This window comes from Echeneis naucrates, chromosome 10 (assembly GCF_900963305.1).
Source record: "Echeneis naucrates chromosome 10, fEcheNa1.1, whole genome shotgun sequence".
Classification (NCBI taxonomy): Eukaryota; Metazoa; Chordata; class Actinopteri; order Carangiformes; family Echeneidae; genus Echeneis; species Echeneis naucrates.
This window is the reverse complement of record NC_042520.1, coordinates 16,276,803-16,420,981: the sequence shown is the minus strand read 5'-3', so window position 1 is coordinate 16,420,981 and position 144,179 is coordinate 16,276,803. Positions and strand designations below refer to the sequence as shown.

Sequence of the window (144,179 nt, the reverse complement as noted above, 5' to 3'; positions counted from 1 at the left end):
GTTGATCCCTCTGCCTCCTTGTAATTTGGTTATCTTTGTGCTTTAAAAAGGGAGGCCAAAAAAAAAATGCCTAAAATGTCTCTAAAAGTGGAAAATATCTTTACTGGTGATACTGAACTTGTACCATTACAAATGTCCATGCTGATATGGCATTTACCAAAAGGTACGACAGCTCCTCACAACATATTATCTCGCTCTATGTTTCTAAGTGTACTTGTTCATGAAACTGCTCTGTCTGAAACCAAAGAAAATATTCACCTGATTTTGATCACACTGAGATGTCTTTATTTTCTCTCTGACTCCTAGCAGTGTAGTGATATCAATACACCTAATTTTACTATTAAAACCAAAAGCCTAATTTTGGATTTATTCTTATAAAACTGCCTAATATGGACTCTATGCCTGAAGGTAGCGTCATTATTACTTTTATGTCCATTTAAACTGGGACGTGGTGTTAGTTCTAGGCAAACTTTTGTAAGATACCTTGGAGCAGTTCTGAGATGTTTGATAAACACAGACTGCAGCAAATCCCTGGCCGCAGAAATATCTGAATATCATAAAAACAGAATTATCCTTTAATTAATCTCTACGTTACACTAATCCTGATTAGGATCGTCTATCGTGTAAGTCTATATGAAAAGCAAGCCGAGTGGAGATGAGTGAAAGGTCAATTAATCTCCATAGATGATCATTTCTCTTTGGCAAATTCAAAAACATTACAGCTACAAACCTTCAGCACAAAAATCAAACTCACTTGACTCAGTCTGATGGTTGTGGCTTCACTGAATTTGGTTGACAAGACAAGTATGCTAGGTCATGGAGTGCGTGCCATTCATTTAAACGCCTACTTGACATTGAGACACACAGACTTCACAAATCCCTTTATGGGTCCCCGAAGAGGCATCACTCTGACCTGTGGTAGCCGCTAAGTTGCATTTCTCTGGGTTTTCAAGCAAACACTCAACATTTATCGTGGCATTTTGATCTATTCTCTCTTTGTGTCCCCTTTTCCCCAAAGACTTTATTCTGTCTGGAGTTCAGTTTCATTGTAATTCAATCTTACTCCTTGAGCTGGAAAAACAGCTCATGAGTCGCCGTCTCACAGGGACCTTCAACTGTGGCAGAATCAGAGCACAAATGAGGAGGTGAACTCCAGATGTAGTGGAGAGGGTAACTATCCTTACCAGTGCCAATTTATTTGTTGTTAATAAACGTTGTTTTTCCAGAGCAGAGCTCCGCCTGTTCACCTGCCTTGAACCTTGACAGCCCCAGCTGTAGCCCTGCTCCTAATTGATACAGCAGAACAAAATGAAATTGAAACTTTTTTTTGTTGTTGTTTTTTGGGGGGGGCACTCTTTATAATGACTGCAATAGAGCTCTCACCATTCTGCTAATGTCTCCTGCAAAGCTCAGCCATTTACAATATACTCTATATGTCCACCTACACAACAACATCACGTTCAGCTAATGAGTTTTAAACAGAGCAGCACTTTATCAAATGGTCACCTCAGCCCATCTAAAACAATGCACATCTTCACACCACTGTGAAACTGAATAACTGTGTGGGAGTTCCCCCCCGAGAATAAGTAACTATACAGTACAGGGAAAAGCCATTGACTGTGGATTGTGATCTTATACTCAATATAACCAGTGTGGGCAGAGCATGTCGGATAAGCCTGAATACTGTCATGAAACCAATTCAAGAGCTTGAATTAAACTAAAGGCATTTAACATTTAGATTTCTTTTTTTTTCAGCTCATTAAATAGCATTGCATAAGTGTAAGAGGAAGATATTGTGTAAATAATTGATCAGGCTGTAGAAGGGGAGTGCATTAGAGACAAATTAAAGCACAACAGTCAGGTAAACATTCTTCTCTGAGGCTCCCACTAAATATTTTCTATGCTCTTTGTCTCTGAATATGTCTGTCAGGTTGTCTCTCCCTTGTTTTCTCCTTTGCTCCTCCCTTCCCTCCTCTCTGCGCCAACTCTCTCTAATACACTGCAGCAGTTGTAACTCTTACATCACCCCCCTCTCATCATTTTGGAGGTCAGTGGACAATATTGTATTGTAAACAGTTACTCACCCTCATATTAACATGACAGTAAAAAAAAAGCACAGTGAATATTTGATGTTTTCCTTTTTTTTTTTAAAAAAAAAAAAACCTCTCTTGGCTTTTTCATGTTTGACTTGTGTGAGTGTGAGACAGGGGGGAAGAGTCGAGCTGTCTTCTTCATTCCTGATGACATTGAAAAGAAAAAAAAAACCCAAGTTGATTTCACCTTGACTTATTTCCTTTGCATCCTGCTATTTCTGACTGCTCGATGATGTGCAATTTTCACTGGCACACACACACACACACACACACACACACACACACACACACACACACACACACACACACACACACACACACACACACACACACACACACACACACACACACACACACACACACACACACACACACACACACACACACCATCCTGAGTCATCAGGAGACATTTTATGCAGTGGAGATCGGTGTGTCTAGAATTCACAATGCCATCATGCCTCGTACACATCGATTTTTCTTAAATGCAGTGAGAATCTTATTGACTTAGAAAGACAAAAGGATGGCAAGGATTTTGCTGCATATTCTGACATTTGAGATAGTGATTGTAATACCCTGCGGTACACTTATCTAATAAGAAGCAAGCTGCTCTACGGCCTATATGTAGTATACTGCCGAAGGACAGTAACGCAAACCATTATATAGTAGGAACATATATAAGCTACATACCTTATCATTAGTTACTGTATATTATCAAAGACAGCAGAAAACACCCATGTTAGTGGAGAATAATAGGCTCTGGCATTAAAGGCATCCAGACAAATGAGTAAAGCAGACCTTCCCACTGACTCATTGAATTAGATGTTATCATTCAAAGCTTAAAATTATTCATGCACTTGGAGACATCCTGCTTCAGCTCATCCCACACATGTCATTCCGAGGCACTAAGCCAAAAGCTTAACGTGTCATTCCAACACATTGTACATATTTTCTTCTGTGGTGAAAACCATACATGTGGACATATTAAATATAGAGGGATAGAAGAAGAAGAAAGCTCCAACTCCCAGCTCTGGTAATTATCGCCACCCCTGAGAAACAGAAACAGTTCCAACATGTGGCTCTGCAAACTTATACATAAACAATGTCTTGTGTGGCGTGAAATTTCTCCTAACTTATAAATTAATAAACAATTGTATGTAAACAGCAGGCACTCAGATGAACAGAAGCATGGAAACATAAATCAGTCTGTCCATCTCCATGCTGCTAGGGGAAACCTCGTATGATTTGATGTTAGATGAAATGAAGAATTTGAGAACGGGAAGAAACAGTGAGTGTTGTATGGACTCATTTGAAATACATAGTTAAAAAGGATTTTTCTGTGCTGTTCTCGTCTGAATAGGATTTTGAACTTGATGCTTCAGTAGAAATCTGGCTGCACAGCATGTCTTGTATTTTTGCCAAGAAAAAGAAGAAAATCTTAAAATTGCTAAATGTTTGTCTTCAAATTTGACTGAAGCTGAACTGCATTTCCGCAGTCATTTTGTTCTTTGTTTTCTTTAGATCTTTTGCATTGACTCCTCAAACTCCTGAGTTTGTAGAATCTAATGGAATCATGAGCAAATGTAGTTCTCTTTTGCTTCAAGCAAAGGCCATCAGAATTTTTCATTGACAGATTCTGAAAAACAAAGCAATTTTATAAAAAACTACGGTAAAAGCAAAAAAACTAGATGAAAATATTATCTCTACTTTGGTCTTTCATATCAGCCCATCCTACCCCTGAAATCCCTGTAAAATCAGAACAAGCTCTCAGTTAACATGACTGCAACTAATGATTGTTTCATTATTTATTAACTTGATGAGAATATTCCTTCTAATAGATCATTTTCTCAATAAAATGAGGAGAGTCAAAAACTCACGACTGTTCTGATTCAAACAGTAAAACCATGAGTGCTTCCTGAATAACAATATAAAACTTGAGGTATTGCATTTACCAACATATTTCATAAAGAAAACGGACAAAATTAACGAGCAAAGGCAGAATTTAAACTAGACTGACAAATCATTTGATTTCTAACATCCTCATTTCCAGATGTGCCAACTGATTCCAAACTGGATGTCAAGTAACAGAAAATCCAAATATATATCAGCATTTCTGTGTTGTAGGTTTTGTTAAGTTACCAAAGATTTGAGCAGGAGCTAAATCATAAGCTACTTGCGTCCAGTTTCTTCCTATTGCTTTCAGCATGACAACTTCAACTTGTTGGCCAGCAAGATTTATGAATTGTTGGTTATTATTTCAAGCATTTACCCATTACCTTTGATGAATATTTCAGCTCTTCGTCCTCTTCTATATAAACTATTTAGCCATTGCCTGAGCTAATTATTTCAACCTTGTCACTTGTTAACTAGCTTTCATGCACTTCACAGTATTTCAAGTGACTCAGGCTGGTGGGAGGTGTGTAATGTGCAGCCAGCCTATTGTAGCTTCTACTGTAGCTTATAGGTTATTGTGACCATAAATTTCCTAAAGATCTGAGACCAATTTGTAATCCTATTCGAAAGGTTACTCTCCCCCTACGCACATATTTTTTAATTTAAATATGTGTTGTGCAACTTGGTAATATCACATGACAGCAGCGGAAGTAAAACCATTTGGGAATCCCTCTATATTCCCAACCATTTATATTTTTAATCCAATGCTACATTTACATAGCTATTGTTTGCATCTGTTCTGTATTGATGAAGCAGGCAGTATTCCCTTTAACCCCATCTCAGCGATCTATCATCTGATGCGTTTTGGATCATGTTCAATTCCCTCTCTTGCAGTATTGATGGCCCACCAGATTTACCTCTCAGAGTGTCAGTAGAGGTGATGCATGTTGAAAAGCCTAGCAAGCTGTTGACATTAGGCCTCCACCATTTGATCTCAGTAAAGCGGTGAAGTCTCTGTTTTGGGATCTACAAAATAAATCCTATAAATTGAATATACGTTCAGGAGGGTGTTGAGTTCATAGTTTATGAGGGAGTCAGTAATCCTATAAAGTCTGGATTTGCCTTTCTTTATGAGGCTCAGTATTCTCTTGGATCTTATAGGCTTACAAGCTGTCAAGCAGACACAAATTATAAATAATTGACAAAACTAGGGCCCCGATTACTGATTGGGGGAAATCAAAGATAAACAGCTTTTCCTGTGATCGTGCCTCACTACTATCCTTATTTTGCGCGATACTGTACAGTACCTCATAAAAATCGATGGCAGTTTCAGCCCAATTCTCACCACTCAATCTGCTCATTTTCACCCTCACTCTGTTGCAGAAATGTTTCCTCCCTCACCGTGCCTTGTAGCATTCTCTCGTCATAATTATTGTGCAATATTGGGTTCCTGTACATACAATGAACCAGAGCGGATATCGCACACCATCATGCGTGCCTGACACCGAACAAGGTCTGCCTGAGCATCAGGAACAAGGGAGTTTAAAAAAAAAAAAAAAAAAACAAAAAACACTTCATCATCACACAACATCATCTCTGACCATGATGCTACAAGTCTCATAATATGTGTTTACATTGCAAAGGCTGACATTCACCACATTTTTCAATGTGTTGACAGCACAAAATACACTGTATCAATATACTAAATCCAATGTGGACAACAAAAATACAAAACAGATATTGACACTAGATTAGCTTGGATAGAGAATTATGATTGTGTAACCAGCTTGTGTGGTGTATTTGACTGCAAGCAGAGTTAATCTCATCCACTGAGACCATTTTGACTCCCATCTGAATAAAACCCCGACAATGAGTCGCATCATAATGTGTTTTTATGGACTTAATGTATTGATAGAAAGTCAGATCATTTCCATCCTTACTGCACTATACCAACTACATACAGTGAGATTCATCAATATGTGATGCAACAGGATGCACATTTCTTCTGTTATTCTAAGTAGATATGTGGCTGCTCGCAAGAGAATACTTATTCTGTACGAATACTTATAATTATTTACATCTATATGAGCAGTTTAGCTCAGTAACAAGCTTGTGAACCAGAACTCAAACAGCAATTATTGGATGCTTAAAAAAAAGAAAGAAAAAAAGAACACACACCATAATTTTAGGAAAAGGAGCAGCACACTGAAACCTTTAAGAATTTTGGTTTGGAGCTTCTTATTATGAGCATACATGTCCATCGTGGTACAGTGACAACAAAAACAAATGAGACAAAAAAACGACTTAACATTTTCACACGAATAAGTCAACGTAATTCTTTTGCCAAGGTACGGTACATAAATACAATATTTTGATGAGATTCATTCTTAATCTCAGAGCTTTTAATCAGAGCATATGAGCCTCAGCAGCAAACATTTCAGTTTTTTTTTTTATGTTTTCTGAGGACTTTAAGGTCTTCAGTACATTTAAAACATCTACTATTTCAAGACAAAGGCTCTGCACTAGGTCTGCTGTTGAAAGCCATGTATTCTGGTCCCCCGCTCTTTAACAGCTGTTAAATACACTTTGTAGTGAGAGCATTTATTTGTTTATGTGGCTGGGTGGTGAGTAGTGACCAGAAGATTGACTTTATAGTGCTGTGCTGTGTTAGTACCACCAGGGACGGAGGCATTAAACAACTGTTTAAAATTCAGAGGCAAGTTTCAAATGAAAAATTCTATTACAACAACAAATACTTTAGAGATTTAACCTTTCATAAAAAGGTTATTCCAATTCACAAAGACTGATTCTGACACTATCTGACAGGGAGGATCATTTTCAAATTGAACACAGATGCTAAGAAATATAATACCTATTCGGCAAAATTATTAAAGCTAAATACCAGAATACTACATATTTATATGTATAATTTAAAAGTTTGTGCGACAAAAGTTAACTTTGAAAACTTTTAGCAACTGTGCAGCTGCAGGCTTTATGCCAAACAGTAGTATCCGGTGACGGTGGACTGCACTGTGCTAACCTGAGGCCAAATGTGACCTTGGGCATTAGCCCTTGGCAGGTGAATTGAGGCGTGAGAATTATGACTGGTGGTAAGGCTATATCAGATGGCCAGGGAAATAACGACGGCGACTGGCCAAACGCTTCTGATTGCCTGAGGCAGCTAGTTTTCTGGCTACTCTCGTGGGAAGTTGTTAGGGTCGCTGTCTCTGTCTTTTTTTTTTTTTTTTTTTTTTTTGGGGGGGGGGGGTCAGAATTTTCTGTATATTAAATGAACAATTAAAGATGCAGCAGTAAAATCCACTGTATATATATGGACAGCAAACATAACGACAGACTAATGATCCAATTAAAGGCATTGTGTGTGACATAAAGAATCCAACAGATTGGAGGAGCATGATTGAGATACAGTGTGAGATAGGGGAAATTAAACAGAATGCGGCAGCAGACTGTGAATGAATATGGCTACATAAAGATCTCGTTTGTATTTTATGTTGGACTTTGATGGCCCTCTGGCTTATATGTGAGACATCAAGCGGGGAACATCTGAATAGCCCATAATGATGGCGAAATTTATGGGCTCTGTTGTTTAAACTAGAGGTCTTTGCTGGACAGCCCAGTTCGTGTCTCAACTCAAAAAAACAAACAAAAGCACGTCACACAAAGTCAGAAAAATCCTGACTATCTACGAGCATTATTGTGTGGAAATTCTGTATAAGCCAAATCCAATCTGCGAATCATTGTATGCTGCTCTTTCTTACAATGGTTTACACAAGAGTCTTTTTACAAGTACTCTGAGGCATTGTGAGACAGATATTCAAAAGAAACAGACAAATATGGCACAAAAGCTTTCATTACAATTGAGAGAACACCCAGTAGTGTCTACCAGAAGGATAAAAAATAAATAAATAAATAAAATGTGGATAATCGACAGAGCCGCTGCCCAATGAGCTCACTTTCCAAGCTGCAGAATGTAAAGTTATAAACTAATGTGTGAGGTTAGACATCCAGGCACGGCAGACACAAAGATGAACTAGTAAATGATCGTGGCAGCAATTTGGTTTCTCAGCCCCAGAGTGTGCAATACTTTACCATGTTTACTCAGATTAAATCCTGGATCCATCAAGGAAAGATATAATTACTTAATGCTTTTTAAATATTAAGCACTCTCACGCTTCTGTAAATGCATGACTTCATGCCATGCAGGATATTTCTTCTGACATTAAATTAAACATTTCTCACAGAGCTTAAAGTGTGGGACTTTGAAATCCCTTTTCTCTTTCTCGACTTCCTGTTAACACAAGCTCCTTTAAAGTGCAATGAGTTTTTTTTTTTTATATGAAAAATGTCAACCTTTATTTAGATCTGTGTTGGCCATATGACATTAGTGTCCGTCTTTCTTATACAACATATTTTCCAACTTATTAGCAAGAATAACTTATTTTGGATAGATCTTTCCTATCTATACTGCGATAGCAACACTGTTGGCAGCTGTTGACCAGCAACAATCGTGCGTGATTGCATTAAAGATCTACACCGACTATCGCAACATTTCCATTTTGCTCAAATTCCAGTTCTGTCGATATCTCAGGGTGACAGTGGTTAAGTGTTCAGCACTGTCAGCTCACAGCAAGAAGGTTCTGGGTTGCCTCACCCAGGAAGGCCTTGGACCTTCCTGGGTGGAGTTGAATGTTCTCCCTGGGCCTGCAGGGGCTCCCTCTGGGACACATTAGGTTAACTGGTTACTCTAAACTGACAGTAAACATGAATGGTTGTTTGTGTCCAAGCGTCGGTCCTGCAATAGATTGCCTACGTGTCCATATCTCACCCCGCCCTTACAGAAAGCCAGCTGGCATTGACTCCAGCACTCCTGTTATCCTCCACAGATAAGCGGTATATATAACAGATGGATGGATGAATGGATGATGGATGGATGGGTGGCCCATTGGGCAGCCAGTTTAGTGTAAACTGTGTGTTCTTATGCTTCACAGAGTCCCTTTTGAGCATTTCAACCAGTACAAAAATGCAAATAAACTCATGGTGTGGTTGAGCTTTATATTTTATTGCATCATCATTAGTGGCTGACTACGTGTTTTTAAAAAAAAAAAAAAACAAAAAAAAAAAACCTGCCAAACCTGTAAGATACTGCAGCAGTTAGTCAGTATTGCAGGACCTGATCAGACTGTACCAGTATCTATTCCTAATGATCATCCTAACAGCTTCCTACATAATGATGAGAAGCAATTATTTCATTAGAAACATTTGAATGATATAGTGCTTGAGATGACATCAACGGGCTCATAAAACTGCTCAACTCTGTCAGAAGTTGATTAAAACAAGTGGAAATAAAAGCCATCCTTCTATACAGGAAGGTTCCCAGCTAAGACTGATTATATTTAGCACTTGGAAACAAGAGCCGTGTTTACTGTTCAGTCATTTTCATGAGAGCCCACCCGCAAGTTCCTGAGTCCAAGCAGATTGTGCTAATTTGTTTTTGGTGTCTGGGTGTTGTGGTGACCCACTGTGGTCAGCGAGGTGGCCGACCTGCATTGATGTGCTCCAGACCAGACGCAGCTGTGTAAATATTGAGGCAGGCCGAGCCACGGCATGGCCAACAGCCATCACTGTTGCAGCATGCTCTGGCATCAGGCTGTTTGACCAGTGGCTCCATTTTATCACCTCTTGCCTCCATAATTCTCTGCCTTCCTTCTCCAGCCACCACAGCACACGCCATCCTGGACATTATTTTGTTGACATGACATACAGTACGTCTGTCTGCTCACAGCAATTTGAGCATGGTCGCTTCAGACTTAAAAGCTCAGAACTCCTCTATAAAGTAGACATTATGGTTTTGGAGCATCTTTCTGCATCAATTTACATGTTAATTAGGAACATAAATATATTATGGCGATTAAGGCAAAACAGTAGGCAGCTGAAGTGCCACTTGCCCCCCCCCCCCCATATTGTTTTTAGGTTGTGAAACAATTGAGCGATGAAACGATTTAAAGGCTGGATTTTCATAAATAATTTCTGGTTGGTTGGGTTCGATCTCCTGTAATTAGGCCAAAAGAGTGCATTTGGCAGTGCAACTAGTACAGCACAGTAACTGTTTTGGAGCACAACAGGAGAACTATATTTATCCTCATCACGTCCTTTCAGAAAATCTTTTTCATTTTCAGCCTGAGACTTGACCAGTTGGCTTGGTGCATCATCTTACACCCAGCCAGGAAGCATCCATTAATGGTTCCTGGGTATCTGCAAACGCATGATAAAATGCCATTATCAACTCCGCAAAGCAATTTGGATTGCTCTAGAAGGAGCCACACTGGCTTTTATAGATGCTTGCTACATAAAGCCAAGAGTGACAGGAAACGCATACAAGCCCATTTTGCTCGCCGATCTGTCAGAAATGTGTCACTCTAATCGTCTGCACTGTTGTCATGGTAAACGAAGATTCAAACATCTAAAGTGATGGTATGCCTGGAATGGCAGGCTTTGGGCTCTGAGTCACACTGCTCTGAACAACTCTGTTGATATGTCTGTCATTCGGTAGGTCTAGGACCAATTTAAAATATTGAAGAGTCACTGAACAAGTGCTTGTAAAGTGCTCTTGATCCATCACAGTGAAAAGTGTGTGCAAAAGCGTAATTCCTGAAAAAGTGATGAAGCAATAAACACAAAAATCTATTTTCTACCGCCAAATAGATTTAGGCAGCTTCTAAAGATTTTGAAATGCATTACTCTTCCATTAATTTCTGAATTAAATATGATTACATGAAGCTGTTAGTGTTTAACATTTTGAGTAAATTTCAATTCCAGGGTTTTGTGAATAATCCAACACCAATGATGATCTAAAGAAGACGGAATGTTTTCCCAAAGGTCTGTCTGGCTCTTCTACAGCCCACTACTAATGTGACAAAAAAGTTAATTCATTTAAAAAAATAATGATAATAAAAAAGGATACTTCACATTACTCAGAATATATTCACATCCTACATTCTCAAGCAGTAAGTAAGGACAAAAAGAAAAAATTTAAAAATATAAAAAAGACATTTCAGTGCTCAGCGCTGATAAAATACATTGGTACTGATAAAGTTCTCACTCTGAGCTGGCCTGTGTGACAAATACTGGTGCCTCACCCACTATTCATCACACAGGTTTCATCTCTATGGTTATGGGAACAAATGCAGTGTGTTGCACCAAATCTTTTATGATTTTGGTAGAAACCTGCACCTTTGGCGCAAACCCACAGGACAATTACAGACCCCAAGGGTCAACTCTCATATTGACTGTTAGATGGGCAGCACTGTTAAAAAAAAAAACAAAAAAACAATGCCCTTCTTTAATACTCAGCAGTATCTCTTTTTTGGCATCCTTCGTTAAGACAGTCTATCTGGTCTGCAAAACAATTTTAAATGCACTGAGCAACGCTGGACAAATGGCCACAAACAGAACATTTCTTCATAACAGTAATTTACTGAGCAATTATGACTGGTATTTGGGAGTAAAGTGTATCCTGTCAATGCACTTTCACCTGATTTCTACACTATTATCAATAAACAGTCAAAAACACCAATGCATTTGCATTGGGAAGCTGCCCATTGTTATCCAAGTTACACTGCTTCCTGAACGCCATAAAGAAAATTATTGCAAGTTCTGAAAAATGCTATCTGTTTGACACTCCTGTTTAGAATCAATGCTATAATTTGACTGTTCCCACAAGAGCGGCTGCAATGAACTGTAATGAATGTGGCATTGCATACAAAAGTTTGTCTTATAAAATCTACAACAGCCTTATCAGACGACAAGCATACTGCCCATGATAAAAAAAAAGTGGATCTAAAGTATCTAACAACTGCCCATTATCGTTCTTTTGACATTCTCTAGTTTGTAGAAAGCACTACAAAACGGATTCACGTTGCTTTATTAGGGTGACACTGATATCCCATTAACATTATGCGGATATACTATGTGGGTTAGGTTGGGGTAATTAAAGGCAGTAAATAAATGAATACCCAATCTATATCACGTTACATCTGGCAAATAACAATCCTATTACAAAGTAACAACTCCAATAAAATGTTATAGATGCTTCGAAAATGTTCAGCAGCTGCAGTTAAGTTTTTCCTTTATCCAGGTTCAGCGACGGCGGGATAGCAGCTATGTTTCACCTGCTAAACATGCAAACAGAAGAATTGTATCTCCTGTTTGTCTGTGGGTCAACATTGATATGATTGCAGGGGAGTAATTTATGCTACAGATGTTTTCCGCAGAACACTCTGCTTACACTGGGGAGCCATGATTAATTCATATGTGCTTGGATAAGAGCATGTATCCCAGCCCTATTAATATTGCTCTTTTGCAGGATAAGATCATATCTTTGCAAATTGAATATTCATAAACTTTATGAGTCAGGAGTCTGGCTTGTTTCACACAAAAGTTGGGAATTCATTCAGATGTTAGCTACAGGTTGTAAATCTCGCTCCTGATTCCTGATTCTGAAAATGCTTAGTCAGCCTATGATGTGAAAAGAGCTTTATTTAAATAATCCTCCCATAAATGGCTATATGAGCATTATAATACACTTCTAGTTGGAAGACAAGCAGGGACTATTTACTGGATGGCTGATCAGGTGAGGAGTGTGTGTGCATTTATGGCGTGGTCTCTGTTCAGTTGTTTGATTATTTAACTACTGTATATTTACACATAATTATCCACATGATTGGCTAAAGAGTCCCTACTCATTCACCTTCAAGCAGCACAATGTTAAACTCCCTATAATGTTATCACATCTGGGGCCTGGCCTTTTCACTGGCTCTAAACCCTCTTTGTCCAAATCCCTCTGCCCAGATCCCTTTGTTACAACAGACATTAATGCGAAAAACTGATTGAGGACTATTAACTTGCAAATTAGTGTTTTTGTTCTAACTTTATCCCCAACAGATTTGTCCATTTTAAGAAAATCTTTTGTCCAGCAATGACAAAAAGAAAAAGAAAAAAAAAAAAAAAAAAAATTGTACCATCAGTGATGCTGCTAAATTGTCCACTTCAAACTTCAAGTATGTCCGTATGAATTATGAAATAAAACATTGTGACTGAAGTACGCTACTGAAAGGTTTGCCCTGAATCACCATACAATACAAAAAACTGAGCAGATTCAGTTCACTTCTGACAGATCTTTCTAGCAATTGTTTATATTTTTCTTCATGTATTAATTAATTCAAAATGTTGAAGAGAAAGATGATGTACAATCACTGAAAAACAAACAAACAAAAAAAGTGGACTCATTCCGTTTGAGAAGTCGACCCAAAGGAGACTTAAATTCTAAGCAGAAAAAGCAGAGTCCCCCAAAATAATCCCAAACAAGACGGAAAAACACTTTGATTATCCCCAGAAAATGCTGCTTAGAGATTTGCACAAAGTAAAAATACCCCAATGCCTTTGACGAAACACCTGTTAATTTGAAATATCTGCACAGCAGATGAATGAGTCAGAGGTACAGGAGGTTGTGAAACTTAATGTGCCAGTTCTTGGCAGATTTACAACGTCTCCATCTCTATAATTAAGCTTGGATCATGGGTTCTGCCTGCCATGCTTAAGTTTACTTGACCTGCATCACAAAAGGCAATATTTTACACAGCGTACCTTTACATACCGAATGTTTTCAGCCAGTTTTCCCGCCATCTATAATCACACTGAGCCAAAGAAAACCAATTTCTAATGGTGCAATGTATACCAATGTACAGTTCAACCTTGTACTTACATAGCATGCATCTTATTTGCATACTAATGCTCCTGTCTGCTTTTCAATTATTACATGATTGTATCCATTTTATTATATGCTCATGGCTGCCAATGTATAAAGCACATTATTTTCTGTACGAGGGAGGACAGTTTCCTCGAAAAGAATGATGTCTTCAATATCAGTTAATATGTTCCAAGAACTGAGTAACAAAAAGGTCTCTCTGCGGCCTTATTAATATCAAAACACCTACAATCTGATTACAGTGTACCACAATCGTAATTGTCCATCTGGAATTTGCTAGCAGATGTAGCATGTTTTTTTCAGGATATAAATAGCATCAAGGTCAATCCATTGTGCAACAGAAGCTCAACATAATCTGAAAACCCTATGTGCCCAGCTCATTTGGAAGCTCAAAATTTAACTAGTCAAGTGTTAAGCAGGAGTTTTAGCCTTGGGGAGAGCACTTGTAACAAATCAGATGTTGCTGAAAAGCCTGGGAGAAAGATGCAATACTCTGTCCAACAAAGAACTGAATAATTAAAGCTGAAGAAAGCTACAGCAGAGCATTAAGAAAAGGCCAAAACATGGTCGCTGTCACGTAGAATCACCTAAATGGATGCAAATCTCACAACTGGACTCATAGCTGAGAGGAAGACCACCTTTTGTTGCCTTGATCTCAGCCAGTCTAGTTGAGAAAATAACTTGGGCGCTGCCTCTTACCTGAGGTCTTCTTCAATGTGGTATGACTTCTGTCTGCTTAGCCTGAGTGGCTACATAAAGTGTAATCTGTGCAGCTGCCTCTGGTTTGTTTTGTTTGTCAGGGGTAAGACGTGGCATGAACACAAACGCACCAGGCAATAGAGGGCTCCTTTTCACACCGTTTCTGTTGGAAGCACAGCTTCTCCGAGCCGACCGCTCCACATCACTGGGGTGCCTTGACATAATTCAGATAAGAACATCCAGGCCAAGAAGCTACTGCTTGTAAACCACACACCTTCGACGGGGCATCCCTCCTAAACAATGACGCCATAGGTTGACAGTTTACTGCCAGTGCGGAACAAGACACTCAAACAATCACTTTTGATGAAAACATAGATAACATGACACGAGGCGTTTTAAAAACATTATGTGGACATTGGAATCATGCTGCATGATGTAAAGTATAATTAAGAAATTCCCAGTTTGGGATCAATAAAGTGCATCTATCTATCTATCTAAAGTATAATGACAGTCGGTGGAAGGATGAGTTGATTCAGTGTGCATATTGTTTGCTCACTGTCCTTAAATGATTACATTTGCTCCCGTAAAGCTAAAATTCTTTGAAAACAATAATGTAATTATTTATCTGGACATAAAGGTTATCAACTCCGGAGACCCCCCCCCCAACGACATTAGCCTTTACAGTGTTCCGGCGGCAGAGACAGTAACAAAAATCAAAGCGCAACCCAACCTGAAGCAACCAAAACACTTTCAGCAACATTGATCATAATAAGTACAGTGCGGTAGCTGTCAGTATTGATAGATGAATTTTATGGGAATTGTCACAGATTGCCCGCAGGCTATAGGGCTAGCACAGTTTCAGCGCGACCTGGTTGGATGCATGCAGACGTGGCTCATTTGTTGCTTCTGGCAGTAGATGTGCCATATGAGTGGAATGGTAGCATGACAAGGCCAGCATGAGGAATAGCTGTGTTCAGTCAGTGCCTTAATCTGTAGTGTCAGACTGACAACGTTTCTAAAGTGGAAACAAGATTTCCAACTAGAGTTTAAACGGTGTTATTTCCCGTTACATTTTGACTGATTAGTATGCACCACAGAACTTAGGTAAGCTTTTTTGGCTTAGCAGACGCTGGCACAGTATTATCTCTCAAGAACTTCCGACATGCCAGAAAACATTCATTCATTGTTTACAGATGAACAGAGATGAACAGAGAAGAGCAACGGCACCTCAGGTTTTGGGGGGCCCAGCCTGACTGGAGCCGAGAGAACCTTTTGGGAATAAATAAATGTGAAAGCCAAGCAGCTCATTTTGATTGGAAGATGGCACACATTACCACGTTTAATGGCCAGGCAATAATTATTGAAGATAATGCAGCTGATCATTGTACATTTTCAATGCTTTCACGCACCATAGAATTGATTTAAAGAGTCGCCATTAAACAAGACATGGAATCTGCAGTCACGCCAGAACTGATGATAGATGACAAGTCGGGGATGACCACTGGCATTTTCTGAGAACCACGGACATCTGCGGAAAATTTCATGGCATCTATCCACAAGTTCTGAGGATGCCAACATGCAAGTCATGAGAGAATTTGCAGATGTCACTGTGTGGAAGGCAAAAAAAAAAAAAGAAAGAAAGGGAACGGCACTGCATTACATATCCTCTATCAGAGATTTAATGTGTTATTAAGTCAACATGTGCGCATCTGCAGGGGGGATAAAAAAAAAAAAAAAGGAAATAAGTCTACTATCTACCACAATAATGTGCTTAACCACGCAGCTGCAGCTTGTTCTCTCTCTGTCTCTTTGTCTGCCTTTCTCTTGTTGCTCATTCCGCCTCTTGTTGTTTCCCTTTTATCTGTGGCTTGTCAACACAGAGGAAAATGGATTTAAAGTCAAAAAGTTATTTACAACAACAAGCAAACAGACGAAGAAGTTTAAGTAGGTGACGTGTTCTGTTTGCCTATTGATCTGCTGAGCTTGGACACAATGGACAGTTCCACACCTACACATGGACACCCTAATTTAACACACCAGTTCGGTTCAAACTCTCAGGCCTAGGGGGCAGTGGCGTCATAACTGTGGGGAGTCATGACTCAAAAAGGTTGAAACCAATGCACCGGTTTACCGCATATTTTACAAAAACATGATTCAACAAAAAGTTAAGTCAACCTCCCAACGATAAGGAACAATAGGAAAAACCTGATTCAGTCCAGCAGTTTCTTGAGATATGAGGTTGGACAAAAGCAGAAAGACTTCTCAATTGACAGACCAACTGACAGCGCCATCTCAGGAGCCCAGCTGCTAGCTTTGTTTACGACAATTAGGAGTGTTTACACCATTAATGGACCCCAAAGCAGTTTGATTAATGCACTTAACATGATCTACAGTTTACACACGTCTCCGGAGATGACAGGCAAGCACATAATGTGCATTGCTAATATACACACAGCTTCTTTTAATATCAACTGCATGCACGATCTGTTTATGGATAATGTTTATTGCAGCTGTTCTGACTTGATAGTTCGCAATTGGAAATGCGACCACACATATGCCGTTAGACCTATGCCTTCAAAAACACTGCTGTGTTTTTGTCACACATGAGCAGATCTTGTTGCATGACAAGCATTGTCATGCAACGCAAACTGAGTCAGAGCCTTACACGTCCATAGGACGATGAAGACCATAAGTGTTTTGAAATCTGATATTCATTCCAAAAAAAAAAAAACAAAAACAGATCTGCACTGGAGAATTTTTTATCCCCCCCCAACGCAGCCCTAATCATTTCTTCTTCTGTTCCTCAGTGGCAGCACCACAGTAATAGCCATAAGTATGATTTCACATTGAAGTTGACTGATCAGGTATTAAATATCATCTCATCATTTCATCTTGAGTTACTTGTCTGCGTCTCACTTTGGTCTCCAAATTTGTGTGAATTCTGTGTGCCTTTTCAGAGACATAACAAACATAAAAGCACTTTTCAAATCAAAGTATTTGAAGTAGTTTATGAGATAAATGGCTTAAAATTCCTCTTCTTCAATTGGATATACTGTAATTCACAGTTTATAGTCCATATCCACGCCTGTACCAAATCCATTCATCCTGAGATCAGAGGCAAAATTATTTACAGGTTTTGGGGTATAATGCTGACAATTAGGCAGAATTCCTTAAACACATTGTCAATTTCCTAGAAACTCAGAGAGCCCTCCATCTATTCAGTCACACTGATCCCTGTTTCTAACCTCAACCTGGATTCAACCTTACTTCCCAGAAATGACAATAATCATCTGATGAAATGTCAGGAACCACAAAGTTTATACAGCAGCCTGACCAAGTTGCTGGAGGCGGTTTTCCACATTTGTAAACTGTCAAACTATGAATAATGTAAGGTATGTCTCATGGTGCAGAGTTTGGTGTCTGACATACAATATCATTGCCGACCTCTTCAGTGCAGATAACCTGCCTGCCATATAATCTTTGACCGAGCTTAATGCTGAGAATAACAATACGAATTCTAAACATGTCTGTGAGTGCGAGCATGCTATGAGAGAAAGGGCCTTTTTATCTTTTAAACCAAGCACATCGAAGTCAACACACATCACAGGTTGTTAAAAAGGTCTGCGCGACGATCAACCCATAGAGACCACAGTTTGCTTAGAGGACACACTATTTCCATCCAAGGTACAGCAGACAGAAAACGTTTTGCTCTTCAAAGAGGGAAGTAAATATTCGCTGAGAAGAACTGATCTGCCAACATTTGTCTTGTGAAGGAGAAAGAGAAGCTTTAACAGGTAAAGAAGGGACTGCATGGAGCCGAAAGGTGTGGAAGTAGCATCATTAAGATTTCAGTCGTGTGTATACACCCTTCACTCAAATTATTTGATCTAGTTAAGACATCCTGGTTCCCAAAATTATACAAGCATGTTTTGCTCTAGTGTGCTAATTAAATTTTAAAATTCAATATACACGCAATTGTTAAATACACAATTTCATGCAGATCCAGATAGTAAAAATATATCATTTATTAATCTACTGACCATTGGAAGACGTTTAGAACCACCGTGACTGCATGATGAGTTAAAATGCTGATGATGTCATTTTTGTTGGGCCTTATACCAAACAAGCATTTTCCCTTATGTCTGGAGAGTATGATTTGTAGAATGCAATGTCTCTTTGCTCTTGCAATTTATTTATTTATTTTTTTTTTTTTTTTACAGCTCATGCAATTTGGATATTGGACTTGGCCATGTTGCGATTTTGATTATATATCCATTAATTGTGCTGTTCTATATTGGAGGTGATCAAGAGCCCAGCTGCCTCTCTAACAGATTCAGAAGTACTCTGTAGAGATGGGAGAAGCTGCCAGAAGGACGACCATCTCATCAGCAACGCAATGGCCGTCAATCAAGTCCTTATGGTGGAGGAGCCAAAGAATTAGAAAAAACATTCTCTGGTCTAATGAGACACAAATTGAAGCCTTTGGGCAGAACTCCAAACAATGTCTGGCAAACGCCACACTCTGCTTGTCATCTGGTTAATACCAACCCAACAATAAAGCAGGACGCTTTGAGCATTAATGCTATCAGGTGCTTCTCAACAGCAAGTCAGAAATGAGCCAGAAAAGAGGTCCTTGAAGAAAAACCTCTTCTGCCATTTGAACAAAAATGGGGGGAAAAAAATCTAAAAACATGGTTTCACTTTGTCATAATGAGTTACCTAAGAAAGATTGGCGAACAAAACAGTGATTTTATTAATTTGAAGCGTAAAATGTGCAAAAATCAAAGGGGGTCTGATACGTCGCTCCCAAGCCTGAAGCGACTGTATAATTTACTGCAGTGCAAAGCCAATTTGATATGATTCCATTACTTTATATAAATTAATTTGGCCTGGATTTAATAGGATTTTATGTTTTCAGTAGATTGTGATTTCAGTCGTGTTTTGAGTGGCCATAGATGATATATCAGCAGTTACATCAGGTATTGTGAAAGTGGAACAGCAGCAACATTTACTGACCCACAACAGTAAACACATGCACTGATACTGCACACTGGGTAACTTTTTAGCCAGGCAAGTAGGATTCTTTTACTGAAATGCTGCCGACAAGGAATAGTTTATCTTAGTTACAGGGTCAGTGCCATACATCCAAGTTTGGTTTCTGTTGACAGTAAGAAATATTGTTAAAAGGAAAAACACCTTGTGGCCCAAGGAATTGAGTCCAACAGGGAGGAGTACAGGATTAGGCCATTTTGGGGTTGACTGCTCATGCCAGTGCCTTTACCATCAGGGCATGAACAGCAGAATTCTCAAATTAGTAAATTGGTATGTAGGCGCACCAACAGTTTTTATGACACCGTTATGCGGTTTCCAGACAGCTGAGCTGAGGCAGCTGATGGAGGCTTCAGAATTGGGTCTTGCCTCTGCTAATGCAAGCTCTATTAGCAGAGGAGTCACTCATTTAGAGTCGCTCTGCAGGTTGAATTTAAACTAATTCTATACAATGACTTTTGACTTTCAGCAGAGGTAATGGGAAATTAAAAATGTACATCTGCAGCTGATTAAATGAAAGAAATAGATATCATAATTATAGTTAACATCATTTGTATTCTTCTGTCTAATCCTAATGTGAAAAGCTTTCAGCACACCCAAAAATGTTCTGGCTGTGGACAGAGTTGCTTTTTAATCGCAACTTTAATGTAATTAAAGCAACACTCTTTCAGTTGCTTTCTTCGCAGAAAGAGAGCTTGGTAATGCATCATTACTCCCACAGAGGCCCATAAACGTTTTCCACGAACTCTCCTGCTGGATAAATGTCCTGACGTGTACCTTTTCCCGCAGTCAGAATTTTGGATGCCGGCCCATGTTTGTCATGAGGAATGAAAATAATGGTTTACAGTTAATAAAGGGCACTTCTTTTTTCTTTTCTTTTTTTTTTTAACTTCTCCATGGTAACAAGTGCCAACGTGCAGTGACCTACGTGCACGTGAGAGTAAATCCTCAGTGATTGCATATCGTGGCACGCTCATAAACATGGCATGAAGCGAAGGGAAAAACATGAGTGATGGATGTTGTTCAAGGACGAAGCCATGATCATCTAAGCATAATGCCCGCAGTCCTCTAAATAATTTCTTCTATTAGTGTGGTCATATGGCTGGAGCATGTACAGTCATGGGTCTTTAACTCTTCCTATTGTAGAGCTATTGTGGGTTTAGCCTGGCCCCTCCCCTCTAAAACTGCCCAGTGCTGTATGCGGCCATTGCCTTGAGCTCTCTATACTCTGCCCTTCTGTCTCTCAGCATCAGCAGTCACTGCCAACAGCAAACAAAGGTTAAACAGGTTACGATGCAACCAGCAGGGATTCAGAACTCACTGTCCTTTTTTTTTTTTTCAATAAAAAGAATACAACACTATTCTTCAAGAGACCAAACAGATGTTTTATGTGTAGGAAACAGAGGAATTAATTGATCCAAGCCAACAGAAGTTTCCCCAAACGCTGGCCTGATAATAGGGGACCCGTCATCATTAGGATTGATGGCACCAATTTATTATTAATGATTCGTAAAATGAGATCCAGTAGACCCCATTTTAAATACATTTTCCATTACAGAGGAGCTGACAAGCAACACTGCTGATTTTTTTTTTTTTTTTTGCCACCAAAGCCTTCTACTGTCTCCCTTCCTCCCTCTGAAATACAGTATCCCGACTTAACCTGCCACAGTGTCTCATTTTGGTGATGCTTGGATTGTCCCAAATTGAAAGCATTTGTTTTAAAGCTGAGATGTGTGCTTCAAGGCCTGTCACAGTACACTGATATTAAGGTGTTTTGTTTTGTTTAAAGCCAGTGATACAGTACATCCTAACAGATTCTCTTTTCCCTGAAATGTCCCTCAATGGCCTCAGACTCTGCAGCTATCTGCTGTGATAAGATGCTCTGTCAGTCAAACCATAATTATATTCTTGTAACTAGTCATTCAGTAAGAATCCACAGGCTGCATGTTAAATCACTTATACCATTCAAATCCCCCAATTGGAAATAAAAATAATCATAAAAAAATATATATCCAAAGTAGAAATGAAATCAATACATTAAAGTAGTCGGAGTAGATTAGTGTCTGAAAAGGTCTTGCTCACAAGCTAAAAATGTAATTGCAATTTAAATGGTTACAAAACTAGGGTGAGACAAAACCACCTAAGCTTGCTGGAGACATTGCAGTTGATTTAAATACAGACAGCATTTAAACTGCCTGTGGGCCCACGATAAATTATTTCACAGGCTCCCAAACTAGACATCTACCTTCTTACAGTAGATAAAGCTTCCTCTCCAAAAATACCATTAGCAACGCCTAGAGTGTGCTTAATAATTGATGACTGGAGCATCCGTGATAATTAAGAGTTAAGTGAGCGCGTGTGTAGATGTGCATGTACACTTTGAGGCCCTTTGAATGTGTGGTGCATTCTTTGTTTCTGCATTCACAGTTGGAGTCCATACTTGCATGTGATTGCGCTACTTTCAAATAGGTGATGAATCCATCACTGTTACATCCCGTTGGCTTGCCACTGATTCTCTGTTGCACTCACACTCAGATGTAAAGTGGGGTTTGAGGAAGCCATTACTTCAAATAGCTCTCATTTTCTTGGCAATATTGAGGTGCAGTTTGGAATTTAGTTAGATGTGTAAAAAAAAAAAAAAAGTTGAATATGGTCCTTCTCTGCGGCTGCAACAAGTTTAAAGTGAAGATTGTGACATTCGTTTTATATGCAAATCGAATCGAGACAGCAGACGCGTTGAAGACATCAGTCAAACACGCTGGAGAACAGTGGGGTGTTGGTGCACAGCGTTATGGGTTTACATTTAAACCAGGTGAGTCAAGGACCTGCTGCATAACACGTCACCAAGTAATAAGTTTGATTACTTAATTTTGCATGAGCAGTAAAAATCTATTTGCTGCCTCGCGGCGTGTGAAATTTTAAGTAAAAAGTCCAGCCGCTGCTTTCACATGATGTCGAGACACCTACAAATAAATTTTTGTTTCTACTTTACTAAAGGCAAACCACCGTTCACTTGAGTCATCTAGCCATCTAATTAATGAACTTGTCAATCATGCATTGCGGACTATTGTTAATGATTTCCTTTGAGTGAATGGTGAGGCCATGACAGAATTAAAACCTACATAAATGCCACGTCAAGATAAAAAATTGGTGACCATAACATTTCCCCTCTCCTAGTGTTGCTGGTTGAGAGCAGGATGCAGTGGAAATAACATTTAATAAAATTTATGAATAATATCATAATAAATTACATTTAAATGCAGCTGCTTTTCCTGGGCTTAGAACATCAGCTCTGAAAAGAGCCATTATGCCAAATTTACTTGTGGAGGCACTATTATGTTATTGTCCAGCTATGAGAAGGATGGAAAAGCTGATAGATAAACATGTACAGCATTCCCCTTTGGCATCGCTCCGTCATGCCATCACCTCACAGAGGAAGAAGCTGGTTAACGGTAGCAAGCAGAGTTAACACTTGAATGTGTGCCGTCTCATATGGTTTCCTCTGTCAATGTCCCTGTCCCCCTATGCTTTTTTTTTTTTTCATTTTATTTTTTTTTTGTCCCAGCTGAAATCTCAATGTCCTACTGTGAGCACAGAGCACCCATAAACCAACTCCCACTCCAGCTCAACAGAGATAAGAACAAATGCTCTGTAGCAGCAAAAAGCACCCACTGGAGCCGATTTAGTGGGCTAGACCAAACACTTAACTACTTAATGCAGCAATAATAATCTGACAAATAATACTCCACAAAGTAGACCATATCAGCTCCTGAAGGAAGGACAACCCGTTTTCTCATCTAAAGTATTTCTGCCAATCAGAACATATTAATCCAGAAATTCTCTGATTACTGACACAAATCTAAACAACCATTCGTCTTCACATGTGTTTGCTGAGGACAGTTTCTGACTGTTCTGACTGACCCAGGCTGACTTTTCCCGGTAGCTGCACCGGTAGCTGCACCGGTAGCTGCACCTTGTCTTATCATGTCTGAACCACTCATTGCCAAGCTTTGGCCCTTTGAATCTGGATTTGAACCACTGACCTCGGCCAGGTGGAGCCTCAGCTGCCTCCATCGGTGCAGGTGAACGCCAGCCACCGGAAACCACTGCGGGGATCCGACCGGGCAGAGTCCTCCGGGGGAAGGGGAGCAGGCAGTAGGCGAGGCCAGGATCAGACGGCTGTTCCGTTTCTCGACACAAAGGCGACGGAGACAGATCAGACCCAGATCGGTCCGGTAAGAGGCGCTGGAAAGTCCTGCTGAGGGTGAGGAGCTGCGGCCTGTCGGTCAGGTGGGGCAGCACAGGTGACAGCTAAAACCTGGGATGGATCCTGGAGGCCGTTCATTCATTCATTCATCTTCATTGATCTACCACTTATCCGTTTCCGGGTCACAGAGGCTGCTGGAGCCAATCCCTGCTCACACTGGGAGAGGGCGGGGTCAACCTGGACAGGTGACCAGTCCATCATAGGGCCAACACACAGAGACAGACAGAGACCAACAACCACTCACACTCACACTCACACACAGACCCACGGACAGCTTAGAGTCACCAATTGACCCTGACTTGTGAGCCATGTCAATCATTTGCCTTTGCCACACAGACACAGGCAACACTGTCTTATGGAACGGAAACAAGAAAACATTGAACATGGTGGTCATATTGATATCTGAGGTGTGTCGATTCATGTCAATCCAAGCACTGAGCTCCATGTTATAAAACACAACATCTTAAAAGTTACCGGTAGCCTTTGAGCAGTGCAGTGGCTTACTTCTTCTTCAAAGCCATCTTTAACTGCTATAGATGAAATAGAAGGGAAGAAAAAGTCCTTTCATCCATCTCTTCATTTGTGATGCATTTGCAAAGAAACATTACAGCAGCCTATTAAACTTGCTCACCTTGTGCTGCCTCCACAATACCTGCAGGAAATGAAAGCTTGCTTAGCTCCATTTTTATGGCCTGACCCATTTGATGAGCTTAACCTCTGCCTTCGCCGCAACTTTTGCTCACAACGGAAGTTTCAAATGGAGTTTCACTTGCTCAGCACAAGTAAATGAAATCATTGAAAACACAGATTGCTTTTGTTACTTTGGCCACATTAAGGTCACGCTTTCTGACCAATATATGTGTAAACTTGGTCCTATAGAAAAGGGGCATGTACACATGCACATACTATTGGTTGTTGTGATACTTACACCCCCCTAAAACCATTTTACTCCATCTGTCAGTCTAAGAATAAGCAACTTTGTAGTCTTATATAGCTGAAAAAAAATATCAACATTTATTGAAAATGTGTTTTATTAACGGATTCTTAAAGTATAAATGGCATTAACTTTAATAAGGAATTTTGAAAGAATAAAATAAAATGTACATCTAATAAATTCACCCCAGAGAGCCATGGTAACAGTCAAACCCCTCCCCCAAGACTGACCAAAATTTGTCAAGAGCCAATAAAATAGCACATCATGAACCAACTCTAACTACTAACTGCTCAATTCACTTAAACCCCTAAAGACGCCACCAATTTTGTTTATCAAGCAACCAAACTAAGAGAACTAGTTACACGTGTGACGGGGTGAATAAAGTCCCACCAATAATTAAACGGTGACATAGTGTGTCTCTCTTTGCATTCCTGTTATTGCAGCAGATTTGGGCTGTGATTGTTTTTATTTTGGACACTGACAGAGGGGAATAATAAGCCTAAATGATCAATGTCAGTGTTAGGAATTTCATCACAATGGAACCAAAACAACACTTTATTTTATTAGCCCTATCTGGCCAATTCATTGCATTCACCAATTTTCTTTTATGCATAAAAAAATAATAAAATATCATTCACAATATGGCTTGGACTTGGACTTGAACTCTTTGATGGTTATAGTTTTGTGAGGGATGAGATGAGTATCTTTTGGCTACTGCCCAGTGTGCTAAGCTACTTAACATTTTAAATTTAATGTTTAATCAATAGTAACTGCCAATCCATTGCTTTACATCTTCAGTTATGTCTAAACCTTGACAGATGGAATAGGTGATCACTGTCTTGTTTTAAAATTATGTGTGTTTATGTTTTTTGCTTGAAATTCAAGGAAAACTCAAAAAAAAAAAATATTTGTACTTGAGGTAGATTAGGGTGATAGGTCTTTGTACGACGTAAATGTGTATGTGAAGAAAAAAAATAAAGACATTTGCATGCTACAAGAAACATACAGTTCAATGTTGTGACATCTGATAAGCCTTTTAGTATTTTTAATCTCATACCTAGTTTGCTTTTCTCATTCAGGGCTTGTTAATTTTAGCAACATCCCAATCAAATACACTTGTGGGGTTTATAGGACTGCAGTCCTTCTGAGCAGCATGACAGCAAACATTTCATTCATTGCACCTTTAACTAGCTATTTCAGAATCATGTCGGAGGTTACCTAACTACCCCAACAAACAAAAACACACACATACACAAAGTATAATAAAATATTGCGCTTACTGTTAGTTTTAACCTGCTTAACATGCCAAATGAATGTGGATTATGATATCAATGCAAGTAAGGCCATAGTTCACTGAACGGTAGATTGCTGAAAATCACATACTTTTCTCTATGCCCTGTAAATAAATAATGCCCATCAGGCTTGTGGCTGCATGTAAATGAATGCTTAGCATTAATTTGCAAATGCTACTTGACCGGGGTCTGACACACGAACAGGTTTTCCCTTGTGTGCACATAAATGCACACATGCAGGATGACAAACAAGTGGAGACAGAGCATGCACATATGCTCAAATATTTACTTGCACATACAAATGTGCATTTTTCCCTCATCCTTCCTGTAAAAACCAAGAGTACTAGCTGCTTTTCATTATTCACTCTCTGTGATTCATTCTGTGTCAGGCTGCCTGAAAAATGAAATGCATGAATTTAAAACACACTCAGTACTGTACCATGTAATTAGAGCATATTATGCACTTAACTGCAATTTGAATAATACGATGCAAATCACTTTCCATGCAGACTTTTAAGGAAGGAGGATACTTTTCACCCACCAAGACGGGGTGAAGGAATCATAAAAAAGGAAAAAAGAGTCACCCTCTGAAAATCCCATTAGAAGGTTCTGACCCTTTACTTTTGACTCAGCTGTTAGCCTGATAGCATTTTGTACACACCACATGATGTGTCGGTCTAATCGCTGCAAAACAGCTCCAACTGGCTGAAGAAAATATATATCCCCCGTGAAGACGACCTTAATTGGCATTTAAGTCTTTTAAATAAACCAGCATCTCCCCAAAACACTCATCACCCCTAATAGTTATCTGAACTCAGTTTATTTTTAAAAACGACTTCTATTAACTGTCAGTTTTGATAAAACACATCACTTGGTTTCAGTTCTCATCCAGTCATGGTGGAAGGCAGACGGTAATCGTCTTTCATAATTCAAGCCCCATAAGTCCTAAATTGAATCTGTGAGATGCATTTCTCTTGATGTAATCCAGATTTATTGAATTACATATCTGCTTTAGATTTATTATTTGTACTAACCCTATAAATCTATCAGGAGTTTTATTTTTTATTTTATTTGATATTATATTGTATCTGAAAGCACAGAGGACTTTCAGTGGACTGGACATTAAATTACAGTGGCAAACTAACATGGGCTACATAAAATACTGTACTATTAAGCACTCAACAAGTAACAAGTAAAAGTGAATTATGTGCCCGTGGCTTGCATGGAACTGTTCACTAATAAGTGGACTGCTCGAACTTCAGAGGGATGGAGTATTGGCTGCACACAACCAAGACTGAGCAGCAGTCTTTTTACTGAGCCATGGAAAAATTGATTGCAATATAAACACATTTTAATGAGTGTGATGATCACTGGCATTCAAAACTAATTTGATAGAGCATCACAACAAAATGTAGCTTTGGGAAATGCGGAGTAGACAGGCCAATGCCAAGAATCCCACATTAATCGGTGCATAAAATTCAACTATACATTCTTTGTGATTCTGAGCACCCAGAAAACACGGTAAGCTTGCCCTCATCTAGATAAATGTGTACTTTTTTGCTAAACATTGTAAATATCATCACTTCATTTCAAAGTAGTGAGTGTACATTCTCCTCCCCCTAAGCAGCAAAAAATAGAGGCAACAAAAGGCTTCATATTTACATCTGGCTAACTCATGTAACTCATCTGTATGATCTCCTTGTAAGTGTTCACACAAGCAAAGTCTTGGCCAAAGCATGCTCAATTTGTCTTTGAGCTATTTCCACACTACATCTATCAAATTGCAGATTTTAGAGAATGGTTTTGCCTGCCTAGAATTTATGATGACTATTAGAGATACTGGCATGAGTGCAAAACCAAGACAGTGAGAGAGAGAAATATTTTGGTATAGGGACTTTACTTCAATAAAAAGATTAAATTCAGCTCCAGCCAAAGATATTTCATTCTTATGAACCACCGAGTGCTGTATTTATGCCAACCTCTAATCAGAGACCTAAAGACTGAAGTCCCAGAGGGGAATTGGATGTTATAGTAATGGTGACATATTGAAAAGCATAGCACTTTCCCTTGTTGAAGACAAACTGAACCGATATGGCATGATGGATCTCCAATGTCATGTACAGGACTATTCATTAAACACCACCGTGCCCCACATTCTGCACCACAGGATGCATGTGTTGAAAGCATACACCGAGACACAAAACTAAGTGTCCTTCTCTTTATCTGTTTTGTTCAGCTTAAAATTTATATTTATTTGCCCCCCCCCCCCCCCCCCCCCAATGCTTGAGGGTCCAGGAAATAACCTAACAACTCATCGTTAAATGGTTTATCTTAGTGTTACGTTTCAGTTACAGCATAACAGGCATATTGTTCCCTCAAGAGCTGTTAGAGACTAAAGGCTTCATATGAAGAACAAGTAAATGTTGTATTTACAGGCAGTTCTGTTTCCACTAAGTGGACACATTTCATTGTTTACTGATGCTTTAAAAAATAAAATAGCCCATTAATTAATAATAAATAAAACAGCAAAACAAAACAAAAAATGTTGGATTCCACTAGGGGCAGCCTCGCCACTACTCTGTTAGGAAATATGAGCAGCATCTTTAATGGCCGTGAACGAACATTTACAGTCTGTGATCAGACTATTCTGAGGTTTCTTTAGATTAAACTGATTTTCTATAAGACTTTAAAAGAAAGAAACCAGGAAGGATTAGAAGTGAACGTTATGCTACTACTTTGTCCCGGCAGTGAAAGCATTGGTGAGGAGGTCTGAACGGGGGATAACACTTAATTATGATGGTTGTCTCCACTGAGAGGCACAAGGAGCTGGCTTTAAACAGCTCGGCTGGAATACGGTCAAGTGGATGACTTCATCCTGCTAATTGCAGCACTGATTGCATCTTCTGTCATCATGTTGTACAATGACATTGTAGGTGGGGGTTCATGGACAGGGAGATGTCAGAGACTGTTACATCCCTATTATCATCACTCGCTCTTCAGGTGACAACTTTTTCATAAATCTCAACATTTACATAAAACACTCACTATCTTAGTTTAACATTGACATATTTAGGAGCCTGTCAGCAAGGAATAAAGACTTAGGAAATGCTCTCTTCTGAAATGAGGTCTTAAGGAAGTCAAGAACTTATTGTAGTGATGCAATTATCACAAATTGTAATCTGACCTTGTCATGTGATCTGTCAAAATTGAACATTTTATCCCTCAACTCATGGTTTAGCAGCATTTTGTGTTGGTCAGTGTTTTACTTTGGTATTAAAATCTAAAATCTGATTAATTGAGTCGGCATTAAGTGGATGAGCATTCATACCACACACACAAACACACACGGTAAACCACACTGCTACATTGACAACAGATACGGTCGTAAAGGTTAAAAAGTCACAGAAGAACATCCCAATTAAGAGAGTAAATAGTCTTCTCTTTATCTTTTCAACTGAAGTATAAAACACAATGTGATGTGACAATGGGAGTGAGGGTGGTAAAGTAAACTAATATTGAATATGAAAAACAAATCAAAGCCAGTTACAGAGACAAAATCATGAATGAAACCAAACTCACCAGAGGATGTGTTATCTTTTGTTGTAGCCATGATTACACCTTATTCAGGTTGTAGTCATGGCTTTGCAGAGACTGAGTCAAGCAGGGATAGTAGATGGGAGTTACCATCTCACCAGGACATTCTATAAGCCCATGTAGCCCTTTGTAGAGAGCTGTGAGCAGGGAATTGGTGTATCTACTGCAGTTTGTGATTTGTGTGATATTAAACGTGTGCTCAACCCAACAAAATGTACTAAAACTCTTTATCAGCTCCATGTTGTTTTCCAAAAGGTTATGGAGATTCCAAATATTTTATTAACGCTGTAAATGGCAATGATTTATTCATGTGACACCTGAGAGTTCTGGGTAGTATGAAAACAACTGACCTACTTTCATTTCCACCTTCACATTATGCTCCTGTATGTTATTCTTTATGCATGAGCTGACCATGCAATTCACACTGAGATTTCTGTGACACACACTTGAATAAATTAAAAGTAAATGAAATGTGCAGACATGTTGCATATTTGAAATGTAATAAGGAAAACCATTAAAAAGCTGGGCTGCGAAGCGCCTTCCCTGGTGGGCCACTAGTTTGCTGATTAATCTTTCAGACATGTGACCACTGTTTGATTTCTGGTGGTGAACGATAAAAAAAATACCTGCCTTGGATGGGGAGGTGTTTAAAAACTGCTATTTAATCATATTTTCAACCCTCAGCAACATATGACCCATCTAAATCACTTTTCAATGCAAAGTGGGTGTCATTAGATACATAATTTAAAGCCACATTAACGTTTACTGTACCCCTGTGAGCTTTCAAACCGGCTTACCAACATTCTATCGCATATGAAGTAACAATATATAATTAAAATCCGATGTCCCGTCTCAGTTATTGTGTCATGGCTGAGGCCCTGCACCTGTAGGATTTAAACTGTGATCAACCAGTTAACTGATGCCCTTTCAATTCAGCTGAGCAAAATTATTCTATGCGGTTTAAAGGTTGAGCTCAGTTCGTCCAAAGGGTTAAAGTACACCATATTAAGTCAATATATGAGTCTATAAAAAGCATATGAAGTACAATATGCAGACTGCAATTAAATTCCCTCATGGGTCGTGTGAAACACAATTCTTTCCCATCTTTCGTAGATAATACAGTCTCACAAAAAAGGTTTAAATCTCCCACAGCTCCTACTGCTTAAGTGGACCCTGTCAGACCAGTTAAAAGAGCAGCGCCTATGATTGGAGCTCCACACGCGTACTACCAGGGTTTAAACGTTCATTTCACAAAAAACAAATCGTTCTTCTACGTGTGTATCAAACCCGACAAACCGGCATGCATTTTCAGAACTAAAGCTAAAAATTCACCGGCCTGGCTCAGGTAGAGAGTGAGGCTTTGAAGGGAAACATTTCTCTTGGACTTCCTGGATCTGTTCAAGGAGCTCGCGCCTACAGTCTAGTACATCATCATACGTTAAGGGGGTGAAGCACTTCTGGGACAAACCCTGCAGGCTGCAGATATCCATCAAATTGCTGCAGCCAATTATCTTTTTTATCTTTCCCAAATATCATTTAATCATAGTGTAATTTAAATTATGAGATACTTTGGTATGTACAGGCAGGTTTTGCCTCCTAATGTGTATAATCATAATGTTCAATTGTTTAATTTACGATGCATCTGCATGTACTAATGTTCATAACAAAATACAAGGGACTATAAATAAATGCTAACTTTAAAGTTCATTTAAATAACTTTTTTACACTTTCATATCCCGAATAAGCAAATTTTTTAAAACCCATTGCTGCCAAATTGTTATGCATGTATTATTAGGCAATTTTTGAATGCACAATGTGTCTCTGTCTCCTGGTGTATCACAATGTCCTAATCCTGAAGGTCTGAAAGAATGCTTGCTAACACTCCACATAATGGGCACAAAGGAAGAACTTTTGTGTAGGTGATAGCTATTCCCAGAGAGTGGCGGGAAGATTACATGCACTGAATTTACCCTGCAAACATCTCACTAGTCTGGCTGTCTAAACATGCTGCTTATAATGTCTATATATATTTGGAAGCAAGCTGAAAAATAAATAAACAAAGAATGCTTTTGCATTTAAAAGAAGGGGATATGTCCCTGTGGCCGCTGTGCTGCGGGGCGCAATACCCTGTTACTGTGTGGTCAGATAGCAACGCTGGGTCAAACAGGTGCACGCAGAGTGAGGCTTGGACATGGATAATGATCACAGGGCTGAAAGAGAACATGTTACAATACAGGCCAATAGCACAGATGGACGTCAAGGATTGAAGATGTGGCTCTCGCGGCAGGCGGCGTTATTGTCTGATGGGGAGGCTGAAGACTTCTTAAGCCGTTTGTTTGCTTGCCTAATAGAGCTAGTTTCAGACGCAGTAGCCTCTAAATGAAAACAAGATTAAAGTCCGGACAGACATTTTTTTACAGCTGAGTTACACAGAGCCATGGTACGACAGATGCTTCTCAAGGTAAAGCGCTCTCTGAAATACACAGGTCCTTTTAAATAAAGACTTGTGGCCTCCTGTTTGCTTTCGTTGAGTAGCAGTGCTGGCAGTTTTCTAGCTTTATTACCACTTGCAGTATCTGTATTAGTCAGCTCTTAGGTTGAATGCTGTCAGGTTAAGAGATAAAGAAAACTTAATTTCCGGTACAAAATTGTCATATCTAAATTAAAAGGTAACACTTAGACTAAAATAAAAAAGAAAAGTCTAAAGTGAAAATTAAAGATCCAAAGTTTCCGAAATTACATGTCTGGTAATACAATAGGCAGTTAATAACATGTTCAGGTTTACTAGACCACATTTCTGATTCATAATAGACTCCCATTTTTTTGGTACGCAGCGAAAAGGACTGCTCCTGACCTGAGATGTTCCAGCAGAGATTTAGAGCCAGCAGAGAAACAGTGCATGAGAAAACATTATAATTAGCTTCTCAAATATCCCTAACCCCAGAGAGCAACCAATTCAGCATTCAGCCATCATGTCTCAGCCTTGTCCTCTTGAGGACAGAGACAGAAAAGGGCAGATACAATATCCAGGTATCACCCTTGGTACAGGTGAAACAATCATGGGCGAAAACAGACAAACATCTACAGCGGGTGGCTGCCAGGGCATTGCTGCCCTAAAGGTTTCTTCAGTCCGTGTGAATGGCGGGAAACCAGTGGTTCTCTGGGGACAGGAGGTCCCACCTGCTGCCGCACAAATACTCTTCCACAAGAGACTCTCTGCCCTTTGAGGCAGCCGTCACCATGCAGCTCATTTAGAGTCAGAGCCACAAGAGCCATTAGAATTCTGCAAAACAATACACTGTTATCTGAGTGTGTCTGCAGCGGCACGGTGTATTCTCTGCTTGATCCGCGTCATCCGTTTGAAGTAAGGACTTGATGTCAGCATGTGTGGCATGAGGCATGTGTGTAGAGGAGCCATGGAGAGCAATCTAGGACTACAGAATACACTGCACTCAGGTTTCCACACAGGGCTCTCATGATTAGATTCTCGAAAGGCTTCGGTAAAGATAACACTTGTGAGGATAAGCCTTTGCATGGCACGTCCAAGGTGAGTGTGCGTGTTTGTGGGAGATGGTTATGGTCGGGGTCATATTCCTCACCTGGGGAGCATGTAATATTGTTGTCAATGCCACAGACACCTCCACAAAGCACAGAGAGCACAGAGAAGATGAAGGCTGATGCTTTGCTCAACATTTCTAAGCATATTATTTCTGCTCTGTTATTATTGAACTCTTCCTGTGCAGCCTCCGCAGAAACACACATATGGGCAGCAAGTCATGTTAATCTGGAATAATCATCACAAAGGTTAAAAAGTCACCTTCAATATTAAATGGAAACCTATTGAGCGACTGCCGCGGAATCTTGCAGAAGCACTTTGTGACATCAAGCTGGGAGCACAGGCAGGATGTCACACCGCCATGGTTTAGACTACCAAGGTAACCATCTTTATGACATTAATCAGCTGTGGCCGTGAAGAACGGCGAATCCTATTCACCTCATATATTTAGCAGATGCAGCGAGAGACCGGCAGAGCTAGAAGAAAAGGAAACACAGGCTCAAGTGAACAGAGACTTTTCCTCGTAACAGTGAATCTCTCAGCCTTAAAGATGTTTTCTCACTGGTTGTAGCACAGGCAGTGCTTGTAACTTCCTTTTTAGTGACCTTTAAAAAAAACAAACAACAAACAATTAAAAACCTTGGCTAGTTACAAGAGTCACCGCTAAAGCTCCTCTACTCAGTGAGTAACCAGGAAATTGAGCAGCAGTTTCTGGGTAAGAAATTTTGTCTTCCAACTTAAATTTTTTATTTTAAGTCGATATAGCTGAACACACAACATTCTTGGTAATTTATGTGTTTGGCATTTTGTGTGGATTTTGTCAGGTTATAAAATTGTGGACTTTAGCAGCAGAGCAGCAGCTTGGAGACGGCTGGCGGTGAGCATGTTATCGTTAGAGGTCATGTTTTATTCACCGCTTCTGTCATCACACAACTTTGAGTAGGAGAGTCGCCACAAACCAGCTGAGAATTGGCAGAATTGTTTGGCCCATGCCTGTTTGAGTTACACAATCACGTTCACACCATCACACCATGTATTCGTCCTGGTGCCATTATGTGCCTCTCATTACCAGACATTATTTTTCTGTTCCTTTCACTTTCAGATAAAATTTTGCACCAAAGTGCACAAATTCTTCAGTAAGTAAGACAGCCTAATACAAAATATGATAATACTGAAAAAACACTGTTGCCATTTTAACTTGACAAGGTATAAGAAAAATGCTTCTCCGAAATTCAATCTCTTTTCCTTATTGAATACCATTTTGGGACAATGGTGTCCATCAGACAAGCTCTCCAAAGAAAAAGTACATGGAGACCAAAGCTGTGAATTGCTTCTTTTCAATTTTAGTGTGACGACACTGCACACTGAGCTGCACAGCTGACGTAAATGTGTTAAAAAGATAGTAAAGTAGTGTCTCCATTTACAGAGAGAAGTTTCCTTTGTCAAAATTTTGATAGTCCAGCTGAATTATGATAATTCTGTAATATCTGGTTACAAGTCGTAGCTTGGCTGGTTATAATTTGTGTAATAACTGGCAACAACTTCAGTAACACACTTAAACACTTAAATGACTACAAACAAAGCCGAATGCTTCCCAGAGATCAGATCAGCAAAGAGCAACCTGGCAGCAGCTGAAAACAAAAAAGGCAAACAAACATGTCTCCACGGCCGTAGATTCAAATCACCGATCACACAACGATCCCAGGCATACAGTTATTAATGAAGCCTGATAATCTCAGAAATAAATAAGTCTTTTCCCCACCATGAGGTTTTCTGAACTAACTGTAAATTCTGAGAGGCGTGAAGTTGACTCCTGCACACTCGAGTGGCTGAGGCGACGGTCACTGGTACATCTACACACCATGTCTCCATGCTGAGGCCCCAAGGCAGCAGCGTTAGCAGTAAATTGACGAGGCAACTAGATGTGACAGGAGGAGTCATAAAATTGCATTTTATAAGATCAGTGTTTTCCCCTCCTCTCTTGTCCCTCAGCACTTCAAAAATTAGATCATTGCTCAATTTGAGCTGATATGATTTATTTCAGGCTGGGCCCATGTGACCCGCTCGTTGAGCTAAGATGGAGGAGGATGAACCCTTTAGCCTCTGGCGACCCAACATGTAGATTGGATGTGGTCATAGTCGCCTGCGCAACACTGCAATTTCTGTCTCATCTTTGACGGGTTCACATCAGCTTTATGACTGTGTCTGTAAGTTGTTTCTTCGGAGCTGATATTTTCTATCAGTGTCATTGAAGGGCCATTTGTGGCTCTCAGGTATCATTATTTCTTTGCTATTATAAAAAGGTAAGGTAATGGCTGCAGTAGAGCCACGCTGACAGAGCTTACATCCATTTAGGGAGATTGGAAATGTTTGTCATTGGCATCAGATGTGTTCCTAATCTGGAGGATGGTCATGTTGTTGTACACGTCTTCATTATGATGGAATAATTGTTACTTCCCAGAGAACAACCTATAAAAGTCGAATGGCCTTGCAGAGGATTCATAGCTCTTCTTTTACTGAACACTCTGGTAGCGGGGCCGAAGATTTGATTGCACGAGAGAGAGACAGCTCTCTGAGCAAAGATGAAATGTATCAATGCTACTGTAGCCCTCTCTCTCTCTCTCTCTCTCTCTCTCTCTCCCTAATTTCACGGATGCTACAGTGGAGTAGATTGCACAGAGGCTCAGTGAAGCATGGAGCCTTGTCTGAATACAGAGTCATCTAGCGATCTCGGACCATACAGATGTAATATAGTGGAGTTTCATTTTGGCCCACACCTACTGTCCAGAGCTGAGATTAGATAACTGAATCAGAGCTTTCTATGGCTCAAAAATGCCCATAGTTGTCCTTTCATTGTATTTTGATGTGAATTGACGTCAAATTTCTTTTTGCGATTTCTTTCTTTTTTTTTCTTTTTTTTTAAATAAAGGAAGTGACTCTGCCACAAAGTCTTTACATGCATGCCTTAGCATTGCTTAAACTGCTAATGATTGTAAAAAGGGCCAGGACCTCCTGCTGTCACTGATCAATTATGGTATAGTCTGATCATGTAAATGATCTGCTCTTTATGCAAATCCACATCCAGTTAATAGCTGCTGATTGCTGTGCTATTACCAATTGTTGGTGTTTAACATGATCACATTAAAATACTGCAGCATGGCGCTGACATTGCCTCCCATTACCTACCACCTCTGTGCCATCACAAGTGGATTTTGAAACATTAACATCACAGGTCCTAATAAAAAAGAATAATGTGATAAATATGATGTCCACGCATTGGCCGGGGCACTGAGACAAAGGACAAAGCCATTTCCATTTGCAGTGTGATTCTCCATAGCTGCGAGCACGCATGAGACGGATGAAGTAACATTTGGCTGCTCAATTAATTTTAAAGGTTTTTACACTATTAAGCACAATTTATCCAGCGGCTATAACATCCCTTCACTCTCTCCTTCTTGTTTCTCTTTGATATTTTTGTTGCACTAGCAAAATTTCTGTATTTTAATGTTGGGTTTTAGCGTGCTCGTTAGTATAAGAATGTTTGTCAGCCTCCTCCGTTTGTAGCATCAACTACATTTTCTTGTAATATTTATGTTGTGGCTGGAAGCATGGCCTCCGCTGCTGCTACTACTCATTCCTCATTAACATGATAACGTGTGTTAGCATGTGTATGATCAGAAATACATTTCAGGGATTTCATTCAACCACTTTGCTGGGTTGTTCTGGCCATAAGCATTTTGACATTGTTACAAAGAATGGGAAGTTTATATTGTAATACAAAAGGTGACGTTTTGAGAAATTGACAGCTTGAAAGAAATGAGCATAGATTACGAATTTGAACTCAACCTCAAAAGGATCTTTTTCAGTTTCTCTGTTAGAGCATCAAATGATGACAAAATATTTTGAAAGATTTAAAAAACTTTCTCTTCAAAGTCTTAGTTTTGTACTTGAAAAAGAAAAACTTTAACTTTATTCTTATTTCCATGCAATTTCAGAGATTGAACATACAGGCCTTGCACCTTTTGTACTTTGACTCACAGATGGGTTATAACCATTTGACTTTTCTTTTTTTTTTTTTAAACCAAACACATAGATGGCTGTCAAAGTACGTATAAATATCTCATCCTATTGATGAAGAGAGTGGGACTTTGAGGAGTGTGGAAATAATATTCAGGATTCAGATTTAGTTCAAATACAGCTGTAATTGTGATCTTAGTTTTTTTGTCTGGTTTGTGTCCCTCTGAGAAAAGGACAATGCCTTTAACCTCAGCTGTTAAAGTTAAACAACAAAGATCCCTCTGAAATCCCAACTCAATGACTCCACAAATGTCCTTTGTGACTTTTTCAGATCAGATTATTGTGACTGATGAGTGAGTTTGGATTTTGACATGACGCACTGCCGGACAGATGTCCACGTCCGTGACAAATTGGAAATCTTCTTTCTTTTATGTGCTTCCATGAACTGTTTTGTTTGCAAATCCGCTTTCCTTCAATAACAGCTGGAATGTTAAAGCCAAGTATTTTTTATTGAACTTTCAGAGGCAAATCTGGCAGAACTTCAGCACATAAACTATCTGCAAGGCCAGATAGCGCCGGGCCTGAACATACCGCTCAATGAAACACTTTTAGAAACACTATACTGCCAAATAGCTTATTTTAAGGTATAGGTTCTGTTAGACAACAGCCGTCAGCGTTGTCTATGATGTTTAAGGCTACAAAGCTCAAAGTGAAGGCAAATCGTAACAGGCGCATCCTTGAAAGAAAATGTCATCTGCAGCTGGTGCACATGGGAAAGTCAAAATAGAACATTCATTTTTTATCAGATCTCATCCTTCCAGTCCACGTGTCTCATATTTCAGCGAAGAAAATATCCGCCCGCCATAAAGCCGCATGAAGGTCTGCAGTGTTTTAACAGCAGGTGCCACATTTCAGCCACAGATTTGGTCGTGAAGCAGCGTTTATTGTTGTTCCTCCTTGCTTATTTCACTGTTCAGCTCAGCGTGAATGAACATACTGCACTCATTGGAATCCATTCACCAGCGCTGTGTGGCGGCACCGGGGTGATTGGAAGGGTGATCTGGTTCCACTGAATTTTTTTTTTTTTTTTATTGGCAGCCATTTAGCCAAGCGTGTCTTCAAAACCCTGACAGAATAATTCATCAGTTGCTAGCATGCTGCCGTACTCTCACAGAGAGTACTCTCCCGAGCAAAGGAACTGTAGTGCTGGCAGGAGAAATGTCAGGAGATTACAGATACAGTCTGGTCATATGGATGTGACATCAAGAGATACAGCCCACCCCAGTTTTTGTGGCAGAGTATTTCAATTTCTTTTCTGGCAGTAACTTTTGAGATGGCAGTGAAAGCTGCCATCTTGAAAGTTATAAACAGCAACTTAATCAATCCACACTCACTGATAGAAATAGAAGAATTTAGGATATTCTTCCGACAGCTTCATTCATAATTAGTTGTTATCTCTTTTTGCATCAAATCATATTTCACAAGAACGAGGACTGATCCCGACAATGAAACCACATCATGGCAACCGGCCCGTGTCAAGTGGTGCTGGAACCGAAAGGACTAAAGATATTTGACTGGTGAAGAATCCGTGTTAAAGATGATTTCCAAGATGATTTTCTCCATTTGGCAGGTGCTCAGAGACCCTCAGCAAAGGTTCCATGACCACAAAACAGCAACATCTGAGCAGCCATGTGAGCTCTACAAGCCCTGCATTATCTGCATACTTTAATGTGAAGTGTTGCCAGTATATGAAAAAAAAAAGAAGCAACAACTCCACTTTACCATTATATAAGATCTCAGAGGTCAACATAACTTCACAACACGTTGCATGTGAACACATATCATAAATGACAGCATTTCTATTTACAGTTATTTACAGTGTGTCTTAAGATGACAAATCAAACAGCCGTCCTGCCCCATGGCACACAAAACAACACAACGGATTTCATCTAGCTGAAAAAGAAAAAATATAAAAGAAGTGAAGACATCTGACTTTCCATCCTGGACTTAATCTGTTCATACTGCCTGGGGGGTGGGGGCTTGGTGTCCAACCTCAGGGGAGTCCCAGCAATCCCCCAACTCTCTCTGGAGACCAGCAGAGAGAAATGTGCAGCAGAATGGAAATCTCAGCACTCTCAGCCCTCCCAGATTGCTACTGAAAGCATTTACAGTACACTGGGTAAGAAATGCACCCAAGCATTGATAATGAGGGAGAGGGTGAGCGAAAGAGAGCTACTTGGGCAACATTTGCAGGGAAATACAATACAAGGCACCAGAGCAAACGTTTGCTTTTATTTACTCCCTTTTGTGGAGTTGGTTATCAGCTGCGCCCGTGTGCATCTGATACAGCGTTAGTGATCCTCTGAATGATCGTCACGGGGAAGGTGTGAGGTGATTTCAGATGCAGCAGAAGTGGGAGAGAGAGAGTCAGTCTACCTGAAACATGCAATCATCCACTGCAGAGAAATACAGTCAAACACTGATTGGCGAGAAAGAGTGTGAGTGTCATCCATGAAACAATTTTCACAGACAGGAGTGACATGCCTTATATGGTCTCCCCATCACTGATGGCAGAGGGGTTTCAGAGGGAGTACACTCTGCAGATGACTGCATTATTTATAGATGAAAGAGGATCCAAAACAGAACGATCAATGCACAGATGAGACCAGCTACCAAATGACTCCAACCTGGGTGTTTGAACGCGCGGCAGAGTGAAATGTGAGCACTGCAGAGCAGGCAGGTGTAGGACTATTTTAATGGCTCTCTGTCCCCCTTTCCCCTATAACAACCAGCCATTAAACAGCCACTTATATCATTCTGACAGTACAGAGAAAAACTCCGCTCTTGTCCTCATTTGGGGAAACCAAATGAGCCAGCCTGACCACAGAGGAGTTAGAAATTATTTGAGCAGATCCATCAGAGCTCCGTCTGGAGTTTCTGGACTTGTTTCTGCAGTTGAGCACATTGCTGCACACAAGCATCCTATCGGCGAAGTGGCCAGTGTGAGACCACTAAACCATGTGTGATACAGACTGCAAACTAGTCGGGAGGGCGCAAAGGGATCAGAGGTGCAACCTCGGGGAGCACATTAAGCCATGCTGATCTGCCAAATACAGCAGCAATTTCACACCTGAGTGGATAAAAACATGGCCATTCATCTCAGCTGGTGACAGGAAAAAGCAGCTTCAATTCAGCCATCCTGCACGAGACACATGATACAGATCATTCAAAAGATGCCGGAGAAGACAATACGTGTACAGTAATTCATTACAATAATAGTATCTGTTCACTTATTACATCAAATGATTTCTCTTCTCACATACCTCCGACGTGTAGACATACGATTTCATAGTTCAGTGTGAAACTTTTATGACTAACACTAATTGGCCATGGCTGATGTGTGGGATGGTATAAAAAAAAACAAAACTACAGCTGACAAAGAAATCCTTCATTCATGACTAATCATGGGTACAGAGAGAATACAAGAATACACAGAATCCAGTCTTGATGTTGATTCAATATAATAATAGCATTTTAAAGAAATTTGCAATAAAAATGTGGCACTCAGGTTTCCAGGTGCTTCACCAATGCTGAACTACACAATGCAACATTTGCCTTCGGTGTTCCTTCAACTTAAAGGCCATGTGTCAGGCCACATTGGAATAATAAGAGGTGAACGCCTGTGTTGTTGCACAGTCTGCGCTTACACAGACTCTGAACAACTCTTAACATGCCAAATCTCAATTAATACTTCTTTTTTTTTTTTTTTTTTACAGTAATGATAAAATTGCCATTTTCAGGCTGCCTAAGATCTTGTCATGTCAATTAGTCATCATGTTTTAATGCTGATTAGGTACATAGATATTTTGGAAGGTCATCAGGACACGGTTTGACTCCGGGGCTGAGAAAGACTGAGAAAGTCACAATGCTAACGTGATTATACTGAAATCTAAAATAATGACACTCTTTCTACAAGTGCAAACACAAAGCAACCTCCAAGGAAAACATCAGTGTGTTGCATAAATGGTCCATTTACTGATTTATTACTTTATTATTATAATGCAGCTAGGTGAACACAAGGTACCTGATTATATTACTAACAGATGTTTGGACTCAAACCATTAAGACTTGGACTTGAATAGGACTCAGGTTGTAAATTTGATGACTTGAATTGGACGTGGGGAAAGGTCTTGAGACTTGCTTTTGATTTGAAATATCATGACTTGAAAGGACTTGTAATATTTATTGCAATCCCAAAAGCATGTTTTTGTTCATTTTTGCACAGCAATGGAGTAAGTGAATAATGGTAACGCATGGCTGTCTGTGTGTGTCAGCCACAGTCAGGCAGAGGAAGGCCTTAATGGTACACAGTGGCATCAATCATTGCTGATTTTGTCAGAGTCATTTGGGTTCCAAGACTTCAGCACAAAGAACAAGAGCTAAATCTATATATGTATATACCTTTTTTTTTTATTTTTTGAGATCACAAGTGAAATCAAACTAATATTGTGCTGTTTCAGTGTCAGGCTCCAGGAGCAGATTATTTTATTTATTTCTAAAGCTTATTGGCATTAAAATATCTCTACGTTACTTGTGACTTGACCTCACTGACTCACTGTAGTGCGACTTGGGGCTTGACCCTTTTGGCATAAGGTAAAATAAGATAATCCCACCTCTGCAGTCTGATAACACCAGGGACCAGCCGGATCCATTAAGACACTTTGAGTGTCAGATAGCATTTGGTCAACTATCAAGAAGCCATCGTGGTCTGTTTGTAGTGCTTTCAGTTATTTATTGTTTGGGTTTGGGTTAGACTCACTTCTAGTTTTGGATTAAAGCCACACAATTAATCTAAAACATTAATGAAACTGCAATATGCAATGGACTACAGTTATTTTATTTTCCAAATTGCTTAAGTTATTATTGTTTTGTTTTTTTTTTTATAGAAAGGCCAAATGCATCACCAGATTGTTGTGCATTGTTTGTGTGAGTGTTGTGATGGTATGGAGATCCCCCAGGTCTACAATTTATATTGTGTAGACATTAGGGAACGTGTTTTATTGATGGAAACGCAATGAAAGACGTCATTATTATATTATTTCATTATTAATTGCAAATGCAATCAAATACAAAACCAATCACTCCAACTGCAGTCACACTCACTTATAGTGAATGGCAACATGATTTATTATTTCCTTCAGATTGTGATTACTTGTGCCGACTTGGTGTGAATCACCTGCCACCCTGTTTATTCTGCAGTGTGTCTCTTCCAGCCAATTTCTCCTCACGTAGTCTCTGCAGTCACTCATTCATTCTCTACTGCTTTTCTGTTTCCGGGTCACACGGCTGCTGGAGCCAATCCCAGCTCGCACTGGGTGAGGGCGGGGTCACCAGTCCATCACAGGGCCGACACACAGAGACAGACAGAGACCAACAACCACTCACACTCACACTCAGAGCTACAGACAGTTTAGAGTCACCAGTCAACCCAAACACGATGTCTTTGGACGGTGGGAGGAAACCCACACAGGCACAGGGAGAACATGAAAACTGTGCAGAAAGGCCTCAGACCTGGGAAACCAACGTTCTTGTCGCTGCTCACCCTGCTGCCCCCCTGCAGTAATGACTTTCCCCTATTCTATTTTTGAGCCTGCTCTCATCTGGCAGTTTTGATACCTCTGTTGGGAGCCTTTTTTTTACCCATTTGTGCGTACATTGACCTGTGAAGATCGATGAAGCAAACATGATTTTGACTCCACTGTGTTTCCAGTCATGCTTCAGGATCTAACTGTGTGAAGCCCAGTTATTTTGAAAAATCTTGTCATCCACCCTGAGAGTGCATGCTTTAAAGATTAGTAAGCCCCTTGGGACAAATTTGTAATTTGTGAAATTAAGCTAAATAAATACAATTTGAATCTATTAGATTTTTTAAATGGATTTTCTTTGTCAATATAAAACAGAAATTGTGTTTAATGCCACAGGTTGCTGAAATAATCCTGAAAGAATGATTGAATCGATGTGCACTGTAGATATAAGGCTGGCTGGCTTCAGTTAGTTATTTTCTCCTTTTTCTCTCCTGAAAATGTTTAATGCCCAGCTCTTTTCAGGACCTCAGTGGTATGAACTTCAAGCTGACACTGCAGGAGATGGGGTTTTTTTAGATCATTTGATGTGTGATTTCTAGTGAACAAGGGCGAATGTGATGTACATGCGAGAAAAGACACCAATTAAGGGAGGCGCCACACTCCCAGGGAAGTCACACCATTATTTCTTTGAGACCCACTCAAACTCTGACAAAGGGCATGAATCAAACTAAACCCTTAGGCGAGGGCAGGAAAGGGAAAGTGCGTGTCTGTGGTTGTGTGTGTAGAATTTATCTAGCACAGTTGAGTTTCAGGACTGGGCAGTAACAAACAAGATAAGACAGTCAGTGAAGGAAAAGAGGAGGAAAGGGAACATTTTCATGGGGGATCTTCAAGCAGAGAAAGCTCTTGAGATGACCAAGGTGATGCTCTCAGTCATGAGGCAGAGGGCACTTTCACACTGTGTGCTTTGTGGTATTTTTCCTGAATTCTGGAGAATGTATTGCTTTTAATTGCCTGTCTGAACAAGTGCCACCTCTGCTATCATCTGGTGTGCACAAACTGCACCAGGTTTGTCTGAGTACCTGCATCTCCCCTGTAACTAGTCAGAATCCAGTCTGAATCAAACTGCCTGCGCATAAAAAACAAAACACTTCTTTTGCATAGTTAACTGCATCAATAACATTTCTCACTTCCTCCGACTTCAATACAATCTCATTTTTCCCACATTAGACATCAGCTGCTTCACTAATGACAACGTAGCCAGCAGCAACTCACTGTGACGTCACCCTCTGAGTTTTGAGCTGCCCTTTTCGCAGCTTTGAGATTATAATTTGCCATATTACATTTTTCAAAAACAGGAGGAAGCACATTTGGAGCGAATCTGATCTGATCTGTATCCTGAATGTCTGCTAGGTTGTTCAATCTGTCTCTAACACTTTGATGAATACCCCACATTATACTTTCTTTTTCTGTAAATGTATTAAAGACTTGAAACTAGCAAGTGAAACTACATATTTTCTAAAAACATTTGCAGTGGAAATAAGTGAGAGGAAGGGCATTTTCCCCATAGACTTCAACACAATCTGATTTGTTTGCAGCCAGGGGACTTGCCCCTGAAGGTCATCAGATGGTCATAGAGTGCACATAAGACACTCTTGTTGTCACTTTTCAGCCACAGTGTCAACTTTTTACCACTTTTATATGCAATCTATGCAAAGCAACTGTACAACACGTGATGCAGAGCAGCTAAATTTGGCAGTTGGAAAAATAAACCCAATCAGAGCAAGCAGGCTGTGTTTACAATGGTAGCAGCTGCAGGGTAACGCAACAAATTTATATAATCACTTTAAACATCACATCAAAGCTGTAAAGGTCAAGACATCGCCAGCAGAAAATCACTGCCGCTCAGTTCAGGGAGTCCAGGCTGCATCACCATCGCCAAACCCATCAAGCTACCACAGGGAGAAGAAAATTACCGAGCGGGTAAGTGAAGGCAAGACGTTGAAGCTGATTGTTTTCATGTTCAGTGTCGGATTAACGAAGCCGAAAACAGGAGGGTTCCTTTATGGTGCCAATGTGCCAGTTCTGAATCATCACTGTGCTTTAGTTGTTTCCGTCTGCATGACAAAGGTGTACAGTAAATATGTATATTTTGAGAGGAAATCCAGAGATACACAACCGCCGTTTGGACACACTTTCCCACTCATTTGAATGAGAAATGAGTGTCGATTCTGAGCCACAAAATTCAGTCCCATTTTATCCAGAATCACGCAGCCCTACTTCACTTCAGTGTCTGAACACTGAGACGTTTAACACGAACTAGATTGATGTTCACTCAACAACTCGGTGACTCAGTGACAAAGCTCAAACAAACAGCTAAATAACATTTTGTTCAAATACCTGGACATTCCATTTTTGGCTACAACAGCAACAGTAGGAGTAGAAATTAGAGGCAAGCGGCATTCAGCATGGTTTAAAAAAAGAAAAAAGAGAGTCTGTGTAAATAAGCTGTGTCCAGGTAAGCAATGATTGGCTTGTGCAGTGGCAGAGACAGCTCATCAATAACCTCAGCTATGGCAGCTGGGCTGCTGTTATCTGTGTGAGCCCAATACATCAGGGCTACTGAGCAGGTGTTTGTCTTGGGCTTATTCTGCTTTTGTAAATAGCTGCAATAAAAAAAAAAGCATCCAACAGAGCCACATACGGTGCATTTAGAGTGTTCACAAATATCGCTTTGACATAATCCAGTTGGCTGAGCATGAACAAGTGCAGATTAATGAAAAGACAGATCGCCTCTCGTCCGTCTATTTCATCTCTGAATTGGCTGCAGATGTGTGAATGTTAGTAATATACAGATTTTAGTCTGTATTCGATTGAATTTAATGTGACTTTAATGTGGAATATTTGTGGCAACTTCTGTCGGCTTTATATTTTATTCTGTTCACTTCAAAATATAATCTATTAAAAATCAGACTGAATAAAGACATATTATGAAAACAGCTCAGATGGTTTCTGTGTCCCATCATGTGTGAGAACAGTGATTGCAGAAAGCACTTAGAAGATGTTTTTAAACTTAAGGACGCACACAATCTTGACAGCTCTTTTAGAAATATTACAAAACACTTTGTATAACAACTGTGTGCTGTGTCAATAAAATGTGTGAGCAGGTATTGACTAGGATCTTGCATGAATGGCAAGTCTTCAGTATTTGTCTATCACGTCATAAAGGGTCACTCTGGTTCAATGTCTAACAACTTGTGCAAGTGGCAGTTTTGTGTGTCAAAGTGGTATAAGACACATCTGCTGATGGAGAGGGTCACTAGCTGTCAGACAGCCCAGAATTCAGCGTGGCTCTCCTCCAGTCAGCGTTGCATGGCTGCGCAGGAAAGATCCGATATAAGTCACTTCTACATTTTAATAGCCTAAACCTTAATGAAACAATGTACTCTCTGTATTTTACATGACGTTACAAGTCATTTACAAGTCCGTCAAGCCAACCTTAATGACTTCACTTCATTTCGAACAACATTAAATCAGCACATCACAAAACGGGTTTGTGAGATGGGGATCAGGAAGAGACGGAGAGAGAAAAACTCATAACGATGCAGCCACTGCTGCTTTTAATTCATACTCTGTGGAGTTTGATAGGATAAAAAAAGGGAAAAATGACATCTCTCTAAAGCTCTCAAATGGAAGAGGTTTAGCAATTGCTAAGTTACGGTTGCTATGGTACAGAATAATAAGAGTGTGCACACGAGGGTGTGACTCAGCACTATCAGTGTACGAATGGGAGCAAGTGAATAAACATTAAGAGGATGTGAAATAAAGCATTGTTTATGCAGCTGCTGCCGCCGTCGAGTTGGTAGCCAATGCCAGCATCTCAATTCTATTCCTCTTCAACACTGTCCAAAGAAAAAGGAAGCAAAAAGAGCAGAAGCCAGCTTTTATGGTTGCTTATATAAATGCAGATGAGGGGACCGGAGTCCTTAAATCTGTGGAAAAGTGGGGACACTCTCCAGATAAGATGCAGGGGTTTGTGCTTTGAGCTGTGAGAACGCAGCGATCTGTTCACTGAGTTGGTATATTTAGCAGAGATTAAAGAACCATGTGATGCAACAGCAACACAAAGAGTTGAAAGATCTACTATCTGCCTTTGTATTTCAGTGTTTAATTCGTTTGAAAAAGGACAGGTCGATTCAACAGGTAACGTTGAAAAATGCATCATTCAGGTCTTCTTTAAGACGAGGTTCTCTCTTACCAGTGACCCTTTTTGTTCTGCTGACTGTTAGTCTCATAATACTTGTCACGCATGAGGCCAGACTTTAATTTCCTAAGCTACATTATCTGTTTTTCCCCCCTTTCACTTTCAGATGAATATCAATTTTTAACATTACATTTCACCTAGTGTTATGTGAGAACTTCCGTCTGTGAGGATTTTACACACAAGAGCTCTGCAATAACCACTCAGTGAAAAGGCAGCTCCAAGCACCCGCCATTTCCTGCTGCGCTACAATCCAGTTTAAACACTACTGGGCTTTGGCAGCAGACATTGAAGGGAGGGAAAGATGTGATTCCCTGTGAGAGCTGAGGGCAGCAGGGATAAATCTGTAGAAACATGGTAAATACTGTAGAAAAGAAGCATTTGCATGACGGAATGTTTTTCCACAAGGTGATACCTAAACATTTTTTTTTCGCATCTCTCCTCGGCGTTCCCATAAAACTAAAAGCCTGGACATTTGAGCTACTCAAAAAAAAAAAGGCATGTTCTCATGTATCGGTGCGTAAAGCGATCAATAGGCGACAGGCTTTAGGCTGCTCCTGATTTCTTTACGTCTCTCTAATTCAGCTAGCAGCTACGAATGTGTCACTGTCAGTCTGACACTGAGTTCCCACAAAATCTTAGATGAAGCCAATTTCAGGTCACATGGGGCGTCTTGCTGGACTTCACAAAACTCTCTGAGCAGGACAAGTGAGAAATGCTTGAGGCGATGTGGTGCTGCGCCGGGATCACACCCCGGCGGAGAGGCTAATTGGCTTGTAGTGTGTTTTGAGTGCAGCCTGCTTATGATTTAACTCCCTCATTAATTGGTGCTTGCTTGTGTTTATTTTCTACAGTTGCAAGAAACTAAATTTAAAGTGTCTGCGTAAATGATGGACTTACCCGGAGTGAACCTTGTTTATGAAGTACTCCGGGGATTAGGAGCATTGTGTGCTGCAGCAGGGCACAAACCTCAACTGCGGTCCTCTGAGCCGACGATTCATATCTGTGTTGGGCCAAAAACACAAGCTCGGAAATTCAATTTGGAGTGAAAGGTCTAGTGGGAAATTTGAATTAGGTGATTCCTGGGATGTTCAGGTTTGCTTGCACACATGCAAAGTGAGACATTTTAACAAGGCGCTCAGGTCCAGCTATCGACTGAGCAGACAGTGTGTAATTATTTCGGGGCGCGGTTGTCATGTCAACCCACACAACTCACGCCCTTCACTTTGAAAGCCGACATTTATTGAGGGACAGAAGAACAAGCTTTTGGGATGCACAGTGCTGCTCCCCATTTTAAGGCTTTTTTGCCCAGAACAGAGCAAGCGTGACCAAAAGAAAAGAGGCCTGTGTTGGTTTATAAATACGGCAGCTTTTCAGGGCATATTTGGTTTTGTGTCTCCATGCGGGGAGGCAAGGAAGGGTTGCACACGGGGAGTTAGTCCAGGTCAGTTCACCAATCGTTTTTGCAGTTGTGAGCATGAAGTTCGCCACAACATCATTTGTGATGTGCAGCTGTCACACTGAACACCAGCGCACTTCAGGTGGCCACTGGCTGCACAACACCATCACACCTCACTAAGAAGCTAATTCAAAATAAATAAAACCAGATGGCACAACAGTGAATGCATTCAAAGATGAAGCCGACCATTTGCTGCTATGCATAAGCTGTCATAAGGGCGCAGCTTTATGAAATAAAGTACACACTTGCGCAAATGGTGGCTTCATGTAATGTTTAATTCGAGTTTGTGACTGTATCCTTATCACATATTCATTACGCCCACTCAGCACACTATCAAGTATTTACATTGAGGCCCTTTTTAAAGTATTCTACACAGTGAAGCACTCCAACTTAGTTGCACCGCCTGGGGCAAGAGCAGAAGAGCAGGTCTCTGCCACTGACTCACTGATTACCAAAAGTCCAGAAATCACTGCTGCCACTGGAAACAGTGAGTGCTCTTCATTTTGCAGCACACTTATACTTTGCACTCTGTCTGTCTGGGCAGAATCTATAGGGCAACAAAAATTACCCACACGCAGATGTTGGAGTGTTTCTCCGAAGCGTTTAAGGCTTGATGTATGCCATTATAAAAGCAGTGTGACGGCGGCTGCATCGTCAGCACTTTGCTGTTATACTGGCTGATGGAGGCTGGGGGCTGTTTGAGACCGGGCTCACTGAGGATATGACAAGATAAAGAATATTAAATTACACACTACCAACAATAATTACATTTTAATTTCAGCATGTACATATTAAGGGATACTTTATTTTTATTTTTTTTTATTTTTTTTACAATTCTCTTATAACAACTTATAAAACTATTATTTTCATTTGACATGGTAATTGCAACTTTGTAGAATTATTATTATTATTTTTCCTTTTTTTTCAGTTGATGATCAAAATAAAAATAACATATTTCCATTTCCTAGTTGCCACCAGGGGACCCTGTGTGTACGTGCACTGAGTCGCCGGCTTGACAGGCAGGCAGACATGACATCTGTCCAATTAAGCTTTTAAAAATCCTATTTGTTGCATTTAAATTGAAAGTGTGTCTGCAGCATCATCCTCAATGAGCTGGTGTGAACTGGTTCTAATGAGGCTGAATCATGTTATAATGTACGACTTCATCCTAAGCCTATTTCTGTGAGACAGAATCAATCTTCAGGGGAAACAGGATAGGACTGCTGCCGCATGTTTCTGTACGTGCATGTGAGTGCACTCGTGTGTCTGTGTGTGTGTGTGTGTTGCCATGCCAAGTTCACTCAACCCTTAGCCAAATTTAATCCCCCCCCCTCCTCCTCCCACACACACACTTTTATATTGAACCCTCGTCCATATTACAGAGCAGAACACAAAGCAATCAAGGAAAGAAAGCCGGGCTCCTCAGGCTCTGCTCTGAAGCAGCAGAGCCAAATATTTTTTTGTCTGCATCCCGTTCAAGGAGATATAGATTGGGGGGGGGGTTGGTTTTCTGAGATGAGATAACACTTACTGTCTGATAAACAGAGCCTCTCAAGTGTGCATGATGACTGAAATCAGGCGTGGATAAGTGTACCAGGTCATACTGTGGGGCTGAGCAGAGTTCATGGCACAATCACCACAGAGAAATTATTTAACATCACTTTTAATTAAGTCAGCCCACACAGCAGCTCATTACTGCTGAAGGTTGATTTACTCGTGGACGTAAATGTCGCTGAACTGAACTGAGCTCAAAATCCACGTCTGTGTCCACTCAGGCTGGTGCTTCTGCAGGGCCTACAGACATTAGAGCTTACTCAGCAGCGGTAATATGGGAACTGACAACATTGTATGAGTAGCATTGGTCTTTTCGATACAAAAGAGATACCGAGTAAAAGTCAGCACAGACATTGGTAATGCTTTTCTGAAGGTTATACTGTCACGGAATTAATCCATTCTTAATGTGCTAGCCTGGACTTCTGTTGCTGAATAAAGATGACGTGTGCTCCGTGCACAAGAGAAATCTTTTCTCAGTGTTGAAGGAATGATACTGTGGTTGGACACTGGAGGACAAGTGCAAAAAAAAAAAAAAGGTGCTGTGGCTGGAAGTATGAATCACCATGTGCCTTCATCTTCGGCATCACAAAGTAGCTTCAACTCCCAGCTTGAAACAAAAGTCTTATGCCTGAGGCTAATTTATTTTATTCATTTTTTCAAACCCAAACCTTCAGCCCAGTCCCACTGTGATAATACTTGACCATAAACTTGAGCGTGGAAAAAAAAAGGCCTTATATGCCGATATCTTTAAAACTATGTCTGGTGTTACTCTGTCCGTTTTTTATTATATGTGACAGAAAAAAATCAAAAGCATGTTTGAAGTGCTGTTGTCAGTATTGGCTGTCATCTTCCCTCATTTTGATTCACATGGGCACCGCTTCTGACAGACTGTGGCCATAAATGTTTACTAGTGCAGTAAAACTGAAGCTGTGTGTGTAACATTCGCTAAAAGCTACAGCATCCAGATGTTTACGGAAATGATTTGTTTTAAAGATTTACATCTTCAGAAGGAACAAATGGGTTTGGAGCGGAGAGCTAGCAATAGGCTCGACAATTCATGTGAATTGGTGTGAAGCGTCTTGGGCTTAGACTTTGGAAACCAGGACGGTAGTAACTGTTTTTGGGATTTTTCCAATAAAATGAAAAACCATTTACGCTGGAATAGCCAATTAGCTATATTAATAAGTTCTATGGGTCCAATAATGAAATAATATGTTCCAGTGGTGTGATGACGTATGTACAGGTTGCAAAATTTACCTAAAACCTGTCACTGTGTGCAGAGACAGCTACATGTTTACATTGAAGCCACATAATTTAGCCACTCCCAACTCACCTGCCCTGTTTTATTTCACCTGAGCCCTCTCCAGTGAAAGAAGCGTCTGTCTTCCTCTTCCTAGTTGGTACGCTGTGAATGGACAGAGTTTATGTGGGTCTAATACATAAGCTCATTGTAAATAGTAACTGTGCTTTTACATTTGAACATTTGCCTCAGTTACTGCCTCTCTTGTTTGATGACAGATTTCTTGAGCAGCACAGTCAGGGAAAAAAAAAAAATGTGATGACATTGTCAAGCAGTTGCTCGGGTAAAAAATGAGCTCTTAAAGCTATGCTGTGATATTTATTTATGATTAATGTTGATGATTGCGATGATCTATGTTTTTCAAATGAAAGAATGACAGAACGAATTACGATGGTTCAGGGACGTTACAACCCTCCCTGTATGACCCGTCACGTTTTCACCTGAGCAGAACCAGCCTGACTGCCAGCTTGACACATCTTAGTCCTTTCTATTTTCAGCCAACAGATCAGCAATTCTGATAAAACTTGTTTGGATTCTTGGACATTTGATCTCAGGACAGCATCCAAAAAATACATCTAAGAGACAAGTTAAATTTTTTCCTCAAAAAAACACTTCTGGCAGATTCAAATGTGGCTCATTTTTTGTCACCAAGAGGACGGCCTAACTGGTAATGTGTCCAATAGGTGCTATCACTCTAACTTGTTTTTAATTGGAGAAATTAAAGGGTTAGGGTTAGGTGTGACAACTATATCTGGTCTGCCCTACTGTGGGATTTATTAGCAAATGAATAGATAAAAAAAAAAAAAGTACTATGATGCAGATACTGGAACAAAAACAAAGTAAATAATAACGGAAACATTATTTTTGACCAAAGTTGATTATTCTTTGTTTGATTTGTGCCACCAAACTTCAAGTGTTTTTTTTTTTCTTACACTTGACCACATTTCGAAATGTTGAGCCGATGGGCAAAGCTTATGCTGTCTGTGTTGTCACAACAGTCCAATTTGATGTGCAGGAATATTACCTTCACACAAAGCTTGTCCACAGCAAATAATTTGCAATTCGTTTCTCACAGTTTTATGAAAATCTTCTGGAAGCACTGGCAATTATTTCATGAAATTTTGAAATACACATAACGTGTGGACTCCTCACCTGAGGGCTGTATTAGGCCAACACAGCAAAATAGCTGCACATGAAGCTGCCAGAGAACGCACACACCAGTGTGGAGGCGCACATTTCACAGCAGATAGAGTTGAGGACTAGTGAAGAATTAAAAACTTAAAATAACGTCTGCAGGTGTAACTTACAGTGATTAACATTTCACACATGCAGGCAGCATCACCGAAGGAAAAATAGACCAATTAGTGATGCATATCATTTCCCCCACTATCCATCCCCTCTGATTCTGGCTCGATCAAGAATAATTCAGGACTAATAAAGTGGTTTTCATGCATGTTCCTGGCTGAAAAGCACAACTTTCACAGGTAACCATGGTGACAGAGGCAACTGCCCGATTGGTAAATCATCTTTTTCAGAGAGATGGCACAATGCTGCTTTCCCCTTTGGTCTGGTAACTCTGCTACATGCTGGTCTTTTCATCTGCAGTCTGTACAGTATTAGACAGGCTTTGCTTCCAGTCTACAAAGGAGATGTGGTCCCGCTGTGTATTGTGGCCTTTGTTTTACCACCGGCCAACTCAGTGCCCCCGAGCAAACACACATTTTTGTACTCTCACTAACTCTTGTCCTAATTAGCCACAAATCACTGAGTGCATTTGAAAATCATCACTAGCCTTACCTATAAAGAACACCAATAAAAATGAGCAGGTCTTCGATTAAAGCATTTAAAGCCCATATGTAGAGTGGGGCAGTGGAGTACATTAAGTGATTGTAGTGGATTTCTATTGACATTATGCTATGAAGAGAGAGGAATGCACACACACTCACACAATATTGCAAGCATGACCTGTGAGGTCCATGGTTTCCCTGCTAAATGACTCCATTATGTAGTGGGAAGTTTTCTTCGGCCTTTTAACTTCTCCAGATCCAGGGACCAGCAGTTTATCCAAACCCTGACCAGTTACTCTACCAAACTATATTTCTACAATGTGATTCTAAGCTGTGTCGTGGCCTAATTTTTATGCTTTTTGATGTTGTCTGAACACGTGTCAAAAATGCAAAAACAAGATAAAGTTGTGTAATATTTATATAATCAATAAGTCACAGGCATGTTTCCCTGCACCATAAATAACCCTCGCTCTGGCTCATATTCAAAACTCTCTTAAATCCTCTTGCCCGCAAATCTGTGTACAGTATGTGCAAGATGCTTACTAAACAAGTAACTGCTGCTTTGCAGTGTGTTACCATTGAAGAAGACATGTAGGACACATTCCCTCAATCTCCAAATGCAGAGAGTATGTCTGGCTATTTGATTAATGCTGCAGCTGGGAGTGAGATCTAATTGTAAAAGCAGGATAAACACTTACTCTGAGAAGGAGGAGAAGGAAACGGTGCAAATCAGACCACTCCCCTGAGTATGGAGGAAGGAAATTGGTTTAAGGATGAGGCGCATGCTTGCGTACCAATGAGGAGCCATGTCACCCCTCTCTTACTCCGGTATCTACCCTTCTCCACCTCGACGGGGGAAGAGCTCGTTCAAATTTTCACAAAGAAATTGTGACACAGTTCCTCCTCTCTCTCCTCTTCTCTGTGTTAGCTATTCTTTTCCTGCAAGCCCCAAATCGGATCCTTGGATCTGATGACTTGAGAAGATATAAATTGCAGTTGAATAGCAGCCCTGAGTAGTAAGACAGAATTGAGTGCTTGGTATCTGGAATACATATGAGACGATTGGTAGTCAGCAATACCATGACACACTACAGGATTACCTTAAGCAAAGGTGCATAACTTAATGTTTAATATCTAAGTCTGTTAAAAAAGCTGTCAGGATGTATTTCAAGTAAAGCTCTGGATGGTGTGATTGCAGGCATCTTAACGCCTGGAGTAAGGTATATACTATATATTCAAAGCTGCTCCTCCTCTGGGTTATAGAAATCACATTCGCACAAGGGAGAGCTGATCCAACAAGTGCGACCCAAGACGCTGGATTTAGGTGTTTGCAAATAATCCACTGGCCTTGACTGAAGACAACACCATGCCATGGAGGAAAACCTGATCGCTGCAAATCACTCAAGCCAAAAGTCAATTAAAGAGCCAGCTAAAAAGCATTTTACATCTAATTACATCCCAGAAATCGTGCCGGACAGCGCACACATGTTCACCACTGCCATTTATTCTCTATACAATGACAGCAGCCGTCAGTGCGAGGCTTACAGTATTAAGCTTTCTCTTCCCAGCTGGCATTGTGAAAGGAGTTTTTAACATAATTACCTATCTCTGTGCCACTGCTGATTCTATTACTTTTTACTGCCTGTTTTTGTGATTCCTTGGGAGCTGATTATAAAAGTGACTTTAAATGAAAAGATAGTGCTCTTTTTAATGCTGGCACCATTTCGCTGGATTACATAGCATCCAGGTCTTCTCTAGTCTGTTTTCAGACTAACAGCACCAGGGATAAGTACTCTGGCCCTGGACTCACATTAGAAGGAAGTGATTTTTGGATATAGATTTTATGCAACTGGTCTCAAAAGCCATGCCATGAAAAGGTGAAGGTATGAAATTGTGTTCAGCGGGACAGCAAGATATGGGGGGTGGGCAGCGGTGTGTCTTTATAAGAGGGAATGGATTGGTAATGGATTTTACAGCTAGATGAAGCATTTCCACCATTATTTTCTACCTACAATACGTGTAGAACTATTATTTGCAACCAAGAGTTAACATTTCACTTTCAAAATCACAAATATGAAAAGTCTCATTTTTGTACTGCGGTTCGGTCTCCGTAACTAGTCCTGACAGGCCGGTAACAGTGCTGCATGTTGGACTGAAATCCTTCCCAGCTTTCGTTAACATTGCTCACCATGGGCAGCCCAGTGTCTATAAAAACACTGACCCTAAAATTCAGCAGTCAGAATAAAAATCTCTGACTGGCCAACAGGGGAGGAATTTGAAACTTTATGAGATGAAGGCTAAGGAGATGAAAGCCCCATACCACATCACTAATTACACTTCCATGAAGAAAAGCAAAATGAAATCCCCCAAAGGATAATGCTTCCATTAAACATGATAAGTGGGTCAGTGTGCTACTATAAACCAGACACAGACAGGTCAATATACAATTCAGTACCTTACAATAGTGAGCATTTCTCCTGCTGCCCTCAGCTAATTAATGTTCTCTCAAAGTCCCAGCCTTCGGCCTTTAGCTGTGGCTTTAGGGGACTTCTGGAGCCTTCCTCCAGACAGCTGCTGGCAGAAAATGGTTATTAATGTGTATATATCATTATAAATGATCTGGTCACAGAAGCACAGAAGCTGACGGAGGACCCGACAAACTGGATTAAATATATCTTATTTCAGGTTTTGACGTTGTTCAGTTACCTTGATTGTTTTTTTGTTTTTTTTTGAAAAAAAAAAGCTCATTTCTTGTGTAAAGTTACTCATCTGAATAACCAGACAACAATTCAGTATCTCTTTTTGGTTGGATTTTGGCCACCTGAAGCCGTCCATCAAATCAGTCCACAGCAAACTGGAGCAGCACAGTAAACAAAACAGTTGCTCCTGTCTGCAGACTTTGAAGAGTAGCTGAAGTCTGACTGTTGCATTCCGAGTAAAGCTATTGACATTTTATCAAGGACTACCCAATTTGGTATGATGGCACTTTGTGTGCGTGCATTTGTCTGTGTGTGTCACTGTTCCATTCAACCAGTCATATTTAACATTTATACTCCAACGCAGCCAAGTCCATCCATCTGAGACATCAACTTCACAGCTGACAGATTGACAGCGCAGCAGCTTGTGTTTATTGCCAATTCTCAGGGCTAATACTTCAGAGGCTTCTATATTACTATGTTTATGTACAGCAGAGCTCGACAGCTATAACACAACCCCACCCCTTCCCCTGCAGCCTGCTCGCCGCATCCACTCCATCGCTCCCGGGGTCCTCTAATTTTAAAATAATGGAAATCTGCGGGAAAACTCACTCTGTTGATTAAACTGTCACACTGGGGCACTGTGATTGATAAAACTTCATTCATACATGTCATGTGATGACATCAGTTCGAGTGACACAGCAAAACATGGGAGGAAACCAGTGACAGGTGGCTCTGACATGACAGGCCGTTCACTGCTCTTACCTTTATATTGTATCTGCATTAAAATGCCTCGTACAACCACGTTGTGTTTAACTCTGACAGATTTAGATCTCCCAGTTTACAGGGATCCTGTGAGATGATAAACTGGAGTGGCCAGCCACATTAACAGAGATGTATTGGTCTGAGGACAGCTCTGTGGGGGGGGCTTCTACCTTAAACATAAGGTTGGATTACAGCAGAGGAAGGATAAACTTGATCTAGAATCTGCAAGCTGCATAACAACCCCCCCCCCCAAAAAAAAAAAAAAAACAAAAAAAAACGTAAAAAATAAAAAATACAGACAGTGACAATATTAAGTGGTGGAGTCCGAAAGCATGAATTTAGTAGAGAAAATAACTAAACCATTTTGAGGAATGCCACGAAAATATGTCCTGTTCTAAACAAATTCAAGTAACAGACTGACAGACATGTTCCAAGTTAAACTGGGTGGACGTGATGAAGTATGCTCCAGCAGTTGTTGTTGTTCCAGTACAGTCCTGCTAATTACAATAAAAAGGGATGATTTCCACAATGTAAACAATATGGCAGAATCTCTGAAGGATACCTCCTAAATCAAGCTACAGCCAACATAATATACTGTCTTCAGGACAGCTTCACCTCAGGTTAACCAACGTTCACTATCAGCTCAAATGAAATATAAACAGTGGTGTTAAACCTGTTATCTCAGTGGGCACTGAACGCAGAGTTCATTTCTGAAATGGCCGAGAGAATATAATCTGATATGAGGCTATATTATAAATATCATGGTTCGACTGCCATTTTTACAATCCAGACTCCTATGGGATCACTACTGAGTTGTAATTGGACCGCAGGCATTTGGACTTGCACTGATAGTAAAATGCTCATTGATGGTAACATCAGTCTGCTCTAAAGAAAATGTTTTGCAGAAGAATTTTGAGGGAAGGCAAAAGAAAAAAATAAAAAAAAAACTACAAGGAAAGGAAATGGTATCCAAACACCTGCAGCATTGCAGATTATTGTAGTTTTTTGTAGCCATATTCAACATAAGTCAGGTCCAGAAAGGTCCGGTGTTGGTCACTTCATGTTATAACAGACATGGTGACTCATTCCTCTGTGCATTTTTGTTTGTTTCAATGTGAAAGTGTCAGATAGATCTGAAAACTCTGGATGGGGTATAGTTTATGCCTCAATCTAATACTGCGTAGGATTCAGAATCTTTTCCCAGAAACCAATACATCCTCCTCACATTTGCATTCATGCATTTCTTCATGTTTTACCCAGTGTTTAATGTGAGTCAAGCCAAAAAACAAGAATAGACCATAGGCAAGGAGTTTACAAGTGGAGATTAAACTAGTTTAGAAGTGTTAACACTATTTCTTTTTTTTTTATAGCAGCAGCATCAGATTATATACAACCTCAGGTCTCAGGAAAAATCATTATTAAGGAAAGAGAATGTCAGTGTTTTCCGTTTCACTATGACCGTGTCAGAGACTACATCAACACAAAGGACATGTCAGAATACCTTAGCTACATGTAATGTTCAAACACTTTCAGACATTTCTGCTTCTTTCTACACGTTGAATCTACTCAACATGGCCTCTCATCACAGTCAGTGAGGGCACTCTCACCAAGAGTCAGACGAACATTTACATTTTTATTCACTTTTCTGTTTGTTATCAGAGTCATTATGGAACCCTATCCTTCACTGCTCAAACACAGACAGACCAGAAACTCTAAGCCAATGCACCAAACAGTGTGGCATGAGCCCGCCATTGTCTTTCAGATTTATGTACGGGCTTCAAGGCTGCTGAAAACTGAGGAACAACCACATGGACGGTAACTGGGCACATTCAGAATCAGAACTATACACATTTTAGATATTTGCATAGTTATTCATCACAGAGGCATGTGATTGATCCTGCAGTATGAAAGTGAGCCCAAACACACAGCCAAAGCCAAAAACAGCCATCTCCTGAGGAACAAGGGGTCCTGCAACAGATGGCATGGCCTCCGTGGAGCACTGATCTCCACATCACTCAGTCATTCTGGGATTACATGAAAACACTGACACAGCCTGAAATCCACTGTAGGGTTGTGGCAAGTTCAACAAGATGCTTGAAACAACCTGCTCAAAAACCGCAAAGAAGTGGTCAATCGCTGGTGCTGCTTTAAGAGCAAAGGAGGCCAACGGGCGTTTTGACTTTCACTTCTTACTGCACGCTCTATGATGGTAGCAGTTAAATAAAACTCATATCCTTGTTTTACTTTCAGGGCCTCAAACTTTTTCACAGCACTGAGCACAACCAACTATCAAGTACAGGCAGACCCACAGAACAGGAGACGTGTGTGCAGCCAATGTGATGCTCTTTTTACATCCATCAGCAACAGATATGGTATTGTCAGAGCTGACACACGAGACAGCGGGTAAGAGTGCGCACACAGTGTGCAAAAAAAATATACAGCACAATGAAACCTGTGACAGGACAGCAAGTTTCACTTACCATAAAACTCCTGAGGGCAGCAAGTGTGTGGGCGATGAAATCATTTCCACGTTTCCTCCTCAGGTCAGCTGGGCCTCCGGTCAGACAGTTGATCCTGGAACTGGTCATAAAGTCTTTTTCATGTTCATTCTGTTTTCGCAAATCAAAAATGTAATGCTGTGGCAGGATTTCAAGGCCTCCACAGCATGTGCTCAATCTGAGGATATATGGGTCTGCAGGGTCCTGACACTGAGTGGCGGCAGCAGCACTCCTGCCATATTTCTGCATATTCTGTTTCCAAAAACAGTGTGCTCTACCTGCACACCAGTCACCTTTGTGAGGACAGACTGGATGTGAACACACTATATCATCGTTAATGCTGTGATTGTCCTGCTTGGGTAATTGAAATAAGTCAATAATCTGTCCAACGCATAAACTGGCTGAAAATTTGCACATTACAAACTTGCATTAGAGTTTAGTAGTTTTACTCACTTTTGATGAGAAAAAAAAATAAATAAAACAATTAAAACATTAAAATACATTTAGTCAAATAGATGCACATCTTTCCAAAACACGCAGCTATATTTTCTGTAGTCAGACCTATAATCCTCTCATTACATACTCTTGTATGTAATGTGACGCATGAGACTTCCTGTAGCCTTCCAATTCACTGCTCACTTTATCTGCAGCTGTGCATTCAGATCTAACTGTAAAATGCCTGAATACAATTTAAACATTAGGTCCACAGGGGATGTTACGTCATATTATCTCAGAGGAATTTTGTAATATTGTCCCAGGACACCTTTATTATTGTGCATTTGCTAACCATGTAGAAAAAGGTGCAATGACATATCAAGTAATCTACAATTCAAGAAGAGTAATGTTAACTCTATAATGGGATTCCATTTTTCTTTTTCACCTCAGTCTACAGTCAGTATTGCCTCTGTATACTTTCAAGCCATCCCAATTTACACTGAAGCAAACTATTTGACTCAATTATTGTCCACCACTGGCTTTGTAATACTTAGTGTCAGTGTATTTTCATCTGAAAGCATCTTTAATACGAACTAAGATGCAGCTTTCAAGAGAAGTCCTGGCCTCTTTACTGAGAGTTGTTCACTTATCCTAATAAGTATCCAAATGGATGCAGGTAAAGTTGTGCAAGGGGTCAAACAAATCACCACAAACATGCAAAACATAGCATTATTTAAACCAATTTGTACTAGACTTTGAAGCAGTGCGTTCATCTTCTCAGTATCCTCGCAGTAATGACTCATGACAGACTCTGATGTGCGATTACTTCAGCACTTTGTAGGCGAAATAGACAATTCGTCCCAAAGATGTTGTTGTTTTAGATACATTTATCTTTTCATAGAGCACTTAAGATTTTTGACTCCCTTTTCTTCACAGGCAATTGTTTAAAAAAAATAAAATAAAAAACCCACCACCGGAGGACTGAGCAATGTGTTTGATGTTAAAAGCAGCACTTTTTGAAAGGAAAATAACAGTAGAGCAAGCCAATTATAGGAATTACAAGAGCATACTGTGTACAGCCCTCAAGTCAGTAATAGACTATATAGGAGGTATGTATACACAATAGAATGCAATAATTATACACAGCAGCATATTTGGGGGTGTGTTAAAACTTATTTTACCTTTTATCGTGAAAAAAGCTCTTTGGGCTCCCAACTTTTAAGCCTTATTACAAAAACACAGATCTGTATAAAGGCAAAACATGAGTTCAAGTAAGGGGAGAAAACATTTCTCTGAAGGAAAGATGTAAAGAAGAAAAAGTGCACTTTCATTTCAATTGTTTATTAAGATATAAAGCAGGCACATGAATATAAGTAAACGTGTGCACTAATAAGTCAGCTCTCAATAACAAAAAACAAAACCAAAAAAAAAAAAAAAAAATCCACAGCAAAGTAGTTTGATATCACTCCAGATTCAAATCCAAATAAGTACAGCAAAAGATGAACTGTGAAGAGGAACATACTGGAAAGACTCAGTTATACAGTAAAAAATATCCACCTGTCAAATAATCATACTTGCCCATCCTGCTGTAGTTCACAGATGTCAAACAGTCGAAACAAAGAATCAGCCCTGAGGCCAAAGCAGCAGATTTTCAAAGCCTTGCTGTACACCAATGCACCACTATGCAGCACAATGGTTATTTATGCCTGGAGAACAAGCTGCAGAGTGTCCACTCCGCAGTTGTTACCTGAAGTGAAAAGAAAATACTTTCTCCTGTTTCATTTAAAGCTCCAACACCTGGCAAAGATTTTTTTAAAGACTGTCCATGACATAACAAAAATCTTGATTAGTGTTTAAGCTTCAGGACAAGGAATACAAACAACATGGAGTTTTAAGTCAGCAGAGGCTTTCCTTTGCCTATCTCTAAGCTGAATAGAGAAAACATATTGATCCCTCAGTTTGGACACATTCTTAGATTGTAAAGGGGTTTGGTCTCAGACAGTTAATGAAGCTTGTCTGCTTTGGGGAATACCGACACATGGTCTACTCATTGTTGAGCCCACTGGGTTCTCCCAGACTCAGAGGCGTTAAAGCTTCTTTATAAAGTTGGACTGGGTCGGTTTGTGTCTAAAGTGTAGGATCAACACATGCACCAATCAAGTAGCGAAACAGAAGGCTGATGAGATTACTCTGTCACCTTTGGTTTGCTGCATCATGTGAACATGAAAAACTAAAGTGAGATGCTTAAATTATAAAGGAATGACATTTACCGGTTCAAATGCTATGAAGGGTAAAAATCTTTAATTATACAGCACTGAAAATCATTCAAAGAAGCGTTTAATGTCAGTTCAAATTTCTTAAACTGTTTATATAGTGGCATAACAATGCATATAGTTAGAAAAGAGGCACAAATGGAACTATTCTGACTTTGATTTGTTAAGGCTGAACCAAATTATCTAATTATTAGCAATCAGCCAAGCACATCCAAATTAACTATAGTTATTGTTTGCGTTAAAATAAGGCAGTTGAGATTTTGCATAGTTGATATTAGCAGTACAGAATGTATTTCCCCATTATCAAACATTTTAGTTGTAAAACACCAGAGTCCCCGTAGTATTACTATAAAATGGTTAGAGTACAAAACCATCAAAAGCCTCTTGGAATTATTTCTCACAATAGCTATGAAATCCACTGTTTCCTTCCACAAACTTGAGACAAAGGGAAAAATATAAAAATGCCTTGGTCCAGTTGATTTCCTTCTAACTATATTTTCCAGATCAGAGGCATTTGTAATGGTGCAGAGTAGAGAATATCTGAACTCATGAAATAGAAACGAGGCAGTGTAGGAATATAATGGGTCAAACAAACACGCTATCTAGTTGAAGATAGAACAAATATGTTAAAACCTTTTTGATAGAATGACAAGCTCAACCTACATATAAACTCATTGGTCAATATTTTGTGTTCTGTTGAATCAAACAGTCTAGATACTATCCATGGCTTTAAACTCGCTCAGAGCCTGCACAGGGTTGACATGTTTCTTGTGAGAGGATCTCTTTACTCTGTTAGTTTGGCCATCATCCTGCTTCTCTCTTTTCACCAGAGGTTTCTTCTCAGGAGCTTTCATCCTCCAGGAAATGGCTGGCATGTTGAGGGACTCCATGCCTTTGCTCTTCTGGTACTTGGTAGATGCAACATAGGAAGCCTTGACGGTGGACACCACTGTGTTCATCAGGTTCTTTGCAGCCTGAATGAGCGACATTGCGCTGTCCAACTGATAAAACCAAAGAGAAACTGTGAGCCTTGTGAAATGGTGACAACCAAGCTTACCGTTTTCATATTCAAATCCTTTTTAAATTAATGTCCCAAATGGTAAAATGTTCTCGCCCTTCTTTTGTTGTCTTATTTTGTACTGCAAGCTTTCCAGGTGAAAACCAAAACCAAAGTGTTTGTCATGAGGAATTAACGACCTTTCCAAGTTTGTCTGGCACACAAACAGATGTGAGAAATTGGAGAATATGGAAAAAGGTCACACCAATTTAATCTCCACTGTTTAATAGCCTCAGAGACACTGGTGACACTTGACTGGAACTTTTGGAAGCATGCTCAGCTCAAGAGAAAGGACAGAGGAATTCATTATTTCCTGCACACAGGGATGCTAGATTTTAATTGGCATGACTGGCAAGTATGTAGTTAGTTAATGGAAGGAAACACTGACCATGTGTCATGTTATCTAAATCTTAGAATAGGAAATATTTGGCAAAATTTGTCCTTTTCAACAGAGAAAGCCATCATTTCTGTTATCAGTTTATATATACGTGTGTGTGCGTGTGTGTGTGTGTGTGTGTATATAAAACCAACAGTGAGCGCCATTAAGTCCCTGTATTTTAATTTATTTGAACACCACTAGATAATTAAAATGTAGAAAGTAGCCACTGCATTTTCTTATAGAATGAGCTTTGGAGGAATCAGAAAAACACTGTTGTCTGCCTCTTGCTCTCCAGTTTTATTGGCACATTATTGAACTTTGTATTCGCAATTATGCAACCAAGCTTTATTGCCCTCTATAGTCATGAAAACTAAAAATACAGCAAAGTTAAGTTTGATTAAATACTCATTCCAACAGCTTAACTAGGTTTTAGTTACTGTGAGGCCCCAAGCATAGTAACAACTGAAAATTTTAGTGTAAACTGATGTTAAACTTACCCCCGAGACAACCAGCTCTCCTCCCAGGTTCTGAACCTCTGCCTTGACTTTGCTGCAGATGTTGAGCTGGTGGCAATACAAGGCAATACGCTGCAGGTATGCAAGCAGGTCTTGCTTACATGTTGAGTCAGGGCACTGTGAGAGAGAGAGAGACAACATGTCAACTAATATGCATGTCAATTTGCATCTGATCACAAGAGGGTTTGTTTATTATAATTCTAGGTGCTTGATGGTGGTGCAGCGAATCAATTTTTGTGTCACTTATTCAGTTCCTGTTACTGCTCAATCTGAATATTTATGCAGCTTTTCATCTACAATGATCTTGTACTTCATCAAGATGAGTTAGTACCAGTATGACAAGCATGGTAGACACCCACATTAGGGACGTGGTCAGAGCCAAAATGACAAATGCACGCCCACAACACGGTAGATTGATAACTCATCTTCACAGGGTTAAGCACGATCAAGTCACGCAGAATGCAAATTTTATTAGGAAGCAAATAATACTGTCAATCAATTACTTTTAGGTGATGGAAATAGTCTTATGTGAAGCCTATTTGAAAGGGGAGTCTAAACAGCAGCTCTGTAGATAAGTTAAAACAGGTGAAATGGATCAGCTGTCAGTAATCCATCGTGATACAAATGTATGAGAACACTCCATCCCAACAACCTTAATGATGACTTCAGGTATGACTGTCCCGATAAATTGCTGAGAGCTGAAAAAAAAAAAAAGCACAACAGCAGGTGTATTTCTGTCCAGTTAACCTTCTGGGGACATATTCAATAGATGTGAGGTAACCTAAAATTTTGTGGCTAAAATATTTTTATGCCATTGAATCTGTACCAATTTGAAAAAGCCTGTTACTGTTGTTTCTAGTAAAAAATAATCATGTCAAAAGTCAGATGGGCTTAAAAAAAAAAAAGATAGATAAAATAAATAAATAAATCCATCAATCTACTTCAAGAAATACAATAAATTCGCAAAGCTACTTGAAAGTGGCTGGATGTGAAAAGCCCCATAAGTGCATTGCATTTAGAATTGGCAATCTTTTTGAATTATTTCTTCTCGTAATTGGACTTGGGCTCTACCATGGAACACCATTTCCAATCTCTTCACTAGTTTTCTAAACCAGTCTCTTGCCAACATAGTAATTAGGCCACAATACTCTTAGCTACTCTTCTAATGAGGGGTGTAAACATCCAGATTGGGCCTTGACACTGTCCATTTGATTATCAGTGTGACCTGACTGACTGAGACACACACAAACGAACGCACGCACGCACGCACGTATGTAACTAACGATCACTACAAGACTGACCCTGTTGCACATAATCAGATGCTGGCAGCTTTTCCCATCGCTAAACTAACAAACCTGTGAAAAGCACCAGTGCGACCATGTGGGTGAGCAAAGCCAAGAGAAAATACTGGCTAAACACCCATGTTTGCAGGTGCCTGACTGTTTGAGGAAGGAGTCAATTGGCAGCTGTTAATTCTACCTACAGGAAAAAGGTGAAAAGGAGGGAATAGCAGCCAATATATTAATTGATGAAATCTCTACAGGAAATAGCTTGTGAGGTCAATGCTGTAGAACCCTAATATGCAGTGTGTTTGCATGTGCCAAGATACAATGGAGAGGCACTTTGTCTTTAAGTGGCCAAATGACAGAGATTGGACATCATAGTTAGCTTTTTTTTTTTTTTTTCTCTCTCCATCATTACTCAAAAATGGCCATGACCACCATTAAAGTATACTAATCCGCAGATGGGAGGAAATCACTGTTTACTTTTCTGTTTTCAAGTGTAGGAAGAGGAAACATATTTGGGATTGTAATTTTTGGAGACTTCAAATAGATAAGGACTTATGATGTATTTAATCCTGCTGGGCGCGTCAGCATCCCTGGTGGGAGTGTAGAGCGCTTTGCTGAATATAGAGCACTCACTCCCAGACACACAGTCAAACTCGCACACATTTACACACCACCCCACCCGAGCAAGCAGAGCTATGCTTATTCATACAGAGTACATCTGAATGAGGGAAATGGCAGCCAAACAAGGACATAAAGAAAATTATCAGGAACACATCATTTTACCATAAAAACATGTAAACACAATTTAAAATGTGAGACAAATACTGAAGTAATTATTTCTTTCTATAGAAAAGAAACTGATATTCTGTAACAGCATTAACAAATTGATCCAAGTTATCACTTCAGTCCACCCCTGATTAACAGAAGGATGAGCTGAGTTGAGAGGAAGAAATTCAAGAGCTGACATTCTATTAAAGATAGGTATGCAAGAGGTGATTAGGGGAAAGAAAGCTGGAGGGCACAGGAGAGGACTAATACATGGATGAGAAACTGGAGAGAATGGGAGACAGGGGAGTGGGAAAAAGGGAAAAGAACCAGAGAAAAATAAGTAGTTGGAGAAATGATGAGGATGAAGAGGGAGCCAGAGGGGAAACAGTATGGAGGAGTAAATAAGGGGAAGAAATCCAACAGGGGAAAAGGGACGCAGACAGGAGGATTCAGCTGGAGTTGGAAAGGGGGTATAAGTAAGTAACAGTGTGTGTGCATTTGTGGATGCACACATGCAATGGCAAAGACCTGGTATGAAGCTGAATGCAGCAGCCATGCTAATGAGGGCTTGGGGAAGTATTCAGGCGGCTGAGAGCAGGGTACTGTGAAAGCATCACTTGTGCTCATACTCAGCTCAGCTGCTGGCTTCACTCACCACTCAGGAAACTCAGTAAGGCTCTGACTGTGACATGTGAATACATAAATTGCACAGAGAAGAGATTAGAACACCTTAGATTATTTTGAACATGCAAAGAAAAGCCCTGTGTCTGATTAAATTAAGGGATATTCATAATTTGATGATTATATCAGATGCTAAAGCATCTCACCAATCTCCCTTTGCTGTTTTTATCCTTTCAGAAACCCTATAATGTGAGCAACTCATGTTTGACTAAGAAAAGTTTTATATCGCTAGCGCTTGGAGGAATGAATAATTAAAAGCTAATCACAATTAAATAAAAGTGGCAAATAGGGTAAGTGCTTTCTCAACTTGTCTAAATGTAAACGCAGGTTGCGTAAACACCATAAAGCAGCACTTAGGCTGAAAATCATATTTAAACCATCTTTTCGATTTCACAAAATAAGATTTGCTTGTATAAAAAACAAAACACACACACAAAAAAAAAACAAAAACAAAAACAAAGGGGCCATCACTCTTGTTTGCACTGACTGATTTCCTCCCATGATAGGGACTCCAACTATTACAGCCCATTATCAAAAATGTTTTTGTGCTGCACTTAAATGTCCCTCAAGCCTGATGAAATAGGCATTACCTGCTGTGTGGCCAGTTGTGGATCGGGACAATCAACCTTGCTTTGTTAGCTACTATTGAGAAATGTAGGAAGTATTTTTTTCTATTGCTTTCAGGGTAAAGCAAAAGAAAAGGTAAGTCATCAGTTAACAGGATGAGCGAAGAGTGAAGGCAGAAATAATGATGGAAACGATTCTTCTGTAGTATTAGTAGCTGCCATCTTAGATAAGCAAAGATAAAACATCAAAGTAGTGTCAGAGGCTATCAGATACTTATTTTAATTTGATAATTCTTTTAATTGCTGAACTACCAAATACCAGCAGTGTATTCTGCATTCATCTGTATCTAAGTTTGTAAGTGATTGGGCAGCTTTTCCTTTATTTTGCACAACAGAGCATTTCAGCTGTTACTCTAGTCAAGGTTCAAAGCAAAGTGAAAACAAAAGCAAAAAACAAATACACCCCAAAAAAAAAAAAAAAAAAAACAAACAAAAAAAAAAAAAAAAAAAAAAAAAAAAAAAAAAAAAGGCAAATGAGGCAGTAAGAATGACAGTGCAGTGGATGTTGAACAAAAGGCTCTCACTGTGCTCCGTGTTGGGTAATGTCCATGATATAAATGATGATCAGGAAGGTCAGATCCCATCATTGGAAATGTCATGCAGTTCCAACTGAATTCCATTATACAGAGCAGAGAGAGGTAGAGCCACAGTACTGCTGCCGCCCAGCGCTGACCTTTCAGGACGAATCACCCAGAGGAAATGCCAATTTCCAATATTTACTGACACGGCAGCATTGTAATGTGCTGCTGCCAGCAACCTGTTGGTGAGTGCCAAGGGGCAGTGTACAGAGAGGAGGCTTTCTGATAAAGTTTTTGATTAAATTGATACATTAAATGTTCTCAGATCTAAGCAGGACCAAATTTGTGTGTTTGTGTGGAAGCTTCAAAGAAACATCTTAATCTTTTAGACTTTGGCATGGTTCATGCTCAGCCAGGAAATATAAAGAACTGCTAATTCTATGATTTATTTCACTAAAGCTTATAATAAATGAATAAGAAAAAGAACTGTGCAATTGCTAAACCTGTAACTGTACCTCAAACCTATAAAAGCCTCTGTCATAACATACTCATAAGCCAATTTGTTCTCCAACTACAGTTAAAAGACAAGCTCAAACATGATCAACCATGATCCAGGTGAGTTAAAGGTTGGTTGAGCTGTGGCTGGATTTTCACAGGTGAAAGAAACAGATACATATACAGAAAAAATAAGAAATAATTAAAAATTAAACTAAACATTAAAACTGAAATATTGCTTTAAACACAATGCCATTACCTAAAGGATGGTTCTTTTTAAATAAAAACATGCCTTGGTCTAGGTAGGAAAATTAAAATAAATAATTAAAGAAAGATCAATTAAAGTGCAGCATGTAGAAAAAATGTTGACTGGGTCATTAGATTAACTCAAATTTGCTTGAGTATCTCAAGCTCAGTGAGGTTAGTCTGTGCTACATGCTAAACGAGGTTGCTAGAATGGCTCAACAACAACATACGGAGCTTTGCGATATTGGTCTGTCCCCTGGAGGAAACATGGAGTGGCAATTAATTCTGCTTTGACCTAGTGTAATAATATTTTCAGTATGTTTGGTACAAACGCGTGTATACGCTTTTGATTAAATATACAAAGGATTTCTTTCACTACTGTATGAAGAGTTTGGTGTACACCTGCTCTATATGTAAGGTGTAAAGTAACTAAATAAAATTTGATTTGCCATAAATGAAACAGGTGAAAATGGGGGGCAAAAAAACAAAAACAAAAAACAAAAAACCCCATCAGCTTTACAGCACAGTGGAGAAGACCTTGAGCATACGTACTACTAACAAGAAAGACATCTGCTGAAGTTGTGTGTTAAGTCCTTCCTGTGATTTTTCTACCGTCTGTTGCTGATTATATTACTGTTGATAGCTAAACATACAATTCCCTTGGGCTTCCAATATCAATAAAGATCCATTTCAAACAGAAGGCTGATAGCCAGATCTCCTCAGCCCACCGCATGCGCTAAAAAGATGTTCCATATTGGTTTGGGTCCAATTGGGTCCTAGGAATGTTGGGGGAAAGCCAAAAAGACCAACTTTAGAGGTAACCAAGGGGACCAATTAGATGGTCCTTGTCACCTTTTAATGTTCATGCTGCACCTCTCACTCAGGCATTTGGCTGTTCCAATCTCAGATTTGCAATTGCAGATTGAGTGCAAAGGCCTTCGTGCTTTAAAAAAAAATTATTCAATTGTTGTATTCTACTTGGTCTGCTCAAATCAGTATCAGAAGTACGGTTCACATGTAAGGGACAGCTTTGTAAAGCTAGGTCATTGTATTGTTTGGTTAGTCTTTCCATGCTACTTCTGCTGCTCTACAAAAAGTAGTGTGTAGCCAAAACTTCAAAGTAAAAAAAGAATCTGTTACACTTCTGAATTATCATGAGCCTTTAAAAGCATTCCATTGAGAATTCCTACTTTTTTTCCCACATCCAGTAACAAAGGTGATCTTGGTTGGGCTGTTGGCTAAAGGCTGACCCTTGAACTGCTGAGCTGAGAATTTGTGGGTTCTCTGGGTGATTTTGTGTCTCCACTGCTGCAGGCAATTTACTACCCTGTCTGCTGAAAAGCGTCTAGGGCCAGAGCTGGGACTGTGACTAGCAGAGTCCATGGATCACCATAAATCTTCACTGATTGAATGCAAATTGGAGAAGTACACTATGTATGTCAGTATACATCATGAGAATAAAGCTTGCCCAACGAACACACACAGAGCAAGCACATACCCATTCTCTAAATATGCAAGCCTTATTTTATGTGCATGTGTTTGTATGTGTACATGAAAGTGTTTATGTGGTGAGCCGGCAAGCAGCAGAAATTTATAGGCTACATAGTGGCTAACACATTTGCATTATAAATCTCAATTACATAGCATTATTTGTTTACCAGCCTGCTCAGATGGAATTCTCATAAGGTGCCCTGCAGAGGAGGGTCATAAATTCTTAATAAACTGCAGTGCAGACCTTTGTATGGTACTGACCTAAATCCTGCAGCTCATCCCTGCACTACACTCATTTCTTTAAACTTTAATAGGGCTCTATTACACATATTTAACTGGTTTTAAGAAAACCCAAACTAGACCATGTCCACCTGCATATTTCTGTATCGCACAGTATGCACGCACCAAAACATATTTTGACACAACCTTACAAAGGAACGTGCATGGTAGGATGCTCCGCTATCAGTCTAGGACCATCTGCCGACATGTTTTATATAAGGAATAAACCCTCATGGGCCCTCCAGGCCAGAGGCACAGAGCACAAGTGATTAATATGCCTAGGTTAACGAGCAGTCCCAGCATTGCCTTTGCTCCACTGACTTTCTGTCAGGATGTGTGCATCTTTGTGGTGACTCACTTAACTACTAGTGCTGGAGTATATACACTATTCCAACATGCCATGCCTTTGCTGTGGGCCTGTGGCATCTTCTGGTCCTAAATATAAACAGCCATGTAAATAAATAAACAAAAACACTGCCACCTGGCAATTACACTGCTAATTAAAAGGTGAAGCACTCTAAATGGATTCATCTCTCAAGAGGAATGTTACTTTCTCCACACAAATGCACTTCCCACTCTTTTTATCTCACCTATCTCTCAATAATTTTTCTCCCCTCTACCCCATGTCCATCTCTAGGAGCTCTAGGGATGTGTTATGGGTGAGTGTCACCTGCTCTGATAGGGTTTTGGTCTCTGCTGAGAGGGAAAGGGTAAGAGGGACAGCTGGATTGGCTCAGAGGCTTGAGGGGTCCACACTCTTGGAAAAGACTTGGATTACAACAGCCAAAGCTCTTCATTTATTCATACTTTCAGTGCTTCAAACCCAAAAATCCCCTAATAGTGTTGACACACAAACACACACATGGACAGATAAATGTATCTACATATAGACAGCGACAGAAAAATAAAACCCAGATCGAACACATCCATACACATGTGTCTGTAGAGAGACAGGCCAATCAAAAGACATGTTTGCATGCATGCAAAGACACACGCATACACACACACACACACACACCTACACAGTTGCCCATCTGTTTTCTTTGGGGGATTACACTGTTTTCATTAAAGTGAATAAGCATCTTCAAAAGAGGCAGTGAGGCACAAAAAAGTCACTTTCCAGAACAGCTTATTCCCTGTTCATTTGATTCAGATGCAATTAGGTCACTACAGGTAAGACTTACTTTGTGAACAACGTTGGCCTGTAATATTGAGGATCTGAGGGCACCTTAAATAAAATATCAGAAGTGCAGGGCTCTTGCAGGCCAGCAGCTCATTATGTCTGACGATGAGGGAGCAATCTCTGTTGAAAGCTAAATGCAGATGTTTCCAGCATGTGTTGGCATAATTGAAAACCTCAGTTGTGCATAAAACAGGGCAACGGTAATTGATAAAAACTCTTACTCCCGATCTGAATCCAAGTAAATTTTGTGCCAAAGCGCTTTGTAAGCAGCATTTTTAGCCAGTAATATGTGGAATATACTTCCCATGTGCCCAAGCAGCTACTACATCTACTCTCGGTATGGAAACAACTGGCAGACAGAAAAAGAGAAAGCTAACACAAAATTACATAATCCTTGAACAATATATTCACTACTGCCTATAGAGGGAAAACTTGTCTACTACTATTCATATCACAAAATACCAGAAAAAATGATTGAGGCAAAGCGTTTAAACCTATGGTTTGCAGTAATCTGAAAATTTTTACTTGAATGAACACATGGCTTGGCTGACAGTTTGTAACCCTAACCCTGTTTTGCCAATATGATATCTGTAGAAATGTCAACAAAACCGGAGCAAGAGAGACACTGATAATATATTCTAAATTGAAATTGTATAGTTAACATCTGAAGTTAGTGACTTCCTGAGTGTTCTTGGACAGAACTGTAAGAAACCCACAGATGGTGAATCTCAACCACAAGCAATGTCTACACCAAGGAAATCTATGTCTTGTTGCAAGCATCACAAACTAAACCTTTCCACGATTTAACAACTAAATGTGTACATATTGCAGACACATGGGCAATAAGTCTACCTATGAGATGGCACATGAACAAGTTGGGGGATGAATCATGTACAGTGTCTCCCTGAGGAGTGGTACAGTGCAAGTATTTAAGTGAAATATGAGGCTATGGATAATTGAATGTGTGTTTCGCTATGTCAAGGACCACATTCTCTGGGGTAAGGGATAGATGTGGGAAGATGATGGAATTGGGAATCGGAGAGGGGGAGATAGAGGGTGGAGAGAGGGAGGGAGTGTTTGATCCTGAAAGAAATTGGTAAAGACTGGTGAGGGGTGTCTCATGAATAAGGCAAATCACAGCACTTGTTAACATCTGAAGGGCTTTGCTGTGCAAGACTTTTTCTTAAATTTGATCCGGAACATTAAAATATTATAATCAAATAAAATCCATGTATGTATATTAATTTAAGTGGACACTTAAAAAACACAGGTAAGGGCTGTAAGTGTGAATATTGGTGTGAATTTTTTGGTTTTGAAAACTCCATGCACTACAGCACATAGCAAAGTCCGTGCCATCTGTGACACAAGAGCTGAGAACAAGCTGTATGTCTGGGGAATGAAAAACTTACCTTCAAGTAAATGGTGTCAGCTTGTGTACTGTCAGAACCTCCATGACTTAATAGACAGTAAATTTAACTTCTGAAGAATGAGCACCATTATGATGAAATGCACCCCATATTGATACATCACTGAATGTTGTGCCAGCAGAAGGAGCATTAGTGAAGTATGTTCCCATCTTCAAACACAGCGGTCAGAAATACATCCAAATAATTTTATTGCTTTGATACTGCAACAGGCTGTACAATGGACAACTCACTTAGAAACTTTCATTTATCATTGTCCCTGTCCGATTCATAAGATTCAGCAATACCACAACTTACAGTGTAGTATTTACACATCTTCACTTTTTCCCTATTATGGTGCACTTTTAAATCAAAACGTACAAATTACATTTTGCTAATCAATTTACTATTAATAACCAAAACAACACAAATTTTATATTTTGCAAAGATATTAAGGGGGAAAAACCAAAATATCTCATTGACAAGTATTCTGATTTGTTACTCATTACTTAGTTGAAGCATTTGGTAGAGATTATATCCTTAAGTCTAGAATTGAGGTCAAATACTTATATCTTTGCTTCATCAGACCAGAAATAATTTGGTGCTTTTTTTGGGAACTCTAAAGTACACTGATGTGATTTTACCTAAGAGGCTTCCAACAAATTCTGACAAATCTACCATAATGCCTAGATTAGTAGAGAGCTGCAATGACTGAAGTCCTTTTAGAAGTTTCTCCACACTGGATGTCTAGAACTCAGCCAGTGTGATCATTGGGATCATTTTCTCTTGGTTGTTCAGTTTGTTCACGTGGCGAGGTCTAGGAATTGAATTGAAGGGGTGTGCATACTATTTTAACAAATTAGCTATAAAGCTCCAACAACATTCAAGTGTTTCTTCACTTGTTGAAAATGTATCTGGTTCTGACAGCGTCAATGTAGCAGATCACTACAATTCTAATTATATTTTGGGATTGCAGGAACAAAGATTTTGTTTATTTCAAACCCATGGAGATGAAGGTTCATTAGGACTTACATTGTCAGCGATGGTGCGGCCCAGCTTGTCCATTCTTGATCCTGCCTCTGCAATTTTCTTGGCAGCGCTGATAACATCAGATGTGTTCTTCAGTGGCCCTTTGCCTCTGGGGAGAAAAAGTGAGGATCAGTCACTGGTTCTGATCTGATGCAGGCTCATTCAGTATGTAGAAGCTGAATCTTTCTCATGGATGGGCCGTTCTGGATAAATGCTTTTTAGTTAGAGGAAAGTATGGATAAAGTAGCATGATTTGTGGGAATAGTTCACACAACTGTCAAGGAAATGTGTACGTAAACTGATATACATATTATTCCACACACACAATACATGAACAGAATGTTATTCAGCCAAAGCTGATAATGTCTTATGACCCATTAAATGCAGAGGGGCAGCCTTCACTCACTGGGCTGTGACAAGAATGCCATCCGTCTTTTGTAACACCATCAGTCCTCTCACAAAGTAGGGCATTAGATCAACTTTTTTCCAGTAATTTCATATATGATGGACAAACTATATAGACAATGTTCTCTGAAAACATAGAGACCATGTAATTACACCCAGAAATTTGGGGGGAACACCTGATTCAAGAGTCCATCACATTATTCTAGTGTTAAATGCTTCCTAACACAGAGGAAACAGTTCAATCTTATTTGGCCCTTTTCATTCAAGCAACAGCAAAAGCTTTATTGGTAGTCCAAGTGGAAAATCTGGCTGGTTTTATGACTGTTGGTGAAGAAATATTGGTTACATCTAAAAACTCATACAGGTATGTGATTAAGGATGAGAGATAAACCCAAAATGGGAGAATTTAAAGTACACATTAGAAGACAATTCTGTTTGAAGAAACAGTTCATTGTCATAACAGCACATCCACACTTGACCCTTCTTAAGCCAAACAAAGCCAGTCCCAACACAGGTCAATCCAGCCCTGACCTGACCCACTGTAAAGCTTGTCAGCCATTTTCAATTTTTTTCTTTCCCCACAAGGGACTTTGGGGCACAGTTGGCAAGAGGCACAAATTGGATTCAAAGCTGCTCTCTCCAGGCTAAAAAGTGAGCCATCCAACACAGAACAGATGGAATTTTGTGTTCTGTTCTCTCGCTTCCTCTTCCCTCCAACCCTTCCCTCTACTGCTCTGCTGTAAAGCAAGTCAAGGCCCTAGTGGAAGATACCACGCGTCTGAGCACATATTGGAAGCTCACTGGGGACAAGTAAACCCCTGGAGACAGAACTTGAGGCACTCTGATGAGTTCAGAGAAAAAAGCAAGCAGAGCATTTTTATTAGATTGTGGTTAGTATAATGCTATAGCTCAACATCACAATGCTTAAACTTATCAGCCACTGATTTATTCACGAAAAATATCTCCTCCTTTGGTTTTATGAAATGAAAGCCTATATGCTACATTTTCTTATCTCCTGTTCTGTCTAGGTGGCCAAGTGATGAATGGGGAAAAGCAAAGAGGCCATGAATATAGACAGGAGAACTCCTGACATGAGGACACTTTTGTAAGATTTTGATGGAGGGAGGGGGGGCAGGGACTTCAGATCTAGTGACAGCTGCAGACCTCCAGATGGATGTAAGCCACATAGGACTGGGCACTCCACAGCACAGAATGCTCTAAGACAGGTGGCTCCCAAATATGTTGTACGTTTCCAAGCCATGCATGCCTTGAAAGTCACCATAGCCATAAGCAAAGCAGGAGTCAACCAGAATCTCTCTCACTCTCTGCAGATTTGTCAAGAGAGAGGTCCAGATCAATTACCTCATACAGCATTAACCTTGGCAGGGCTTTGTGCCAGCTCAAGGTTGAGGGGGCAATAATTTGGGTGCAAGCTGAATTAGCCAGCTACTGACCTTCCATGTGCTACAACTGCATATGAGAGTGAGGACATAAGATGAAGATATATATTCAGCCCAACAAATACCCATGTGCCATTGAAAATGTCACAATTATTCAAATGTAGAGGCTGAGTAACAGTTTAACAACAGTTTACACTACTACACTGTGTGGTTTATGACTGCTGTTTTAGATTTTTTTTAAATTATAAACATTAGGCATGACAGTTGATAATTGTACCATCAAAATCCATAATCTTCCCATTCCAAAGTGAAAGAAGTTAGTGTTCTAGGGTCTAGTTAGGGTTGTTGAGGGGCATGCAGCTACATTTGAAATAAACACAACCTAATGTTCATCCCCAACGCTTTTTTTTTCATCTTACATTTAGTGCTTGCCATGTCAGTAATCAAACAGTGTTGAGAACCATTGATTCTCAACACATTTAACAATTTAGCTCATATTGTTTTTCTTGCTTTCTGCTATTTAATTGGTTTTATAGTGAGTGACTGGAAGCTACTGTCCAAAATGATTCAAAATAATAGTACATGTAGAACTAAACAAGATAAATACTTTCAAGAGTTACGGAGTGACATGATGGTAGGGGTATGTTGGCAAAGCGATAGAGATACAAAGTCTGCAAATCTTCCAGTAAATGCAGTATTGAACAAGTCCAAACGGGTTGTGTACCTAATTTTGTATATTTGTTAACTATGTCATGAAATAAACAGTATTCTGCCATGGGGGCGATATCAAATACATTACATATACATCTGTGTTTTCAGTGGATGTAATGTAGGGTATGTTTAAAATAAAATTTTCTACCAGTCCTGAGAATAAATGTGAAGCAAAAATAAAGAAATAAAAATAAGAAGTACTGGACGTGTTACTGTTTTGAACTCTGCAAAAGAAGTACAATATTGGGATGTTTTGGCAAGGAAGACGGGATCTTCGAACTGTTCAGCATTTCATCATCATTACGGATGTGACTCAGAGTTATGCACAAAATGTCCTCTGACTAATTCATTTGAAAATGTAAAAAGGCAGCCACACAAATATAGACAGGCAGTTAAAATGTCACCCCGCACATAAACACATTCACACTGTGCAGGCTAGACGGTAACAGAGATAGAAATGCTATCTAACCCTAATCAGAAAGTGTCAATATTGCCACGCCCACACATCACTCATTTACAACCATGAATCCACACTATCATCCACTTCATTGCTTTACATAATCAATGTTCAACACTATGATTTTCTGTGGACCCTAAATTTCTGGTTTGTTTCTGGTCTATTTTGTTGGCTTTTTTTTTTTTTTTTTTTTGCATTTTGGATCAGACTTAAAAATGGGAATGCAAAAATTAAAAAAGTAAAAAAAAAATAATACAATTTTTCAAGTTTGTAAGTATCAGTTATTACCCACAGCTTATAACCACAAAATATTTCAGATATTCATCCTTTATAGTAAAAGGAGATTATGAAGAAATATTTGCTGCGAATATGTTTTGCTCGTTCAGGGTACACCAGACCTCTGCAGATTATATTTGTTTCAACTATTCCTCTACCCTTCAGCCAGCAAACCTCTGAATGACTGAATATAGTCACCCTGTAGCAGCTCTGCATTCAAGATTTACAGTGCACACCCAGCTTTACTCATGAAATAGGGAGAGGGAGATTTGACACACTGCTCATGTTTGCGCATATTAAGATTAAGGAAGGATGGAAAAATAATCAAGGAGAAAATCCTACCAAGAGTGCTGCTTAAGGAAAATGAAGTGCACTGATGCATGAATGGTACTGTAAAGCTGGGTCCATAGCATTGGGCAGATATGGGCAAATGCTGGGAAACAAATGTAGACTTATTGGGTGATGTTTGGTGTGTTTGACAAAGACTTAACTCAAACACACATTCTGTCTTGAGGCATTTTGCTTGAATTGCACATCTATTAGAATATTAATGTGAGGAAAGATTAAGATGGCATATGCATGTCTACCCCATGAATGAAAAAAGAGCTATTCATTTAGATGTATTGCAAATCTAGAAAAGAAACTACAATTACAAAATCATCAGTTGGGGAAGAAAAATTTGTGTGTATGAGTCAAGGTGTTAGTCCTAGCTCACCTGGTGAAGTCTGTCATCTCCATCATGATCATGCACATCTGCTTCGCCAACACAATGATGTCATTGCCACTGTCATCCCATTTGGATACCTCTGCATCCAGCTTGCTCTTCTCTTCCTGGAAGCTAGCCACCTGTTCTGCAATCTTCGCCTTCTGCTCCTGGGGCAACTGGGCCATGATAGCCTAAGGGAGGAGTTATGGAAAACCCAGACGGTTAGCACAGTAGACCTGAGCGTACCATTACTGAGGCTATTTCAGTGACTCCAGGGCACTTTGTTTTACATCATCCCCTATGGTTTCCGTGAACACAAATATTGTTGCCAGCAAAGGGCATGAACCAGTGTTTTACCAGATTTTTCATGTGCATTTACCTAATAATAAGTATATCTCTGACTTATCCAGGTTAAAAGGGGATATTTTAATATTTTCAATAAATGGATTTGAAACAAGATTTACTGCCACTAGGTAATATGTGATTTCCAAACACATTCATTTACTAATGTCAGTGTTTCTGACCATTGAGGAAGATCAATATGAGGGCATTTGTTGAGTGGCTCTTAATATCATGTGCAAATGTGTTTAGCACCAATTCTGTCCATTCTTAGGCTTTGTCAGGTTAAAGGGCCATTTCCAAACAGGCAATCAGACATCCAACGAATTAGCTTGTGCAGCCGAACTGGGAGGACACTTAAGAGCACAAAACCGAATATCATCGTAAGAGTGTTCATTCTATTAGTGCTAAATAGAACTCTTTAGAGCCACCGAAGCTTTAGTAAAGCTGTCTGGGGAAGTGTAAAAGATGAAAAAAAAATCCTTCCTAACAAAACAGATAATCTTCAGTGAATAAAACAAACAAAATGGAAATTTACTGTGGGGAATCATTTTTCTGCCATTTTTGGCTTTATTATGACATGCAAGTTAGAGATGGTGGAGAGGATGTCGGACTCCAACCTAGGCCACTAGCTGTCTTAACACATTCTATAACCATGAACAACTCTTTGGGACTACGCAGAAAATCCAGTGTGTGACAAGACCATGATTGGAGAATTAATAGTAATCAAGTGCGCATGTTTAAGGCTAAAATGCTGACTGAAATGTCTCACTGAAGAAACAATGACATTTGTAATCCTTTATCTTTAGGGCTTGATCTCAAAATTGTCAGACAAATTCAAGGGACAGCAACACTGTCTGAAGTTCATATGAGAAAACTGCTAATGACAAAGTTGGCCTATCAAGCTGATTACTGTGTAGTATAACCACTCAAGATGAAATGACAGAGCAGCAATCCAAGCACAGGAGAGCTTGGATTCACAGTTTATTTCACCTCCTCTACATAGAGCAAACAGCAACAGCCTCATTATTAACTGAAAGCCTTTCAGGTAGCCTACTGGATGCTTGAGAACTGATAAGCAATTGATTCAGATTGTATAACATGCTGGAATCATAACCTAAGCATAACGTTACTAAAGAAAGAAACATATCTCTACTGTAACAATAAACAATTATATGTATACTTTTATTTTTTTAAACTGCATACATTTTATGAGGTACTAAACTTGTCTTCTAATGCAGTCTTGTAAATTGCATTTCATTGTACCAAGTGACTACATTTTCTCTAATGCATGATCAATGTATTGCATAAATGTAATAAATTTGATGGTAATCATTGAAGCGAATAAGACAAGTTTATAAGATAATATTTAACAATTTTCAAGTTTGGTTTTGTTCTATGGGCAGTAACTTGATTACAATACCCTATACAGCAAAAATATTATTTAAATGTATGATTCCAATGGATACATGCAATGCATTTCTATTCAAAGATTTTGTTTTTTCAAAATGCATTATTGACACCATTGGACAACTTAAAATTTTAGATGTAGGTGATGTCTACATACAATGAGAAGCAATCTAGATCTTACCCGTGCACTCTGGCCAGCAATAAGCTGGTCATCCTCTGTTTGCACACTGGTCCTGCTGCGAACATCAAAGTCCTCAGTCTCAAAATCAGAGTCATCCAACTCCTCTGGAGTCTGTACAAAAAAAAAAAAAAAAAGATGCAAACGAGAAAATAAAGGGTAAAGCAGACAGAGGCAAGAAGATTAAGCAAGAAGAAGCATTAAATAATATTGGCATAGTAAACCCTTTTGAGGACTAATAAATAATCAACCTGCTTACTATCTATGAGACATGCCAGCCAGGGAAGATAAATGCCTTATTCCCCATTGCTTGGTACAACAAATTGTAAACTCAGAATGAATTTGTATATAAAGTGTAATGTGCTGCCTGTGCATTTTGAGAGGGCAAATGAAAGTTTGAGCTGGTATGAAACATTTTGGGAACAAAATGCTTCAGTGTTCTATCTGTTGACTATCTGTAATATTGAGGGTGACGTATGAGTTGTGTTTTTCCAAAGTGCCACTTCTTCCATAGCACAGAGTGCAGAACAAACCACAAGCAACAATTTTTAGCCAATGTTAATATTCAAAAGAGCTACTATCTCAACAGGTCATGCTTACATAAAAATACAATGCTGACTGACAGAAAAATGTATTTGGTGCCGATATCGGCCCAGGGAAGATGATGTGGACAGATAAAAGGGCATTATCATGCCTGTGCTGGTACGTGTGCTTATCCAGCTGTCTCAATACCTCCCTTCTGTAATGGATTTGGAGTCCTAACATCTAAAAATAGCTGAAGGTCTCTGAACAACCTTACACTGCTTTATGGAATGTAGAGATGCTCTTGTTCTCAAGGGAATAGGGGTAAGGTTTCAGATACAAAGCTGTAGTGACTCAAAGGCATCTCTTTCAACCTAGACAATGCTGTTCAGTGGGGCAGAGATATCACCTGCTGTGGCCTGTGCAACAGATAACTTGTGCATGTGGGAGGCTTGGAAATAATAGTTCATGGTGAATACCCAATGGGAAATTACTGTAAAGAAGCAACAATAATAGCTTGCAATTTAATAAAACAAGGGTTTCGACAGTGTAGTACTGCTTTCACAGTAAATTAAATATTAATATAGCTTTTCATTGTGTGGCAAAACACACTTAGCATTTATTAAATTTATATTGTCTAGCATCGCCAGTACGTCTGAAAGTTGAAATGCTCAGGCTCTCATTTATCAAACACGATCAGCAATAGTACAACAAGGGCAGAGTTGAAATTACAGCACCATGGTAATGTTAGAAGTCAGACCATTGACCTATCTTTTGTTTCTTGCTATAGATATGGTCTAACAGCAAAAACCCTCATTGCTATTATTTTTACTCAGTCTGTGACTATACCATTGCTTTTGTTTTGTGTTTTTTTTTATTCCCCTTCCATCCTTTTTTTGGTGGAAGACAGTGTCAGCAAAAATCACCTTGGGCTGTTACACACTGCACAAATCATAAGGTAATGACAGCTACCCTCTGTGCCTTGCTTTCAGCAGCTCCCTAGTCTTGACATGTCTTGATATCTGGCATATTGTGTGATGTGGCCATAGGTGGGGAGAGTGTTTCACCCACCTTTCAAATATCCGAGGGATGTCCAACATAGTACCCATGCACCACTTACAGAGGTTAAAGACATGTCTATCTTAAGTTTTCCCAACCACACACTTGCCTGTTCTAATTTAAGACTAGACCACTGCGCAGTGAATTCATGTGAGGGTTTATAAAAAGATGCCTAGAGAGTGTGTGCTTGTTTGTCAGTGTATGTGGACATGTCTTGTTGAGATGTTGTGTCATAGTTTTCTAATGTTGATTTGCAATATTTAATACTTCTTTGGACTCAGTCCAACTAGTTTCACAAGTTAACTGTGTCACTTCAGTCAAGCAACTCCTTCTACAGAGAAATGTATGTACTTGGTGACTGTACAAATTAAGAGTAAGCATCAGGAAAACTGCACTGTAGATTCTGCTTCAATTCAATAATTCAAGGTGAATAATAACACAAACTGTAATCATCCCCTCCCAAACCTGTTCAAGAATTCCTACTAAACCCAAGGCACCTGGAAATTTTCTTTTTAGATAACAGACAAACTGTGAATTGAGTCTCATTGGTATCTGCTGCTCTCAGTTAATGGCAGGCTAAAGATGACAGATTAATTATAAATAAGCAAGATTTTCCAGAAACCCTCCCTTATTTTTTTTAACCATGCATACATACCTATGTACACCCACTTGCCAGGTGGGGCTTGTTCAGCTAGCCCCACAGGCCCCATGTTAAAAGATTAATCAATCTGGATAATAAGAGTGGGGCTGGGGCAGATGTAAATTGAATGTACTTCTCAGGCTTGCAGTCCAACTAAAAATGCTAATTAAAAACCTCCATCTTAAATCAATTGCGTATTATAATGCAAATACAGCCTAATGGTCTCCCTCTCATTTGGTTTGTGTGTATGTCTGAGCAGCATTATTAATGAGAGCTCTGGCACAGTTTTGGAGCTCCACTGTCAACACAAAATGTGCTGTCAAGACTAATGATCCCAATTCTAAAGATTAAAGTGTAGAAAATAATGGAAGATGACATAATACATCCAACTAGCACATTGTAACTCAATGTAGTTAATACAGACTTAGGTACTGCTCCACATAAGAAACAAATTATATGACTTCTCAATATATGGAAAATTAAATTTGGCTTTTTGTGAGTTCTACCATAAACTTTATGAACTTTCCCTTTCTCTTCACAGCTGAAGTGGGTTTTTTGTTTTCAGCTCATTGTCAGTCAATTAGGTAATGCATGAATAGTACCCAACTACCATCGGTCTCTGTTATAGTTCTACTCAAGCGGAGGCCATTAACCAAAGACCAACTAAGGCTGTTGTTACACTAGATTGTAAGTCTGGTCAATTAGATCAGCTCTTGCCTGAGACAAGTTAATTACCAGCTTCTAGGAGTTCACGGATATACAGCTTTCACATACTATTAAAAACAGCATGTGGTACACAGCCCAATAGCCCTAAATATATATATATATAGATCTTATTTTACACTTGACTAATCAAAGACCTACACAATGTTATTAATAAAATGACTTCTGTTGACAGTTTTTTTTATTTAACCACAATAAATGAATTCTGTCCAAGGTTAATCATTTTGCTCTTTACACAGGCTTGGTATTGCAGCTCCATAATGAGATCAAAGTTAAATCTTTCTAGACATGTAAAACCATCAAAAAATGACGGAAAAATAATAATAAAAAAAAAAAAAGGTATATAATGCAACTCAGATTGTCCATGTTTTATCCATTAGGAAAGTACAAAAAAATGTATTAAACAGAAACCAAGTGTCATGGTGGAAATTTGGTAAGACTTACTCTGATCATAAGCACGGCCTTACGGATGTCACGAATGCCATCATATACTAGACGGGATGCGTCAATGAACTCATTCTCATCAACAGGTTGGGAGGGGTTTGCACTCAAGGCTTCCACTGCAGACTCTACTTGCTCTGTGAACCGTGGCATGACTGAATGAAGGTGAGATGAAAGGTGGCAGATAGGAGAGAAATAAAAAACATCAATGAAAATTCAAAAAACACAGACAGCAAAGATGCACAAGTAAAGTCAGCAGAGTTTGGAGGATGAACACTATTCACATACCCTGAGTGAGGCATGCATTATATAACAGGAATATTTGAATTGAACATGCAGACAGATTTGTTGCATAAACTAACTGCTACTAAACTAAAACAGACTCATTGGCTCATTGTGAAAATGTGAGAATTTACATCCCTTCCAGGTCAATGAAATTCCTTCTAATGCTGCAGGTTATGAAAAGCTAACTGACACAAACCATCAACAAGTGAGTCTAAGGAAATAGTAATTGTGGTAATTATTAGCTATACTTTCAAAGATGCTAGTATGACCCAATTTGCTTGGGGGGGGGGGGGGGTTCTCCTGCCAATGTAAACATTTGCTTCAGATTAATCAATAAAACACTGCAGTAATTACATTTAACTTACTACCTTATATTGTTTCAGTAAAAATATACAACTAAATACTCATCTCATCTTTTTGCCAAAAGATTTTTCCAATAGGTGGTTTGACACAGATGTTCCAGCAAATGTATTTTGTTCCACTAATGTTATCATTAATAACAGCTCCAGAGGGCTATCCAGGATATCTCCATTAATAGTATTTCAAAGTCACTACTTAGGATTCAACTGAGTCTTCATGGGAATGCACTGATGTCAAGACGCAGATGTGAAGGCAGAGAGTAGCAAGAGTGACGAAAAAAATAAAAAGGAGGGGGGGGTTTGGTTCCATGCTTTCAGATCATTTCTAACTTGCAGACTTCCGTATGAAAACTATGTTAGGAAGAAATGTGAAAATCTGGTCATATTGGGATTGTTGCAGTCACAGTGATGACTTTTCTTTGTATATTACTGATGGCTCTCAAATCTTTCCAGGGAGACAAAACAATGCATGGTTCTCTTTATCAAATGTGCAACTAATGAAATTTAGGGTCTGCATGCACATCATTTTCTTAGCATAAATACTATCAATCCCAATGCATTATATACTAAGATCATGAACAAGCATAGCTTCACTTTATTGTTGACAGGTGTTGAAATAATTCATGACAAAATATGTCCCTAGAGCTGATCACCCCTCTCAGCCAAGGCAGAAATCCTGCTTAAACTGTAACTACAAGTGAACAGTGCCTGCTGTGCAGATTAGTAGTGTCAGTTGAGTTGGAGGTGGTCGGCTCTGACAATGTAGCATCCATAATGAATACAAGAATGTCTAAAAACTCTTTTCAATGTGGGATCTGGGTATATCTAAAAATGCTTTGCCTTGATGGTAAGTATAGGCTCTCCGTTTTGAAATGATGCACTAACTGACTACTTGTGCAAAATCATAAAAACTAAGTCATGTACAGGCTACAATAGTTAAAAAGCTAGAGCCATAGTTTTGGTGTATTTTGGTCATTCATGACCTGAACATTATTGTTATTAGTCAATTTTTTTTTAAAAATATGTATATGTCAGGGTGAAAGAGACATTTTAATTTGGTTAATGAAATTATGTTTCTGCGTTACCTGTGTCAGTCAGTAGCTTGGTGGCCTCCAAGACCTTCTCTGTGTAGACTCCAGGTTCATAATTGTCCATTTCAGAAGTCACAACATGGACAACTCTGGCAGCTCGACCTCGAATAGCCCCAGCAGTGCGATCCAAACCATCAACATCTTTCTCTTGCAGCGCAATGACACATTTATTCACATCCTCCAGAATGTGGTTCTCTGGAGAGACAGAGCAATGATGTAGTTAGTGAAGTTACGTTGTACAAATGTTACATTATCTTGTATAGATACAAAGATATTTGCTTGTAAGTTTACCTAGTATTTTTCATTTATTTCATCCATGACTTTCTTTGATCCAAAAGGAACATGCCGATATGAGTTAAAATAGGATAATGCAACAAGTCAGGGAATTCTCAGTCTGTGCTCGTACAAGGGCTGAAATTAAGGGGGCCACTAGGAGACTCAAGAAGGGTGGGCAAGGCTGATGACAAATTCTCTGATTACTTGTTAATGGGGAGCCTGTAAAATGCAAATGTGTGCTGTGTAAATTACAGTCTGTCCTTGGCTGGAGGTGAAAGAAGTCACTCTTCTTAATGCTTAATGAGAACTCTTTAAGGGTATGCCTTACAAACCATTTGTGTGCTTTAACACATGGGACAGGATGTCAATTTCAGATGTATTTCTGCTAATGCTTCAGTGCTTTCCTCTGTGTAGTCCAATCAGTATGTATGGTAGCCTTTGTATGTAGGCTCTAATCAGGGAGGACTAATACTACAGATCCTTTACAGCTGTTGTAACTTTGCTTAAGGTCTTAAATGCTTTGTGCACATCTCACCTAATTCGACCTAAAAAGCACACTGTTGGCTTTCACATTTTTATCTTCACAACAGCATGACATTGCCCTTTCATGAGAGTGACATGTAAATGAATGCCACTTACCAGACACACAAAGGAAGTCATCAATGGATGTTATGTCATCAACAGCATCAGTGAGGACGCGGACCTGTTTCTCCCACTGCTCCTTGAACAAATCCATATTGTCCTGGGCCACTTTACTATTGGGCTTGGCAGCGAGGGCCAACGCTGCATTAATCACCTGTAATCACCCAATTATAGCCATTAAAGTTCCATTACAGCATAGCCCACAGCCACAACATTTGCATAGGTTGATTGCACGAAGCCCCCTTATTCTCCCAACTCAATGTTGGAACTACAGCATAAGGCCAATTCTTGGCTACCAAAGACTTTAGATGGGGTGTTTTGAGGTATTGAGTGAAAGTAATAGCGGCTTGTTTTTGAGGAAGAAACAGCTGTGGTTATCAAAGCTCAAAGATGAATGGGAGTCATTAGAGGAGATTAAAAACAGCATTGACAGCAAAGTGGGGAGAGCTGGCATAGCACGGAGGTATAGATGAGGGACTTGCAGTTAGCATAGTATCAAAGGTATCAAAAATGCAGGCTCAATATTTGGGACAAGGCTACAGGTACTGATGTTTACATTTTTTTCTCTTTGTGTATTTAATCTATATATGAAATTAAAAAACGAAGCTGGGTCAAACCATTTGCACTAACAACATATGTATACATTTTGTATTGTGTATATGCCAAGCAAGAACTGCAGGCTTGAGGACATGGGTGGAAGATCATTTTCAACCATGTGTGGTTATAAATCAAGTTAAAAATGAAGCCACCATTTCTATAAACTATTGTTTATTATTGATAGTTAATGAACAACTCTAGTCCGTTTCTTAAGACTGCGTATGACTCTCAAGGAGGTGTGCAATCAATGAACCTAAAAAAAGTTTAAGGCAAAACTGCCAGGGTACCTACCTGTGGGCACAGAGTTTCCAATTGCGATGCTGCCATTCGGACCAGCTTCACTCCCTCCTCGTTATTGGAGATGGAACATGCCAGGTTGGCCACCTTAGCAGAAAAAAAAGATATACCTTTTAGCCTCAGTTTAGGACACAGACTTTTGGGGAGAAAAAAAGTCTGTTTATCTTATGATATGAGGGTGGTTCAGAAATTCTCTGTCAGAAATGGAGAAACTAAACCAAGGCACCAAATGAACAAGATAATAAAGATAAGAAAAAGTTTTGTACATGTTTTGCAAATAAATAAATAAATAAAAAGTTCAATTCTCAAAATGCAAATTGTAAGTTGTTGCTGGTAATGAGGATAGGGTATCCTCTGCAACTAAAACCCAATAATACCACATTGCCATTACTGTCCTGGAATCGGAGAGGAAAATATTCCTGACACTTTCAAAATCCAAGCAGCTGAGAGAGGGGTGTAAGAAAGTCTTGCTTTGTGGCTTCCAAAATTTATGGTTTGAGAGTATATTTTCATGTATTGACCAACAAATCAAGTTCTCTATTATTTCTAAATATTTTTGCCGCTTCCAGTGTAACATTATGCTACTAGTCCTATTCTTAAAAATATAGGTCAGATACTCTGAAGCTTCCAATTGGTTGGTTGGGATGTGCTGCCAACAATGCTAAAACAAAATGCCTGAGATGTGAGGAACTGTGCCAAAGCGGGATTATCCAACAGACAGTGCTGAAACATAATCAATTACAAAGGCAAAATCCAACTGCTGATTGCACTGTAGCATGAACAAGAATTGAAATGCCTAAAAAAAAAACAAAAAAAAAAAAACCCAGCAACAACACAAACAAAAAACAAAACCTGGTCCTTATTTTGCAGCAATCAATTGGTTATATTATATTCACCAATTTAAATGCCAAGATCTGAGTCACACAGAAACTAAATATAAACAAAACCCTGGTTTCACCATAACATCTAAACTTGAGTGACACAGAATTGTCAGTTATAATCATTGCAATTAAGTACTACAGTCAGTCAGATTGGGTTACCTGGTTTATTGAATCAAGTACTACAAAAAGTATAGAATGTGGGGGAAATTTACCAGTTAAGGGGAAAAAAAAAAAAGTGAGTGCCTCACTGGTTGAAACGGTGATAATGATGCTCTCCTCCTCAATCCTACAGGATTTCTGCTTGTATATTTGTGCTGATGAGAAGCACTCATTTCAGCTTGTTGTTAACGCACTGGCATGGTGAAATAAACATATCCCACATCTGTACGCAAATGCATGCAGGGACCATGGGGAGAACATTCAACCCCAGAGGAGGGGAGGGGGCATAAATAAAAACTGTCACTTATTTGAGCGACCAGTGTTTTCACTTTAATGTTTCACGTAAGGTTTAACCTTACTGTCACTGTGATACCACTGGAATAACAGCCATTTCCAATTAAAGGGAGTGAAGAGGAAGCCAAATAAGAAAATTCCACCGTCAAGTCAACCAACACCATGTTCTCATACCATTTAAACTAGTACAGGAATGAGACTTTAAATATGTGCAAAGCATTACAGCAAGTCTCAATTTATTTACATAGCAAAACAGTATGAGCTTCATGAAGCAATTTAAGTTACGTACACATATCCTCAGCCAAAATCATGGATTTTATTCACCAGCGATTGAACCGTGTGGTCTAAGCAGATAAACAAGCCTTTACCCTTATGGTTGTATCACAGTGCATCATATTTACCATACTATCTTAAACTACACTTCAGTGCACAGTATCTTAGGAATGCTTGATGTAACCAAGTATAATGAGATTTATGTTATACAGATTAACATAGATGGGATGACACACTGTGCTTGTTGTGATCCAAAGTGTGTACCACTACTTTCATCATTCTGAAATTATGCACTAACAACATGTTCAATGAACCAGCGTCTGAGACTTTATGCAAAATATTGTGTATTCTTCTTCCTTAAAAAAATAAGACTTTAATGCTTAGCAATTCAGACAAAGATAAAAAGTGCAGCAAGACTGGGGTAGAAATTAGATTGTAAATATTTCTTCTTGACTGCCAAGAAGGGAAGGAGAACAGGAGGAAAGGAGGGAAAAGGAGGGGAATGTGCTTTGGAAGTTCAATGACTTATGCTATGTCATCATCATACTGAATATAATTGCAGGTAAAAATGCTCTGGTTCTTTTTTATTAGCTAAAGGTAAGTTAGGTCACCACACTCACAACCACTCACACTTTGACCTACAGACAATTTAGAGTCACCAGTTAACCCAAAAATGACTTTGGACGGTGGGAGGAAACCCACAGAGACACGGGGGAACATGAAAACTCCACAGAATGGTTCCAGGCCGGGAACTGAACCCGCAACTTTCTTCTTCTTCTCTAACCACTATGCTGTCATGCTGCCTAAAAAAGTATTTTCTCATAAACATAATAAAAACTAATATATCTTATGCCAAAACCAGAGTCATTGTTTTGAATCAATTTCTGCATTCCCACCATTCTGTCCATTTCAACTGTCTAGCTTTTTATTAGGATGAACATGGATGACACTCCTTTTTGGTAATAATAATTTAATTAAAATGGAGTTACAGTCCTGAGGAAGACATCGCCATTTATTCAGCTGCTTTTCCAGCTTACTTTCTCAGTCCTGTAACTGTGCTGAAATCTGAAATCATCCTGAGCACACTGGGACCTTTAAGTAGATGGCCTTGAGGTAAAAACACTGAGTTCAGTCTATTTTCCCCCTGCTCTTAACATGATGACTTTCCCTCCTTTAACTGTCTACAAACATGGGGAAACCATTTAAACACTGGATTTGGCAAGAAATGGCAATATCAATACCTATTGCCAGAGCTTCCTTCTAATTTTCCTATATTTGAAAAGAGTCATTTTTTTAGCCCAACTCCCAAAAGCAAAGGGTTCCAGTGTCTATTGTTAGGTAAAATAATTTATTATTTTTATTCAGAGATGGGGAGAATTTATTATCATAAAATTCTTGCCTGTTGCTTAATGGCTTTCACAACAGCTACCTGCTATTTTCAAGGGCTTCAAGTAAATGAAATCCATCAAGTGAAGTCTCTAATTCAGCTCTCTTGATGATATAGACCCTCAATTTCAAAGGAATCCTGACAAATAAGGCTAGAAAAGGGGCCTACAAATGGATGTGGGTCAGTCATAATGTTTTTTTCATACAAATGTGTCTGAACTAATGGACCATTTGCCTTTGGGCAGGCTCTACTTGCAGAACTCATGATGTCATGCAAACAGAGCCTGATTGGTGGCAAGTTGCCTTTCCTACCTCTGAATAGAGAATATTTTACATTTACAACATATTAACTGGATTGGACCTGGACCTTGTAACACGATTCATATAAATCGGTAATTTTTAGCAAAGATTATTCCCTTGAGCAGTTTACTGTACCATTCAATATCCACTTTGCACAATGTATTTATAGTAGTAATGCCAATCATTTACTGGTAGAGGTGAGGAATCCTACTGTGAGTTACCTATAGCTCAGCTGGCTGCATTTGTGTTGAAGTGCTCTCCAGGAATACTTTGAGATTACACTTGCACAACATTACACAGTTTACATTACCATTGAAGTTCACACTAATGCGCTGCAAAATGGTGCATGTGTCTTTCTCACACATTGTCACAATGTCAAAAACTAAAGAAGAAAAGGGAATGAGGCAAAAATTGGTACAAAGCTGCTTACTCCTGACCTTTGCATGACAGCTACCTCACTGACCTGCTACTGCCCTTGGACAATGGCCACCAATGATCGACAAAAGTCAATCGTTGATGAGTAATCTGAAATTTTGATCACAAATTTGCCATCATTGCATCTCTACTTTGAATGAAAAATGACAATACTTAAAATAATAAAATTGGGCGTTCGTAAAAGAATGCAAATCTTAATCATAATGAATGCATTTTGGCACCCAACCTCTGCATATTTCATTGCAAACAAAATTTTATTTGGTGCCAATTGTAATGTGTATCTGAAACATTAAAATGTGTGTGTGTGTGTGTTTTTTTGTTTTTTTAAGAAAAGATGCATCTGTTAAATACTAATGACATTATCACTACACTCAACTCACACAGATACATAACTGCCTCACTTAAAAACAAGAATAATCAACTCCCTGTTGCATCTGCTCTTGCCTCTTGGATACAATCACGCCTTTTCTAGAATTAACGTAGCATGTGAGAGAATATCTTAACATTTATTCAGTTGTCAACATGCATGTTCTTTCATTGTGTGTGCATTATCTTGAATTCCATATATATTCTTGCAGTGCCTAATTTGATTTGACTGTGCCACAAATAACTTGTATCCAAGGAAAACTAATGCTTTCCAAAGAAAGTAGAGTCCTAGAGGGTTTTTTTTTCCTCATCTGCAATCATTTTATAAAGAGTTTGGTCTAGATCTGCTCTATATGTGATTTTTTTTTTTTTTTTGTATTTGGCGCTATACAAATAAATCTGATTTGATCAGATTTACATGTTAATACAAAAGTGTCGCTGTACGGCAGTTTCATTTAATTTGTGTATTGAGGACAGATTGTTCCATCACTGTGTAGATACCACACAAAACTGCCTCTTTTAATGCTAATTAAGAACATTGCTTTCACCAACTGGGAAAGTATTTTCATTAAATGCCATCAATTCATCGCATGAGTAATTTCTAACCAGACCTGTGCTGCTTCGTTTGTCTTACACATCCAAGTGTTATAAGCAGGAGTGGTACCCGAGCATGAGTGAAGTCCATCAATGTCATGCTCTAATGCCACTACTGACACACTGGCCTTCAGGAACTACTTAAGGGTCTTCTCCCCATCGTGGTCCCCTTTCCCTCTGATGCTTCAATGGTTTCACTAGTAAATGCTTAAGCTGCCCTGCTCTTTCTGAACTGGCCAATCCATCTACACTCATGGTCACTTGCCCATGGGGAGAAGTCACTTCCAAATGTCAGCTTATGCTGCTCTAATACAGGCATTCTAGATAGACCACTAAATGAGGAAAGCAAATTTTTTTAGCTTGTTGCTCAGATGATTCCATTAGTTTGCTTTGCTGTTGCAACTGCACTCTTCTTGCTACGTATGCAGACTTCTCTCATGAGCAGTATCAAAGGACAATAAGCAGAATGCCGTAGGTCTTCTGTATATACATTTTCCACAATTTTTTTTTTTTTTTAAATAGAGGTGAATCTGCAAATAAAAAATAACTGGACTCTTTTCAACTACCAGTCTTTCTGTTCAGACTACAATTATGAAGAGCAGTCATTGGATCACATGCCACTACAGGGAACACGCATAGACACAATGGATGAAGACTGAACTGCTTGCCAACGCACAAGTGGATAAAATGTCTCATCTCTGGGTTGATGTCTCTGTGAAAATGCCACCCTCTCTGTGAGACACTTCAGTGAGTGATTGCATGTTCTTTAAACCTCAGAGCTACAGCTTATTTTTTCACTTACATAGCCAGAGAGGTGTAAATCGAACTGGACAGGTAACAGGTCTGTTTACAGTGCATTTACTCTGAAAGATGCTACAACAAGAAAAGAGGTGGAATTGAGGAGATTCATCCAGGTATTGTGTTCACATCAATGCCAGTCGGACCCTAAGCCAATAAATTCCAGTGTCTACACAGCATAGTGATTTTTTCCATGTCTGAATGCTGTTTGTTTCCTTAACAGATTCTTTGACAAGTGGAAAAGGGGCATAAGAATTTATTTGTTTAATATGGCCATCGTACACTTATGGAGTCAGCAAACAGTTATATCATTCAGTTGTGCCAAGGATGACATTTTTCAGAGGTTTGTGTTGCTGAGTTGCTATAATCAGTTGCAGTTGCAATGTTCTGTTTGTCGACCCACTTGCCCATCACAACAATAGATTTGAGGCCACATCACCCTTATTTTGAAAAATGCGGCTAGAAATTATTTTTGTACACCCATACATGTGTGTGTGTGTATATATGCAACATACTACACACACACTCTGAAAGCTCTATCACGAGGGAGTCTCTTGGAATAAAGCTTCAGAGAGAGAATATAGAAGATGGACAAAGATGTTTACTAAAATCTAGGTTCAAGTGTCCATAAATAATGGGATGGGGAGGAAAAACATTAAATGATTTATATGTGGGTCATACAAATGGAGTATGGAAATGCTAAAAAAAAAATCTTACATTACCTCAATCAGCTTGTTGGCATGTTCACGGAACACCTGTGCATATTCCTTAACTTCTTTTTCGTTGCCGTTCTTGGCAGCTTCAATCAGGACCAGGAGGGGAACATTGGTTTCCAGGAATGAGTCAGAAACATGGTCCATTACAGCTTTACGCAGCTGTGAAAAAAGAAGTAAAAAGTGAAGCTCCTCAACAGAAGTAATTAATCCTCTTGTGTATTCATATTGATGTTGTACAGTAAAGCTTTACCTGACTAAATAGCATATCTTTCCTTGATATACAAACACAAAACTCTTAAGAGGCTAGCTAATGAACTACATTCGTTAAAATAGAGGTGCAACATTTGTTCTTAAAAGAAATAAGTTAAATCAGCACAAATATTGAAGATGAACAGGCAAAAGTAAAAAAAAAAACAAAAAAAACAAAACCTGTCTGCGAAGGTCTCTGGTTTTCTTTGTCATCCTGTCGATGGCTGTGTTCAGAGCGTCACTCCTGTCCTTCCTTCCTGCCTATAATATGGACAAGGCAGAGCACTTAATACAGTGACAGCTTTAAAATAAATTTACATTCTGATGAGTAAAAGGGGAACACACAAACTAATCAATAGGTTCCTCAACCTGGAGGGATTAAACAATCTATGAATAAAAGCAAAAAGAACAGTATTTACATTTCACAGGAATGTTTATAGTTTCAAGTACCGTATCTCCATGACATGGCTCACTTGTATGTAACCATGTTACATTTTATCTCTTTTGTGTATCTTTGTTTGTTTTTTTACAATGAGGGTAGTTGGACAGCTCAAGAATGTTGAATTTTTTTTTGCATGTGTGGTTGTGGCCTAAAATGAAGGCTTTGCAGTAGTTGGAGATAAAAAAACACTTGGAAATTGGTAGTAAAAGATTGTGGGAAAAAAAAAAACATCTATGAGGCAAACACTGTTAGATATTATGCATACACAGTTTACTTTCGTTTGATGTTAACATGTTTAAATAATCGGATAAAAGCTTCATGTGATTGACCATAGTACTGATATCCTCTATGCTTTCAAGACATTAATTTATGACGACCCGAGCTCTAATTACAGAGGTCACATTCTAATTTTAATGCTGCTAATGTTCTGTAGATAGCCAGATCAATTCATGATACTTTTATTTAGTATGAACTATTGTGTTCTGTTTAGACCAACTGTCAAAAGCATACAGTACCATTGCACTGAAAACATTGGAATATTTCCTAGGCATTGCGAGTGAACTGTGGAGTAAAAATGCTAACAGTTAAAAGTAAAAAAGTACACACTGAAAGTACACATCAGTAAAAAGAAAAGTTGTTAGGAAGCCACTGATTTGCATCTGTATCAGTGCTATATTCCACGGGCATCACACAGGCTGCTTTGTTTGCAAACTGCATTTACAGCTTGAGTTTTAGTCCATAATTAATTCATGGAGAGATCAAAAAAATGTATCAAAACTGTCCAGGCATACCACTGCAGATGTTTATCTATTTAGATATATATATTCTTCATATTTGTATGTTTTTTTCATCTTCAACAAGAAGTTGGGATAATACAAGGTTACCATTTGCTCCACATGGCTAAATGTGTAAATTATGTAAAGTAACACTGCAACACCACTGGCAGTAGTCACACAGTTAGGAATGAGGGAGTAGTCAACGCTCTAACCACTGCTCCCCACTGACAGCAGAGATGTTCAGTCACATTTAGCAAACTGCTCAAGCAAAAATTGAACAACTAAAACTTTCAGGGGGAATGATGTGGACAAGAAAAAGCAAGTGATAAAAAGACAGATAGTGGAGGGTAATAAAATTAAATGAACAGAAAATAGAAATTAGATGAACAGAAAAGGGCAGCAGAGAAAAGAAAAGGCGTGTCAAAATGCTTATATCTACTACAATATAATGCCATAGACAGTGGTGGCATTGACCTTCCCCATCCCCCATTGCCACTTGCCCATTGGGGGGGTTGAGTACATAGCTAGGGGCTGGGGAGCTCCAATGGCACTAATCCCTGTGATTTTGTGCCGACTGGATGCAGTGCTGTGGTACAGCTTTAGTCCGCTCTGTGACTCTCAATCCTATTTCATTCATGCCTAGCCTATATTTCATTTCCATGCCAGAGGGTTCTAAAGCACTTCTTCAGGTGCTTATTATGGAGGCAGTTTCTCTGCGGCATCTTTTATGATACTAAAGTGAGTCTCTATCCATCTCCTTCAGGACAGATTTAGGAACATCCCTTCGCTACAAAACCACTAGTCCGCTGGATTATAAGAAAATTCAATGGATATAATGTATGCTCTATGAGTTAAGTGTTTGCTGAGCTCAGTGATATTGCTTTTTGATATTCCTGCTAGCTCAATTAATCGGATGTCCATTTATGATTTCACATATAAAATGCCTTTTTAACATTTTGTATTACTAATGAAAAGCTAACACCTATCAAACAGAAGGAATAACCATCATCCCTCCTCAGAGTTAAGCCTTTTCTCCAGTGCTGAATTCCCAGCAAGAGTTAGCCTGCCACAATAAATGTAGAGAATGACAGCAGCATGCTTGTCAGCTGACCTAGAAAGTCACAGTCATATGTGTTGTCCTAATTATGCAAATTCAATGAATTGTATGTACATTTCATAAAAAAAAAAAAAGCCAAAACAAACAACAACAAAAAAAAAAAAGAACAGAAAATTTGTCTCTAATCGATGGACACAGTGAGAATGCAGAGGGATGTTGCTATATACAACAATCGGAAATCATGTTTAAGTATAAGATCGGAACGGTATTTGTGCTTTATGTGTTCGCTAATATGTGGTATTTGGCTGCTTTAAATCCACCCATCCATCCAGATTAAATAATTAAGGAAAAAGCCTGCATTTTCATGCATTGAAGGACTGACATAAGATGCTATTTAGCACTCATAACGCTACTGAAATATCAAAAATATTGATATATTGATATCACCATTTTGATCAAACCATAAAGAGAGCATTCTGCCTTGTCGCTATACACGTTTAAAAAAAAAAAAAAAAAACCTTGCCTAATTTAACCTCAGAGCAGATGGCCATACATCATATACCAGTGCTCAAAAATTATAGCACTGCACTCAGGGTATGTTAATTATGAATATAAACCAGGCACCCTATGTTAGCACTGCTTTAGCATACCCCCATGCCAATACAGTGTTCCCTCTTGCCCACGTTTATGTCATCCAGTGCCACATGTTAAACTATATTTCGCTTTGTTATGCTGTTTTGTTTATGTCTCAGTATATATCCATACATAGCGCATCCAGAACAACAGCAAGGCGAGGCTGAGATTTACAGCTGTGGTTAATTTCAACAGCAAGCTGCCGCAACACGTTCAAGATATCAATATTCCGATGGTGACGAGCCAGTGGGAGAGGAGGGGGGATGCCAAAGGGAGGTGGAGGAAGACTGAGGTGCACAAGCAGTGTGCATGAGGCAGAGAGCAAGTGGCTGAGCAAGGGAGTGAGGCTGTTTGTGTGAGTGGGAGGGAAAAAGAGAGAGAGAGAAACTGTAGTGATGATCGACACCAGGCTGCCACCACTCTGTAGCAGTGCGTGGCTGCAACAAAAAGTACAGAATAACATCCCTGACTCCCTGCTCTGCTTTTTTCTCTCTCCCTGCATCCCAGCTAGCAGACGAGGGCTCCGCTCACAGCTCTGCAGAGGCTATGCTGAGACTGAGCCGGCATCGGAAGCAAGATCTCTGGCTGCCATCAACAAGTTAGGGTTGGAGGAGCACAGCAATGAAAGAGAAACGCTTGATCTTCAATTAACCATTTGAGCTGACATCATTGCGGTGGAAGGGGAACAAAAGGGTAAAAAAAAAAGAAAAAAGGAGAGAGAGAGAGAGAGCGTGTGTGTGTGTGCGCGGGGGGGGGGGGGGGGTCTGTTCACCGGAGTCGCTCTGGATGCAACGGATCAACTTAAAAGAATTTATATATATTTATTTCAAGGATTCGTGGGATAAAAAACCAGGCTCAACCCTTTTTTGAGCTTGTATTTTAAAGGACTGAGCAAATTAACAGGAATCAACAATCCTGGGACATGGAATTTCATATTTTGTTTCATTTGTGTGGGCTCAGAATTGCTTTATTTCCAAAGAGGCTGCTTCGTTTTGTGCTTACTCAAAAGGGTTTTTTTCCTTTGGATTTTTCTTCCATCTGGTTGCTCCAAGAGTCTGCAGAAAAGGACAGTTGAATGCAGCCACCGATGTGCACAAAAGAATGGGTAAGTTCGCCCCTTTATATGGTAGGTTGGGGCATGAATAGGGAATAGAAGTAAGCGAGGCTGAGGACTAAAAGCTCTTCAGTCTAGTCTATTTGCTGCAATTGTCCTTTGTTAATTTTTTCTTCTTCACCGACAGACAAGTTGTGCATATGCTTTAAAAATTAGGATTTTATTGCAGATGCTAGGAAATGCCAATGGAAAAAAAAAAAAAAACTAAACAAAACAAAAAACAAACAATTCAAGGTTCAAAGGACAACATGTTTGAGGTGCTAAAATATTTAAGAAAAAAAAAAAAAAACAAAACATCCAAGATGGATAAATTATAGTAATAAGCTTAAATTTTGTTTTTTATACCGTGACCACAAAATGTGAATATAGATTAGATATGCAAAACAAGGCACTATAAATTAAATCCAACTCCTGTAAATGTTTTATCGCTCATGAATGATATCTTCCTTAAACCTAACCTCAAAGAAATCATGTTGTCATGTATTGTAAAAGTGTGTGTAAAATACCTAAAACAGCCCTACTGGAAATATGACAACAATCTCCTCCATGAATTGGTAATAAGTGCTCTGCAGATATTAGCTTTCCTGCCCCACATTTTATTTTCTTATCTTTGAACCCACCCAGGTTTCCATTCAAGGTGGCCATTGGTGGGACCTGCACCAGCGGCTGCGTGTCTGTGTGTGATCAGCATGCTCCTCGTGTGCCTGCTGCCTCCTGCGTCGTGCACAACCTGCCCTCAAAAATGCCGCTGTGAGGACCTGCAGTTCTACTGCGACACCCAGGGGCTTCAGGCACCCCCAGATGGTGTGGACAAGGGGGCCCTTGGGTTGTCACTACGCCACAACAGCATCACTGAGCTCAGCCCTGATCAATTCTACGGATTCAGTCAGCTCACCTGGCTACACTTAGACCACAACCAGATTACAACAGTACAAGAGGATGCCTTTCAAGGGCTCTATAAGCTGAAGGACCTCAACCTGAGCTCTAATCGTATCACCAAGTTGCCCAACACAACCTTCATCCACCTCATCAACCTTCAGATACTGGACCTTTCCTTCAATCAGATGACTGCATTGGAACCAGAACTGTTTCATGGACTAAGGAAACTCCAAATACTCCACCTTCGTTCCAATTTACTTCGCACCACACCTGTTCGGGCTTTCTGGGACTGCCGCAGCCTGGAATATCTGGGCCTGAGTAGCAACCGTCTACGGAGTCTGGCGCGGAATGGATTTGCTGGGCTCATTAAGCTTAAAGAGCTCCACTTGGAGCACAATCAACTGACCAAGATCAACTTGGCCCATTTCCCACGCCTTGTTGCCCTGCAGTTTCTATATCTGCAATGGAACAAGATCAGCAACCTTTCATGTGGCATGGAGTGGACCTGGACCACTTTAGAGAAACTGGACCTAACAGGAAATGAAATTCGTATCCTGACAGCTGATGTGTTTCAAACGCTGCCAAATTTAAAGATTTTGCTGCTGGATAACAACAAACTAAGCAGTCTGGACCCCCAAGTGATGGATATGTGGCAGTCTCTGGGCACCATTGGACTGTCCAGCAACCTTTGGGAATGTACCAAAAGGATTTGCTCTCTGGCCACTTGGCTAAGCACCTTTAAAGGAAGGTGGGAACATTCCATTCTCTGTCATAGTCCTGAGTATGCCCAAGGTGAGGAGATACTTGATGCAGTTTATGGATTTCAGCTTTGTCAGAATTTTTCAGCGCCAGTTGTTCAGACGATTAGTACAACCACAGATGCGACTACAGCTGCAGAGATCACAAGCTCCCTGTTTGGAATTATGCAGCCAACCCCCACACAGGACTATGCAGAGGATTTTGGGAGCTTTACCACAGTCACTACTACAACAACAACAACAACAACAACACAAACACCACGCACTGATCAAGCAACAACCACTGCATTAGAAGATACAGCTGTAACGGACGACTTCTCAGCAATGGACAACACTGTTATGACTCATAGGGTTATCATTGGAACTATGGCCCTTTTATTTTCATTCTTTTTCATCATTTTTGTTGTGTATATCTCACGGAAGTGCTGCCCTCCCACTCTGCGTAGGATACGCCACTGTTCGGCTATACAGAACCGCAGACAGATGAGGACCCAGCAACGACAGCCTATGGCAGATCTAGCTACACAGGTACCCTATAACGAGTATGAGCCCAGCCATGAAGAAGGGGCACTTGTGATCATCAATGGCTATGGGCAGTGCAAATGTCAGCAACTGCCTTACAAAGAGTGTGAAGTATGAACTCTTATTTATTCCTAGAGCATATGGTTTGCCATTTGACCATTTCAGATGATACAGGGTTTGCTTTTTTGAATTTTTTTTCCAGTTAATGTAAACAAGCATAATTTCTACAAGTGAGATTTGAGAATATGTCAAGAACGTTGAATGCTACAATGACAGAGGTTGGACATGACAGTTTAGGGATGAAGTAGAGATAGTCACAAATTTATTTTTCTATGAAGGTTGTTCATATCAGGCAGGGGGCAATCATTTTAAATAAGAAAATTGTAAACTGTGAGATTTGTCTCCACATTGTCACTATATTCTGCAGCACAGAGAAAATACATGGCCAAATGGCCCTTTGCTAACAGAATATAATGGGTGGAGAAATGTGATTTACGTATCATTCCTTTTACAAAGTAAATATTTCAAATCATGTTTATAAATGCACCTCGGGCACTGTAAGTCAATCAACTCAATCATTGGAGCAAATGAACTGGATCCGTTATTAGAATGTTCTTGATTTACAGTTTAATTGTTTTTCGAAAAACCATGATACGTCAAAGGCTACTCAGATGAAAAAAAATTCTGAATATAACTTGATTTAAAAAAGATCCTTGTTTTCATGTTTCAAATTAAAATAAAACCTCTAGAAGAACCCTAAAATTCTGTTCATACATACATTCATGATATTACTTTTGCCAATACAGAAATTAGTTAATTGGGTAAGTCTCCAACCTTGATATCTAAAGGCTTTCAGTCTTTCTGGTTTACAGAATTTATTTGAGAAAGTCAGCCTCCAAAAATATCTGTCCTTGTTGGCAAAATAGAGAATATTTTTTGCTTTGGAAATTTGGGTCTGTTAAAATAATTTCTTGGTGTAGAAAATTAAAGGAGCTTACTGACCAAGACTGCCAACAGTAGTAAATTTAAGTTTTAAGTATGCAAATTGGAAAAATTGTTACCGAGTTCATTTGTAATTGCAATGGTGTTTTCCACCTGACTCAAGTTGTTGATGGTTGGAGTGCCAGCCCAGGGGGGTCAAATACTACAAAAAATTCTTATCCTGTGGGAAACACTAACAGCTGTTCGTCTGTATTTAATCTCCAATATGCTACACTGTTAGCAAAAAAAGGATGTCTTCCTCACCTTGGACATCAAGAAAAAAAATTAATAGACTTCTCAATCTTCCATGACTTGTGCGTGAATTCTCTAGCATTGAAATGCTATAACACTGTTACCATAATATTTCCAATTGTTTCGCAAATTAAGTATAGTTTTCTTTTTCTAATATTATATAACAGGATCAATACACAGAGAAGCCAGTGTGAGATATGAGGATAGTAAATGAAAGGGTTCAAATGTCAGATAGAACATTTCACTCTGAAAACAAAAGCCCAGGATCTTTACTGCTTATACTCTAATTAGGACTGACAGGCTCAAGATTGAACCAATTAAGGCAAGGCAAAAGGATCTAATATTCTGTCATCCACACCAGTGATCCAGCAACATTTAGCTTGTTCAGCCAGTCAAAAATAGTTCTACTAGAATCATTCTCTGCACCACACTAAAACATCACTGAACTTTTTATTTTAAGACAGCCTTCTTATTAGGGATGCCGAGTTGTCATTTACAGTCACAAAATTGGGTTAGGATAAATAATAAATATTGATGCACTTCCTTAGCAGTCACTAGTGTCAAGTTAAACTGTGGTCAATACCCTGAAAGCAAGTGATGGTGATGGTGATAAGCAAAAAGCAACCCTGGGTCAGGACACATTTGTATGCAGCAGGGAGGGAATGTGCATTAGCATCAGAGTAAAGCTGCTGCCGCAGCTCCGCACTTCTTTGTGTTCAGTTTGGTAGTGGGGGCAGGGTGAAGAGAGGAATGGATGGGACGATGGAGAGGTGCAACTATGGGGTAATGTCGTAGTTTATCAAAACCAATGAGCATCTCTCTGGCTAAGTAAAGGAAGTGCAGAATGGAATGATGACTCCCGACTGGGCTGGGCTTGAAATGCATACTGACCATACAGTATCAGCAGTTTGACTACTAGTGAACTGAGTTGTCCATCGTTCAAATAGCGAAAAATTCTTTAAAATTTTCCCCACTGGAAATATGGCATCAAATTGTGACTTTGTTTAACTCAGTCCATTAAAGTAGAAAACTGTTTGATAGAACAGCATCTTGAAATGAGAAATCTGATTTTGAGTAATTAGAATGCAGCTGGTTGGCTGTTGCCGCCTAGAGTTAGCCATGGGGTATCAATTGTGATTTTGTCTCAAGTTTGCCTCCCAATTTTGGCTTAAAATTTCTGAGTGAAAGTCTGTGTCAGTGTTTCTCTGCAAATGCTCATACGATGCCAACACCATCTTTTAAGAAAGCGTGTTAACCAAAAAAAATTGTTACACTTCTTATTTGAATTGAAACAAAAACATTGCAGACATTTATCATGCCGATTTCCAAAGCCAAGCTCCTCAACTTTGTTTCTATTTTTATTTTATTCCAGCTTCGCTTTTACTATTGCCCTTCTAATCTGTCTTGCATGTTCAAAAGTCAAAATTGAGTTGAATATTTCTTAATGTCATTCAGCAAACATTATGGAGAGACCTAATTTCTGATAACACAGAATGGGGATGTATGTGGAGTTCCTATACAGTTCTGTCAATCATTTGACATTTCACTGTTTAAGACTATGGTTGATCTAAGTGACTGAATATCCACAGAATTTGTAGAACCATGCATCCCTTTGCACTCTGGCTCTTTGTAAACTGTTTTTGTTTCCTCTTGTCATCCTCTAGTCCTGGTCCCCACCTTGCCTAAAAATAAAAAAAGGAAAAACAAGTGAACCAAACCCCTCTCTCTTACCCAACCTCTTTGTGCAAAATGGATGCTTTTCTCTTCTCATTTTCCTTTTGTATTGTAATATGTACAATTTCATATCTGTATAGTGGATAAGATGTGCCAAACTGAAAAAAAGAAGAAAAAAAAAAAAAAGAAAGAAAGAAACATTTTCCCCTTAAAACATATATTTTTTAAATAAAATGGTTATAATTTACAGAGTGTTTGCTAAATGATGGGTGCTCACAACATGGCTTGATCTTTCATCACATTTTGGTTTAATGTATTCATAAAGCAGTTATTCTCTTCTATAATCCTTTGTAAAAAGATTCAAAACCACTAAAATCAATTAAATTCCACTCCTCTTCCACCAATGTATGGCAACAAGGTGATTAGATAATTAAGTCAATACGGTTGGAGTATCAGAAGGAGCTGGCAAATGGATACCCAAGAAGATAGGAAGAGTTTCACCTTCCTAAATGTGAAGATCTAAGGAACAAGCAAGTGTTTTCCCCAGATACAGAACTACACTGAATGATCAATGTTACCAACTGTGAATTTCAGCGTTATTTCAATCGCCTGGTTTGTCATTCTCTGACATTCATGTCTGTAAGTGAGCTTTTTCAAACACTTTTTTAGTCAACAATGCTAATGAAAATGAATATTTATTAATATTTATCAAATACTGATTTGGTACAATAAGGTCTAGGAACTGATAAAGCATCAAGGGTACAATGCCTGGAGAGGATTTTATTTCATTTAAGAAACTGACTTGGCTTCCAACTGTCCGAACCACTTTAATTGTCCTAATCTTTTTGGGTGAGGCCTACGGAATGAAAGTTTGAGTAATTTACGTATATAGGATGTACCACCGTGAGGATGCACTGAGCTGATGAGTCTGACTGTATGGCCTCAGTACTGTGCAGGGCTCAAGGACTCACAACTCATGTATGCATCAGGTACTCATAAGTCCTCCAATAAATCTACAAAATGCTTAGGAAGGACGTATTGATCTTGACTCTCATCAGAAAATACAACCCTAATGCATTTATTGCTTTACACTTTTGAAACTATTTCTCAACCACATCATGGGGGGAACTTAGCAAAGACAGACAGATAAGTGAAAGTCCCTTCACAGAACCAAAAAATAAATAAATAAATAAATTTTGGTCCAATTAAAGAACTACCAAATAAGCCATTTCCCAGTTATGACCAAAAGGCAATATTGTTAAGGTATGAGCAAATGTTTTACATTGTAACACACTAAATAAAATTCACTAATGAAAGTGCTTTCTTTAAGTTACAGTATTGAGACCCCCCCCAAGTCGAAATAATCATTTTTTGAAGGACCTTTGTAGGAGGAGTCCGCATGTTCACCCCATGGCACCAGAGGTAAACTGCAGGTGTTTCCGTTCTACTTGATTTCAAAGATGCACCTGTTACTGGCAGGCTAGAATGCGAGGGACCAAGTGTTGTGCATGTGAGTTTAAATGTCTTTTGATTTAGTGGTTCCCCTGCAGTCTCTTGGGTCATCAGCAGGATATGAGGTATAGATACTTGATAAATGCGGATTGTTGAGCATTTTAACAGAAATATTTTATGTATCGAATTTAGCAATGCTAAGGCTACAGGCATGCATAAATTATACAAGACATTCTTTTCACTTAAATTAAGTTACAATGAATCCCATTCTCCTTTGTCATTTAGCTTCAGAGATGTGAACAAAGTAATTTCCTGTCTCCTAGGTCAGGGGTATATATAAAGAAAACAAAGGGACTTGCTACAGCTGAGTATCTGAGCAAAAAGTGTGTGCATGTGGTAAAACATGCATGGTTTGCCTTTCAGTGAGACACATTCATCACAGTTCAATTCACCTCTATTCACTCCGTCACACCTCCAAACCAATGTAATTCTCTTGCTCAGCACTCCTGCACAGAGCAGATTCTAACAATGGTTGTGCCACTGGCTGGAGGAAAATTGTTTATCAATATTCACAGGGTAGGAAATATATATATATATATATATATATATATATGTAGAGAGAGAGAGAGAGAGAGAGAAACAACTCAACTCACGTGCACAACACTTGCACATTCTCGCGCTAAATAATTAAATTAGTAATTTATATCACGAGTAACCTGCTTCAGTGGAGCTTGCAATATTGCACTGCCATGTTTCTATAATAGCTCAGAATGGACACACTGGCTCTACAACAATGAGCCTTGGCATTCTGTAGATTCTCAGTCTTAAATCTCAGTTAGGTATCACAACACATACATTTCTATAGATTGGTCCTTTGGGAAATCTCAAGGACACTTTAGAAGGGCAAGAGATCAGTTTGAAAATCTGAAAACAACTGGAAATAATAGAAAAACATTATCTGAGACCACTACACTGTTCACATAAAAAGGAACCTGCAGAGACAGATTTAATTCACCACATTTTCTGGAGAACTTACCAAAAGTCGACAGAAATCTTACTGAACATACATAGCAGAAGCCTGTGGTTGGGTTAAGCCTACCAACACACTGACTAAATGAAAACAGGAAATATTATACATCAGTCATAACCACAAAATTATGAGCACATGGCCATCTTGTTTAGCAACTTTGGGGGGAAAAATAGGTGCATCTCATTTACCTGCCAGCAAAGTCAATCAAAAAGCCTAGAATTCACCAGCAAGAGATCAGGGGCCAGGTCTGGAATATGTTGCCTGACAGGCTGTTACTGACACTCTGGTGTTTTATGGAGGCTGTAAATATACGAAAAGCCTTAGGGACACTAAATCTTTTCCCTGTTACATTGTGTGGAATGTAATTTGTTTTAATTATGCATTTGGATGAGATTAAAACTAGATAAATTGAAGTCGTTTCACACTGGCCCCATGTTAAGTCTTGTCCCCCCTTTGAACCTATATCCACTATTTTCAAAAGCACGTCTCACACTTCCGGCCATTAAATTACATTTTTCTGTTAGTTCCCTGCCCTTAGTCATACAGTATTTTCACCTGCAGGTTTCATAAACTGGACCAATTTAAGGCAACTTTGTGTGCACTGGTTTTTAACTTGTAATAAATCATTTTCTCTCAGGTTACACATGAATAATAATGATAAAGGTAGATGGTTTAAGTGCCAGTCAACCTACAATGTGTTTAAAATTCTGCCACTCTGTAGATGCCCAAGGCAAAAAGACAGTAAGAGCTAGGGAAAAAGTGAGAGGTTGAGAGAGAAAGGGAACCAACAGTAAGTAAAAGATTGCTAGAATGGAGAAATAGGAGAGAGGATACAGCAAGGAGAAAGTGTAAATGCTGAAAAGTCTAGAGTGGGAGGTTATGCTGCAATACAAAAAGGCAAATGAAGAAAGAGCCAGGGGTCCTATTGCAGCAGACAGGCATGTCCTTTTAATGCAGGTCCAAATGATAATGTATCAACTTCAAGTTGAAGGAATTTAAATGTCAGTAGCTTAATATGTCAAAGATACCTAACATCAACTCCCTCAAGCTGGGAACAAGAGATGCATTATTAATAAAAAGTGGCAGAAACAATTACACTCAACACACACCATGCCAAACTGTCAGGGCAATATGGAATAATTGAGGTCATAATGTGCAACAGTGCTGGGGCAACATTACCACCACCCCTTCATTGGCTGAGTGGACTAGCTCCAGTCTTGTTAAATAATAATCATAACAGCACACAATTTTGATTACAGGTCTATGAATTAGAGGGGGGCGGGGGGAACACTAACCCAAAACATATTCTATATATGTAAACACTTCTTTTTCCTGTAATTCCACTTCCCTTTCCTCATGACAGTTTAATCCAAGGCTATTTCTACTTTTCCGATCAATATGCTTCATAAGGGTTTTAACAGTTCTCATGAATATCTGGGGGGGGAAAAAAAAAAAAAAAAAGTGCATAATAAACCACACAACAGAAAGAAAACAGTTCCATGGTTTGTTAAATTGACATTGATCTCTCTTAGCCACTACATTAACATACATTGGTCTAATTCTTGTTCTATGTAAAATCATGGCCTGAATTGTCCCTCTTTACCAAAAAGGATTCTAGTAGTTAACACTCTATTCTTTGATGAGCATGAGTGCTTGTGTCTTCTCTGTTTAGTAACAGTGATCTTATCTGTTCAAGGTCTTGATATATCCTTAATGTCGGCCATGGCAACAAATTAATTTTTATCTTTCCAGAAATCCACTTCACTTGACTTCAGCTTAGTTTACCACAAAGATATGTTGAGATACAAAAACATTTACTTGGTCAATGTCACATAATACATGGACTATACACTTGGATAGCTGGAATTTCTTCTCAAAGGCCTCACAGGCCTGCATAGGTCTGATCATTTATACTGTGAGCTCAAAGTGAACATACTGCAGGGTATTTTTCAGGGAGCTGTGGAGTGAAAATTTGAGGGCATTTCACAAGTTGCCAAAAGGTGGAAATGCGCTAAGTTGACTTTTGCCTGATGTAACAGACGTGCGAAATTAAGATGACTTCTACCCAAAGTTCAGAATAAGTGTTTACATGCACGCCATTCAGATCAACAATTGGCATAACCCACCCGTTTTGATTGGAAGGAAAATTTGATCTGAACGAGTGTGAGTGTGTCAGAATCTTCTGATTGGCATGTTTATATGAAGCATTTTTACTCCGGTCAAGCTTTTAATCTGATTACTTGTATCCATGTAAACATTGCTACTTTCAAATACAGGAAATCCAGTGTAAAAGGTGGCTGGTGGGTCTTTGACATCTTCAATAATACAAGATGGGGGGGTACACAATATTTTTTAAAAAGTGAATTTTACTATGCTGTAAAACCTCCATATAGAGTATTGTTACCAAATGTAAAAATAAATAAATAAAAAATACTCAATCCTCAAAATACTGAAACAGCTTGTAACTGCAGGGTATGTGAAAGCAGAAGGTGAGAGAGAAAAAGAGAATTAGTTAGTCTGTGCAAAAGTCTTGTGGCTGTACGAGTAAACCCATATTTTATAATGGCAATATACTGTTTAATGCACTCGCAGTGCCCAGTAAAATCTGAATAAAATGCAGACAAAATCATGGCCATCAAAATACATACATTAAATTCCCTGGGCATAAAAATATAGGCCTATGGTTAATAATGCACTCAAATAGGTTATTTTCTTTCTGGCATGAATTACATCATTCTTTAAATCTCTGCTTTATAATGACGACAGAAACACCCTCATTAAGCCAGTGTGGTGTTTGTTTAGTCCATCAAGCTTAGTCACAGTCAGTCAGGCTATCTGTCACAGAGTTTATCATCACTTGAAAGCACCAGGTTGTAACAGTAGCTTTCTGTTTATGCTAACTACTTGACTGTTCTCCAAGGCAAAACACAAGGTCATGAAACTCACAAGGTGGACATGCTGCTAATGCATTTCCTTTATCTGATCACCATTGCTGCAGCCATGAGAAGTTTATTTTTTCTGTAAATCAAGAGCTAAAGTCATACAGGGATATACTGAGTAATATTGTGGAGTTCAGCGAAGTAGAAAACTTAAGTTCCAGAGATATTGCATGAACTGCCTGAACCTTAAAATAAACTGTCAGTGTTGGCTTTATACACGATACGATTATACGATATTAAATCGTAGCAAGACGATTTAACCGGTTACACAGGCTCCATTATCCATGCCCAGCGCCACTTGTTCTAAAGTCCTATCCATAGAATAGGGACTTTAGAACAATCTAAGATATGTGTGCCAAAAAAATTCATAAAAGATTTGTAATTCTCATTTACTACGATTCACATTTATACCATCCCAAAATCGATTGAAAAACAAACAAACAAACAAACAAAAAAAAACAAACAAAAAAAACGTATCCTTGTTTTCAAACACGAAAGTAAATGGTGACGAACTTCTGTGTTTTTTGTTTTTTCAGTCGCTTTCCCTTAATGGAGCTAACGGTGCAAGCTAATGTTGATCATCAGTGTCATGGGTACACTATAAAGAAACAAAACAATACAAAAAAAAAAACAAAAAACAAAGCACACACACCAAGCTGGAAGGCTGATACCACATCCTCAGACGCTTACCGACTGACAGTACCAGTTCCAGGACAAAGCTGATGTACTGCCCAGTCAAAGCAAAGCTGACCTCCACTCTGCCTGGGTCTTTACTACATTGGCCGGCACGATTGAAATGGCCGGTTGTTGCTGCAGTCACGAATGAAATAAAAATTAAATTGACACTTGAAAATTAAAATTTATTTAACATGTTGTATGTGTAATTGTATAGCCTGAAAATCTTTTGGCACCATTCAGTTCTTGAAATGTAATAACAAAAATAGAAGAATGAATGAAAAATAGAGGGGAGAAACACAAACTGTTCAAAATAAAGCAAGCTTTTTTTTTTTTTTCAAGAAACACCCTCTTTCTCATAAATTGTAATTGTTCATGTAAACATACATATTACATATGTATGTATATCATATGTACAATGATAGCATAATCAAGGCACAGTGGCCTGGAACTAGATATTTAAAAAAAAAAAAACATGATGTTTTTGCCTAAATGTAGATTGCCATTTTTACTCAGCATCCTCATGGATGAACCACAGACAAAGGGATTTATCGTCTTTTGGTGGAGGATGAAGATCCTATCGCACCTTACATCCACATTCAGCTCTTGTACGCGGCTGATGTTCAAAACACTCCCCCTCTAGGTAAACTTTGCATTTATACCTGTTATTATAGCCCCTAACCACACAAGAGACCCTGGAAGTGTCGCAAAAAAACGGAAACTGGCTGCATTCTGTCTTGCCTCTGTGCTTCTGTGAAAAATAAGGTGAATAGGGCCCTATTTACTGAATGCCCGGGAAGGACACGCTTGACGAGAGCCTCACAGTGTGCAAGGTTTGCAAAATGAGGAACCCATGTTTAACTATTTTTTTAAATAAAAGACACTTTTATTTTTGTTACTTAAGCAACATGTGATATTGGTTTTATGCAACAGTTGCAATAATTCCATCTAAGCATGGATAAATGTTACTTAACATGTTACTTAATAAATGTGAAGAAGACACTTTAATGTCATTTGTCATTCTGTCTTGCAAAGCAGAAATCATCATGACTCAAATAGTTTTGAATCGAACCATAGCCCCAAAAATTTGAATCAAATCATGATAGTGAAATATTCCCAACCCTATTATTTAATATTCCCTACAATTTTGATGCAGGCTGAGTTAGGCTACTCAATGCTTCAAACTGTCTAGCATTAAGTACACACTGTTATAGGCTATTTTTGTTTCACAATGATCATTATTCAGAAACATAAGTGTTTCAATTCCGTTTATGAAAATATATTTTGTTTTCTTTTTGTATAAGTAAAAGAGCAAGAAGGAAATTCTCCACATACTCCCTGCAATTATGTTAACTGGCATGTCATTCAACACAATGTTGCTCACCTTCAATGAGATAGGGAGGGGAACCGGAAGACAGGGCTGATGCTGACTCATCTGTTGCTAAGATTCGGAGCAAATTTCCCCTTTGAGGGACAGATAAAGAATCTTCATAAGGGTAGGAGGAGGGGATGGTTCTATCTGATATGAATATTATGCGAAGAATTTACCTGGGCTGCTTAAATGTAGGTTAAAAAGGAGTTAAATGTAGGCTAGTCTGTAGACTAATTTCAATATGGATATGAAGTTAACATGGTCATTTCTACTACTCAGACTATAGGCTAGCACCTTTCTTTGAGAAAAACTTTTACTTTGCCTCTTCTTTCATTTTAGAAAACCAGATTTTCCCTTAACATTTAACAACACAACACGATAACTGTAGACTATTAATTGCTAGCAGGCAATGATAAGTGCTCAGAAAGGGCAAACATTTCACGCAGATTCAGTTTTTTGTCCATGTGGATATTTAACTTTTACTGCCCAAAGACAGAGGTTGCCACTGCTAATTTTATATTTAACATTTTATATTTAAATAAATATTAAAGATGATGTTTTAATCATTTTATAGTAATTTTCCCTGAATTTGTCCTATATGGTGCCACTAATAACGTATGCTATGGAGCTAAAACAAAAGACTCCACCCTACTCTGCTTCTAATTGGCTAGTTAAGTCAGCTTGATTGATAGCAGGACTAGCATTCTTCTCATTCCATGGTAGGTGAACTCCACTCAAAGATGTATCTGAACAGGTTCCCAAGTGTATTTACACATTTTTCCCCTTCACAGTCATATTCCACATGCCAGCCTGGGTATGGACAAGACAATATGGATATGAATAAATGCGAAATAAAAGAGCATGTGTCAATTCCAAATATATTTTAGGTAACTTACTCCAGAGTTTTGTGCCGAAACGCCAAAACACCCCCCCAGCCCATAACATATTGAATTGGTCCATCCAAGTCACGTGTCCAGAAGACCCACGAGTTGCGTGTTTACATCCTGCCAGCAAAAACACGGCGAGCAGCAAGTGGGTTTCTGAATTTGACGGAGTGGAGAAAGAAAAGAAATTGCCAACAGAAAGAGAAGCTAACTTTTTGAGAAATGTTCTTTCTGTTCATGAGCAAATTATGCTGGTCGCCAAAGGTATGGTTAGTTTGACAAAGTAAAAGTTCCAATGTGCACTTTGTTTTTTTACAAATTTATTTAATTCATATTTTTGTAATTCATTTATTAATGGTAAATATATTGCTTTAGAAATTATACTGCTCAGGAAAAGTTAAAAGAAAGCTCAAATGTGTTTTATTTAATATATTTAGGTTAATTATTTGTTTAACTTTTACATTTTGAATTGCGCACATTAAACCTGTTACATGGTCGGTATTTGACTTGATTTGTTTTAAAAGGTACTAATATGATTGGGAGAGGAAAAAAAAAAAAAAAAAAATCACCAATAAGGAATTACCAGGAATCAGTATCGGTAATCAGTATCAAATCTTAAAAGTGTGGTATCACCCATCACCAATATACACACATTAGAATTTTGTGTTTCACTTAGTGAAAACCTATTTAGATTTTTTACAAATGAAAGTGTTTTGTAGGTACTGTGTTAGGTAACAGCCAATGACTATTTCAAAACTACTGACATTCAAACATATACACAGCTATATTGTTTTAGTTTAGCTATTATTCATGGCAAATGTATTTCCTAAATGCCAAAAAAAGGACCTTAGAGGAGAATGGATAAAAATGAGGAACAATAAAATTCTGTAATTTTGTCATCTATCCCATAAATCCTCTACGACTGGTGAAATTAACCTAATTAGTATATATCTAAGTACTACCTTGCTGTACTTACCAAACTGCATTGGTACTGAAATTGATCCTAAATACACAAGCGCTACCTTAATATGCTGTTATCTCTGCCAAGGAGTTACTCTGTAGAATCCTTCAAAACGTACTGAAAGGATGTCAGTGACATTGCATGGAACCTTAGGCCAAGGGCCAAAAAGACACAGAATAGATAGGGTGCACACAGAACAATAATTTGCTCACGTTATTAAGCAGACAGACTTAATCTGTTGCATAGGTTTTTGTTATAGTAAATAACCTGGCTGGGCAGCTATGTGGCAGTCCTTAACCAGTTAAAAATATAAATGGAACTACTATCACACCCCGCCATACTAAACATCCATTATGACCATGTGACTATAGTAATATTTCACACATTAAATGGTCTGTACCATTAATGCTTGTACCTCTACAGCAGCAGCAGTAAGCACCAGGATAGTAATAAACAAGGCATTACCAAAGAAATTACATGTACCTGGTTGGCTGGCTCACACTGAAAGCTGTTGTTACAGCGAAGATAATCAGAAAAAAAAATCAGGGGGAAAAAAAGAAATAAATCCAAATAGCAGATAGCACTGAGTAAGTGCAGTTCCTTGGTTTTACATCTCCCTCTGTAATATGACCCCTCACTTGAGACAACACAATGGTTTAAACAAAAATATCCCTCAGGAAACTTCAAATAACAGTCACAGTCCAACCAACCATTGTACAATAATTCACCCTCCTAAAAATAAATAAATATATAAAAGCCCAGTTTAAAATGTATGCCTTAATTCTTCAGATAATATATATATGGTTAAATCATAAATAAGACAACAGCAAAAGAAAGAAAAGAACTGCAGATTTCCATTACCATAACAAAATTGTTTTGTAATGCTGAACATACTTTGAAGAGAAATGGCAAAAGTTCATCCAGAGTCTTCACTGATCCTCTAAATACACTATAAATACTGACTGAGCACAGTTATCATTTTAAGAAAACACTGCACTGGGCAGCTGATAACAAATCTAAATGGAATTTAAGTGGATTTAACTGTCTATGATACAATTTAAATCCATTGTGAATTTTCTTGAATCGTATGATTGTCTTACCAAAATAGAAGGATGTCATGTCACATATTTAAGTAAAATGTAAGCAATAAACAAATTAAGGAAAGCCTTTGACTTGCTTCAAAAATTAATTATATGCTAAAAAGAAAGCATTTTATGTTTTTGGATAAGTGCCAAATTATTTCCATTAGCTTTTAAAAATGACTGATTTAATGATTTAAATGACATAAACCACTTATTTGTTAATCAAAAAGGTAATAGAACAGTGAATTGTGTTCCCCAGTATCACACTGACAGCACTTGGACTTAGTCAATTCATACATCACAGTGCGATCCTCCCATCTCATCAAAGACAAGTTAAATGCATTCAAGAAGCATGGTACAGTGACTAAAATTCAAAAGCTGAGAATAACTAAGTGGTTTAAGACAAGTTATAACCAGATAAAGTGAAAAAAGGATCCATCTTATGAGAATTACATGCCACCTGTTCTCCTCCCAGAGCAAAACAATGTCAAACACCGCCGGAAATACCGGCTTGCTCTCAGATTTTTTGTAATATCAATGTACAATGAGTATGTACAACAAGGAAAAGTTACTGAAGTGATTCCAACATATACAAAGACAGAGCTAGCACAGAATTTATTGGATCCCCAGTTAGTTCAAACATTAAATGCTCTGTGTTGGGTGACAGGATATGGATGAGGAAGCCATCTGAATTAAAGGTTTTGATGACAAAATTTTTTGCCCTGCCTGCAGTTCATGTAATAGCATAACAAATCAGTCTAGCACTAAGTAAAGCAGTTTCCTGAAACTAAACTAATTAAGTTCAAACTTTACTCCTCCCCTTTTTTTGCTGTTACCTACCAGCTTTAGGCACATTACTACCTCAGAGGCAAAGACAGTTTGCATTAAGACGGCAGCCCATTAATGTAACTATGAAAGTGTCTTAAGTCTCCTCTGGATAATACCAAGGCAGTTATAAATGGATTGGCCCATTGGATTGTGAATAAAATGTTACATCCAGTTAGTTGCGTACCAATGTGCCAAACTACAATAATACTTGTCAGAGCCATCCAGTTAAGAAGTAACCATAGCTATTGTGGCCACCCACAACAAAACTTAAACCTTTGTGTCATGATCCATTTTACTGGGTAAATGCAGCATTGGGTTTGAACTTTTGTAAATAAACAAAAAAAAAAAAAAAAGATACCAGCAAAGAAATAGGAAAGACTACTGTAAAGTATTAGACCAGTTTATCTTTGGAGTAAAGATTTTAAGTGAGTAGGTATCACCACTTACTGAGCATATAAAAATATTGTCATGTGAATATCAATTTGAAATGCTCAAAGTCCGGGCGTTCCATAGTAAGACAAGCCATCATGGCCAGCAACCGGCTCAGAGTATACCCCCAAAGTGCTATCTTCTTCACGCTTTGAAGATTTCGTATCCAGTATCTGACAGAATTGCTGAGTGAAAGCAAGGCTCATAGGAACCAATCTTAACACAACTGCTAGCCCAATTTTAAGTCATTACAGAGTGCCATCAACTTTTTATGACATAATGATTGGTTATAAAGATCATGTCTGGTTCCACTTAATTTAAATACATTAAATTTGTTTTTGAACCAAGTTTTGTACAACAATAGCAAAAGTTCATTTTCAGTGTTCAAAGTTAACAAAAGATCTGATTAATAGAGCAATCTGTTGATTTCAGCCATGCAAACTATAATTTATTATAGTGCTGCGTTGTGATTGATTAATCATGTGTTATCAACGTGTCGTAATGAAGACAAATGACCTGACAAAGGGCATAATTTTTTCTAAAACAAATCAATAATTTAAATATCCTTAACAGAGGATATTTAAAGTAAGTAGCTGTATTGAATACAGATAGAATTTGTTGAAATTAAGATGACTATCTTGTTATTTCATTTTCACATTAAGCCAGGATAATTTTTCCCCCACTAATCACAGTGGACTATACTAGAGGTTAGGCCTAATAAATAAACGAGTTTAGGCATGAAACTGTCACTGTCCAATAAATTCCAAATGTAAATAAAAAAGTGAAGAGAACTGTTACGTTCTTGACACAAAGTAAGTGGGAAGATGGAAAGGTTAAATACTTACATTGCCCATGTACTCAGAAAGAAGGTCCTGCAGAGCCTGGCGCACAGAATTGCATTCGGCAACAATGCGCTCCCTGCGGTCATCACGTGTGCAAGAAGAATCAGCCATGAGGGCAGCACCACTGATAATGCTCTCAAGGCGCTCCTCCAGGGAGGGACGGAAACGCTCCTCACTGAAAGCCAGAGGGTCCACAATGATTTGTTTCTGTAAGGAAAGGGGCAGACAGGGAAAAAAAATAAATTAAAAAAAAAAAAAAAAAAAAAATCACACATGGGGGAAAATGCAAACAGTCATCATGGTATACTGATTAATCTGGCAAGCAAGGGCAGGGCAGATTTGAAAGATTGGGCCAACTGGAAAACATAAAGGGAAGAGTGGGACAAGCTGTTTCTTATGTCTGTGGGCTAATAATTTGTTTCAGGAACAGCATAACATTGGCTTCATTCATTCATCCATCCATTTTCTATTGCTTATCCATTTCAAGGTCGTGGGGGGGTTTTGGAGCCAATCCCAGCTCACATTGGGCAAGGGCGGTGTACACCCTAGATAGGTCACCAGTCCATCACAGGGCCAACAGACAGAGACAAACAACCACTCACACCTACAGAGAATTTAGAGTTACCAATCAACCTAAACATGCACGTGTTCGGATGGAGGGAGGAAACCTATACAGACACAGGGAGAAAAACTCCGGACAGAAAAGCACCAGGCCCGGGAACCCACTATGCTGAACACTGGCAACATCCACAACTACTTTAAAATGAATTGACTAATGAAAGTGAAAGTGAAATAATGTGTAAATTCTCAACTCATATGATGGTAAGGAAACAAGACAATAATTTTTGTGTTCAATACAACAAAACTTTAAAAGTGATGCGACCAAAGAATAATAAGAGTTGAATATCTGTTATGTACTTATACCAAGTTAAAATGAAAGAAAATTTTCTGCTTATCAAAAACAAAAATGGTATAAATACCAGCCACATTTTCTCTCAAGTTTAATATGGTGGGTAAGCACATATTTTCATGAGCCTAACTGTGATTTCAGCAAAAGGCAGAAAAACGGAAATTGCTCTACTCACTTCAAAATTGTTCATTACCAAAGAAACAGGTTATTCAACCAAAATCTCAAATGTGGATGAACAAATGCATGAAAATAGGAAATTTAAACATTTACTGACTTTATGGTCATAAGATTGAGAAACACAATTGAGATTTCTGTTGACTGCAAAGAGTAGAATTAAAACAGAGGGTACAACTTAACAAGCAAAACATTTTATTTCTGTACACACACACACACCTTTTTTGCCATCTCCACTAACCCTTTTTCTACCTTTCATTTCAGCCATAAGCATTACAGTAACAAATTTTCCCCCTTTCACATCCGCAGGATGAAAGACACCACTTAAATGTCTGATTTCTTGGGGCAGGTCTGCTGAGAGGGGCAACTACTAGACATGCTGATGAGATATTGTTGAGAGTTAAGGTATCATCATGATGCTTGTGGTATGAAAACAAAGACGACGACTCCAATGACAAAATAGTCTCTGTTTCCACAGAGTCCTTATTGCAGCTTAACAATTCAGTTGTTACAATTGTGGTTTATTAGACAGCCACCCATCGTCACAGCCACCTCCATCCCCCTCCATTCCACCTCATCTGAACTCCTCTGCTTGCGTGTCATATTGCCATGGCAACAGGCACATGAGAGACACACAGAAAGAGAGCATTTGGGGAGTTGACTCATGTGCTAATTTTGCACTGCACTTGAAATTGGGTATCAGAAAGGAGCTAGTTTCAAAAAAGTGTGCACCCAAATTTTCTGGTAAATTTCTGCATGGCTACCTGTTAATTACCCACTAATACCACAAATCTGTTTTGTGAGCATTAGTCATATTGCTTAAATGGTATACATTTTTTATTAGTTTGACTAAGACCTGCTGGCCTGTTGCCAGTGCGCATTTTTGCTAAAATGAACAATGTGAAATACTCATGTTGTTAATTTGGATGGATCCAATCAGTATTCAATCAGACTCATGTGGCTCATGGGTATGAATCAACTCCAAGGTTCATGTGACCGATTTTATTTCCAACTGCATATCCATCAGGGTTCCCAGGGGTTGCTGGCATTTCAGGTGAGTGCGTCCTGGACAGTTCACCAGTCTATTGCAGGGCCAACATATAGAGACATACACACAGCCATCCACACTCACACCTATGGGCAAGGGTTAGGGTCACCAACAGTCACCAACTAACCTAGATGTGCATGTGGATGCAAATGGAGAACATGCAAACTCGGCACTGAAAGGTTCCAGGCCCAGGAATCAAACACAAATCCTTCTTGCTGTGGGGCAACAGCACTAACTGTCATATCACAACTCCACCAGCCCCAATGGTATGGTTTTAAAAATGCATAATCACAGGCCAAAGTATTATACGCAAAGGATCCAACAAACAAAAGCACATCCCGGGAATGAAATGCAATCAATTAGTTTCACCAGTCTTCTAGCAACTCAGTTGTCTACTTTGAATATGCGAGGATATTTACTTCTTTGTGGATTTAACAAATCTTTATTACCGGATATACTTTTCACTTGTTCAACACTTGAATAAGTTGAGTCAGCTGAAAGTGCTTGCAAGATATGACAGTTAAGTTCTGCATGCCAGATAAGCCCAGCACCTACAGCCTTAATCAGAGGGCCATGAGTCATATGCCCCAAGCAACAGTAGAGCAAAGGTCAGAAGCAACCAGCAGAGAAGGGGTTAACATTTACTGATGTGAAGACAGGTTATTCACAGGATGCATTTGAGGTTTCGCCAAACAAGTCCTTTTTCCTGAAAGCTCTAGTAATGCACATCTCCTAACATAGAGATAGAGGCAAATAAAGGAATGAAGTAGTACTGACTTCATGAACATATTGTATCTACCCTAAAGCCATGTCCCAATTTGTCCAGATATCTCATCCTAATTTCCACCTCAACCCTAAGCCCTTCGGGGGTTTTGGTCATTTTATGATTCAGCTGGCTAAACTCTATGAACTAAAAATCTGACCCAACTATACCCTTTGGAACCGGGCCCTCATCTATCTCTGTTAATAAATGAATATTTCAATACCCACTTGGACTTAAGCCTTAGTAGTGATGTTATTAAATGATCTTGTACATGGATGTGCTGTAATTTGACAACCACTCATTTGACTTACATCAAAATTGTTGAGGGCATAGGCGAGCTCTCCACCTCCTCCTGGCTGACTTAGTGCTGAGTCTTCAGTGGCAGTGGCCTGGGCAGCATTGGAGATGCCAGAGACTGCATGCTGAAGCTGCTTGTAGATCAGGTCACGGTTAGCCTTGTAGGCTGCCACATCAGGATGCTGCAGGCAAGCGCGGGACGCTGTGTAAAGCATGGGGATGTTTCTCTGTAGAACCCCACGAGCAGCAGCCATTTGGTCCTTGTGGTGAACATCCTTCAGTTCCTAGCATTATGAGATTAAAAAAAAAGATTAAAACAGAAAATGGAATACCTAAAGAGGGCAAGGTGGTTCTGTATTTTGGGTTTGAAATGGGCCTTTCCTGCACTTATGGAGACACTAAAGAGACAGTTTGTTCTGGATGACCCAGATTCATTTCTGTCCCCTGCAGTAACACAACAGAGTCATAATCAGGCCATTATAATGTGCCTTTGCAATTTAATGCATTGCTATTCAGACCTCAGCATTATATTGCAATTATATCTTCACAGGAGGAAGCAGAGGAGATAGTGATTGCTGGCATAGATTTATAGCATGACAAAAACCTGCTTGCCCACTGCCCCCCCACTGCTTGACTCATGCAGTGAGGGAAAAAAGTCTTTAAGCCCCATTACTTCCTGCATTCACCTTAAACACATTTTACTATCAATAAAAAAGTGCAATTATAAGGAACTAATTATCTCACAAAACCCTCAGTGATCACTTTGGCAAGTTTTCCATTTAAAGAGGAAAAATATGGATATAATACGATTACTGTCTTATGTTTTGGTTGATGTTGTCTATTGCTTCCCTGATATTTAAGATATGAAATTTTAAAGGAGGACAATGGTATTCTCAATTGCAACTTTTGATAGGATTCCAGTACGATGGGATACTTTGGACAGGGTGCATACCACAGAGAAACGTAAAAATGTTTTGAAGTTTGAAATTGCTCCAGAATCTGACCTGCTGTCTCTTGGCAGCCATGATGTTCAGCTTGTCCACTTCTGGTTTCAAGGCCTTATATTGGATTCCCAAATCCTGCTCTGTTCCTGCATTACGCACTTTCACCAGACTGTCTTCCACCTAAACAGGTTAATAAAAAAGGAATGATCAGCAATCATTATCATAATCTGTTTAGATATTATTAACTTACTGAGAACATTAGAATTTCAAGGAGCACTCTTAAGAATGACAATTGAAAAATGCTAAATAATGTAATATTCTGTTTCTGGAGTTGAAGCAGTTGATGCTAGATCTATTTTGCGTTAAGTTAAAGATTAAATAGTCCAGCTGTATACCAATTCCGTGTGTCTGTTTTGATGCATTTACATTTGGTTTTTTAACTGCAGATTTGTAAAAATTTGTTTTTGGATCCATTTATTAAAAGAAGTGATCGACTTTTTTCCAACACAATTCGGTACAAAATATGCATATGATCTAAATGTTTTGGCATTGTAATGTGAAAGTACTCAAACAATAAGGTCCATCTGGTTTCATTTAAGTCTCCCCTTTAGTTATGGACTACACAGTGTTAACAATTATAAGAGAAGGAATAGTAATAGTTCAGTGAAATAGCTTTTTTTCCCCTTAAATGTTAATTGTGTTTATAAAAAAAAAAAAAACACACATTATGAAAATATGCAGAAAACGTAACTCACCAGTTTAAGCTGAAGAAGTAGTTTGTAGACATCCGACATGTCTGCCAGCACCAACAGATGTGTGACCGCTGACAGGAGGGCCCTGGCAGCACGGACCATATTGCCCCTCTTCACAGAGGAGCAGGGGTCTTCTGCAAATTCTCCAGAAGCCTGGCGCATTGAATCACCTAAGAATGAGTGACAAGAAATGATCTGTGATTAATTTGTGTTTTAACGCAAATGTTTAAAAACCTTATGTCAAGTCATAAAAAAAAAAAATAAAAATAAAAAAAAAAAGGATTTAAGAGTAGCTTAAACACACCGTTTTCATAATACTGCAATTTTTTTAAATCCCCATTTGTCTGAACAGCGAACGATTTTTCCATGAAGCTCTTAACATTTTGTATTACCTGTGTAAATACCTCACAAAAAGGTAAATTCAAAAATGGAACAAAAGCTAAATGAATACAGTGCAAAAATGACAAACGATTTTAAATGGAATGACCTGGAGTGACTGGTAACAAAATTTGCTTATATGGCAGTGGGAGCAAAGTTAGTCTACAGTAGCAGTAGTAATAGCAGTAGAAAAATGAGAGCCATCACGGTTCATTTCTGGCTACAAGTTTAGTGTGTCAAGGAAAAAGAGAAAACGGTCTGATGCCTTTTTATTTCCCAGCTCAGGTCAACAGGTGTCACAACACAGCAAGATGGCACACAAACTCCGCACCTCCCTGGTGTCAAGTAATCATTTTACGTACACAGTCATCTTCCAGTTAAAAAAAAAAAAAAAAAAAAAGACAAGTCAAACCATGACAAAAGGCTGACTGTCATGCTGTTGGACAACTGCATTGTCCCATAGTGGTTGGGCCTGCACAGTTGACTAGACACACAAATAGACTTTGCAAGCTCACATTATGAACAATACGCAAAGTTTATTTCAGTGGAGGCTCAGACAAATTCAAATGAAAAAATTTTTGCTGTGGCTGCATTACAGTTCCCAAGCCAACAAAAATTCAAGCACATCTTGTCCACTTTCTTTTGTGCTACAGCTTCAGAGAGACCCAAAAAAAAAAAAAAAAAATCAAAACAATATGAGAAGACTCGCAGCAACATGAAACATTTTCTAACACCATTGAAGTGTTCTGTGTAAAAAAACATTTCAAAATTAAGTTTGCTGTGGTTTCTTCTCAGTCAGTTGATAGCTTGTTAAATACTTTTTCTATGATAACCATGCATTTAGAGTGTAGCTCTATTTGCTGGCACCTTTGGTTAGAAAAAAGTGCTTTTATAGAGAGTGTACGTTTCCTTTTGCCAGCACCAACTCCAGCCACCTTGACCACAAGTAGGATAAGCAGCTTTTAAATAATTAAGGATGGTTTCAACAGTAGGTTGCCAACACCGAAATGATGTAGTGTGGTATTTTTATGAAGCAAAGAGGCACCACAGAAAATGTACCCCAGCATCAAGTTAATCTTATAAACTAGCTTTGTGAATCAGAATCAGCTTTATTGGCCAAGTATGTGAAGACACAAGGAATCAGACGCCGTTTTTCTTTGCTTGTTGTACTTAAACGTAAACATGAACAAAAATAAATAGACAAACATTCAACGAAGAACAAGGGCAACAATAACAACAAATTAAGGAATGGTATAGAAATAAAAACTGAAGTGTTCAGAGGTCCAGTCTATATATTCAAATATGTGCATATATATTGTATTAATTACAGTGAGGATTATGTTGTTCAAACAGTGACACAAGTCCTATAAACTGTTGTTTCGTTGTTTTAATTTTGCAGTCAGAATTTTTGTCTCAAAGATAACTAGCAAGCTGCATTTAGACACAAAGTGAACATTTTGGCTTAGACCTCTGAAATATATTCAACAATCAAGTTGAGACCACAGTCAGTGAGTTCCCAAACTGACTGAACAAGAGGGAATGGTATGGGTGATAAGAGAGACAGACCGACTTCCAAATATATCATGGCCTGACTCTTATTTTACTTCAAACCATTTCCTTTGTGGCCCTGAAGCATTAAATCCAGTGAGTCATACAACTCAGAACAACTAAATTTTCACCTGGCTGAAAAATGTTTGACCTCAAGCAAATGTTTTTGATTCAATTTGCATTCTCTGGAGGTTCCAACTGTTTAAGGTAAACGCCACCCACAGACTTTGCATCTAATATCATTAACATTCCAAAATCCTGCATTACTTTGCAGAGACACAAATAGTTTAGTGCTTTAAAGAGAAAGTGAAAGTTAGGGTCAGGGTTAAACTTTTGACTGGTACTGTACATCAGTGTGCCATTCTGGTTAACTATTAATACTTCTATGCAACAATGTACTAAAATATCTTATTTTAAATACCATAATTTACAGACTATAAAGCACACCTGAATATAAGCCGCACTCGCTAAAGCTAAAGGGAAAAACTGTTTCGTACACATATAGGCCCCACTTATTTTTATAAGCCGCAGGTGTCCAAAATATGGGAGGAAATGGCATATGGCAGTTTTCACCTTTTCGCCAGATCGATCGACTTTAACTTGAAAGCTGCATTGCATTGCTTTCTGCATTTTCCATGATAAGGGTGCGTGCATGAAGCACAAAATAAATGACTAATCTGAAGAATTTTGCATGGGTGCGTTTAATTTAATTCGAACAATTTCATTGGTCCACTGTGACCTGTTCAGTAATTTCATTGGTCTGATGTGACGCTAAATGTTTTGGTGGCATGAAGCCCATTACCTGTAAAAATGCATAAATTAGCCACATAGTAGTTGTTGTTCAAAGCGTGTGAAAAAAGTAGCGGTTTATAGTCTAGAAATTACGGTAAGTACTTTTTCTTTCAAAAGTATCTGATCAAATGAGAAAACATGTTATTTCAAGCACACACTTCCTGTTCACCCACAGCAGTAGCCTTTTATCATTTTAACACAAGAGCCATATCTGTCATAGTAGAACTGCATTAGATGTGTCCACAGTCCAATACAAATTAAATCTAGTTATATATGAGAAGCCTAGTAGACACAAAGTTCAAGTAAAAAGTGAAAGGGATCTTTTCATTGAGCTATAATCTAAGTTTTAAGTAGAAATGGCAGTGGCTTTAGCACCCTCAATGTATCATCATCCAGAAAAATCATCATCATTCATCAACACAACTTGCATTTGGAATAAGACAGCAGCTATTGATTACCTTAAGAAACTTTTTTATTCCCTAGTCTAAAAAGGAAAAGATTTAAAATCTCTGATTATAATTTCTCATGATATGTGCAACATTACATATTCAAACTATCCAACATGTTCAGTTGCCTTGTCAAAGACAGAACAGCTGAAAATCACGGGCATTCGGAAAGCTTCCAACAATAGAATAGCAGTTTTATTACACGTTTACGGACTAATTGTTTCACACAAAAAATCCAACATAGAAAGCCCAAACAATTTTCATAATATAACAGTGTTGTTTATCTGGCACCAGACAAACAGTATAAAAATGGATTGATGGGCTGATGTCATGTTATTCCCACTGAAGAATTATTTCAGAGTGACAGGGACAATTGTTTATTACATTTTACATCGCAATATCAGGAACGATATCTGTATGCGCAAAAGCACACTTGGAAATAAAACTCAATTCCAGTGAACAACTGTTTAAAAAAAAAAAAAGAAAAAAGGAAAAAGTAAATAAAATTTGCATGTTTAGAAAAAGAGCTCATGCAGATTTCAACCATTTTACCCCAACACAGAGCCAAAGCTGTTTGTGCAAATGATCAACACTACAAACCTCGAATACAATTCACACATTCAGGCCCTGTGAACAAAATCAATAAGGCCATTTTCAGGGGGCAGATAGTGATCAGTGCTCCTTTAATAAACTTCCATGTATCTAAAGCTCACCTGCAGCCCACCAAGTGCATGATGAAATTATTAAAATGTACATCACACAATATGCCTCACAAACAGCAGGACAACAAGACAAGGCATGGAGAGAAGGGCAAAACAAAGAGAACAAGGACAAGAACATTCAGAAATCGCTCACTGAAGTCTTCGCAGCTTAAATGTATACTGTAGTGATGACAAAAAGTTGTTGGTAATCAAAATATCAGAAGGTAGGTAAACTGTAGCAAAAATATCTACTACATCTGAAATAATTTGAGAAGAGAGCTTGAACCACAGGCCACTTCAACATGCAAAGCCATCCTTAATGATTACGTCAAAAATTTTCCCCCTGCTTCAGGACCAGCTGGTAAGCCACAGCTGGTCGGAAACATGTTTCCTGAATCCAGTGTGGGGCTGGGTGGTGTTACCCTACTCAATGGCCATATTATCAGTCCAAGCACGCTCCACTGAGCAGCATGGCATAGCCGACAGTCAGTCCTAGGCACCAGCTAACAACACTCACTGAATTCTTGCCCAGTGACAGCATACGACAACTAGAGTAACATTCCTGGGCACTGAGCAGGAAATCAAGTGACATGTCATCTACCTCCCAACTATTCAGAGCAGAGCAAAACTCGGGGGGGGGGGGGGGGGGACACATAGCTCGCTGGACATCTGGGAGAAAAGACACAAATGTCTCTTCACTAAGTGATAACAGCCACCCTCAAGTCATGCCTCCCTGTTCTCAAAAGAGGGTCAGATATCGGGAGCAAAAATGAATAAATGAGACTTGCAAGTGAGGTTGTAATATGATGGAACCTGTTATTGGAAGACAAATGGCAATTCAATTTGGTGGCTGGTGATTTGATGGTGGATGGTGGATTCCTGTTTAGAGACTCGAAGACTTGAAGAAGGCATGGAATTTTATTAGAAATGGGCTGTGATATATAGGTGAATATAGATGTTTAAACACATTTGACCTCAGCACACTTTCCTTTATTGGTACTGTCACTTCTTTTTTCTTATTCTGACAGCAAATAAAAAGGGAAACATTTTGATTATAAAACTGAACAGAGAAGTTCTTAAACATGTTTTTGGATACCTTGTTGCAACTTCTGCTGCACAATGAAGTGATAAAGCACTGAGCAAGCCAGCAGGTAACTGCTTACAGAGGGAAGACTCGAGCTGTCTGCCATTTACATAGAATGGCAGATAATTTTCCACTATCACCATGCTATCTCAATAATCTACACTGACAAGACACACCTCGTAATCTTTGATGATTCACTTTGGATTTTGTCATCGCCATTACTATATATTATTAACTTGAGCTGAGTTGGCTGCAAGCTAATATGTTCTACAAGGCTACACAAGGTTACATAGATTTGTTTGCTTTCTCATTTGTGCTTTACGACTGCTGGAGCAAGCTGTAAAATGTAAGCAGAGCAGGGGTTCCCTCTCTATTTTCAAGAACTCCTTGAAGTCTCATCTCTTTCAAGAGCATAGTAATACTCAAACCTGCCTACCTAGCACAATTTGGTACTTGTCCCTTACTTGATAGTCACTTTGGATGAAATCTGATGTATCAACTAATGTAATTGAAAATGACAACAATGACAGAAAATCTGAAACAAATGTATATGTTAAATTAACTTAATTTCTGATATTAAATGACCACACAAAGTAATCCGATTACTCAGTTAACATTGTCGATTTTAAGAACACAGCCACAAAACAAAGAGGAAAAAGACTATCAGTCTTCCTAACAGTTGATACTAAAACAGTTAAAGTAGGTGATGTTCAAATATATTGCATTGCAAAAATTCATGTGATTCGAAGGGCAAAACAGATTGATATGAATATTAACCCTCAAGATGCTTAAATGAAAAGTCTCTATTAATGGGATCCCTGAAAACCCCAGAGCAAAGGAAGACCTATCAGACTCAAAGCACATAGTCTTATTTCAAGGCCTTCCACTGGGGCAGATGATATGTATATAGTTTGATTTATTTATCATGCCTCCTATCTTAAGAACCACTCTGTATGAGCTAGAAACCACAGTGATGCAATATGTATTTTCAATATACCTTGCTTGCGGACATCTTCCACAGCTGCAGTTAGCTCATCCTTAAGGAACTGACTCTCCTTTGCAATTTTTTCTCCTTTCTCCAGGAAGTTTTGTGTAGCTGTCTCCACTGATGCGGCCAAAACATGGGCCTTCTTGGAGCGTCCTTTCTTCTTGTTAGATGGGCCTTTGTTGCTGGAGTTTACCAAAGTAGTGACCTATGTTTGGCAAGGGCACAAACAAAATATTAATTTGAGGACAGCAGCATATTAGCTTTTAGTTATATTATTAATATTAAAAGGATCAACCTGGTGATGTTTAGATAAAATACAGTATACTCACTTTTGTTTGTTTGTTTTTTTTAGAAAAAAATAAGCTTGGGTTATATTCCTATCCCTTGCAACCTATGAATATGTCCCTTTAAACCAGGTAATAAATGTACATTGTCTACATTACCTGGGTGACCAGGGGTTCCAGCAGCCTTTCCACTGCCAAGGTGCGAATTTCTAGACTCTTCGGGTCCCATTTAAAGTTGATGTTAGCTGTGTTGATGCTTGTCATTGTTGCTGGAACTCTAGGGATAAGGGAAGGAGGAATAAAAAAGTTTAAAATTATGATCAGGGCCAAATCTTCTTCATTCTGTAAATTGAACGATCATGCAAAATTTAGACAGCATTACAAAAAACTGCTTTGGCCTCCAAAACACTGAATAACTGTTGTGTCTAAGTTGCAGATGATAGCTTTTTGCTTTCCCAAGAATTAAAGCTATAATAGAAGCAGTGAATAACAAAATTAAAAATTTGCTTCCTGAATCAAGCCTCCTTTGTGGTTTTCAAATTACTTCTCCAAAAGTTTGTACAGTAGTCAAAATAATTATGTCCTTGTTAGAGCCAGCAATGTCTCATCTCTTATAACATGACTGCCAAAGGCAGAGCACAGTAACACTGTGGCCCAATTTCGATTTCTCTTTTCAGGCACCGACTGCTGCTCTATTGATTACCTATCAAACATGGAGGGCAGGGATAATCATCAAGCCCCAAGGGCTGGGAGGCTTCAACTGAAAAGCTGGTTAACTTCACAAGAAAACAATGTTGTAGTTTGCCGTCAGCCTACTGTCAACCCAGAAGCTGGAATATCATTTAAAAAGTCACAGTTACATTTTAAATCGTTTTAAATGATGACTACCATGCATTACATTAAACTGTTATTTATTATGGGGTTGTGCTTTCCATTTTGGCTTTACATTTGGATGCACCATATTTGTTATGCTCTATGACACCTTCTGACTTTGGGGCAAATGAAGGAAAACTGCATGCCATCACGGATGGATGCAGATTCCCTGGCACATTTGTAACTCATTTTAGTACTGTGGCTTTGTTCAGCTACTCAATCATTTAATTTACAATAATACTGTTATCAACAATAAAACTACATTTGAGTTCCTGCTAAACCATCAATGCCCTGTGCCTGTTAAATGTGCGCAAATTAGTGTAAAAAATTTGGAAACTATTAATACTGCACTATTTATATTCCAATATAAGTTATCATTTACTGTGTACTTTTGTCTTCTTTTCGGATATTTAATAACTTTCGATTGTCGACATATTTCTCTTAACGTCTCTACTCAGAAGCACCTGTAACAGACTAAATAATTAATGAACTATTTTTGACTCTGAAACTCGTCATCCTGAAGACGTGATACCCAAAACATTTCTTTTAAACTATTTCTAACCCAGAAATAACTGCCTGTAGAACCAGCCAAAGGATCTTTCCAAGTAACTGCGACAATGGTGGAGAGAGACTGTGATTATGGTGGTTGGGTGTGGCAAATGGAGATTGAGGAAGATATCACAAAATCAGCTAAATTAAAACAAAACTATCCGCAAGACTTACCAATGAGGGCAGTGGCCTGTGATTTTGAATAGGGAAACCAGCTTAACTACAACACTTCACACAGTAAAGATGTGCAAATGAGAGTGCGTTATGACTGCCCAACAAAAAGCTTCCAAAACGCCTACAAACAACAAAAACTAAACTAACATCGAGTAGAAGTAGCAACAGGGCGGGTCCAACACTTGATCAGCTAGGTGCTAACAACGTTAGGTGAAGCTCCACCTGTTGCGGCCAACTCTAAATTAGCAATGGTTTTAACCACCTAAAGGTGGTTTCGTTGATTTGTAAATATGTAAACGGTACAGTTGTGCGTGGGCTCAATTCAGTGGTGCCACCGATTAAAGTTTTCAAATCGTTTTTTTTTTTTTTGGTAAAGGTTTGCGCAAACTTAGCCTGTTACCTGCTAACGTCCAAAACACGGCACCTTGCTAATGCTAACGCGAGCGCACACAGCAAACACGCACGTTAGCTCGACTCGTCTGTAATTAACCGCGCAGAAAACATCACCTTTCTCAAACAAACAACGCAAATTAACTTCCCCTGCGTTAAAACGCCATACGCGTTTCTCAAAGGAAAGGCAAAGAGCTTACCGACAACAGCCCACCACAGAAAAAACTGGAGTTTAAAAGTTCAAAATGGAGGAATGCGGGATTCCTTCGCCTCCAAAGTTTTCCTCCCTTTTCCTGCCCTTCCTGGCTGTGTTCAGCGGCGCTCCTCTCTGCCGGGACACGTCCCCTGGAAAAGCACTTCCAAAAGTTTCAAAAAAAAAAAAAAAGACTGCGCCTTTCAGTGTCTGGTGGTAACCTGGAAAGTTTCGGTGAGGATTGCTTCTGTGTCGCACTCTTGCCCAACAATGGCTGCAGCTGGGGGGGGGGGGGGGGGGGGGCCGGGGCGGTGACCGAGTTCCTGAACTTCCTGGCAGCAGCGGGGCAGGGCGACCACAGGACACAGCAAGCCCGAAAACCAGGAGGTGTTTTGGGCGTGGTGCTCTCTGTGTGTGTCCTTATATGGATTAATCACTGCCTCCATGAAAGTGGCCGAGCAGGATAGTTTTATCTGCAGCACTCAGTCTGAACACAACAGGGAACCGATCACCAGGAATGAGTCTGACGGACAGTCACAAGGGACGATGATGATGAAACATGTGAAATTACCAAGGAGTGCGTTTGTCATGTTCACATAAAGGCTTTGTGGACACGCATTTTGTCTTTTTCGGACAAATGTGAATATCTCATTTAATCCTCAAACTTGGTTTCAACTGGTGAGGTACGACAGAGGAAACAGCCCAACAAACTCCTAAATGCTTATCTCCCCAAAACACAAAAACAAATAAAGCACCATATTGTGCCATATTGCAAACCACTGCACTGTGGTGGAGTTTAATTCTTTATTGCCGAGACGAAATTTAGAGGAGCTTTTCTAGCTTTTCTTTAGTTTTCAATCTCGGCCCAGCTGCACCACGTCAAGCCTCACAGCAAAAGCTAATCAAAAAATGATCCGATTGCCCCTCCAGTCCTTCAGCCCATAACTCAGGAGATTTGCTCAACACAATAAATGAAACTGATTTAGGTTTAGAGTTTCAAAAATAAACAGCCTAATGTGTTTCCACCTTTTATCTGTTATCAAATATTTTCAAGTCATGTGTGACTGTTATCTTCAAAGTACTTTTCCTCCACAAAAAGCTATTTGGCAGCATATGTGTTATATTTGGTAAACAGCTACATTTTGGAAATTGCTTTATTTTATGGTTTTCTTTTTTTAAAAGTTTCCCTGGCCTAGCGGAAAACAAAGCCTTTTTCAAACTTAAACCCTATTTCTGTTATTATCTAAAATGTTATTTTAAAACTACTTTTTGAGCTACTTTTCTATCCTATGCTTATTGCTGTCTAAAAACTTAAATTATAGACTAATGTAGTGACCTATGTAGCAGTATATGCTTTAAAAGGTTGGAGTCTAAATGTTTGATACAAAATTTCAAAGTGGCATTCCATGCGAAACCTTTATTCAGAAAGCAAGGATGGCTGAGATACGTGAGATTTGTTTTTTACAATTTCAAGGTCAAGAAAAGCATGTAGGTTGTAATCAGTATGCACTAGCCTCACTTATAGTTTGTTGCAGTTATGAATGATAACACTGAGACATTTGATAAACATATTCAAGAGGCAAGTATTTTGGTTTGGGTTTAATGAAGTGTGAAAGCCATAAATAGATTATCTGAAGAGGCCAGGTGCCACCGCTCCCATCTAATTTTTCCACCTTACAAACACACACACACAAACAAATGCACTGTATCTTTTAACAGTTGCGTCACTTAAATAAGTTCATCTCATTGTCGCGCATAGACAGAAAGTGATGGGTAGTGACTTCATGAAAGTTTTGGCAGGTTGCATCTTTTTCTGCTCGTTCCTTTGGTGAGCGTACTCAATGAACCTCAGAGGTTGAGTGTAACTCTAAGAATAAAAAAGAGAATTTAATCAAATACAGCAAAACCAATGGAATCACTTAGGTCACATAACTATAATTATTGATAGAAAAGAATGTTAAAATATTGTGGACAGTCATCTGCAAGTCAAAGTTGTGACCACAGAGAACATTACAAACAACAATGGTTGTTTTGTTCTGCAGCAAGTACAGCTAACACACGCCTATTTGTTGGCTGGAGTAGGTGTTAATTAAGAAGCTTCACCAGTGCAGCATGAATTACAGTCTTGAAGAGAATGAGCTAACAAATATACTCATGAAGCTCTTTAATGAAGGTTGCAGAATATGTTTATTTGCGGAAGACACACCAGTATATTTTTTGTCAGATTAGAATTTGCAAATCGATTCTCCATAGAACTTTAACCATGCATTATATGTGCATTTGAAAGTCCTACAAACAGATATATCCCTCAATTATCTCCTGCGTAATACTAATTTCAGCCAAGTACTGGGGTTCTGCCACATACACAGTAGCAGACATTTGTTTATCCAATTAATACTCTGTAGTGGAGAGGGATCAGATATGGTGCAGTTGTGGGCTTGAATGATGAATGTTTGGTCAAATAACAGCTTGCTAAGAGGACAAGTTTCGGTGCCCTTGAAATTCATCTTTTTGCACCTGTTGGGCTCGACAAATGATAAGAGCACAGCATGCTATAAATAATTCTTTCTCATTATGAGGAAATGCACATGTTTGTCACACACTGAATGCATAATTGAGCAAATGGAAATCTTTAGTGTGTGGCAATAAAAAAAAAAAATAGAAATGATGGTGAATATTTCAATATACTTTATCATTTGTTTGTTATGTGTCCAACATATAAACTATACATTCACTATATGCCATTAAATAAAATGCTCTGTGTTTGTGGAGAGTAATATTATAAATTAATTTAAATAAAATTTCTATCCGGAGACAAAAACGTCTTATCAAAAGTGGATTCATGTATTGCTCTATGCTGACAAGCTTCTTTCACAATTGTGTTGCCATCTATTGTTTTGCAGACATGGAAGTTACTGTATGTTATAGCTTCCTGTCATATTAGTTACTCATCCTTTGACGTTGACTGAACTGGAAGCTCCCTCACTGCAGGAGGATTTTGTTCCCTGACATAAGGAACACAGCGATTTTCAGTCTGCCCACATTCACCTGACTCATCCTGACAGCTGTCCATGGATCTGCATGATGTCATCTGCAGGCACTTCCTTCCTGTGTGAGACCTTCACAATTAGAAATGAGTGTGGTGCAATGTAGGCGTCACTCCTCCACAGCAGCATCCAAGGGGTGGAGAGGAATTTATTCATTCACAGTCATTTACATGAGTTTCTTGCAGAGGTGAGAAGAAGCATACATTTTCATGATGAAGTGACAAAAAGTCTCTTGGAAGCACCAGTCATGTCCACAGTGAGATGTTGGGAAAGTGATGTAATGTCTTCAGCAAGCAGCCTTGTCATCTGATTGGACCACCGAAAAGTTTGCAGTATCCATGACTCAAATGCTGCTAACTCATTGTTGGCAGCCTGCTGAGCACCACCTGCTGGTATAGATTATGGCATCAGACTGATGCCTTCTGTTCTGGCGTAGTTTGTCTGTGTCAACTCTCCTTGGCTCTACGAGAGCTAGGGAGAAACTGAATAGCATCATGCTACCTGTTGTGAGACCACCGAGTAACCTTTGCAAAAGCATTATTTGTGAAAGATGGTCTGATTTTTACCACACTTCGCTTATGAAGCTAGGATTTATTTAGTCTGAAAGCAGTTTTCAAAGTCATTCAGTGACTGATGCACAGCAAGAGTCCCACTTAAGGAGGTGGTGTTGACATTTTGGTGGTACGCAGTTACTGACAATAATTCAACAAATACATTCTCCTCTTCCTGCACTTTCTTAAGCCACCATATTACCTCAGTTTCTACATATGTTTGATAGAGAGTGAGACAATGGGTTGTCTATTATCATCTTTACAGAATCAATGATCACCGACTGAATGTCACCAGCAGACCTTGACTGCAAACACACTTGTCATTCAATGACACGCACTATTCCAGAAGCCTTGTTTTATACCAAAAATCTCCTGGGAGCAACTGCCCCAATTTCTAGCCTACCATGTGGGATTCAGGCTAAAAGGAAGGTGAAGAATCTGGGGGAAGCCACAAAATGAAGCATAACACATTCAAGAGCTTTAATGAGTCACAGAGTCAGACATCCTTCAACATGTTTTAACTAAACAAATCTTATGTATATTTATATGTCTAAAAATACAGCACATGATGCTCATTCTACCAGTGAGAGTGCCAATGTGTACATGGCCACAGTATGGAGACGGTACATTAGTGGGTGCCTTTAGTTTTTTGTAGGAAGGAACTGAGTGTCACCATCTTCATTCCCCCAGAATCTGTGACGGAATAGAATGAATAGATGGATTTGGGCAGGTAGAAAGTGAGACTTGAGGCGTTGAGACGTTGAGGTTTTGGAATTAATTATGCACAGGAAAGTACAACTGTAGTCTTAGGATCCTAATTAAAAGACTACAAGGCAGCCTGAAAAACCCCCAATAATAACAGAAGTAGTTATTTTTGGATTTGTTCCTGTTCCTTGTGACTTATAATTAGTAATTACTTGTAAATAGTGCTAACATATAATATCATTTATACAGGAAAGAAAACAATAGTAACTTGACAATAACCAGTATCCATGATGCAAATGTTGAAGTCTGAAACAGGGTTCGGTGAGATACTTTTTATAACCCTATCCGCATGACTATATGTGAACTACAAAGCAAGTTTTGAATATTTATAGTTGATAATATGAAAGCACACCCATTCTGTAGTAATAACCCATAACCTACTCACTGAAAATGTCATGGCACTATAGTAGGCGGCGAGTGGATGATACTTTATGCTGCCCCTCCAATTCAAGGTCTCCATAGGAAACAATAAAAGAAATAGTCAGCTAATTTCAAGATAAATTTTACATCATTTTTCCCAGATAAATAGGAAGAATGACCCAGGCAGTCTTGTGGCAAATTGGAAATTGAACCTAGTATGTGATAGACGTTACTTCCAAGCAGGGGAAATGACCTCTCAATATTAATGATGCAGAGAGCCATGACATCATCAGGACCTGACAGGGTCCATGTAATCCATGGAAAATGAACAGAAGACCATCTCACCCACAGCCCTCATCTATGCCATATTTACCTTCATGACAATTTATCAGACACATGACCACGCTGCAAGCCTGAGTGTCCACTGAATGCTGCCGCAGAAGTGTAGTCATTTGATGAGCGCATTCTCTGTTCATAATTTGGAAAATGTCTTGTCAAAATTCCTTTTCTTGTCTCCACCTCAAGCATAACTGATACCCTCAACCATTTATTTGTTTTCTGTCTTGCTTGGAAAGTACCTCCACCAATATACAGTATGTAGTGTAGTAAAATCTAATTTACTTTAGATATAAAATATGCAATCACCTTCACAGAACCACACAAGTGCTCTTCAGGCAGTGAAAGAGGGAAAAAGTGTGCTGGCCTGTGCCTTGTTTTTGATGCAGTGCAAAGCATGGGTCATTGAAAGCAAAAAATTGTCACACATCACAGAAAATGCAGCAAGGAAAAGCAATGCTATGTTGGTCTGACATTAATTCTTTCCAATGTAAGGAGTCCTGGTGGGGAGGATGTCACCAGCATCGTCATCTATTGTGGCTTCCATCTTGAGGTGTTGTCAGTCCCACATTCACCTGATGTGCTGCAGTGATTTGAATGGATAATGAACTGTGAGTGAAAAGTTTTTCAGTGGCGCCCGATGGAGATAAAAGACATCTTTCATCTTGAGAACCTTAAAATTCAAGAGGCATTTCTTGCAAAAAAAAAAAAGGTGTGTTTTGAATAATGAATACATGATTTAGGAAGAGCTGATCCAGTGATATGCAAGAATGTTGTAAGACATGAAAAATATACAAACTGCAAATGCAATTTCGGCAAATGTTTTGCATGGTAACTATTTCCCAATACGAACATGATAAAAAGCAGTTTACATTCAACTCAGAGTACTAATAAACGTGGAACGGAATTCAGATGTGATGTTGATCATCAGCGTGTGATGCATAATTGCAAACAAATTATCCTGACTGATGTTTTTTATTCTCTCTGTGAATGCAATTTACTTGCAAGTAAATTGCAGGTAAATTTAAAACATCAGAAATAGAAGCTGGTTCAAACGGGGTTGTGTTGTGCTGCAGTTAATTCCGAACCGGCCATGCTTGTTTGGTAGTGTATGGTAGCTTCTAACCCACTTGCTGGTATCTCTGAGGAGTAAGATACAATGTTGAAATACTGCTGGACCAGACAGCAATAAACATCCGGTCGTTGCCAGGGTCCACCACAGTAAACAATCGCTGGGTATCTGTCAGCTGGATGTACAATCAATCATCAAGATGTCTCCACTTTAATGCTCTGTCAAGAGAGGTTTATGGATTTCTATTTTGAAACGTCAGTGTTGCCAATAAGAGGGGATCCCATGCGTCTATTATCAAACTTTCATGATATTTAATTGGAAGAAATAAATTGTAAAGCAGCATAAAATCAATGAACAATGCACTGGATATTTTCAATTCAGTGATTTTGGACACCAGATTGCCTTATCCAGCCAAGCAATGTAAATAAATATGTAGCAACCGAGTGGCTGGGTTCAGTTAAAAATAATTAATCAAGTGAAAATAGCTGCTGATTATCTGTTGATTGACTATTGATTAAATGCTGCTGCTTTTGGTCACTGCCATGAAGCCACTGTGGGTAAATGAGAGACACTTAAGCAGACAAAATTTTGAAAATGTCAAACAATCTGAAAAAGGCGTTTTTGCAAATATCTCTATTCAGCAGTTCCAAATACAGGAGTATGTTATCAGTGAGACAAGAGGAACATAGTTATTATACACAGAAAGTAAAATCGTGCCATTATTGCAGCAATTGTAGTTCCAGTTGAAACCCCTATCTGTGGCATAGCTTTAATGCCAAGGGCCTGATACGAGTGAGGACAGTCCAAAGTGCAAGTGCTGCAATCATTCAATTACCTTTCACTGAAAAGGTCCTCTAATTACACATGGCTGTGTACTAACAACCAACAACGAAAGACAAGAATTTCTATCCCCCACACAAAAAAAAAAAAAAAAAAATCACAGCCTGTCAGTTTATGTTTTGAGACAGAGCTGACATTTGCTCTGTAGCAGCACATCCACACCAGGATGAGGTACACAGCAGTGAAAACTAATCTCAGGGTAAAACTACCACCGAATGTAGTGTTGACATGTTTGTGAAGACAAACAAAGACAGCACAAAGTGATAATAAGACACTGTCACATTGCAGTTTTATCCTCAAACTCTTCTTGCTCCATTTAACAAAACAAGGTTATGTAGTGATAGGACACAAACCTAAAAAAAAAAAAAAAAAACACACAACAACAACACAACAAGCCTGTGACAAATATAATGCAGCTTTTCCAAAAAATGCATCTTCTCTTAAGTATAATGAAGCCATTAAGCATGAAGCATGCACAGATGAAATAACAAATGGAAGGAGAAGAACAGCCCAGCTGTGTTTTGCCGGAATTGGAGAGTGGGGCAGAGGGAGTTAAAACCATAAAGCGAAGAATGGACCCAGCTAAGAGGAAGCAGCGGAGAAAAAGCACAAGAGTATGAAGAATATCTTCAGCCAGACTGAGTGTTGAAGCTGTGATTGCCCCATTGCAGATGGAGTATGTCAGAGAACTTAGTTTGGCGCTTTTCTCCTGCAAGACCAACACCTGCACCCACCCTCCCTAACCCATTTCATTGATTGTTGCAAATATTTCACGTGTTATTGGAGGGGGTATGCTCTGGACAGATGTCTTAGGTCTGCCAGTCCTGCCGTATAAGACTCAGATAAGACTGATTAAAAAGGAGCCTATTCTCAGTGTGACGACTTTCTTCAAATGTTGTCTACATAGGGATGGACATGAAGAATGTACAACAAAATGACTTTCTGGATTTTACAGAGCCATTAATATTAAAGTTGTTAAGTCCTAAGTTGAAAATCACAAATAGACTGGAGTAATGCATATTACTAAATATAAATTAATCAATAGTTCTGATATTCTTAGTCGATAAAACATGCGCAACATGAAACGCATTGGTGCTAAAGTCAAAGAGAATTAAAACTCAATTTTTCATCGGATCTTTTCATGCTTATTGTTTTTGTCCTGCAGCCCGAAACAATAATAAAACAATAATATTCCTCATGGATAACCGTGAGCCAGTTTGGTATAAACATAAATTAAAGTCATAACATGGTAGTAACTCTCATCTGTCAACTTGTTCTGATTATATATTGTCCCCTTCTGGTAAAATGTCAACTTCTCTCCTCTCTTTCATTTAATTGTGGGTTACTCACTATCACAGCTTCATAGGGCACAGGTACATAACAATGACATTTCCTCAATTATTCTTGATAAAAAAGACTGAATAGCCTTGTCAGACCCACTATATGTGTATTTGTACATGTACATGTGTGGGCGCTAGTGTTTCTGGGTGTCTTTTGACTTAGTAGATTAAGACAAGACATTTTTCATAATCAGTGCCCTTAACTCTTCAGCAGATGCCATTTTTTATAGAAAGATGAGCCACTTCCTAATCTCCTAATGAAAAAATGAGAGGGACAGTTAATACTCCTGACATATTGGAGTCTTGTTTAATTATTTCAATATTTTGTCCTTCCAAGCTTTCTAAAACTTTCTAACGTGATATGAAACACTGAGAGAGTTCCAGGGAGGGATATTGCAATGTCAGGTTTGTGCGTTTGTTTGGGGATGCTGATCCTAAATTAACCTCAACTGCTGCTTAACTCTTTTTTTTTTTTTTTTTTTTAAGTTTAAAGGTGGTGGTGAAGAGCATTTTACAAAACTCATCTCAGCTGTGGATGCAACCTCAACCACTGCACTCACTGTGTGTGCTGAAAATAAATACCCCCCTCTTTCACACAACATGAGTGGAAACATAATCACAATGAACTGCTCAGAATTAAGGTCAAAATGTGCACATTAACCTTCATGAAACTTTAACATCCTGGTCAAAACTGCTTTATAGTAAAGGGGTTCCTTTGCATGAAAATACTTTTAATGCATGAAAAATAGATTTATGAAGGCAAATAAAGGATTTTGCAAGACAAGGTCAGATATTTTGGCAGAAAACAAACATTGCATCTGTGTACAGCTCGCTGACACATCAGTATCACCACAAGCAATTGGATTAAGGTGTATGTTAATGGTGTGTTCTCATCACATCAATAGAAAACACATCAACATTGTGCAGAAATTAGGCTTTCTTTTTTTTTTTAAACCACACTATGGTGATGACACTCAAACAATAAACATTAAATCAAATAAGTTATTTTCTCTTTGCCATCAAAATGAAGTAAATGAATTCCAACTCTCAGAAAGGCTCCAGTTCCAGCCCTCAACATTTTATGGGTTTTTCTTTGTTTGTGTTTTGGTTTCTTAGATTTTAGGCACACAGATCAAAAGAACAGTGTGCCTAAATTCAGTTAATCCTAGGAGGTGACCCTAACAGTCAGAAGAAGGCTGAATGCTTGGACTCCTCTTGTGCACTATGTTGCAAAATGAGAGCCACCAGACAGCACAGCTCATCCTACGATATCCTTTTTCATTAGAGCAATTTACCTGTTGAGGTAAACTCTGCAGACCTGCCTAAAGCTAAGCTGAAAATGCAGTTTAATTCCACAGTAATGTTGGCAACATCAGCTTTACCCAGATACAGCAAGTGAGTCTGTTTCTTCTGATTACAATTTTTGCTTTTGTGTGACTGAGAATCAAGCACAAATGTTTAAATAGACCTCTGCAGTATGTGTGTGTGTCTGTGTGTGTATGCGTGTGTCCTGTAGCTTTCTACCAATATATCAGTTAGGTGGGAAAGAAGACATAATTGAAAATACACAATGTGATGATGGTTATAAGCATCCAACCTTGTAATAAGTCTTGAAAAATGTTATATACAATTTAAAATATAAGCGACTAAAAATATGCCTTGAGTTATTAACGTTGTGCTGTCTCTAAGTACAGTGAATTTTGGCATTTCAGATTAGGTTTTCAGATTTTGCCCATTGAGTATTTGTTGTGCACCAAACCAGATCAGATAGAAGTAACACAGATGAGCAGGAGGAAGATGAGCCGTAGTGATAACTCTGACCCTGGTTTGCTCATTGACAGGCTTACAGTATCCTCTGTGCACTGCGCTAAAATGCAAAGTTGTTCACGGAAGAGTGGACAGGAATGTTGAGCAGCAGAGGCCCAGAGTTCAAAGAGAGATGCGATAGCCAGAGGTAGGAGTCAGAGAAAGCAACGCTATTGTTAGTTCTTGTTAACAGTGCTAAGAACAACGTACGTCTCTGCTGGTGGAATCAACTAAAGTGTGGCACTGTGGGAGAGCCAAAGAACCGGACAGAAGTATTTGACACTTTTCTATTGTTAAAAAAAGGTTGAGAAATATGGTGGAGGATTCTAAAAATGAAATCCACAAAGTTTTGCAAATCTTGCCCCAATGTTAAAAATACAGCTTTTCAGTCAACAGTCAGTGATGCTGTGATGTATCTGGAGCCTGGTATGAATGTAGCTCTATATTTAACCCAGCAATGTGGCAAAAAGTGCTTCTGCTTTGATTGCAGGCACTTGTGTATGTGTGTGTGTGTGTGTGTGTGTGTGTTTCTGGGCATACAGGATTATAAGCCTCCATGGCTTCACCTAATTAAACTGCAGTTCTAATACTAATAAGGCATGAATTTGAATGGTGCTAGTGTTGAAACTTTTTAGCAGCTGAAAAACAAATTCCACATAAGCATATAGAAAGACACTTTCTGTGAGCACCAGAGAAAGAGTGACAGATTGAATATTGCTTAAAAATGCATATAAATGATGCTAACTGAGACACAATGCGCTTCTCACAATGCAGTGCTGATGCATACAGTGTTTTGTTGGTCTCACAGCGCTGTCAAACCTACAGCACAGAAATTGTTGGAGCAAATCTGTCATCAAAAAGGGTTTTGATGGCGTATCATCCATCATGCTGCCATACAAGACCGTTGTGCCGCAGTCATGAGTGCGCTTACTGTGGTCCATTTACAGTGGTAGTGAGTTAATACCAATTGTGCACTTGGTGCTCTACCTGTAGGCTGTAAATGCATAGGCAATGGACTGTGGCGTTCTGTCAGTGGCAGACGACCAAGGATGTCATGGCTGGCCACAGACTTGCAATTTACCGTGATGCGCTGGGTTATAAATTAATAACTGGCCTTAGAGGTGTAAAGCCATTCAGATGCAAAGACACAGCACGCATCCACAGAAGAACTCACACAAATACTTCTTACATAGAGAGTTGTTCCATTTTCATTTCTTCTTCCTCCAAAAATAACTCAAGCATTTGTTTGTAATTCTCTGGCCTTAAAAAAACTGAGATAGGGATTTATTTTCTCTTCCACTGTCTGCATCTTGATAACAACAACAAGGTGAATTGTTTGGTGATTATGGTGAATGGGGCAGCACTGAGTAGCATGGGCTCAATCAGTGTCCAAATGAGGAATGGATGGAACAAATTCAAATTGAATATGGCGAATCTGTCTCCAGGGATAGAGAAGATAGACGCTTAGCCAGATTCTCAGATTCCAGCTGAACAACTTTTAGAAGATTATAATCCCCCGCCCCCCAACTTCCCCCAACAAATGGCAACAGCCAATTCTGCTGACAGTATAAACAGCAAAGGTTAAAGCTATATTGAGACCCTGCGAGCCAAACGAGCTGGGGGGAATTTCTATTAAAAACAAGCTAACGACTTTGCATGGACTCTGGCTATAGCCATGGTTGAAATTCTCTCACAAAGCTTTCATCACAATCCTCCGCTGACTTTGATAAATTTCATTCAGCATAGCTTCATCCCACTGATGCCCCAGCACACTCCGCACACAAAATTGTAGCATGCACGGTCACATAAACACAAAGAAAGAAGGTGGGGGGGGGGGGGGGGGGGGGGGGGGGGGGGGGATGAATTCAATGCCCCCAGGAAGGTGAGGAAGAATGAATCCAGGTCTCCTTGTTCACCATTTCATTGCCAACAGAAAAGACACTTTCTTTTTCTTTTTTTTTTTTTTTTGGTTCCCCTCAGGGACCAATCCTCCCCTCTGCATGATAATGTCTGTCCTATATTAGAGCTTTTTCATATCTGGTAAGTATCTGTGAGGACTCCTCTTGCTTGGCACAGTGATGTGATAAGTTTTCGCTATTAGCGTGTTCTTGGGTGAAATCTTCGCTTTCACCCATTCTTCTGAACCCTCTTGCAGAGCTGGCATGCCATAACTCACACAGCCACCCAAGCTTTGCAGCCAGGCCTAGGAGCTTCCCTGGGGGAGATTAAAGAGGAAAATTCTGAACGCATGGAGAAACATTTGCTACTCTGAACACTTGTCTTCACTGTCACAGGAAAACACATGCACAATAACATATAAGGCTAGAGAGAGCTGTTCTCACACAAACAAATGCAAACAAAGCAAAATCATGTGATTGCTGCTGTAATGTTTCCTACTACAAAGATCACTGAGCCTGCAAAGTGCTTTTTCTTTTCATGAAAAGAATACTTCCATAAAACTATGGCCTGCCCGCTGCTACATTATGAATACAGTTCTTTCCATCAGCTATCACTGTGGAGACACGGGCTTGCTAAATTAAATCTAGCCTGTTGAGAATAAAGCTATTTTTACCGGCATCATGAGACTGAGAGCCAATCCAAGCTGGAGCTGCCTATAAAGAGGAAAGGCAATCTTGGGTCTGAATGGGTCTGATCGCACAATCAGCATTGCACTGCACTCCAAAGGAAATAAGGCAACCACTTCAATCCTGACATTGATTTCTTTGTCTTCCCTCTCAAATATTGTGTTCATGATCACAGACAGCTACATAACTCTGTGTTATGCCAACAGTAATGGGTGTCTGTGATATTTTTCTTTAGATGAAGCATTGGTGCTGTCCACAGATTTTATTTCTCTCATGAATTGCAGATTCTGAGGCACAGCAACTCCAGCTCAGTCTCAGTGTCAGTACAGTTATCAAAAGCTCTAATGACTGGGAATATTGAAGAGTGACAACTGCAAATCAATGTAATGTTGAATCAAACCACCAGAGGGGCACCACAACCACTTGTTTTATTCCCAACAGCTAAATATCAGAGCAGGTCTGAATGTAAAACGCTCCACAATGAGGGCCTGTACTCAGTGTCATCCTGTTCAAGGGAAAATTTGCAGCATGGATCAAAAAGGGACGCGCCAGACAAATTACATGCAGGAGCACCTGAGAACAGAGGCACAAATCAACAAGGCCTAAACCACCTTGTTTTTATAACAGCTATAAACCTCAGAGGGTGCCTTCGATATGGTCAGATGACTGCAATCCATTATATAAATATGCAAAAATTTTTACATGCGTGTCAGCTATCGCCCAGATCTCTATTTTGCAGTAGTAATTTTGATTTGCATCGTTGGCTGAAAAATAAAAGGGGCTGAGGATGATGTGCAGTGTTATCACTTGACCAGTAGGTGGAAATACATGCATATTAAGTGGTTGAGCCAGTGCCAAAGAGCTTTTACTGCAGTGCCAGGGGCAGGCAGAGGAACCTTTAAAGTTTTAAGGCAGATTAGAACCAAAAACAGGAACTACTTCAAATATGTAGCCCGTAACATGTGTGCTTTTAGGAATACACAACAGATATTCAGCACACCGCTTGAGACAACAATATATTTTAGTCTGAGCAATGCTTCTGTTTGAACTAGTTTCTGTTTACTAGTTTGCAGGCAAACTTTATTACTTGTAGAGGGGTTTCTAACATGACATGTGGTTCTCCTCAGCAGACTGAGTTCAGTTCAGTTGCCACAGAAACATAGATGTTTTATCTGCTGATAGAGTTGAGAAGCCCGTCAGACTTTTCTTCTGCGCTGACTCACAAGTTGAGCTTGACCTTGTTAAATCACCTTAGCTCAAGGTCAGTTACTGATTTTTTTGGACTAAATCAGAGTCCTCTGGCAGAATAAAGGCTGTCTGGCAGAATAAAGATTGTCACTGTCAGGTATAAACTGCTCCTCTTTGTGGTGGAAAAATCTATTACCCATCTGCCTATAGAATTAATGCTTGTCCATATCTCTGTCGTGAAAACGCAGGAGTCGACAAAGGACAATAATTAATTTCTATCGTTAAAAATTCACTGGTGACTGTTTGCTGTTTTCCCATATGTGAAGAAAGGGAGATGAGAGATTTTATCATTGATGTGTTCATATTTGATCTTTAGAGCTGAGGCTAGGTGGGCAACTGCAGACGATTCTGATGTTCTTCCAAGTTCATCAGATAACAGAGGAAACTGGTAGCGCAAAACTTATATAGGAACATATATAGGAACTAAACAGACAGACTGACTTGACCACTTGCTCAATCTGCATAAGCACCTATTCAAGTTATTCAGTCAATTTTATTGCTTGGGGAAAAAATTTGCACAACCCCGGGTTATCTGGAATTACTGTATTGGAGCCTGTATTTTACTCATAAATATAGCAATAAAACATAGATCAACAAAAGGGTGGGGCTGGGGGAGAGGGGAGGGGGTAGCACAGAGTTATTTGCAGACCTGCAGGTGTGTGTGCTGCATACTGATAATGCAGAAAGCCCACAGACTCTGAACCACGATACAGACTATGAAACCTCAGATACAGAGAGGTAAGAGCTTGCGCTGTAGAGATGGTGAGTACTAATTCATAAAACCTAAAGAGCCCAGCACAATCATAACACCATACAAATGTTTTCCTTCTCTTTAAGATCTAAGGTGAAAATAAGCTCTTTGACTTATGCTTACTTCTGAAAAGCTGATTAATGTATAATCTTTACAAAGCCATCAAAAGATGCTGCCAGGATAAACTGCATGGAGGCATTTAGTTCTGTCTAATAAAAGCACTTGGAAGACACTCGGGGAAAAAGCATTTGTGCCCACCCTGAAGTAAGAAGAATTGAATAATTATACCATAAAAATTCAAAAATGACATTAAAATAATGGCAGTAGAAATCTCTAGTTTCATCTTTGCAGCTTTTTGCAGCCGACATAGTGAACCAGTCATGGCAGGAGGAAGGCGGAAGCAAGACTTGCTGTTGTTTCTGTTCTAAAAATCTATTTTTAAGCAAGTCAAGACAAAAGATGTGATTAAAAAACACAAGAAGAATAAAGTTCTCCATTTTGAAACGAATGTCTGTGTCAAATCCAAGAGTCAGGCCAGAGTTAAAACACGCCACAGCTAATTTGTTACAATAAATGTTTTTCCCTTGCATAAGGATGACTGATTACCACTCGATGTGTTTTTAAAAATGGGGAGTGTTTCTTTAAATCACCTCTTTCTGCTTTTTCTTTCAACAGCGACATACACCCCATAGACACAGCAACATATTTAGATGATTCTGTCCATGAATACAGATCCTTACTTAAATCACATTAGAGATAAGAATATTTATTCTGGTTTGTACTTGTCTGTGACTGCTCTTGGATGGCCACAATCAACTCAACTGGATAAACAATTCCAAGGATTCTTAGTATGTGTGTGCAGCAAAATTTTTTCCTTTCTTTTTATGTATGGCTGAGGTGGAAAACAAAGGGAGTCTGCGGGAGGGCACGGAGATTCATTGCAAGCTTTACTATAGTATATCAGGTGTGCATGTAGCAAAGTAATGATCTTCATAGTGTTAGTGTTATGAACATATCTCACACTCTGTGTTTATCATGTATGTAAATGTGTATATGAGACAAGTAAAGTCAGAAGATCAGCAAAAGAGGCAAATTGTGTTTACATTTTAGTGACAAAGCCCCTAAACACCTAAACAACGCAACAAATCAGGAAGTTGGGTGATGTTTTTATGCAGCCATAAACTCTACAGATGGAGGAGGTTGCTGTGGATGAATGGATCAATAAATTGTTGGAGTTCAACATGGGGGAAGTCATGACCACTATTATTCCCTAATAATGACAACACTTTGAAGGTTCCCCCAATTTAATGAAGTAGTCATTTCAACCCAGCCCATATTTTTCCCCCAACAGCTCTGTTCCTGAACCTAATCAAACTTTAACCATGGCTTTGTCACATCATAAAACCTATTTATTTTTCTGCAGTCATTTGTAATGGTTTTGGGAGGTACTGACAAATGATGCTTTTTGGCCCATGGGGATCACAGCAGGAATGAAGTTGTTTGTAACAGTGTTCAGATAATAGAGAAATTAACTCAGCATTTCAAAAATCTTGGAGGAAGGACTGAATTGTTTGGTTAGTTTTTTGGGGCATATTG

The 144,179-nt window shown here is 39.1% G+C and overlaps 2 protein-coding genes across 2 annotated transcripts; one reads left to right on the top strand and one right to left on the bottom strand.

Annotated features, from left to right (window-relative positions):
• Nucleotides 1–62,266: 62,266 nt before the first annotated feature.
• Nucleotides 62,267–128,149, bottom strand: ctnna1 (catenin (cadherin-associated protein), alpha 1). The gene is made up of 18 exons (XM_029511860.1): nucleotides 127,890–128,149; nucleotides 125,863–125,980; nucleotides 125,429–125,624; nucleotides 119,486–119,652; nucleotides 118,791–118,910; nucleotides 117,801–118,070; nucleotides 114,598–114,801; nucleotides 93,193–93,273; nucleotides 92,770–92,922; nucleotides 86,556–86,648; nucleotides 85,665–85,821; nucleotides 84,744–84,944; nucleotides 83,018–83,169; nucleotides 79,633–79,743; nucleotides 77,712–77,893; nucleotides 73,751–73,856; nucleotides 63,722–63,856; nucleotides 62,267–62,789 (listed from the first exon to the last, which is right to left on the bottom strand). Exons 2-18 carry the CDS (start codon nucleotides 125,965–125,967, stop codon nucleotides 62,499–62,501), a joined length of 2,724 nt encoding a protein of 907 aa, XP_029367720.1. The 5' UTR covers nucleotides 125,968–125,980; nucleotides 127,890–128,149; the 3' UTR covers nucleotides 62,267–62,498.
• On the top strand, nucleotides 97,022–99,310 carry lrrtm2 (leucine rich repeat transmembrane neuronal 2). The gene is made up of 2 exons (XM_029513194.1): nucleotides 97,022–97,025; nucleotides 97,659–99,310. Exons 1-2 carry the CDS (start codon nucleotides 97,022–97,024, stop codon nucleotides 99,308–99,310), a joined length of 1,656 nt encoding a protein of 551 aa, XP_029369054.1.
• Nucleotides 128,150–144,179: the final 16,030 nt, after the last annotated feature.

Excerpts from the sequence above, each read along its gene's own strand:
- ctnna1 (XM_029511860.1), bottom strand. The coding sequence starts at position 125,967 with ATGACAAGCATCAACACAGCTAACATCAACTTTAAATGGGACCCGAAG. Across the intron at positions 114,802-117,800 it reads ATGCCCTCAACAATTTTGAT|AAACAAATCATTGTGGACCC; the intron begins GTAAGTCAAATG and ends CTTTCCTTACAG. Across the intron at positions 84,945-85,664 it reads TGACTTCCTTTGTGTGTCTG|AGAACCACATTCTGGAGGAT; the intron begins GTAAGTGGCATT and ends CTGTCTCTCCAG.